Source organism: Tauraco erythrolophus, chromosome 14 (assembly GCF_009769465.1).
Source record: "Tauraco erythrolophus isolate bTauEry1 chromosome 14, bTauEry1.pri, whole genome shotgun sequence".
NCBI classification, from domain to species: Eukaryota; Metazoa; Chordata; class Aves; order Musophagiformes; family Musophagidae; genus Tauraco; species Tauraco erythrolophus.
This window is the reverse complement of record NC_141478.1, coordinates 1-101,430: the sequence shown is the minus strand read 5'-3', so window position 1 is coordinate 101,430 and position 101,430 is coordinate 1. Positions and strand designations below refer to the sequence as shown.

At 42.3% G+C, this 101,430-nt stretch overlaps 2 protein-coding genes and 1 long non-coding RNA gene across 5 annotated transcripts in view; 1 reads left to right on the top strand and 2 right to left on the bottom strand.

The window, feature by feature from the left end:
* TUBGCP4 (tubulin gamma complex component 4) overlaps positions 1-7,164 on the bottom strand; it is a 14,542-nt gene extending 7,378 nt beyond the window's left edge. For all 3 annotated transcript variants that reach the window (XM_086620046.1, XM_086620047.1, XM_086620048.1), the window contains exons 1-8: positions 7,087-7,164; positions 6,853-6,981; positions 5,234-5,356; positions 4,675-4,728; positions 4,179-4,235; positions 3,523-3,602; positions 2,858-3,059; positions 701-866 (exon numbers count right to left, since the gene is read on the bottom strand). In XM_086620046.1, coding sequence (XP_086476172.1) covers positions 701-866; positions 2,858-3,059; positions 3,523-3,602; positions 4,179-4,235; positions 4,675-4,728; positions 5,234-5,356; positions 6,853-6,981; positions 7,087-7,164 — 889 coding nt within the window. The remainder of the gene's footprint in view (positions 1-700; positions 867-2,857; positions 3,060-3,522; positions 3,603-4,178; positions 4,236-4,674; positions 4,729-5,233; positions 5,357-6,852; positions 6,982-7,086) is intronic.
* Positions 7,165-13,224: 6,060 nt separating this feature from the next.
* On the top strand, positions 13,225-95,687 carry LOC104369730 (ras GTPase-activating-like protein IQGAP1). Its single transcript, XM_086619962.1, is given in 40 exon segments — positions 13,225-13,289; positions 15,020-15,119; positions 43,088-43,244; positions 45,025-45,102; positions 46,854-46,930; positions 49,369-49,436; positions 50,445-50,558; positions 50,959-51,137; positions 51,780-51,870; positions 52,350-52,513; positions 55,959-56,043; positions 57,475-57,638; positions 58,089-58,249; positions 58,761-58,885; positions 63,051-63,214; positions 65,905-65,995; positions 68,754-68,921; positions 69,271-69,413; positions 69,760-69,892; positions 69,895-69,929; positions 71,739-71,822; positions 71,924-71,995; positions 72,081-72,150; positions 74,697-74,905; positions 75,908-76,063; positions 76,223-76,386; positions 79,963-80,187; positions 81,438-81,578; positions 81,671-81,755; positions 83,984-84,216; positions 85,013-85,145; positions 85,490-85,592; positions 87,076-87,150; positions 87,153-87,210; positions 89,120-89,207; positions 89,635-89,847; positions 90,904-91,070; positions 91,967-92,089; positions 92,969-93,077; positions 94,813-95,687. Coding segments are annotated over 40 exon segments (4,971 nt in total). The 5' UTR covers positions 13,225-13,237; the 3' UTR covers positions 94,927-95,687.
* LOC147527807 (uncharacterized) lies at positions 95,293-100,302 on the bottom strand. Its single transcript, XR_015222528.1, has 3 exons — positions 98,870-100,302; positions 96,352-96,419; positions 95,293-95,325 (listed from the first exon to the last, which is right to left on the bottom strand). It is a non-coding gene; the product is annotated as an uncharacterized LOC147527807 (long non-coding RNA).
* Positions 100,303-101,430: the final 1,128 nt, after the last annotated feature.

Below are 101,430 nucleotides of genomic sequence, written 5' to 3'. Positions count from 1 at the left end.
TTCTCCTAAGAAGAGAAAACAGTGCAGTTTATTTGGCCCTTTGTTCTCTGCAATGTTGCTCAAGTCATTTGAGTACTTTTGCATAGACAAGCTCAAGACAGAGCCTCCACAGCAGTCCCATCCAAGTGGTGTAGGAATATATTTCCAAAACCATCTGCAATGTAAACTTATTTGGATATCAAAGAGAACCATCAGCTGGCATTGTCTCTCTCTTGTGGTCTTAAAGGCTCCATCTGGTTCGTTTGTCTTCCACAGCCACCTTTGGGACCACTTTGCAACGAATCTCATGTTTCTGGATGCGTTTTAATCCTACGACACCATTCTGCAACACTCAGAGCAAGACATGCCCTTGTGTCTGTCAGAATCCTTCAGGGACAGGGATGCAAACTGAAAAGAAAACACAACCTTTGCAATAGCTTTATTTATGCAGAGCAACCACACGATGACTTGTTGCAGGAAACGTGGAGACTATGTTTGGAAAGTGTTATTATTTACTCCTCCTGTTCTTATACCGCTCCCTTGGAACCAATCAGAAGTAGAACACTGGGACCACCGCTCTGCCCTGGCACAACCATCCATATGTTCTGAAGAATATCAGCCAATAGTCAGTGACTGCTGAGGAATTTGTTAATACAGTAATAGGAAGATACTTGTCAGTCACTCATAACTGAGCAAAGGCCACAAGAAAGTTGTTCCTTACCTTTTCTGGTCAGGTTAACATTTTGATTCTCAAACATCTGTACAGATTCTCCCACAAAGAGGATTTTCTCAGCAACCCGCACGGGAATGTATGAAGGCAGCATTTCTACTCGCAGCGAAAACTGTTTTAGAGATGGAGCTAACATGTTCTCTTCCTCAATTAAGCGCTGTCAGAGACCCCGGGGAAAAGAAATCAAGCAAAAACAGTGTGAGAAAACCAGATACAAAATGGGTATTAAGGGGGGGTGTGGTGTGTGGGAGGGGGAATCCAAGTACATTGGAAATAAGCAAAAAGGTAGCAAACTAGATTTGCATCATTTAAGCAAGCCTGCAAACTTCTTTATACTTCTGGTATGCTAGCAAATCTCCCTAGAGAAGATGCTGCTTTCATCAGAGAAGGGAGCAGAAGCAAGAAAAGGAGAAGGTAAATCTTTGTGGAACAGCAGAAAATTGGCTCTCCCAAAGGACAATGTTACATCAACAAAAGGAATTTTTGTTGCAAAGGCATTACATGAGGTTTTTTACAGCTGTAACAATGTTAATTAGTATTACCAAAAATAATCCTCCCATACACCCATTCCTCTATGTTTTAACACTTGTGGTACGGGCCAAATGTAAACACCTCCACAGTGAGCAAATAGGTTAAAAGTCTGAAGCCTTGCTAGCATAAATTAGACAATTTTCTCAGTTCCTGCAAAAGGTGTTTAAAACAATACAGTAACTTATTAACTTTTTTTCTGAATGTCTTAACAAAGAACTCCAAGTACAGAGAAGAGATTTTTCCTTCAGAGAAGCAATATTGATTATTTCACTTGGCTTCCTTGTTATTGGAGAATTAGGTTCATTAGTCCATAATCCAAAAAACACCATGCTAACGATTTTTTGAGAACGTTTGCTATCTACAGAATTCATTTTAATATGAGAGTTAAGTACGAGTTTGTATAGTGATGTTAACAGGTTGGCAATTCTTTTCTTAAGATTCTTCTGACATTTTCAGATGAGGAAGTACGCAAGTATTTTATCAGTCTATCCCATCAACACTCAGGATTTCTTATTTTACTCTCCAGCTGAAGAATTGCCAACATTGTTAATCAGCCATACTGAAGAAGAGAGTTAAGTAGGCTCTCTTGGTGTCATCTTCTTAATGCCTACATTTTCCACCATGGATCTAGAAGACTCACCAATTTTCACATTCTTCCTACATCCAATATAGTGAAATAATAGATTTTTCATTAACTGCATTTTAAAGTTTTCCTTTGTTTATGCCTGTGTGTAGTCTGTCCTCAGCAGAGACTGTACACGGCACTCAATTAGTGTGCAACGCAGGGCGTTTTGGAGGTGAATCTTTTATGCGTTCAGAGCCAAGTTGCATGCAGCACACTACCACCATGGGTGCCCATGAAACATTTTCTCACAGTACACTAGAGCATGAATTTAAAGAGTTGCAGTTGCCCCTTACTGGTCCCTGCTGCAGACGCTATTCAGATGCACAAAGTGTGGAAGATTACTCCATGGAGAAAGCTGCTTTGCACAAGGGTACTCTAATGGTACGCCATCTATGTGAGGAGTTACCGCATTTTGCTAGTATACTGACAGGCTGCTCCCCTGCTTAACTTAGCACCCTGGACATGTTCTTAGCAGCCTCTTGACTCCTGCATAGCACGTTTTTCCCTCAGTAATGTCAGTAATATTACCCAGTTAGGTAACATTTGCACAACAAACAGTTGTGCAAGACTGACCCAGCTGCTGATAGAAAGGGTGGAAATGAAGTCAACACCCAAGCTCCCCACACCCTTTCCGTTGCCATTGCTCACGCTATCACCGATGCCTACGTTGAGCAGATCACAGCGTTGACAGTAAGAAATCAGAAGAGTTATTCAAGAGCAGGATGAGTACAGCAGTTCCAATTACTTGACATCAGCGTCCACACCAATTCCATCCACAGGGCTTTCTGCCCGAGATTATCCAGCTATGCCTAACGGTACGTCTCTGTCCTTTATGCCCAGCTGCAACCTATTACAATATTGTTGATTTGCCATCCTACCAGGTCTCAATACATGTCCAGTCTAGCATAGCTCGCATTGAAGCGGAAGACAACATATTTCTTCTTTCGTCTCCTAAGACCTGAGGGATGCCAAGCTATGACTTGCAGTCTTACCAAGTCCTGCAGTTCTCGTAGCTGTTTTCCTGTAAGTCCCCCAATTCCTAGGTCATCATCATCTTCTTCAGGTTGGCTAGGGACATTGCCAGAAGAGGGGCCCTGTTTGATAAAGAACTCTTCATGTTGGTCTAGTAGCAATCCATGCAGCATCCAGGCAGAGAGCTGCTTATACATGACTCCATGACACACAGCCAGGATCCTGAGGTCAAGAGAAACAGACAGTGGGGCCTTTGTATGCAGTAATCAAAACCTCGTTGTACATCATTCTGGAAAGTCCAGTTAGTCAGTCAGGCAGTATGACAAGTGCTAAATGGCTAATGTGAAATTTTATAAATTTTTTTTTTTTTTAAACAGAGGTGGACCAATCACTTGCAAAACTAAACTAACACATCCTCTGAATATGTGGCTTCTCCACGGAGATCTGCTAGTATACCAAAAGCATAAGTAAGTTTGCAGTCCAAAGTATGGAGAAAGCCTTAATTCCTGCCATAAGCCTCCTTTGGATAGATAATGAGAACTGTGACAGTCTTCCCTGCATGCTACTGCTACTTTTACATCAGGCAACTCTGTTTTGCTTGTACTGTTTTCACAAGATAAATGCTTTGACACTAACTCCAGTTACTACGGAAGAATGAAATAATAGCTTTACTGCATCTACATACTTTTCAAGAGCACTTCGAACAGGAGGCAACCCCCCACAGCTATGTTTGTGGACTGTCTCCAATATCTGACATCCATGAATCTGCAGAAAGAAAACACGGTTAGACTAGGTCTGTTATTTGGATAACTGACCTTTTCAGACACTTAAACACTACACTTTTGGCTAACAAGAAAATGCCTCAACAAGCTAAAGTCTTACAGAAACAAAGATGTAACATGCTCCATGTAAAGAAGAAAGAGGTCTTCTATGTGTGGTTCTACACCCAAGCTTCTCTCAAAAATTTCCCTTCACAAAAAGTAAGCATCTCCAGATTCTGAAAACATTAGCTTCTGCCTTCTCTTTTTTTTTTGGGGTGACAATGGGAGAAAACAGACTCAGAAGAGAAGAAACTCCAACCAGCAGCATCTCATACTATGAAACGTATTGTGATTATAAAATGCAAGTCATCAAAAATCATACTGATAATGAAAAAGTAAAATCCAGTGTAAATGGATTTGCAAAATAGCTATTCAATGCTTACATTAGTACTAGGGACAGGGCACCCATTATTGAAACCACATTCTTTCCTAGTATTAAAGGTCTAGGATGAGGGCAGAATGAACTTTATCAGCTAAAGAGTAAACTTATTAAGAGAAACTAGCTATAATTTTACTATACCTTTTGAGTCTTGATCTGTTCCACCATGACCATCACAGAGGGGAAGAGTAACTGAAACTGCAGAACAAGGAGCAAAATATTGAATTAGATTGCTATGCAAAGGAGAGAGAAAAACTATAATCAAGTAAGTAAGGACAGCAGCTGATTACAATACTTCAATGAAACTATCATCTGGCTTTCCCCACAAATTAGAAACATGACATGAAAGTCTCTCTGAAGAATGTCCTCCCTCCACTGGACCAAGATGCATAAAGCTACTATATTCCAGCTGCAGTTCAAGCTAAACATAGGCAGTGAGGAATATGCGAGAATCAAGGTGAAGAACCTAAGCTTTGTGTCAAAGTGCAGGTAATCCTCTGAGCATGATTAAGGGACTACAAATATAGAGGCATTAAAAACAAATGGCATGACATGACAGACTAACTCTTGTTTATCCCACCCATTTTCTTATTAGACCTAAGTTTAGGAGCACTACCTGTTTATTAACATGACATACCTGGTCCAAGGAATAATTTACATGTGAGATGGAAAGATGTGGGTCGGCCAGAAACTGTAAGAACAACAAAGCAATTAATGAAAATTAAAATAAGATATGGATAAGTAAAAAAGCACATTTGGCTCTATATTCCAAACCTTTAGTTCCCACAGCTTTTTTTTTTCTCCCACGTATTTTTGGGCAGTGTCCCATTTTAGGCTATAACAACCACTGGATGATGACAGTATCCAAAATATGACAGCTGCTAATCTAGTGGAGATTAATAAAAACCTTTACAACTGAAATTAGAAGTCACAATAGTCTGAGACAGCACTGGGCCCAGAGGCAGTCTGGGCACTTACTGAAATGAAGGCAGAGGAGACTTAATACTTATTAGAATGAAGAGTTATTTATCACAGCACCTCACAGGAATAATTTGAGAGACATCCCTAATGTGGAAAGGAAAATGCCTTGTCTCCTCTTTAGCTACTACTACTTAGCATATTAATTGCAGAAATTCCAACTTTTCACATCCTGTCAGCAGCAGGACAGCCTCTTGTTCTAAGTCTCTCTTGTTTACCTCTTGTTCTAGGTCAAGTAGTGCCTGTCGATATGGCTGCAGCACTGAATCAAGACCTGTGCAGAAGGCTCGCAAATAAATGCCATGTAATCCACCCTGGTTTTGCTGAGATGGATGATGGTCCTGAAACCAAACAATAAAATCTACATCAGCTCCCCAGTGCAGGTCTAGATTCATAGATTTCTAGGTTGGAAAAGACCTTAGAGATCATCAAGTCCAACCATCCCTAATCCCCATTAAACCATATCCTCAAGTAGCTCATCCACCCTATTCTTAAACACATCCAGGGATGGGGACTCAACCACCTCCCTGGGCAGCCTATTCCAGTGGCTGACAACCCTTTCAGAGAAGAAATACTTCCGAACATCCAACCTGAATCTCCCCTGACTAAGCTTATGCCCATTTCCTCTTGTTCTATCACCCGTCACTAATGTAAAGAGCCCTTCCCCCACCTCCCCACCATCTTTTCTCAAGTATTTATAGGCCGTAATCAGGTCTCCCCTCAGCCTCCTCTTCTCCAGGCTAAACAGCCCCAACTCCCTCAGACGCTCCTCATAAGTTTTATTTTCCAGCCCCTTGACCAGTTTGGTCGCCCTTCTCTGGACTCGCTCCAGGAGCTCAATATCTCTCTTAAAGCGAGGGGCCCAAAACTGGACACAATATTCCAGGTGCGGCCTCACCAGTGCCGAGTACAGGGGCAGGATCACTTCCCTGCTCCTGCTGGTCACACTATTCTTGATACATGCCAGTATCCCATTGGCCTTTTTGGCCACCTGGGCACACTGCTGGCTCATATCAAGCCGGTAGTCAACCAACACCCCCAGGTCCTTTTCCGCCAGGCAGCTCTCCAGCCACTCCTCCCCGAGCCTATAGCGATGCTTGGGGTTTTTATACCCCAAGTGAAGGACTCTGCACTTGGCCTTATTAAAGCTCATGCCATTGGCCTCAGCCCAACGATCCAGTCTGTTCAAATCCCTCTGAAGGGCCTCCCTACCCTCGAGCAGATCGACACAGCCTCCCAGCTTTACAGTTTTTTTTTTTTACAGTCTACTCTGTAGACATGAGGAAACTTTATCAGTTTCCTCATGTCTACAGAGTAACAGAGTTTCTATGCAGCGTTACACCAGCAGACAATTGTCTGAATATGTTGAAGTGCACCTTAGCCCACCAGAAAGCGCCCAGAAAAAAAACCCAGAAGTTTGTCACAAGGAGAGTTACTTGAGCAAAGTTATATCTAGCTCTTCTGTATACATATGCAAGTGCAAGGAACTACTTGTAACTCAGTGCTGCTTTGTACTTATGCATGCTTCTGGGGTGCCAAAGCTCTCCACAAGTCATGAGGAGGACTCACTACAACATCGGGCTGAGCATCCCGTACAGTTCACAAAGCCAGGCCAGTGCACAGCGACCAGAAATTAGTACAGTATGCTTCCCCAAGAAAGACGTTTTACATTTAGTCCATCTTCTACGGTTCTGCACCCTCCCTTATTTGCATCACACGGAGCTTTCTGGAGCTCTGGTCGGGAAAGCACATCTGTTCGTGCCTGCGCGGATATGCGCCGCGGGACACCCGGGGCAGCTCGGCCGGGAAACACAGTGGAGCGGTGCGGCGGCCCCACCTGCTGCTGTACGTGTCCTGTGTACTGCTCCACGAACTCGGCGAAGCGGATGTAGTCGGTGCCGAGGCGGCAGAGCCGGTTCAAGACGCTGGTCTCGCTGGGATGCAGGAACGGCAGTTCCTGAGACACCTGCGGAAGGACAGGGTGGTGAGGACAGGGCGGGGAGGACAGGGCGGGGAGGACAGGGCGGGGAGGACAGGGCGGAGCGGCGGCTGCCGGGCGGGCGGGCCATACCTGCAGGCCGCCGCGCTTGCTCCAGGTGAAGGCCGCCCCCGGGTACCCGCTCAGCGCCAGCAGCAGCTCGTGGATCATCCTGCCGCGCCGCGCCGCGCGGGCTGCTGGGAAGCGCGCGAGGGCTGCCGGGAAGGGCGGGGCTGCGCGGCGGGCTTGGCGGGTGTGGGAATGGCGGCCCGGCCTGTGGGGGGGCAGGAGAGCGTTGTGTGGCGGAAGGCAGTTCCTCACCGGGCACGGAGAGGAGCGGAGCCATGCGAGGGCGGGGCCGGGTTGCTGGAAGAGTCACCGGGAGCCGCCGACCAGACCGGACCGCGTCTGGAGGGGCGCTCCGCCCCCGCCCAGGCTCTCGCCTTCGCCGCGCGCGGGCGGCTGTGAGGGCGGGGCTGGGCCGGAGGGTCCCGTACGGGACAGCAGCCGAGCCGCAGCCTTCGGGGCTGATTTTCCGCTCTGGTATTCTTTACCAGGTTTCTTTATCAGTTCCTCATGTTATTTGTCAGTGTTTTATCAACGCCAGTTTTACTTTTCTCTGTTTATTATGTGTGACTTTACTTTCTCTCTTAACTCGGCTAGTCTTTTAATCAAAAGTGCCCACTTTCAGAATTGTAGAGTTATCTAATAAACTGATTTTTAGCTATCTGATTTTCATTTTCTTTTTCCTATTTCTGGCAGTGTTTTTCATGTGCCTTTTTACCCTTCACTTAGAAGAAGTTATTGTTAAGTATCATGTAACAGGTGTCTGTTAACTGTCCATTTTAAATGTGTATTTGGTTCGTGATCAGCTTGTCACAGTGAAGTCTGAAATGTAAATAGAATAGCTTCTGGTACGTTCTTATGGGGATGAATAAGTCCCTGCTACACTGCCTTATTTTGTAAATTATTTTTTCTTTGAATATGATCTCTCAGACGTGTGCATTTGCTTTCTATAGCTATCTTTATATGTAATTTGAGAGCCCCAGCAGTATCATTCTGTCGTGTCAGTATAATAAAACTATCCTCTTTGTATTGACAAAGTTTCTATTGTCTGAGTAAAGACTGAGGAATTTGGCTTAGGCATTTGTTGTTCATCATAAATATTGCAGTGTACAATTGGGCCAGGAAAGCTATGAACCATTCCTGCTTTTAGGCAGCTGTATTTGAAGTTTAGCACTGTTGGCTTCAATCTTGCAATGCTCAAGTTAGTGGCAGTCCTTCCCTTTTTTCTAAAAGGCTTTGGTTCAATCCCATGCTGCTGACCAAAAAGTTCTCTTCTACCAGGTGGGCTTTGATTAATGCTGAATTTAAATACTCTTTTTCAGTAGATTATAAAGCTAAGCATGCTATAGATTGCTTACAGATAGTTAAGTATGTAGTGATGGCTCAATAATTAAAAAAAAATAAATGTTTAGTCTCTAAAGACTAAATATATAATTTAGTGGTATCTTTGTACAGTACTATTAGTGTAATGCTTTTATTAACATAAACACATATTACATATTTAATCTGTTAGAGAAATCTTGAATCTAAACACAGTCATCTTCTGCAGCCAGCAACTAAGCTTACAGCAGCACTCCTTCACAAAAGATGCAAAATCCCAAGAGTCTTCCTTGAAAATAGGGCAGGATTAATCAGAGTATATAAATTCATAGAGCAGAAGGAACTTTATCAAGGAGATAATTTTTGTGAAAGGTAGTGAATTGTTAGAAGTGTATCATACTAGATATAAGATTATAATTAACCATAAAAGAAATTTAAATAGAGATGCAGTGGATTTTTCATCATTGGAGTCCTCCTTTGATGGTGAAAGTTACGGGTTTGCTGCAGAGTGTTTGCTGTGTGGTCAGTGTTGCAGAATTGACCAGGCTATGTGTCTTATTGTGTCTTTGCTTTACAATCTGTAAATCTGGCTCATCCCCACTCACTTGCTTCCAGCTAAATATTGTGGTCTGCTCAGGACTTAAAACTACTCTATTGGTTCACCAAGTGTCTTTTTAGGTAGCCTACATGAGAACAAAGAGAGAAGAAACAAAACAGTATTACAAAGCAGATAAAAGGACAGGGAGTGTGTACTACAGACAAAATTAATCTTGAATTACCAATTTTTTTTGTTTGTTTTGATTTGTTCTGTTTTTGCAGGTAGCTGTGGGACTTTCTTGGATCTTACAGATCCTTCAAGAGAAACTGTACTTGCTGCGTGGGGACAAGTGCACAGGTTTCCAGTTCAAGAAGCCTTCTTGCCAGTACAGAGCTTTCCCATGTTGCACTGTCATGAGGGTGGAAGGAGAGGATTTTCTCATGGGCACTCAGAGAGAAGAAGTTGCTGACTTGCCTCCAAAGAAAAAGGACTCCTCTGCTATTCCAGCAGCCTGTTGCTGTGCCCTAGCACCATGTCATGACTGTTGGCAGAACTGGGCAGGATTTGGGCTCCATGCTTTTCTGTCACTTGCTCTCAGTCTTCCACAGGGAGGCCTGAGGATACTGTGCATACTGGGCTGTATCTCAGGCAGCTGCTGGGCCGTTTGAAGCGAGGTCAGAATGCAAAAGCAGAGTCGGGAAGCAAAGGGGATTGAGGAGACCCGTTTTGAAAACCAAACTTCCCTTTTTCCTGCCTGACTTGTCTGGTGCAGTGGAAGCATGTGGGATGGGGCAGTCTGCATTCTTGCCCCAAGTGTGCAGCTGCTTTGCTTGCAGTTTCTCCAGAGCTTCATGCAAAGTTCCCTGCTGCAAATATAAGTGGATCAGGGCTGTGGGAGTGATCTGGGCTAGCACCAAGAGTGCAATTGTGAACTAGCACTGGGGGGGGCATGTGCGGGGATATTTTGTGTGTATATCTTTGTCTGTCTTTCGTTTAAGACCAGGTCAGTAACTTATCTTGTTTGACCACCATGATTTTGATCTGATGCTGGGAGCCAAAAGGCAATTTTTGCTGTTGGCAATCCATAGCCTAATGTGCAACCATATACAAAAGAGTATCATCAATTATATGAGGGGTAGGTGTCTTTTATCTATATGTACACATACATGAACACACACACATATGTTTTTCAATATATATATGTAAAATATATGTACTTACTCAACTGAAACAGCTCCATCTGTGTTCCTTCAGGGTGTTCTGACCCAGTAGGCACAGAACATGCAGTTATACCAGTGATTAAGACAAGACAGCAAAAATGAATAGGGATCTAAACCTTATTACAGACATAGATTATAAGACTTAAACTTATCTGGGATAAATGGGGTCTAAAGGGAAAGGTCATGATTACATGACCAATGTACAAAACGTAGTATTAAGAAAAAAACTACTAATAAGGATGAGATGAATCATCAGAACGAAGGATGCTAAAATGTGGAGTGGCAATAGGTGTATGTTATTCTAGCTGTCAGTTTTGTGTGTGCTATAGAGAAAATAAGCGATGACTTGGAATTCTTACTGCTAAATGGGACCTAGAGCAGGTCCTACTCCATCTTCAGGCTTTGTTTTGCCAGAAATTAGAATATATGCGAACAATTATTCAGTGGAAGGTTATTTGAATATGCTGTTATTTCCCAATCTTTTTTGGACTGCAAGACTGTCATACTTTGAAATGGCAGGTGTGTTAACTGTATATACTGTCCTGTTCAGAGGAGGATTTGAAGATGTTAGAGATTCCTTATGTTTCAGTGGTAGCCTGTGGCTAGGTTATCTTTAAGTGACTGTAGAATCACAGCTTCAGAGTCTTCAGGTGTTCTAAACATGTCTTTTTTTCAGCACCATTCACTGAAATAATCTTTCTCATAAAGGAAGTGGCCAACAAATACCTGCAAAAGAACAGATAACAGTAGTTTAAATAAAAGACTGAATTTTGGAGCTCTTATTTCCCCTAGGAAGCCTAGTGATTAGGCATTAAGGCCAAGTACTTAAACAATTTTTTTTACAGAATTCATTGCTCACATTTTGAAACTAAAGAAAAATAGGTACCTCTGTGTGGCATCCAATTATTATTACCCAGCTGGCTTGAATTGAAACTGAATGTAATTAACTAAGGTTGAGACCCTGCCTACAAAAGGCGGGCCATTTCCTCCTCGCTGTGGAAGATGCAATGACATCCTTGGAGCTGCAGCCCAGGCTGGTGAGCAACACCTCTGTAATGCTGTTTGTAAGGCTGACTACTGCCTATTCAACACTTAAAACAAAAAACATCAAACCAAAAAATGACAAGACGAGAAACAGGACAGGCAATAAATTAAGCACATAGCTATACAAATCCTAACAAACAACAGTTGCCAGAGACAGTGACAAAGACCAGGAAGCTTAAATTGGTGGAGCTATTACAGAAACCACTGAAATATAACCTTGTAGAGTTTCAGACGGGTTCTTTGACATGTAATAATCATGTTTTATTTTTCTTATCAGATTGGGTCTTATAGGAAAGATAAGTTTATGATATATTTTGAGGGAGGATTGTGGGACTGTGAAAAAAATATTATGGGGTTTTAAGGGGGAACAAAACCAGTTCTGCACTCCGCAATCTACATATAAACATTATTTTAAATGTCTTCTCATTGTATAACTGCAAAGTGGCCACTCATGAAGTAATGCAAATAAATCTTAATAATTAGAAGTATAACTGTTTGTTATAAAACCTTTTGTTTTCTAATTTATGTCTGGTATTTACCTATGTAGTTATTTCTGTAACTGTTGAACTGTGGCATATAACCCTTATAATCAACAAAACCAGCTTTCACTTAGTCTCCTTTTCATACAGACCCTTTAAAAAATTTGTGTAAATATACTTTTTCATGAACTCGCAGTATCATTGAGGTTGGAAGGGACCTCTGGAAGTCTCTAGTCCAACCTGACTTACTCAACGCAGGGTCAACTAGAGCGGGTTGCCCAGGACTCTGTCCAGTTATGTTTGAAGTATGTCCAAGGACAGACTCCACAACTTCTCTGGGCAGCTTGTTCCACTGTTTGACCACGCTTGGAGTAAAAACGTTTCTTCTTATGTTTAAGTGGACTTTCATTAATTTCAGTCCATTGTCCATTGCTTCTTTTCCTGTTTTCTGTTAGCCTGTCCTCTCATGTCAGATGCTCCAAGCCTTCAGTCAGTTGCTCTGTGCTTCACTGAATTGTTCCAGTATGTCCATGTCTTCCTTCTACTGTGGAAGCTGGGTATAGACCCAGTACTCTAGACGTGGTTTCACCAGCACTGGGAAGAGGGGAAGGATCTTCCCTTAGCTATCAGTTATGCTTTTCCTAATAGAGGCTATTGGTCTACCAAATTACTTAATTTGTGCTTCAGTAGCGAGTTTATGCCCTGGCAGCAAAATACATGGAGCTAATTAAACTGGACACATGGTAGCATCTTCGGTACTCTGACTCTGGAACAAAAACCAGGCAAAGCAACAGTAACAGATGAGCTTAACGTGCGCTGAGGGGAAGGGAACTTTGTGAGCTGATTGTCTCCTGTGGCAGTGCTGCTGTTGCATGCTGATGTTTAGGGGCACCCTGCTTCAAGCTGTGGCTGAAATTTCAGGTGAGCTACCATAGTGTGGGGCACAAGGGCACAAGTGTGTCCAGCAAGGCCAGGTTTTGCTGCTGAGGAGGGCTGCTGCAGCAAGGAAGCCTGGCCCAAAGGGGGTGGAAGGGGCTGGACTGGCAAGGCTGAGCTGGTGCTGCTGCGCTCTATGCGTGGGGACTGGCATGGTGGGGCTGTGACAAGGAGGCTGTAAGGGTTGAGGGTAGATGTAGGGTCAGGACTGGGATGACCTGGGATGTGTCCCATGTAGCAGGTCTTGCAGAGCTCAGGGCAGAGCGTAACTGGGTGTTACGAATGGGGCTGACAGGAGAGCTCAGGGCTACGGGGGGGCCGGGGCCCTGTAATAGGGACCCTACGGAGGGGCAGGGCAGGGCCCGGGACGGGACTCGGGGACCCGTGCGGTGCAGGGCAGGCAGGCCGGTGCCCGTCGGGGCTGAGGGCTGTGGGACGAGGCCGGGCTCTGAGTCCGGCTGGCGTCGCAGGGCGAGCTGTCGCCCCGCTTCGGCAGCGAACGAAGGTGGCGGAGGCGGCCGGGGCGGGGAGAGGGAGCGAGCGCGGAGCGGCGCTCCTCCCCCGCCACACCCGGTGCGGGAGGAAGAGGAACGGCCGCGCTCGCGCTCAGCTCCTGGCCGGCCTCGGCCCGACGCAGCGCCATGGCGGCGGAGGAGGCGGACGGGCTCGCTATGTCCCGGCCTCACTACGGCTGTGAGTATCTCGAGGGCGCGGGGTCCGGGAATCCGCGCAGCCGCCAAGCAACGACCTGCGCGGCGACGCCCTGCCCGGCCCCACGCTGTCCGTCCCTTCCAGGGGCCGGTGCTGGGAGCAGAGGCCGGGGCCGCGGGAGGAGCCGCCGGGCGTTGGCTCTGGGACGAGCCCGCGAGCGCGGTGGGCCCCGTCGGCTCTCCGCGCGGGCCCCGGGGCGCGGCCCGCCGTGCCTCCCGCGGGGGGGGGCCGTGGGGCGCGGGAGTTCGCCCAAGGTCGGCGTCTCTCCGCGGGCGTTAGAGTGCTGGAAGAAGGCGGTGGATGGGCAGCGCAGGGTGTCCTCCGGCTCTCCCGCCGTCGCCTCCCGCGGGCGGGCTCCGTGCCTCGCCCAAGATGTCCGCCGCGGGCTGGGGAGGGAGCGCGGGGCGGGGGCGTCCTGGTGGGAGGGGGCGCGGCAGGAGAGGGGCGCGGGGCCTTGGGGCGGCGGTCGCTGCCGTCTTCCTTACCGCGTACTTCGGCAGCGACAGCTGGCTTAGCGGGCGGAACGCGCGTTCCGATCGGGCACCTCCTGGTCATACGCTGGCTGTGGAGAGGGAGGCTTTAGTTCAAGGTGTCCGAGATGCGTTCTCGCTTGTGCTACGATACCACGTCAGAAACGAGCGAAGGCGGGGAAAAGCGCGGTGCTGCGGTTGGGAGATGTCGTAAGCGACAGTCGCGCAAACCGTGCGGTGCCGCCCGAGGCCCGCGGCGCAGGGCCGGGGCGGGCAGCACGGGCGGCAGCAGGTGGAGTGCTTTCAAAGTTCGGGTGTTGGGAGGAGAGGGAATTTTTCTGTACTGGTAGGCTGTGGTTTGGGACAGTTTTCGGCTCTTTCAACTTTGGGTGGGGTTGGAGTAATCAGAAAGATGCTTCTGTGGTACTGCGAACTGGTTTCTAAGAGACCCTTGGCGGTTTGAACCACGATCTTGTTTGATCCCAAGTGCTGTAGTTGATACCTCGTCACTTGCATGTATTTGTTGAAGGCATTTTAGGTGTAAACTAGTAACCTTTGATTAGTAATGGTGCGAGACATTTCCTCTTTATCAAGTTGGTCCATAAAACCTAAAAAGTTGTGGGTTTTTTGTTTTTATTTTACATGAAAGCATGGATGAGGTATTTAGCCATAAGAGTGGAGTGGAAAGATTTATGGTTGAGGCTTTAAACATGCAGAATCTGGAAGATTTAGGCATATACCTCTATGTCCTCAGCTTCATCTGAAGATGACACACAGGTTGTGGATCTGAATGATTCCTTTGCACACGAGGATTGTGAGTAGCATTTCCATCTTTTTTCAGAGATGGATTACACAAATACAGAAGGGATTAGATTATGTGAATATATAGTGTTCTTCCTTAATCTTTGACTACTAAAATCCAAGGCTAGATGGAGGGACAAGCTAGAAGAAAATAAGAAAATGAAAGACTTTCTTAGAAGATGAAGAAAGTTGGATCACAGTCAAATTGAGAAATCAGAAAGAGGGAAGATGGCAAGTTTATGTGACAAGGAAGAAAGGGTAAGGAAACAGTGTCTCCTCTGTTGCTTGTAAAGAACAGATATATTTGGTCCCTCATTTTTTTCTGAATCAAATAAAACCTGTGATGAGTTTCTGTAGGAAGGGTTGGCTCTGATTTTTGGTGTGCCTGTTCAGTTACATTCAATCTTCAACCACCTGAGAATGTGTTTTGACTATTTGCAGCTGTCTTGGATAATGAGAGACTAACAGCAGAGGAAATGGATGAAAGACGACGCCAGAATGTAGCCTATGAATATCTTTGTCATCTGGAGGAAGCAAAGAGGTAAGAATAAGTGGTTTTGAAATTGCTGGTGCTTTAAAAGAAGTTGTGATGCTTGGTAAGAGGAATAATTTGGATGCAGTTTACTTTTTGTCTGTGTTTCTTAGTGGCTATATAGATTATTTTAAAAAACAAACAAACAAAAACCCCAAAACAATGGACATCCAATGTGCTTATCTAACATGTTCTTAAAGACTTTTTGCGACAAGGACTGTATAGCTCTAGTGCTCCAGTATTCTTAGCACTGGATGGGTTCTTCCTGTTATCTAACTTGTATATGTGTTGGTGCAGTATTACCTCGCTACTTATCAATTGATGTGAAGAAGAGGTTATTCTCTTCCTCTTAACTGCAGCCTTTTACAAATTTAACTTGTAACAATGTATTTCCCTGGCACTTATCTTCTTTTAGACCCAACTCTGAAAGTTCTTTTTCAAGAACCCAACTCTTGCGTATTTGTCTGTAGGTCCTATTTAATAGATGCGTAGTGCTTTTCCCTGATTGTTCTGACTTCACTCCACTCAGTACATGTCTTTCTGGACGTGCCCTGCCAAAACGAGAAGAGTTTTCCAACAGGGCCATTAACATGCGTACTTATAAGAGCACAAGGATTATTTTGTGTACCCTGATAGATATGCCAGTATTGTATATTATGGCATGGTATCTGTTTTCATAATGGTATGATGTAGTAGAGTTTTGCCACCCTTTACTTTGAAGGTGTGCTGCTGAAATTTGTTCCTCATCCTGCATTTATACAGTCTGTTGTGTTTTACCAAGTGTGTTGCCTTTCATTTGATCCTGCCAAATTTGATTTTTTCCTGATCTTTATTTAATATGTTGAAATAATTTTTATCTTATTCCCGTCCTTCAGCATGTGTGTAGCTTTTGTGTCTCTGTGTTTGTTAAGCATGTAAGCATGCTGTATTTCTTCATTCAGACCATTAATGAAAGTATGATGAGAACACAGTAGATACTATATATCTGCTATAAAAGGAAAAAGAACTAATATTAAAAATGAATGCATGAAGTCTTACTGTTGGTATTTTTAAAATATTTTTGCAAATATTCAATCCTATATGCTGTAAGTGGAGAATAGGAATGAAACAGATCAGTTTGTTTGTTGCTTCCCTTCATAACAGTGGGGTCTCTTAATGCCCTTGTATGAACTGATTTTTTTTACTTGAATTTAAAATGTTTTTTGAAGCTGAGATTGAGACCAAGGACAGGTTTTCAAAAACAAGATTAAAGAAAAAGAGGTGAAGTAATGTTTGTACTGGTGACTCCTCCTGCCCCCAACACTTTTGTAAGTAAGGCTAGTGTTTCAGTTTGCATTTTGTAATTAGTTAGGAAATGGATCGTGAGCTTAGACTTTCCTTGTTCCCACAAATATCTAGGCAAACTAGCCAATGCACATGCCACAGAAAATAACTTCTAGAGCAGTAGAAAAGTATGGAGCATGCATAAAAACATGTTCCAAATAGTCAGCAGCATGTTTTGTCATGACTCGCTGAATACTTCAGTCTGCCTTTGTCCTTTAAAAGATGAAATGGATTAAGAGCCAGAAAACTTTCTCTTCTGCTGGCTGGGTGATGAATTTTGGGTAAATCTGTGTAAGTCTTCCCCAGCAAGACAGGCATGTTCTGCTGTGGTGATTTTATTGGGGAAGAAATGCTGAGTTTGTACAAGTTCAGTGCTAGCAGAGCATAAATGAGGCTTCATTCCAGGATTTTAATAGTTTATGCTGCTTTACCAGGAATGCGTAGTATATTTTTGAAGGGACAGGGAGCACTCAGTTTAAGCTATAGTCTTTTAGGTGCTTCATAACAATTGTCACTACTATAAATTCACAGAGGCTGCTTAGTTACTAGCAGATAATAATTTTCTGTCCATACAGATTTGGGTGAGGTTTGAAATAGTGAGAAAGATCTGACTGTATGTCAAAATAACTCCTTCCCTTTGAATCCAAAAGGATTAAGTGCTGAGTGACAGAGAGATGGGTTGCACTGTAGTCACTGTCCGTGCTTGAAGGAGCTCCAGATCTATCACTTGTGGACTTTTTCTGTCTTTGGCTTCAGAGTAAATGCTTTCTGAGGTGCTTGTTCTCTCTTCGATTCCATGTCCAGATTTGAAAAAAAAAGTTCAGGCAAAAATAGCCTGAACAAAACCTAGCACAGCAACAGCTTTAATATTTTCATCAAGCTCTTGCTTAACCATGGGGACTTACTCTTTAGATAAATCATTTTTGACTCTCAAGTTTCTTGGCCAAGTTATCTCTGCTTCTGAGTATTGCCTTGGTACTGATGAGGCTGAGCAGCTGGGCATTTGATTCTGCTGCACCTTGTCGGAAATTAGATGTTTTCACTGTTTTGTCTCAGGATGAGCCTTCAGATGTTTCAAATAATGCCTAATGGTTGCCAGTATGCTTTGTGAAGAATGAAGCAACAGCCATGTTGCTCAAAATGCAAGTAGTGGTGTTACAGCCTTCTTTGTATCTACCTAGGCCTTCAGAGCACTTGTTAAGTGGAAGGTCTGCTTGGAGAGCTTCAAATACTGCTTTTCCAGCCCTCAACTAATGTTTGCTTAGTGGCCTACAGGCTGTTCATGCATATGTGAGTGGGAATTCCTGGCTTCTGTAGCTGAAGCCATACCCCTTTGCATAAGAGTTAAAGATTAAATGACTGAAAGGAGGGGATAGACTCCTTAGTTTAATCATTAAGATACAGAAGTGAGAGCAGAAAGACTTGAGTTCATGGTCTACTCCCAATAATTTTTTTTTCCTCAGTGAGCTGTCTTTTGGTAAATTGTCCTTTGAATTTTTGTTGTTAGTACTATTACAATCTAAGAGAAGGCTGTTGGCTGCATTGTTGCAAAGGATTTTATTTAACAAAACAAATACACCAGAAGTGTTAGAGTGGGCAGTGATATTGGAAGAAACAAATGCACCCAGTCTATTAATATATGGCTCCGTGGCCGGTGTCACTGCCACAGTTTCGAGGTTTTTTGATAATGGGATGACCTACATGGCACCAGTCTTGCTTGCAGCAGATGGGATTCACCTTTCGCAAAGGGGAATGAGAGTCTTTGCTTATCAGCTAGTGGGGCTCACTGACAGGGCTTTAAACTAGACTTGAAGGGGAAGGGAGATAATACCAGGCTTGAGCAAGACAAGCTGAGAGCACCTGAAGAGCAGCAGAAAGGAATTCCAGCCAGTAAGTCAGCTCCATTGGAGCCCGCCTTAAATGCCTCTATGCAAACGCATGTAGCGTGGGGAATAAACACGAGGAGTTAGAAATGGATGCAGGCCTGCAGGGCTATGATCTTACTGGCATCACGGAGATGTGGTGGGATGATTCCTACAACTGGAGCATTGGAATGGAAGGATATAGGCTCTTTAGGAAGGACAGGCAGGGGAGACAAAGAGGTGTTGCCCTCTATGTCAAAGACCTGGTGGAGTGCATGCAGCTCAGTTTGAGGATTGATGAGGAGCTCACCGAGAGCCTATGAGGGCAGGATAGGGTGCCTGCCACTAAGCAGGATTAAAGAGAGGGCAGAGACAGGTGACACTGTAGTGGGGGTCTGCTACAGGCCACCTGGCCAGGAAGACCAAGCAGGTGAGGCCGTCTATAGACAGATAGGAGCAGCCTCGTGTTCATGAGCCCTGGTCCTTGTGGGGGACTTGAGCCACCCTGACCAGCCCTGCTGAGAAGGACTTGGGGGTGTTGGTTGATGAGAAGCTCAACATGAGCCGGCAACGTGCGCTGGCAGTCCAGAAAGCCAACTGTATCCTGGGCTGCATCCACAGCAGCGTGGGCAGCAGGTCAAGGGAGGGGATTTTGCCCCTCTGCTCTGCTCTCGTGAGACCCTCCCTGCAGTGCTGTGTTCAGCTCTGGGGTCCCCAGCATCAGAAGGACATGGAGCTGTTGGAGTGGGTCCAGAGGAGACCACGGAGATGATGAGAAGGCTGGAGCACCTCTGCTATGGAGACAGACTGAGAGAGTTGGGGGTTTTTCTGCCTGGAGAAGGGAAGGCTCCGGGCAGACCTTCGAGCAGACTTCCAGTACCTAAAGGGGCTACAGGAAAGCTGAACTTTTTGCAAGGGTGTGTAGTGACAGGACATAGGGTTATGACTTTAATCTGAAAGAGGGGAGATTTCGATCTAAGGAAGAAATTTTTCCCTCTGAGGGTGCTGAGGCACTGGCACAGGTTGCCCAGAGAAGCTGTGGCTGCCCCATCCCTGGCAGTGTTCAAGGCCAGGTTGGATGAGGCTTTGAGCAACGTGGTGTAGTGGAAGGTGCCCCTGCCCATGGCAGGGGAGTTGGAACTGGATGATCTTGAAGATTCCTTCCAACCCAAAATGTTCTGTGGTTCTATGATTCTATGGTCTGAGATCTTCTGTATTTGACTTCTCTGCCAGTAGTGTAACTGAGACATAACGTGTGAATTAGATACTGTCACATTTTGCTTGTGCTGTTGATTACAGTGCCTCAGAGCTATGGGTACGGATAGGAGGGTTTATAATCTTTCTTCATCATGAGAAGTTTTTGGATTAGAAGTTATATCTATAAGGAGAAGCGGAAGACCTAATAGCAGAGGAAGGTATCTGGTGTGCCCTGTGTCGCACTCTCGGAAGCTGAAAAGGTGAACGTTGTAAAGTTGATGGCAGCTGAGGCAGAGTGGGAGGCAGCTAAGGAAGAATTCTTAGTAGCCCCCCACCTCCCCCTCGTAATAGTATTATCATATTACATTATAATATTGCATTCAGACACTGTAGTTTATATTTAGTTTTTCTAGAACGTAAAGGCACCTAAAATGATGTGAATAACATCATGCTGATTTGCATTGCGTCAGCATTGTCAGAGCCTTGCTATCTCTGTAACTAAGCAATAAATATGGAATCTAGAAGCAGAGTGATTTTATTTTTTTTTGTAAATGTTAAAATAAGGTGGTAAGATGAAAATTGGCTAGCAACTAATTTTGTACTGAAATGAAAAATTCAGAAAGGTCTGGATTTCTGAACTGTCTGATGTAACAGCACCTGTGTGGTAGCTTTGAGTATTTCATGAAGTTGTTTGGAGAACCTGTCTGCTAAGGAGCATGCATCAGGGGCATTATCGGAGGAATATCAGTAACTTGTACTTAATGGTATTCCATATTTTTTTTCTTGTGCTGTCACTGTTGTTCTATTGTTATTTAGCAGTTTTTTACTTCAGCTACTAATGTGCAACAGTCTTGTGAAACAGGCATTATTCTTGCTAGTTGGAGAAAGGGAGACAATGTGTGCAGCTAAGTTGCTCAAGATCATGAAAGACATTGAAATGAGAATTGGAGCTAAAATGAAGATTATGAATAGAGGGATTCCTGTACTAGGCTTGGACCAGATACTTCGTTCTTTAATAAAAATGACTTTATGAATAACTGTTGTTTAATACTTCAAGTTTGGTGTTTTGTGTTTGGTGGGTTTTTTTGTGTGTGGGTGTGTGGTTTTTTTTTTTTGGTGTGTTTTTTCTTTTCTCTCTCCAAATCACAGTAGTTTTATACAGAAAAGCTGTGACAGTGCAGATAAAACTGGAAATAGTACTCTGTTCTGTTGTGATGTGACAGCTTGTGCTCACAGAGGTGTTAAGGGTGTACTTACCTGGAACAGAACCAACTCGAGAGAACTTTTTATGGTCCTTATCTAGAAGACGGGCTGGTGCACTATGATAGTCTTTGTCTGTGTTGTGTGATAGCCTTTTTTCCTACGTAGGTTACTTGTTGGGGTATTGTGGCATTTCCATGATGAAATTAGCACTTATCAATTTGGCAAAGGCTTTTTCAAGCTTTGTTTTTCACTGTGGAATATTTTATGTTCTCCAAGTTGGAAGTTAGAATGTTGTTGGCTCTCTTGTTTCCTTATCTGGCTAGCTGAGTGATGGTACCATGCTTTTCCCCTGGGATAGTAAGAAATATTTTCTTTTTTGGTTATGCCCTAGCACGGTGTAAACATTTTAGTGCCCAGATTATGTGGCTTCTAATAACTGTATAACTTCCATTGTGCTTGAGCAGTGTGTTTCTTCTTGTATGCATCAGGATGGAATCTGACCATGTGCTCTTTTTTCTCCTTTTTGAGGTTTCTTGTAGAATGTGTTCCATCTTGAGCAAGAAGAGAATGCTGCTTGCTCTTTATTGCTGATTCAGTGTTTTCCCTATTGAAGTGTATTGTCTATGATTTTGTAGCAATGCCCTTCTTTCTGACAGACTGGAATTTGGCTTAGTGTAAACTGATGGTACCATTGAGAGAAATTGGTATTTTTGTGCCTGTGTGGTAGAGTCTGAAGGATCTTTCCCATTGATTCCTTTTGTGTAGGAAAAGTATTCCCTCTCCCTCATGCATGCTCTCTCTTTAAAGTGGGCAGCAATTTTTTTGACTGGGATGACTTGTCTGTGTTTTTAAGCAAAAAAAGTAAACCTAAATTGTTTGCCAGGTGACCCAGTTAAATTTTGTTTCCTAGAAGAAATCTAATATTTAAAGAAAAAAATCTGGTCTTCATCTTTTTGGGTTTCCCATTTTCAGTTTGAAAGTGTTAAGATGTATATCATTGTCTCTCAGAATTTGGTGCAGTCATCTAAGATCTGCTTAAAAGGTTTCTTTATCTTCAGAGATGTAGGATGCCCAGAAGAACGAAGAGGTAGAATTACAGAGGACACCACTTTCTGGACAGATTAGAGTTAGTGCTGGATCAGAAGCTCTGTAAAGCTTATTGGTAACTTGGTAAAGCTGGTTCATTGGTGCCTGTAAAGGTGTAGATATCAGTTGTTGAAGGAGCTCTTGTTTGGGGATAAAGTATTTAAAATAATATGCTACAGCTTAAATCTGCTTGTGAAGCAAATGTGATAGTTGCTTTTTTACACAGAATTAGGCTCAAGAGGCTTCTTCACTGCAAATCAGAGATTTTTCAAAGAAGTGATAAATTGCATCGGTGCCATTCTTTTAGTAACTTGAACTTGGAAAAATGCAACTTTAAGTAACAGAAAAAGAGAAGATAACGCAGTGGATCTTAAACTGTTCACAAACTACATATGAAACGTATGTTGTAGTTACGTGTGAAAGCTATTTTGCCTTATGCATGTCAGCCTGTATCTATATTTAGAATGGTTAGGGTTGGAAGGGACCTTCAATATTATCCAGTTCCAACCCCCCTGCCATGGGCAGGGACACCTTCCGCTACACCACGTTGCCCAAAACCTCATCCAGCCTGGCCTTGGACACTTCCAGGGATGGGGCAGCCACAACTTCTCTGGGCAACCTGTGCCAGTGCCTCACCACTCTCTGAGTGAAAAATTTCTTCCTTGTATCTAATCTAAATCTCCCCTCTTTCAGTGTAAAGCCATTGTCCCTTGTCCTGTCACTACACACCCTTGTAAAAAGTCCCTCTCCAGCTTTCCTGTAGACCCCCTTTAAGTACTGGAAGGCTGTGATCAGGTCACCCCGGAGCCTTCTCTTCTCCAGGCTGAACAGCCCCAACTCTGTCAGCCTGTCTCCATAGCAGAGGTGCTCCAGCCTTTGGATCATCTTTGTGGCCTCCTCTGGACATGCTCCAACAGCTCCATGTCCTTCTTGTGTTGGGGACTCCAGAGCTGAACACAGTATTCCAGATGGGGTCTCACGAGAGCAGAGTAGAGGGGCAGAATCATCTCCCTTGATCTGCTGCCCATGCTTCTTTTGATGCAGCCCAGGATACGGTTGGCTTTCTGGGCTGCCAGTGCACGTTGCCGGCTCATGTTGAGCTTCTCATCCACCAGCACTCCCAAGTCCTTTTCCTTCGTGCTGCTCTCAATCCATTTTCCGCCCAGCCTGTACTTGTGCTTGGCATTGCCCTGACCCACATGCAGGACCTTGCACTTGGCCTTGCTGAACTTCATGAGGTTCTTACAGGCCCACCTCTCCAGCCTGTCAAGGTCCCTCTGGATGGCATCCCTTCCCTCCAGCATGTCCACAACACCACACAGCTTGGTGTCGTCAGCAAACTTGTTGAGGGTGCACTCGATCCCACTGTCCATGTCATCGACAAAGATGTTAAACAGCACTGGCCTCAGTACCGACCCCTGAGGAACACCACTCATCACTGGCCTTCACTTGGACATTGAACCATTGACCGCAACTCTTTGAGTGTGACCATCCAGCCAATTCCTTATCCACCGAGTGGTCCATCCATCAAAACCATGTCTTTCCGGTTTAGACACAAGGATGTCGTGTGGGACAGTATCAAATGCTTTGGATAAAATCTGATTTAATCCATCAGATCATAATGATCCCCTCTTTAATAATTGCTGGTCAATATTGCATAGTGGAAAAGATCTAAAGATGGAATTAGTTATGTTTAGAAAACATCTGCAGTAATTTAGTCAGTAGCCTGTAATAAAGAACCTAAGAAAGTGTTCCTCTTACTGATGAGGTCTTCAGACTTAGACAGGCGTCAGTCTGGGACTTCTGAATGATGTCTGTTTGGTTTGTCCATGCTTTATTTCAAATGTATTTCCTTTTTGGAGATTTTCTGTTTTATTTTCTAAGTTTAGAAGGAGACCTTTTTTTTAACCATTTGTAATATTAAGTGTGATTGGATTTTTACAGCTGCAGAGTGAAGAGAGAAAGAAGCTCATTCTTAAGTTGATGTATTTGTAGACATACTTGTATGTGAGGAGTTCTGATATTTTCATGTATAATCCCAGTCAAAAGATCACTGGCATTTGGCTGAAAGTGATTTATATAATTCGCACCAAAAGTGTCCCTTCTAGATTAGGTGAGTGGGTCAGAAGGTCACTAATTGACATATTAGAATTTATTCTTATGTGGCATAAACAGGATTCCTCTTTTTATTCCAGGCTAATCAAAACTTTTTTCTGTATTTCCATTTTATTCCCACTTGCAAATTGAGTCAAGTACTGGGTTTTGGGTTGGTTTTTGCTTTTCGAGTTTTTTTCTGTGTGGTTTTGTTTGTTTTGTGGTTTGTGTTTTTTTTTTTCCCACTTCTGTGTGATATGATGCAAGTCTTGTATTAGACTGTAATCTATGAGTATTCATAGATAATTTTTTATTATCAGTAGTTGTAAGTTGAAGTAGCTGCTGTTTAGCTTTTGCCAGTTCATCTGGGGCTTCTTATCAGCTCCTGTTTGGACTTGAGGAAATACTTTTCTACAGTTCCTGTACAGTTTCGTTGGTGACCTCATGCAGCTGGCAGGGAGTGGCTGTCTGGACTGGAAGAGTCTTGGAACGCACATTCAGAACTATATTTTTCTGAGAAGTGGGTGGAGGGAGGCAGGGGCGGACAGTGGTGGCGTACCACCATCCTTGCCTCACTCTGAATGCTTTTTTTATGAGTCACTGGAAATAATAATGAAAGGCAGGCCAGGAGGAGAGAAACAGCTGTTTGTACAGAATTCAGTTCAGAGACCAGGGTTTTGCTGTTTGGATGGTGGTTTCTAAGGGAATATTGTATGTAATGCAAGAAGAGAGCAGCCTAAAATAACAAAAAGTGTGTAGTTGTCACATCACAGTTCTTGACTATGGGGTATTGTGGAGTGAGTGCTGCTTATAACCCTCGTTTTCAAGAAATCAACTTAGTTTTGAGGTATGATAACTTAGCGATGCTATACCTTCCAAGCATTAAGCCTATTTACTTTCTGATGGTAAGTGATCAAGGCAATTAGCTTTGACAACAGAATGGTTGACTGTGACTTGAAAAAGGTTTTTGAATATGTGATAATTTAAGTTCCTCAGGACTATGTGCTTGATATTCATCTGAAAGTTCTTCAGGACTCTTTGGCAAACCTGATAGGATTCCCATCAGCAAGAGCAGCTATGGTAATATTTACCAGTTGTTGGCAGTGTTTGCAATGGAACAAAGAGGAACTTCATACTTACTGTTTTTTTTTTTCTTTTTTTTTTTTTTTTGAGGGGGAAGGATTTCAATGCCAGAATATTAATATGGTCTTTGATTCAGCTACATATTGCCAGGGAGGGTAGGTACATCAATCATTGGGAGAAATTTGGCTGATACTACTCGCAAATCCTTTGCGTTTTGGTCTTTAAACTGAAAATGTCTCTGTGGATAATGAGAATGTTCTGGAACCTTTAAGCTGTGTACAGCATTTGTTTTCCTAGCTCTTCATTTGAGAGGCCATGTCTTTTCCAGTACAAACCGTACTGAAATGCATTAAAATTTCCACCTACTTCTCTAGAAGAGAACACTCCTGATGTGATAAATTTATTTTACTTTGTTGTTGTTTCCTGAGAGATAATCTTTCATCTTCTCAGGTGATTTCTTGATTTATTCAGAGTTGGTAGAATGAGTTTTTTTAGAGAGAAGTTTTTGTTTGAGATTCTGTATGTCCTCAGGTGAATTGGGTGAAGAGCTGAGGGTGTCTGCAAGTTCTTCTCTTCTGATCCTCTGTGAGAATGTGTGCCAAGTCTGCAACCGTAACTGAAGTAAAAATGCTTGAGATTCATATGTAGAGGCAATGATCTGGATTATGAGATTGCTCTTTTTTCAATAAAATGAGTAGTCATGATTTGTCCAAAAAATGTCATACCTGTGGTGTTGGTAGCACTAAGCAGTGCAAAAGCCTTTAAGCCATAGCTTTGTATGTTCTATCAGATGACTGATACAGACACTGTTGGGGTGGGATGAAAGGGGTGAAAAGTGCCCCTTTTTTCCTCGGGCCCCCTTTTTCCTCGGCACATCTGTAGGGAATTGCAATAGAAGGGCTAAATGTATGTGAACGAAAGCATCTAGATGTGGAGGCACTACATGCAACAGGGATAGAGCTTTTGGAATGACCTGTGTTTAAAAAAAATGCCTGGATTAGCAACTGGTCATCAAGACCCCAGCATGTTTGCTTTCCGTTGCATGAGACACCCTTTGTAGGCAGAGCACAGTGAACAAATCCTGATGAGTCATGGAGGTGGTACAGGACAGAGATAGTCATCGCTGTCAGCTGCAAAAGGGTATGGAAAGGCCTGTCTGTAACCTATAAAATCTGTGTGTGGTTGCCAACCGAGGATGGCACAGGAGATGTGAGGAGGACTTGGCGACTCGTGTCCCTCACCCTCTGTATCGGGACAACAGGTCCTGGACCTCCTAATGCTCGTTGTTGGGTGAGATGACCCACTGCTGGGTGGACAGCTTGAACATCCTCCTGTTTGCCTCATAGCTGGACAGACTTCTTGGGTGCCACATGCTTTCTGGTGCCTGTGAGTATGAGATCTAGCGAAACCTGTCTTGTTTTCAGTTTTTATGTCAAATTCAATCAGCTTCCCCCTTCTATAAGGTCTGGCATGTTTTGCTACGTTGTTGGTAGAAGGATGTAGCTGCAATTCCTACTCATCTGCCAGCTTACAGGTTCAATGAACACTGGCTTTAGACCAAAGTTGAATGCAAGAGCTTTTTCTTTTCTGGGTCAGGTGACAAAGATTTAAATTTCTATTTCAGCTTGTGAAATTTCTCAAAACTGTTTGAGTTGAAATTGAAATTAAGAATGCTGCTTTTGATAGAGAACTAAAGAGAATTGCAAACCAATGGACATTCAAAATGTGCTTTAGGAAACATATCTTGCTCAATAGAATATTTTAAATCACAATTTGATTTTTTTTTTGTGGTAATTACTGGTGTAATTTTAATAGTTGTAAATACTGATTTGAGCAAAGCCCTCTGTGTTTACAGGTGTGATTTCAGATTTACCTGCTTTGGTAAGCTTTAAGGGGCTGATCTCGAACACACTATCTCTTGATGGTCTAGTTTCCCACTGCAGAAGCCAACTTGCCTTCCCCACCCCCGGTGGATTTGAATATGGTCTTTGAATGAAGAGTGGCAGTGTAAATAAGTATTGTTAGTGCCTTCCTTTAGCTTGGACACCTGCTGCCTGGAATGTGCCGGTGTCCCTCAGACCATCTTTGTGAGCCTTGTTTCTGTAGGATGAGTTGTCAGGCAAAAGTTGATAATGTTTGGAGTTTTCTGTGTCAGTGCAGGATACCAGACAAGATGGAGAAAGGCAACGATGTGTTACGCAAATCCTGACCCTGAGGGTGAGCAAACCTGGTGGGGAGTTAGGGAAAAGGAGACGGTTTTTCTTTCTTGAGGTTTCATTGTTCTGAGGGGAATGCATGGTATTCTGGAAGTCTTTGCATGATGTAATTTGTCATTTTTTGTAGCATGAATTGAGTGGCTGGTTAGCAGTGTTCACTGGCTTGTTTCCAGCTTCTGGTCGGTGGTTATTCTGTGATCACTGAAGCTCAGTTTGACGGAGGGGTCTGCCCTCCTCTTGCAGTTTTTCTACCATCTACCAGATTCTTGCCAAATTTTCCTGTAACAGCAGCTGCATGAGTCAGATGTTATCACAACCTCTGTTGCTTGAAGATGATTATATAATTTGCTACATGTCAGAAATTCTTTGAAAAAAAGTACTCTCCACTAAAATAAAAGTCCTTTTCAACACAGGGACAAGTATGTTATGTTACAGGTCCTTGTTTTTCAAGATGTAGGTATCCTGGAATTGTACAAGTAGCTATTTAACTGCCAAAACCTGAAGCATGTGGACGTTTTTGGGTCTTTACTCCTGCAGTCTTTTTTTCGCATTGACTTTGGTAGACCAGGTGCAACAAATTTTGCATTTATTTTCTTGTGGACAAAACTGTTATTTTACCTTTCACTTGCCCTCCAGACTACTGAAAGGAGAAGAAACAAACTTTTTCAGCCTTTCCTCAGACACTCCTTTCAAGTATTAAAAAAGCCTGTACATCAGCAATACATGTTATGAAAGTTTTGCTTTTTTGGTGTGGTGGTTGTTGTTGTGGGGTTGGAGTTGTTTTTTTTTTTTGTAACCCAGACTAGACAACTTTATACTATGTGACTTTTGTGTCACTGTTGTGACATTTGACGGAGTTAGACCCTAAAGGTATCCAGTGTTGATTTTCTGAGGCTCCAGAGAGTGGGACGTCAGCCAATATCTAGGTGGATCGTTCCAATGGATTAAAATTTATGTGTGTTTTTCTAAGAGTTTTTCCTGTTTCACCTTCTAGCTGTTGTTTCTTATTGTCTTCATCTAGTAGAGACTCCTGCTCTTGCAGATACTCTATTTATATGGGTACTGCTTAAGAATGATTAAATATTCTCTAATAGCCAGTTAGCTGACCTGGCAAAAATCATCTGTTCTTTTCCTTGGGATGGAGGATGGGGATATTCTGTCAGGTGACTGTGCTGGATCTGCTCGCTGAGACACATGGGCCTCAGAATGCAAGGGAAGCAGCTGGAGCCTGTTGCTGCAGTCAGAGAAAGGGATTTGTCTTTTGTAGGCATGCCATGATAGTGCTGCTTTTTTCTCTGTGCAGTTCTAAATTTGTCATCTGTGCCTAGACAGTTACACCTGTTCTTGCTTCCTGCTAGTTTATTACTCTGATCATGTGGCTGTCTCTCTTTGGTTTTCCTTCTCTAGTCTCCTTTTTCCAAGACATGAAATTCAAGCTTGTTTGTTTTCAATGTATGTTATTTAGCTTTGTCATAAGTAACAATTTTTTCCCTTGCTGATCACTACCTTCACTTGGCCAAGGACAGTAGCTTTCATCAATTCCTGTTCCGTATCTTCCTCAAATAAGGTCACTCCTGAAGATGACTTATTTTACCCACAGCTGGTGTAAAGCTTCTGCCTTTTCCTCTATTTAATGCCTTCTGCAGCAGTGTCTGCCATCCTTCACTGGATTTGAGAGTGCCAAGGTAGGTTGGTTTATTGTGCTTTTTTTTTTCTTTTTGGAGTATGCTTTCTTTGTCCAGTGCTCACCTTTGTGCTTTGTTGTGTTGCACGTTTTATGGCATGTTGCAGGCTGTCTGGGGTGAGGGATGGCTTGGATGATACTGTGCTGAGGCACAACGAATGGCTTGTGCATAACTGGGGCTTCTGTGTACCACAGTAAGTAATGATTTCCTTGTCTGGCTGCTCTGGATGACCACTTTTTATGTCTGGTGGATGGGATGGGTTTCAGAGAGCATTCTTTTCCTGTTGTGGTGGGTTGACTGTGGCTGACTGCCACGTGCCCACTGAGCCACTCTCTCACTCCCCCTCCTCAACTGGACAGGGGGAGAGACAGTAAGACAAAAGGCTGTTGGGTCAAAATAAGGACAGGGAGACATCACTCAGCAATTACTGTCATTGGCAAAACAGACTGGTGAAAATTAATTTATTCCAAGTCAAATCAGGGTAGGATAATGAGAAATAAGCACAAATCTTAAATCGCCTTCCCCTCAACTTCACTCCTGACTTCTCTATCTCCTCCCCCTGAGCAGCACAGGGGGATGGGGAGTGGAGGTTCTGGTCGATTCATTCATTATGCATTGTCTTTGCTGCCCCTTCCTCCTCATGCTCATGTCCTGCTCCAGCGTGAGGTTTTCACGAACTTTTCCCATGAGGGTCCTTCCCACGGGCTGCAGTTCTTCACAAAGTGCTCCAGCGTGGGTTCTTTCCACAGGATGCGGTCCTTCAGGAGCAAACTGCTCCAGTGTGGATCCCCTGTGGAGCCACAGGTCCTGCCAGAAAACCTGCTGCAGCATGGGATTCTCTCTGTGGGGCCACAGCTTCCTTCAGGCACATCCACTTGCTATGACATGGGGTCGTCCATGTGCTGCAGGTGGATATCAGTTCCACTGTGGACCTCCGTGGGCTGCAGAGGGACAACCTGCATCACCATGGTTTTCACAAACTGCCTCTGCTCTGGCACCTGCAGCACCTCCTCCCTCTCCGTCTTCACTGATCTTGTTGTCTGCAGAGTCGTTTCTCTCACATATTCTCACTCCTCTCTCCCAGCTGCTGTTGCACAGCAGTTTTTTCCCCCTTCTTAAATGTTATCATGGAGATGCTACCACTCTCACTGATGGGCTCAGCTTTGGCCAGTTGTGGGTCCATCTTGGAGCCAGCTGGAACTGTCTCTGTTGGACAGAGGAGAAGCTTCTGGCATCTTGTCATGGAATTCACTTCTGTAGCCCCCCTGCTACCAAAACCTTGCCATGGTAATGCAATATACCTGTGTACACATATGCATGTCATATGATGATACTTCGTTTTTTCTTCCTGGCTGGGGGTCAGATAAAGGCTTGTACTAGGCCCACCCATACTGATTAAGAGAATCTCTCTCAAAGCTAAATAAACTGTTTGCATATATCCTTGATAGGTGGTGTGCTTATGCAGCGTTGCCCTGCTTGGATACACAGGGATTGTCTTACTTGGGTATAGAGTGCTAAAGGCGAAATGGAGAAGTAAAGTTGGATCCATTTGTTGGATGTTGTCCGTGTCTGGAGCAATGCAGGAACTCTGCCATTCTTCTTCTGAATTACAGCAGCATAATTGAAGTGAAGTCGCCACTTCAAGTTTTGTATCCTGTGTGCTGGCTGTCAGTTTCTGGATGAGGTCTAAGACTATGTGGCCAATGGTTAAAAAAAAAAAAAAGAATATTTTAGTTTACAGAATACTTTTAAAAAAGTATTTTAAAAACTATTTAAAAACTATTTTTTAAAACTATAACATAACAGATGCTTTTTAAAATTACCTTCTGTTTTGAATTTATTGCAGTATATGGAATACTGTCTTGGTTTGAGATGTTTTGTTCAGTCATGTAAATGGTAGAGAGATGAGGTGGGGAAAAAAGACAAGAAAGCTTATTTTAGTTAAATCCAGGAGAAGAATGAGAATTTTTCAGTTAAAAAAATAAAGCTGACACAAAGCAACAGCTTCAAAGATCTGAAAAGATCTAATGTTATTTAAGAAGTGCTTTTGCAGGTTAACAGCTGATCTTCATTGATTACTGCAGGAGGTAGAAATCAGTGTACCGAAGTACTTCTGAAGGTTTTGGTAGATATCTATAGACATTGCTGATTACGTGAATACAGTTAAAAGTGTGATTTAGGATGACTAAAACTAATCTGTTTGTTAATTATAGTTAATAATACTTTTGCCTGAGTGTTAAAGCAAAATGTATTTGTTAAATCCTATGTACTTTCTGTGCGTGAGATATAACTAGTGAAAGCAAATCTAAAGCCCACTTTAATGTGTTTTAATAGTTCTGTGATTCCCAAATACATTTTTGCACATCAGATAAATTCTAAAATGTGACATTCATAAACTTCTGTTGAAAAGAAGTTTCATCAATTAAACAGATGCTATGTACAATAATTTAGGTAAGTATGACTAGATACAGCATATCCAATTGAGCAATCAATTACCTATTTAAATAAAAGGCTATGTTTATTTGCATCTCTCTTATTGGCTTTTGTCAGAGACAGGGTATTGGGCTATGTGGGGCAGGAACTTTTGGTCTGACACCATGAACAGGCATAGGGGCTGCTGTTGTCATCTGTGCCTTCCGTAGTGATAGTTTCCTGGATTAGATATGGTTGAGGTAGTTGTGTGGTGGTTTAACCCCAGGCAGCAACTAAGCCCCACACAGCTGCTTGCTCACTCCCTACGTGATGGGACAGGGAAGAGAATTGGAAGAGTAAAAGTGAGAAAACTCTTGGATTGAGATAAAGACAGTTTAATAAGTAAAGCAAAAGCCGCATGCACAAGCAAAGCAAATAAAGAAATTCATTCACTACTTCCCATGGGCAGGCAGGTATTCAGTCATCTCCAGGAAAGCAGGGCTCCATCACACGTAGCAGTTAGTTGGGAAGACAAATGCCATCACTCCAAACATCCCTCCCTTCATCTTTCTTCCCCCAGCTTTATATACTGACCATGACGTTATATGGTAAGGAATATCCCATTGGGCAGTTGGGGCCAGCTGTTTCCCTCTCATCATCTTGTGCCCCTGGTAGAGCATGGGAAGCTGAAAGTCCTTGACTGCTTAGCAACAGCTAAAACCATCAGTGTAATATCAGTGTTGTTGTCATACTAAATCCAAAAACATAGCAACACACCCCTATTGTGAAGAAAATTAGCGTTATCCCAGCCAAAACCAGAGTAAGCTGGAAGGCATTGTCAGCAGCTGTGCTCACCAGATTGCTGGACTGGATAGTCAAGAAGTGCAAGCAGATGCTATCAGAAAACAAAGAGAACAGAAGTAAACATAGAGCGAGTGCTTGCCTAGGAGAAACACAGATTATCCTACAGCAATTTGAGAGGTTTGAATTTTCTGAAGGTATCTGTCCCTGCCCCTTTCTGGCATTTCACCACTATTTTGTAACTTCTGTTGTGCGTTTGGGAATGTGGTGTGACTGGGGAAAAAGATAAAATCCTAAGGGGATATCCCCTCTCCCCTGAAATTCTCCATGGGCAGGAAAACATTAAGTTGTAGTAAGTGCTTGGGTATGCCACCTAACTGCCTTGCTAGTTTTGGCTGCCTGTCTAGTGTCTTCCAATGTGACAGAAGAGCAGGGAGCCAGCTGTGAAGCCTGTTTATTACGTGGTGGTAGCTGTGCTCCTTGGATGAAGCTAAATTTTTGGAATCTTTACTAGCTTGGAGACGTAAGCAATAAACTCCTGTGGGAACCTTTCCCTTCAAGAGCAGTGAGCAAAAGATTTCATATTCTGTTAAATGAAGTAGGAGAATGCAGTGCTGTAGGTCCAGTGTAGAGCTTGGAATGAGAGGGGTTTATTTTAAGACATGGTGTACTGTAATAGCTTTGAGGAATGGACTTCCCAGTCTTTCTGTAGGTGATTGTGTTTAAAGAACTGTGTTAGTTCCCTATGAGGGAACAATATCCTCAGTGATCTCAGCCTTGATGTTTGGGATTAGCTTATTTAACCATCATTTGAAGGCCTGCTCTTGCAAAAGCTCATGTAGAATCGCAGCCTAATGTGCAGCATTAGGTGAAGGGATCCTGGTACTTGTGTATCACAATTTCATGCCTTTCCTAGCGACTTGCCTCTACTTAAAATCAAGATGGTTATTTCTTTAGGGAATATGCTGGCAGTCCCTTAGCTGACTGAGTGCTGGGCACGTTTGCAGTAGGAGCCTCTCTCTGAGCTCAACAGGATGTCACTTCAACAGTGGGATGAATTTTAAGGCTCTCGCTACTTAGAATCTTTATTTCTGAGTGGTTTTTTTAGCACAAAATACTGCTAATCATTCTTTCTTGAATTATACACATTCAGGATTTATAAATAAGTTCGTAATCTTGGACACCATGAATGCTTTATCTTCAACAGGTTGAAGAACTCCAGTGTGATCTCCTGCCTCATTGCTTTTCATAGCAGAGGGCACCTGTACCGTTTATGTTGGCACTCAGGTGTTTGTTGCACTCAGTATTGGACTCTTTAATAAAGATTCTGTGAGAGTGCCAGGATTCCTTGTGCTATGAATACCTTCTGAGAGTATAAATGACTTTGGTGTTTTTGAGAAAGACCTTTGAAGCTTTGTCAGCAGTTTTACTAAGCGCTATGTGTAGCTTTTGCACAACTTCCAAGTTCCAACCATAGCTAATTGTTAAGCAGCTTTTCAGTCACTCTTCTTGTGGTGTCCCGGTGTCTCTCCAGATCCCTGTGTAGGCTGAGCAGTGCTACTTGGAGTTGCCTATGTTTTAAGTGTTAGAGGGTGAACACTCAGAAGAGGAAGCAACTGGAAACAACTCTTAAGTTCTTCATGGTGTTTTCAGTACATCTGTTCAAATTGCACCTTTTCTCTTGTGTTTGATTTTAGATATTGTGAGATTTGAAGAAACTAAGAGCATAAGATGCACTTTTGTCTGTATGTGGATATAGGAAGAGGCAATGGTTGAATTCCCATAGGAATACTTTGAAAGCACAAAAAGACCACCTCATTTCAAGAGTTTGTATCCACAGTGTGAGCGTGCGCATGGAGATCGCATCTTGAAGACATGTTTGAAGAGCTTTATTTTGGGCAAACAGCCCGCCTATTTCATGGTTATGAGAAGGACATGTATGAGACAGTCTAACCGTGTGTAAGACAGTCTGTGCTAGTAGAGCACAGGTTTAGGCAGGCTTATTTTGCTAATAAAACCATATTGGTATGTTATACAGACAGTGTTACAAAGACTGGATGACAATATCATATGCACCTGGAAAGAGAATCAAGCCCTTTGCCCCTCCAGTCCACCTGCAGACCTCCTTCAGGAGGAAATAAAGCATATTCAGCCTTCTCGAAGAAGATGGCAACACCCTACTGAAACATAGTTGGTAGGGGACCAGTAGAAGCAAGCAAGGAGTGCTGTGGCACTGACATGCTGTCGTGGTTCAGCCCAGCAGCAGCTCAGCCACTCGCTCAGTCCTCCCCCTCGGTGAGGTGGATAGGAGAAGAATGTCACAAAAGGGCTGAGAGTTGAGATAAGAACAGGGAGGGATCACCTGCCGACCATGGTCCTGGGCAAAACGGACTCAGCCTGGGGACAAATCATTTCAATTTATTAGCAGTTACTTGAGAGGATAACAAGAAACAAAGCCAGATCTTAAAACACCTTCCACTCACCCCTCCCTTCTTCTTGGCTCTGCCTCCTCCCCCAGTGGTGCAGGGGGATGGGGAATAGGGGGGGGTTGAAGGTCAGTTCATCACTCGTTGTCTCTGCTACTCCTTTCTTAAAGGAGGACTCTAACTCTTTTCCCCTGTTCAATGGATCCACTCCTTGTGAGACAGTCCACAGACTTCTCCAGCGTGAGTCCTTCTTGCAGGATGCAATTCTTATCCATCAGATTGTTCCAGTGCAGGCTGCTTCTCCGCAGAGTCATGGCTTTTTAGGGAGCTGCCACCTGTTCTATTATGGGGTCCTCCACAGGCTTCAGATGCATCTCTGCCTTGTTGTCAGCCTCCAGCAGCTCATGGAGACCATTCTCTATAACCTCCTTCAGGCACAGGCATCTCTGCTCTAGTGTGGGATTCTCCATGGGCTGCAGGTGGGTCTCTGCTCCACTGTTCATCTCCACGGGCTGCAGGGGAATCTCATCTCCAGCACACCACCTCCTGCTCCATCTTCGCTGACCTGGTGTCTGCGTAGCTCTTTCTGTCAGGTCTCAGTCCTCTCTCTTGCAGCTGTGCCAGGCCTGATGAACCTCTGCAGTCCTGGCAGAATGAACTCTGCCTGGCGGGTGCCCCAGGAGCAGAGTGCTTCAGAGCTCTTCAAGCTGTGCCATTGTGGCTATCTCCAATCAGGTGGCAGTCGTCTGCTTGGGAGGCTGATCGGGGGCCAGCCTCCCCCCTCTCTTCACTGCAGGTTCAGCTCTGTTCAGGCTCCTTTGTCCCTGTCTTAAACAGGGCATTGGCAGAGATGCTGAGTGGATCAGCCCTGGCCTGAGGGGAGGTGGGGTCTGACCTGTCCAGAGGCCGATCCGAAGGGTTTTGGAGCCAGGGCAGGGAGTGGGTGGGATGGGGGTAGTGTGCGTGCGTGCGTGCTTTTTGCAGCTACTCACAGGGGCTATCTCTGCAGCCTCTCCCATGCTACCAAAACCCCATCACACAAACCCAGCACACATGCTTATAAAGAAAAGACTCCTGTGATTCTGACCCATGATCAAGGGCTCTGTGACCAGTGCTCCCATACTAGAAGCTCAGAAGTTTGCTTTGAGATTCTGCTTGCAGCTTTGCTGCTAATGAAATAGGTGAGGTGTGTGAATAGCAGAATGCGATGTGATCCTTTGGACAACTGAGCTTCAGCCAACACTTAGCATTGGTACCAGACTCTGATTGGAGTGGTACTGGTTATCCTTTAGCATGATACGTTAGTGTTAAGTACTTTATCTTCTTAGAGTTCTTCATGGCTAGAAGTACTGAGGTGTTGCTCTTGAGGCCAACACAGTAGATGCGACCACCAGGTGCAGCCTCAGATGATGTGTTGGGCCACAGCTGGTCTCAGAGTTGAAGAATGTCACTGGCTAGATCTGTGTACAAAAGGAGGAGCCATTGTCTTGAAATTCTAGGCCAGCTGAAGGTTAGAAAAAGTTATTTTTGGCCTCTGCAAATAACTAATTTTACCTTGCAGTTACTACTACTTAGTGTTGACGAAGAAGTGAGCTTTCCTCATTGATTCATAAAGATCACTGTTTTGACTGTTAATGCCTTCTGTGTTCTCTATGCCGTGTTCTGTTTTCTTTTTGTGCTAGAACATACTGCGTGGTAGTCCTGTCATGAAATGAGCAGTGTTCCTTACAGGTTTTGTTGATTTTTTTTTTTATTGTTTACTATTTTTGTTAATTAATTTGAGTACACTTACAAAAAAATCTGGAGAGATGGATTGCTAGTTCTTCTTCCTCGGGTTGATCTATACTCGGTCTGAGAGGAAGAGAGTGACTTTTTTTTTTTTTTTCCATATTTTTTCTGTTGTCTCAGAGTTAGCCAGACTTTTAACGTTTTTGCAAGTGTAAGAGCAAAATGTGTGCTACGTGACCAATATTAAGTTTCTGCTGTGTCTAAACTGCGTTTCTGGTTAAAATTGGCTTATGATACTGTTGAAAAATATGACACCTTTGTGCAACTTGTCACAATGCTGTATTGGGGAGAGTGGACAGTAAACAAGTTGGCAGTTGTGGTGACTGATATTTTTTGCCAATCCTTGCTAATGGAGCAATGTTTCCTTTAAAAGTTTGAAGACAGCAACACTTGAGAGACTGGCTGCCTGATAATACAAAGATGTTATGTTTTTACTGTCGTCTCTTCTCCAGGAAGGCCTGGCTCTAAATTGCAGCTGAGGGTAGTAGCTGCATGTAGATATTGGAGGATCTTTTTCTAGGAGGGTGATCTGCAGTTCGTAGCAGTAGGACTGGCTGATTAGAAAGGTGCAATTACTCTTTTAGTTTTAGCTAGCTTCAGTAAAATGGAGAGTCCAACGTTACCTATGCAGTCATGTGATGAAATTTGATTGAAGAATTAATTCTGGATTAAAAATTATCTTTTCCTTGCTGGTGAGAAGCAGGGAGTGTAGTGGAAGCTGCTAAAGTAGTAAAAGAGGATTCAAGGTTTGTGTGGAAAGCTTATTGATGGCATTACTGTTCTAATGCCTAAAGCGAGTAGAGGTTCCTGCCCATCAACCAGGTTCCCCTCCTCACCCATGAGACTTGAGAAATGCTTTCCTCTTGTTCATCTGGAAATTCTGCATTTATTTCTGCCTTTTAAGGATGATAGGTGTTAATTTTAACATGTAATGCTTTCTGAAAACATTGCTTTGTCCTCTGGCCTTGCAAATGGTTAAGCAATGCTGCACCTAGCCGTTGTTGTAGGTAAATTGCCCTGGTTTTGTAGTTAATTAACACCCACTTAGGAACCTGTTGAAACAGGCATGAGGACATTGAGACAGCCTATGTTCTAATTATGGGCAATTTATCTTACTTTAGGGAGATGCTTAAATAGAACTCACTGTCTCTATGGCCTTTGGTAAGGAAGGCATTAAACAATTGGTGAGTCGGGTATCTTCTCCACTTTAGTTTTAGGTCTGCCTGCGTTGAATAAAGTGGGGGGGTTGTGGTGGTTTTTTTTGGGGGTTTTGTTGCCATAATAAGGTTCTTGAAAGTGTATTATGAACTCTGTTGCTAGCATTTGGACCTTCCAGGGTTTGTGTCCTCTCAGGAGTCTTTGGTTGTAATGATCTAAGGCATGCCAGTGACATTACAGAGAGCTCTTACCCCACTCAGAAGGAATGGGGAAGAGGGTTGCTCTTGGGAGTGGGGAAGAGTTGGACTAGAACTCAAGAGGCCCCTTCCAGCCTCAGAGATTCTCTGAAGGTTGGGTTGAAGCAGTGTAGGAAATGCAGCCGTGTGGGATAGAGGAAGAGCATGATCTGAATGAGTGTTTGAATCTTTTGGATAACGGTTAATAAACCATTAAACTATTTTAATGGTTTAAAAATGGCAGAATTATTAAACTTATGCCATGTTTTTTCTATCAATCATCCAGTTGCCATCTGCATTTTTCTAGAACTTAAAGTTCAAGAACAACTAAGTTTTTTTGAGAGGAAAGCAGCAGAACTCAGGAAATAATAGTTTGCAGAAGAATGAGTTTCTTTTTGTAGCTCATGTACAGAAGTTGGCTAGGTGTTCCCAGAAACCTTTTCTTCCTGGTAAACACTACTCCTTGTGGCTTTTCCAGGCTCTCCATCCTGCTGTGGGTTATGAGCCTCAGATTTCTTGGGCTTGGACTGCACTCCACAGTTCAATGGTGTTTCATTTGGTATTTGAAGTGTTCTCCCAATGTGACTGTCTATGATCCACAATTCTTCATTTGCAGTAGAGGCTTCTTTGAGAACACTCTGTTCAAGAAGCTATGGGAAGTGGCTTGATTTTTAATCCCTTTAGGAGACTGTCTGCATTTCCTATTTATAAAATTAACCTGAGGAATCATGACAGTCTAAGTCACGAAACACTCTATTTATGTCACATTAGAAAGGAAAGTGTGGTACTAAGTCTCTTACTATAGGAGACTGTTGAGGAGCTTGCAGGAAAGCTTACTGCTTTCCAAGCTAGACTAGGCTGAAATCAGCAATTTCCTATATATACTCTTTCACTTCAAAATTGTTACTTACATTGGTAATTCAGTTATAGTGCGCTTAACTGGTAAGGTCCATGAGACTTTCTGAGGTTTTTAATACTGTTTTCACTTGGACTATAGAGACTGAGCATCCTTTGGCTCGTGGCAGACTTCTCTAATACGAGGTATTTTGATTTATATCTTATTTGGAACTCTTCTGACACGTAACCATCATCATCTATGACTTGTATGTTTCCTGAATTGATGCCTTCTGCACTCCCATCCCTTTACTATGTAAAATTTGTAAGCTGTTCACATTGAATACTGAACTCCTGTCAAAACTTGTTGAACTGGTTTGCTTTCTGTAAGCTGTACTTTGACTCAGTTACTTACTCCCTTAACATGTCCTTCGGGTTGTATTTGTTTTCTGTACCTTACAGGCTTTGCATAAACAGTCTTCCGATTATTTTTCTGAGTTAGATGGCAAGGAGCTCAAAGACAAGATGTGAGAGAGCATCGCTGTGTGTTATCTGGTGTTTGGTGGCTAACTGGTGACTTTCTCATATGTGAACAGAGGGTCCAAAGGAGGGCAATGAAGATGATCAAACTGCTCGAGAACCTGCCCTCTGAGGAGACACTGAGGGAGTTGGATCTTTTCACCTTGGAGAAGAGAAGGCTCAGGGTGGACCTTATTACCGTTTTACAGTGCTTGAAGTGCAGCTACAAAAAGAACAAAGGCTCTCTCTTCATGAGGAGCGCATGGAGAGGACGAGGGGCAATGGGTGCAAGATGCACTGGGAGAGGTTTCATCTTGATACAAGAAATAATTTATTATTTTTTTTTTCCAGTGAGAAAAATCAACCACTGTAACAACCTCCACAGGGATGTGGTAGAGTCCCCATCACTGGAGGTTTTCAAGATCCACTTGTACAGGGTGCTAGATAATCTCATTTAGGCTCCCTTTCCCATGGGAGTTTGGACCAGATGATCCTTCAGGGTCCCTTCTGACTTGGGCTGTTCTGTGATTCTGTTAATAAACCAGGCAGTGGGACTAATTATAATTTTCAGTTAGTCAGGTGCTATCAAAAAGTACATAAATCAGTCCTCTGACTTCCTGCAGCTTTTTAGGAAAGCGAGTAGAACCCACAAAGCGCGTGAGGTTTGGGGCTTGGAAGTGTCATTGTTTATATACCTTTCCAAATAGTGTTTTAAGGGCTTCTCCAGAATATGAAAGGATACTACTTCATTTTCTACAGAGTATCCACTCTTCTTGTGGGGTGGGGGAAGAATTTTTTTCCCTTTGCACCCCCACATGTAGTGTCGCAGTGTCTGGAATTCAAGTAACGCTTTCCTCAGTAGTGCCAGGGCCCAGTCATTTCTGTGTGCAGTTTGTCTCACCATTCCAACCAGCTGCTTGTTTGCTGATGGAAAGTTTCTGCACACAGAGCCTTTGTAATTTGGACATTCAGAGCAGAGGTTACAATTGTCATGTTGTACGTTTTATGAAGAGTTTTGTGAGATGTTAATTAGAAAATTTGTTCTAGTTTTTGAGACTGGGAAAGACTAGAAGTGAGAGAGACAGCTGGAGAATGAGAAGCCAGCAGAAGCTGGAAGAAATCTAGTATGTTTCCTGTTTCCTGCCTCCCTGTTGTGGGAGAGCTGTAAGCAGGAACATGGTGCTGTTTCTTGCTGTTGATTTTTGTGAGCACGAGTTCCTGAGAAATGTATAGTTTCCCTTTTCTATTACCCCTCCTTCCAGACTCTCCTGAAACCTCCACTGCCGTGTCTGTTGGAGACATCTGGTTACTGACCTGTTTCTGTGATTAGTTACTGTGGTAACCTCGTTGAAAAGTTTCATGGCACTTTTTTCTTGGTTGTGCTAGCTTTTCAAAGCCCTCACTGCTGCTGCTTGGAGCTATAGAGAAGCCAAGTGTGAGGAGAAGGCTTTCCTGGGCAAAGGGCATGGGTCTTAAAATTGAGCAGTTGTTTGCATTCAGATGGAAGAGTCAGTAGAACTGAGATTTGGGGACTGTAGTAGTGGCTGATTGTAGGTACTTTATGATGAGCAGCTCTGGAATGTTAAGAGTTGTTTCTTTTGAAATAACTTCACATTTTTCTGTGTTATCCATAGAGGAATGCAGGTACTCAAAACAGTCTGAATAGCCAAAGAAACAGTGGTGAAATCAAGCTGTTTGTAAAACATCTGTTGAATCACAAGTATTTTTTCAACAATGAGGCTGTAAGCGTAACAGTCTGCTGCAGAATCCACAAATAGGAAAACAGCATCAGGGATTAGGTCTTTAAAAAAACCTCAAACAGAAGTGCAAGAGAGATGAATTAAAAATTTGAGAACTTTATGATATATTTCCTCTACAGTTAGTTTTTAGATGCTCTTGGGTGTAAGCATTGGAATCACTACAGCTGATTTTAACTTGTGTTACTAGAAAGGACCATCTGAGGATTAGTGGCAGCTGAGCTAAATAGATGTGTTTGAATTGTACCTTTAAACAAATACAGAATTAGGGCAAAGAACAAAGCACTAGTGTTATACCCTTTTTGTTGTTTTAAGAACACTGCCTTTTTTATCTTTAAAAGGCAGATGGCCACTTGATGTATTATGAGACCACATTGTGTACTAACATTTCAAGTAGAAAGAGATGGAGAAGAAGTAGATTCAGACATGAGAACTTGACTGGCATTCGCTTTGAGTTTGAGTAGTGAAGATGTACATTCATCTGAAATGTATGTTTTAGCAAACATTCTGTTGATGCTAGCAGACATGAAGATGAAGGAGCTGTAGTAGAGTAACAGACTAGCTCTGTGAAAGGTTAAAGGTAAACCTTTGAGATAATTGAAACTGAATACAGACAAGAAAATTAAGAAGATTGTTTAAGATTGTGTATCTGCACTAGTCAAGGTTATCTCTCCTTTGACCGTTAAAGTATTGCAGGCTGTGAGATTTTTAATTTTCACTAGCAACTACTTGTCTTCTGTAATTAGAAGCACTGTTTACTGCCTTCTCAGGAGACATGAAAAACTGACTGTGGTGAATTTGAATGCATGTCATCTCTGTCATGTACCGCTACAGTGTTCTGTATTTGAAATCAAGAGTAAACTGTGCAAAAATATCCCCAAAATGCAAATTAAATTTTATAATTCTTCTTTTCTAAATTGCTGTAAAGGAATCATCACACATTATTTTCTTGTTAAGGTTGGAAAGAACCATCACTTATTCTGTCGTCTTCTCAGATATCGCAGGTTAAATAATTTTTAGCTCTTTCCAATGAGCCTTGCATACTGGGCTGAAAATTGGTGGTTCAGAAGCTGATTCATGTGTAGTTCGTATGCTCCTGCCTTAGATTTGGTGCTGCTTATCAGAAAAGGTGGAGCAAGCCAATGTCAGTGATTTCAGTCTGCTACCAAAGGACTGTCAGAGCACCAAGCTGCTTCTCAGACTTTATTTCAACACTGCATCGTTCAGGCTTCTCACTGTGAAGTATTATCTCTGCTAATCAAAAACTTCTTTCCTATATTACTCTTGCTCTCCAGTTTGACAAACTGCAGACCACAGTGACAAGGTTAGTTCCCTCAGTGTCCTATACCAAAGAATCATAATGCCTGCTCCCCTTTTGTATACACCTCACAATAACATTAGGTCTTACAACGATTTCAAAGTTTAAAGCTGTATCTGCTGTACTCATTACACATTTTTCAGTGTCACAGTTGTCTTTTAGGACACAGTCCCTGGTTTGCAGGTAAGTTACATCAATGACCTCGTATGTAACTATGTCTGTAGCTTAGGTTATTCGAACAGTCCTGTTCTTGCTCCAGCTGTGACCACCTATGTGCTAATTGTAGGTTACAGTTATGCTAATATTGGTGTTATTCTCTAATGCTCTTTTTTGCGATCTTTATTGATCCAAGGCTCATCTGTCCTGTAAGAGCTTTAGAGTTCAGCTGCAAATGAGACATGATCTAAGGAAGATGCTTTAGAAGATGACGTGTGGCTGGGCAGCTCACTTTTTCAGAGAACAGAACAGCCGGGAAGTGTGTCATCTTTGGAAGAAACCATGTAGCTGAGCTCTCAATGTACAGCCTCTAGGTAGCTCTGTACAGAAGAGAACAGTGTACAAAGTACAAAGTCATGAAATAACTAGTGAATACTTAAAGAGAGTAAAGAAATGCTTGTGAGATAAGCCTGTACTCAAGAGGAAGATTTAAGTTATTTAAAAGGACAGATTGGCTGCTATGTTGAGACCAGTACCAGCTAAATCATGGGCTGGAGGAGGAACATGATGGTGAGATTACTTGTGAAACTCTGGCTACTGAACTCTGAACTTCTCCTTAATGTTTTGTCTGAAGCATTACTGACTAGCATTTTAATGACACAGATTGTGTGGTAATGCTGTGCCCGCTTTCAACCACTAATGCTAAGTAAATAGTACGCTGGAGTATGACAGCAGTAGCAACATGAAATTTTTTAGCATGGAGTTGTGTTCACAAATTGGAAATATACTCATGTGACCAACTTTGTTCTTCTTATGCTTCTAGATGGATTGAGGCGTGTCTGAACGAGGAGCTGCCTCCCACAACAGAACTGGAAGAAGGATTGAGAAATGGAGTCTACCTGGCCAAACTTGGAAACTTCTTCTCCCCTAAAGTGGTTTCTGTGAAGAAAATCTATGATAGGGAGCAGACTAGATATAAGGTGAGAGCTGTTGGCCGTAGATACTGCTTTAGGCAGACATCTAAAATAGGAAAATGTGCACACAGAGGTACTGAAAGCAAATAAACAGAAAGTAAGTTTATATTCGTATAACCTGAGAAACTCCATTTTTGCTCTGTGACATTGATTAAGTGAGGGGGAGTGGACTCTCAGCTTTATACCTGAGCTTGCACTCATAGAATCATAGAATCATAGAATCATAGAATGGTTAGGGCTGGAAGGGACCTTCAAAGGTCATCTAGTCCAACCCCCCTGCAAGGAACAGGGATATCTCCAACTAGATCAGGTTGCTCAGGGCCTTGTCCAACCTGGCCTTGAACGTCTCCAGGGATGGAGCATCCACCACCTCTCTGGGCAACCTGTTCCAGTGTTCTACCACTCTCATGGTAAAAAATTTTTTCCTAATATCCAACCTGAACCTACCTCCCTCTATTTTAAAACCGTTACCCCTTGTCCTATCATAACTGGCCCTCCTGAACAGCCTCTCCCCATCTTTCCTGTAGGCCCCCTTGAGGTACTGGAAGACCGCTATAAGGTCACCCCGGAGCCTCCTCTTCTCCAGGCTGAACAGCCCCAACTCTTTCAGCCTGTCCTCATAGGAAAGGTGCTCCAGCCCTCTTATCATCTTCGTGGCCCTCCTCTGGACCCTCTCCAACTGGTCCATGTCCTTCTTATGTTGGGGACTCCAGAACTGGACGCAGTACTCCAAGTGAGGTCTCACGAGGGCAGAGTAGAGGGGGAGAATCACCTCCCTCGACCTGCTGGCCACGCTCCTCTTGATGCAGCCCAGGACGCGGTTGGCCTTCTGGGCCGCAAGAGCACATTGCCGGCTCATATTGAGCTTCTCGTCCACCAGTACTCCCAAGTCCTTCTCCTCAGGGCTGCTGTCGATCCATTCACCACCCAGTCTGTATTTATGCCTGGGATTGCCACGACCCAGATGTAGGACCTTGCATTTGGCCTGGTTAAACTTCATGAGGTTGGTACGGGCCCACCTCTCCAGCCTGTCGAGGTCCCTCTGGATGGCATCCCTCCCTTCCAGCGTGTCGACGGCACCACACAGCTTGGTGTCATCGGCGAACTTGCTGAGGGTGCACTCCATGCCACTGTCCACGTCACCGACAAAGATGTTGAAGAGGGCCGGGCCCAACACGGACCCCTGAGGGACGCCACTCGTGACCGGTCTCCACTTGGACATTGAGCCGTTGACCACTACTCTCTGAGTGCGGCCATTGAGCCAATTCCTTATCCACCGAGCGGTCCATCCATCAAACCCATGACTCTCTAGTTTAGAGAGAAGAATGTCGTGCGGGACAGTGTCAAAAGCTTTGCACAAGTCCAAGTAGATGACATCCGTTGGTCGACCCTTGTCCACCGATGTTGTCACCCCATCATAAAAGGCCACCAAGTTGGTCAGGCACGATCTGCCTTTGGTGAAGCCATGTTGGCTGTCACCCACCACCTCCTTGCTCTCCATGTGCCTTAGCATGGTTCCCAGGAGAATCTGCTCCATGACCTTGCCAGGCACAGAGGTGAGGCTGACCGGTCTGTAGTTGCCCGGGTCCTCCTTGTTCCCCTTTTTAAAAATGGAAAGAGCTTGTCAGAAATAGTCAATATATTTGTATATAGAAGACTTCTGACCTCTTTTCTGTAAGAGTACTGTTTTCACTGTCTGCCTTAACGAACCTCGCTGCTGTTCTTGGCAGCTGTGACACTTGGTTTCTTATTCCAGCCCCCTTGTTCCTGCCTATTTTTATTTCAGGCAACGGGTCTCCACTTCCGGCACACAGATAATGTAATCCAGTGGCTGAATGCCATGGCTGAAATTGGTCTTCCCAAGGTAATTTCTATGTTGTATGTGCAGATAAAGAAAAAAAAAAAATCTCAGAAAAGCTCTACATTCCGTGGAAGCATTTGCTGCTGTACAAAATCAGCAGACTTCGTCTAGTTAATTCTTAATTTTCTAGACTTGCATCCCTATAGAAATTTTATCCTAAAACTTGCTGAAAGATTTCATTCTGCTATGTGTGTGAGAATGACTAGGAGCAAAATAATTCCTCCTTCTTTATCATATCCTTTATCAGTAATTTTGCATAACATCTGTATTACGTTGTTCTTGCCATGCATTCTTCTGAGCAATGTCTGAGCTACAGTTTGGTTGTGGAAGTTTTTTTAGAAATCTATGCTAAAGAAACAGTGCAACAGAACATACTTTGTTCTCTATTTCTTCATATTTCCTTACGAAATTTTCACATCAAGTTGAAATATTCCTGGTGTAGCTTAATTGAATATGAATTATTGGCTTCACTAAGGAAGTGGCCAGATAAACTCCTCTGAGCTAATGAACACTGTTGCCTGAAAAATATGTAACTGTGGTAGTGTTGTGCTGATAATCGAGTTGCATATGTGGAGAGTAAATACGTTTTTTTTAAAGTTGGTTTTTGTTTTTTTTTTTTTTTTTGTAAATCATGTTATGCTTAGTTTCACCAAAACCAGTGTTGCTTAGTTTAATCTGATGTATGTTTTGCTTGCATACATGTGTGCAAATTGAACACTTTATTTTCGGCAAAGTTTTTCAAATAGCTTGTTGAGATTTACTAGTTTAGCCTTGCTGGGATTTATGGTGATCTTACAGGAAAAAATTTGGGATTAGGAAATAACGAAATAAGCTGTTAAGGTTGTTAGGTTAAAATAAATGAGGAGGTAGCTAAACAAGGAGAAGTTAAGTTAGGTTAAAATAAATGAGGAGGTAGCTAAACAAGGAGAAGTTAAGTGCCAGGGTATGAGGCAAGATTTTCAGATGTAAGTGGGTTTTGGAGGGAAATTGATGTGTGAGGAGATGTTAAAGAAACTGGGCTGGGGTCCAGTACATTTGTGCTTTAAATATTTTGACATGCAGAAGAGCCAGGGAACTGATGCGGTGGAATTGTGAGGGTCCTTCAGCTGCTCTTGCCTTTACAGAAAGAGCAGTACTGTTTTGTGCTCATAGGCAACAGCAAGGAATGTTCCAATAATGAGAAAATAATGTACCTTGTTGGTACTTTTGAATGAATTGACACTTCCAGTGTTAGCCCCTTGTGTTAAACTTTGAAGAGCTTTGCATTTGAGTCTGTCTGAAAGCTTTTGGGTCCAGCTAACTGAAAATGTAGTATGCAGAACACCTCAGTGCTGATCTCACTTTCCCTTTGTCACTGACTCTCTTCTTGCTTCTCAGCCTCATTTAGTCCAAACAAAATCCTCTTTTCTTTCTTCTCTTGTAAGTATTTTTTTCATCTCTTGACTTTCACCAAAGTCCTTGCTAATACCTCATGACCCAGTATCTTGGTGGGCACGCAAAAGAAAGGGTGAACTCATCTGCGTGTGTAGAATGTGGGCAGCAAAAGGGGAACCCTGGTTTGGGTGGTGGAAACAAAAGGAAGGATTGGTGCTTCAAGCAGGAGAAATGTTGGGCCAGGGCAGAGAAGCTCAAAGAGTTTTGTTCTGTGGGCTGTTTCATTAGCGTACTGCAGAAGAACTGGACTTGTCACAGTTATGCGACTTGGCTGTATAGAGTGAGTATAATTCAGACTGCTAACTTTGTTTTGTCTTTAGATATTCTACCCAGAAACTACAGATATCTATGATCGCAAGAACATGCCACGCTGTATCTATTGTATTCATGCACTCAGGTAAGGCATGCTAGGCAGAAATCTAATTGATTCTGAAATCTTGCTGCAAAGCTGCAAGCTGAGAGGGGAGAAATCTGAACTGAAGACTGGATGAGGACAAATTTTCTAGCAGAACAATCTTACCAGGTCAGAGCAAAGATCCATGAAGCCAGTATTTTGCCTTGGGCAGTGGCCAAATCAGATGCTGACTTCAAGTATGTTGTGATTACTACCTTCCCATCCCAGTTCTCACCCTCCCTCTCTACTATCTGAGGCAGAGCTAAACATTTTGGGGCTTAAAGGAAAGCCTGAAGCCCTAAAAAGTGTTTGTGAGAAAGGAAAATAATAGTTTATCTAGGGATCAGTCAGATCAGTGAATGAAAGCCGGTGTGGTCACAGCATTGTACTGCAGTATGTGTATCTCAATTACCACAGTAAGTGATCAAGCAGGAACTGTTGTTGAAAGGTCTCTTAAATTTTAGATTCTCACATAGACCAAGTAGGGCCACAAGGATAATCCCAGTTCTTGAGAAAACTGGGAGAATTCGTTTGTTGATGGCTTTGCTCTTTAATTTGGCAGGATGGCACATTGCTTGCGTTTTTGATTTTTTTTTTGGTATGTGTGTGTTTGGTTTTTTTTTGTTTTATTCCCCTCCCTCCTCCAGCTAGCTGGTTTGAATGCAAGTGTGGCTTTTGGAACATGTTGAGATTTTTATTTTAACAGAATTCCTCTTGTAGAGTTTACTAGGTGATTGAATGCAGGATGGTATACATCTGGGTCTTCATCTGTTGCTTGCTCAGTTTCAGTTCTCAAGAGCTGCTTATTCTGCTCTCTGATCTGTTGCCAGTGTGAAATCCATAGAGATGGAATGCATTTATCTGAATGTTGTATTTCAGATTTGCTGTAGATTAAATTATTGTTTATAGAAGTGAGCTTGATCCCAACTTTAGATCTAAAATGAGTTATCTCTGTAGAATAAGTTATTTGGAGTTTATAGAGCAATGAGGAGTAGACCTTTGGCAGGGTACTCTGCCACTATCAAGACCAGTGCTCCTTTTTGTTTAGGTTATGGCAAAGTTCCTCCCTTGCAGGCAGCTTTGTGATAGCTACTGTAGCTACTTTATGCCAGGAGTTGGCTGGCGTATATTCTTGTTACGTGTTCCTTGTTATATCCTGGCCATTCCCCTTGCCCTCCCCACCCCCAGGAGTCTGAACTGCGGACAATTACCCAGCTTCCCAAGAAAATGAAGTTTGCTGTTGCTATACTCTTTCTAGATCATGTATTAGGAAAAGATGATTAATTCAGGGAGCAAAATTAATAGATGCATACAGTTCCAGTAGTTAAGGCTGTAGAATTTATAATCTTTCATCTAATAATAGCTTTCCAAAATACTTAATTTTTTCAGTCATTAACCTTTTTGGCTGAAATGTTCCGTAGCCAATTTCTCTGCAAAGGCAGCCTCCTCAAGAGTTTATCATTTAAATAATTTTACTTGTCATGGAAAAAAGTAATTCTGCCCTATAAATATAAGTATGGAAAAGGATGTTTTTATAAAACTTGGGGTTTTTTCAGGCTTAGTGTCAAAGTATATTCTAGTTAAGAAATAAAGATCTAGAATGCAGTTTTGATGACAGTCCGTAGGTCAGGAGTGTTCCTGCCAGGTGTTCATGTTTTTTGTTTTGTAAAAAAATCTACTTAGATTTTTAAAGATTGGAGATTTACACTTGACATGTTGAGGTCATGTGAAAAGGTGGAATTGCTTGCCTTCTATTTACCAATCAAGTTAGAAGTGAGTTTAATGGATGAATAGATATTTACTTTTTTAATAGTTTATTTTTAATGTTTCTGCATAATCAGATATTTCAATAGAGGTGAGAAGGAGAGGAGTTGCTTTTCTTTTCCCAGTCCCATTTGTCCTTAGATATATGGATTCATCCCTCTTTTGTAGCAGTTCCAGTTCTCATCAAGCTCCAAGCGAATACAGTAACACCACTTGTAACAACAGGACAAGAGGCAACTGGCACAAACTGAACCACAGCAGGGTCCCTCTGAACATCAGGAAACACTTTATTTACTGTGAGGGTGACCGAGTGGCACGAGTTGCCCAGAGAGGCTGTGGAGTCTCCACCCTTGGAGATATTCGAAAGCCACCTGGACGTGATCCTGGGGAGCCTGGTCCTACGTGACCTTGTTTGAGGAGAGAGCTTGTACAAGAAAAACTTGAGAGCACCCTTCTAGCCTCAACCATTCTGTGATTTCGTGAAGACTTCAGACTGGTGGACCAGTTATCTGCAGCTGAGGGGGGAAGAGAGGAGTCGGCTCACCCTCGTGGTTATTATGAGCTGTTACATTGGCTTACCTGAGTGGCTCCTTGAATCTGTATCTCCTAAAATTGTCATTGTCAGAACCACAAGGAAAAATTACTAGTTCTAATTATTTGCTTGTTTTCTTTTCTAGCCTGTACCTGTTTAAACTGGGTCTTGCCCCCCAGATTCAGGATTTATATGGGAAGGTGGACTTCACAGGTAAAAAAAAAAAAAAAAAAAAAAGTACTGATATGTGTGCTGTCTTTGTCTTATACTCCAGTAGACAGTGTGTAGATGAAGGATTTTTACTGTTGGTATCCTAAATGCAAATTGAATTCAAAATTAATTGCTGTGAGAAGTTCTAGTAATTTAAGATTTAGGTGCTTCTGAGCCAGGCTGTTAAATAGCCATTGGTTTGCTAATCATTACTTTCACAAATAACAGTCCCTTAATTTTTTTTGCCACTGTTGAGAGATGCTTAAACCTTGCCTCCATTCCCTTGGGAGAGGCTTCAATTTGAACTTGGTAAACGGTTCTGACCTCCCGTGACAGTTTAGAGATGCCATCAGCTGGAGAAGAGTTTGCCAGCTGATCTGCTGCAGGAGATTCCAGCACAAAGTCTTGTGTCCACATGCCGCCTCAAGGTTTTAGTTCCTTGATTTTTGCAAAAGTGTCGAATTGTGTGTGTCGGGTTAGTGGGGTTCCTGCCTGAGGATGCACATCTGATTTAAAAGGTGTATAAAGATTATTTTCCTGCAAAACCATTGTTGATTGAACCCATAAAATGCTACACTATCAACTCTCTTTTTAAGTTGTATGGTGTTTATCAACAGCATGTCTCGATATCCTCCATTCATGTTTCTCAGCATAGTCTCTCTGTGGGAAAAAAAGAATGCCAGATACAGCCTGTGCATTTTCCTGACCTGTTGGCAGCTGTAGTTGAGGCACCTCAGAATGACGGAGTCTGTTTCCAGCTCCTCATGAGAGTCGTGTGTTGATATGAGTTTCTGGGAGAAATGTAGATTTTAGGAAAGTGTGCAAAATGTTTATCAGTTTTCATTTATTTTGTTTCACTTACTGAGTTATATTGAAAGTATTATTTTAACCGTAATTTTAATTTATTGTAGTTACCCTATTTTTTTTTTTTTTTGTAGCAGCAAATGTTATAGCAGTGCTGATTCCTAATGTGTTTAAGCCTGTGTAACACTGGTTTTATGTATGTTTCAGAGGAGGAAATCAGTAATATGAGGCTTGAACTGGAGAAGTATGGTATTCAGATGCCTGCTTTCAGCAAGATTGGAGGAATTCTTGCAAATGAACTTTCTGTGGATGAAGCAGCATGTAAGAAAAAATGGAGTTTTGTTTTATGTGACAATTCAAATCAACTGATGAGAATTTTTCTTTTTAAAGTGTTGGTTTTAATGGTCCCTGTTGTAAGACAGTACAGTCTTTTTAATAGGCCTTTGGAAGACTGGAAAGAGCGTTATCTTCTTCCATTGTGTACTTTTTTCTTTTGTTTCTGTAACATGATGATTTGACTAGCTAGAGTATTGTACCAGGAAGTAGGCTGCCATTTTTTGTCAAGAACACAAAGTCATGACGGAATGAGAGGTACTTCAATAATTCTTTTGCTTTCCAGTTAATTTCCAGATAATTCTTCTGCTCTTTCCAGTTAAGTTCTCAATTTTTAACAGAGCTTTTGTATTTGGGACTAACTGTCAGGCTGTGACTTGTTTTTCAGTACATGCTGCTGTCATTGCCATTAATGAAGCAATTGACCATCAGGTTCCAGCTGACACTCTTATGGCGATGAAGAACCCTAATGCCATGCTAATAAATCTTGATGATCAACTGGAATGCGCTTACCAAGACATACTCTACAGAGCAAAGCAAGACAAAATGGAGAATGCTAAAAATAGGGTAGATCAATTCTTCTTTCAAACCATCTATTGTATTGCAGTATAAACTGTGGGGAATTCATGGAATGTGTGTTACAGTCCTGTATGTATAGTGTTAGGTGGATTTACAACTAGTAGTATTCTAATATATTCCCCAGTAACCTGTCTTCCTATTGTAGAAGACAGGGCAGCATTTAGCTGTGTTACTCTGTTTAGCTATCTGAAATATGGGCCGCATAGAGACAGAATTCATGTCAGCCTTTATGTTGGGCATGCTGTCCCTCTATTTTGGTACAATATAGATATGTTTTCCTAACAATAAAATGACGAGCAAAACTGACCGATGCTCTCAGAAGGGGTCAGTGGTGTTTTAGAATGCTATATATCAAATGTCTAGCTACATGTACTGCTTTCTATGTTCTGGAGCTCTACTGTGTGTTCATATAGAGCCATTACATTGAAATAATGTTTTCTACGCTGTCTATATCAGAGTGTGAGTTTATTTACTTTATACGTATTTAGTTCCAGGGCTTCTTTTTTCATGTATAGAGGTAGCCTACCACAACTCTATATACAGTTATCCTGCCTGACCTTTTCATTGAGAAGATCTATGAGGGCAAATGAAACTGTAGAAACACTGATTATTTTTTTATTTCATCTTCAGATTGCCTCAGAAAACTCAGAGAGAGAGAGAGATGTGTATGAAGAACTTCTAACTCAAGCTGAGATTCAGGGAAACATCAATAAAGTGAACAGTAGGTATCATGCTAAAGTAATAGTCTTAATTTAACAGAATACTTAAAAATGATACCTGTGCTCCTCCTCTCTTTCTGTAATGCTAACAAAAGTGGAAGGCAGCGTCCCTGTTTTCGTGGGGGTTTTGGTGGTGATTTTCTGTGGGTGTTTTTATTACACTCCCCCCCCCGCCCCAGTATTAGTATATAGTTGTAAGCTGAAATAGTTTTGACTTCTGTTGCCTCGCCTTTAGGAAATGGATTGTCCATATTGCTGGTCCCCCCACTTCTTCATCCTGAGTAATGCGTGCTATTTCCAACCTTCAGACCTTTTTTCAAGTACTACTTTGCAATTGACTTTGGAAGTCTTCCATTTGGATTACATACCTAACTTTCTATCCATCAGATCTGAGAGTATTTCTTTCTGAGCAGTAGGTTATGTAAACCGTGGGACTTCCTCATTTAACGTGTGTCTCAAAACTCTGCTTTGCTGTTTCTAGCACATGCAGCCATATCAAAGATTGACCTAGCTTTGGAACGAGGAGACGCATTAGCACTGTATGAAGCTTTGGCAACACCAGCCCTGGGACTCCGAGGGTTGCTACGAGAAAATTGTGACTGGTATTTCAAGCAGTTTTTGAGTGATAGACAACAGAAACACAAGGTATGAAAAAGTCTGCATTACTCTGATTCATGAGGTTTTCCCCCTGCCCACCTCTCCTTTCACTATATACTAATCACTTGCCATATACCTGCATTACAGTTTAGCATTGGTTTGAAAATGTTAACACGAAGAGACAGAAGCATGCAGTAAGCGTATTCATCATTTAGTTTTCATCTCTGCATATGAAAGGCCAGTATAATGCATGTATGTATATATAATTGAAATACTTTCAGCAAACCTTAAAATATTAGCTTGGGACAGTGTACCCTTCCTAAATTTGCAGATGATACAAAACAGGGAGGAGCAGTCAATACATCAGATGGTTGTGCTGCTACTCAGAGGGACTTACCAGGCTGGAGAAGTAAGCCATTAAGAATATCATGAAGTTCAACAAAGACAAATGCAAAGCCCTCTACCTGGGAGAGGAATAACCTCATGCACAAGTACAGACTGGGGATAGATTTGCTGTAAAGTAGCTTTCCAAAGAAGGACATGGAGTCCCAGTGGACAATGACTTGATCAAGAGCTGGGAATATACCCTTGTGGCAAAGGCAGCCAGCAGTGCCCTGGGATGTGTTAGGAAGAACGTTGTCAGCAGGCTGAAGGGAGTGATCCTTCCCCCTCTACTCAATGCTGGTGAAGACCACAGCTGGAGTATTGCACCCAGTTCTGGGGCTCTGCAGGACAAGAGACTTAGATGTACTGCAGCAAGTCTAGCAAGGGCTGAGAAACCAATTTAAGGCTCTGAGCATCTGACATATTAGGAGAGGCTGAGAAAGCTGGGATTACTGAGCCTTGGGAAATCTCTCAAATAACTGATGGGAGGGAATAAAAAGACTGAGCCAAATGCTTCTCAGTGGTGCACAGGCACAGTGACAGTATAAAATGCAATGGGCACAAGTTGAAATTCAGGAAATTCTATTTAAACATAAGAAAACTTTTTTTACCCAAGGTGATCAAACACTGAAACAAGTTGACCAGAGACCTTATGGAGTCTATCCTTGGATATACTCAAAGCTCAACTGAACACAGAATCACAGAATGGTTGAGGCTAGAAGGGATCTCACAAGTTAGCTCATCTTATCCAACCCACTTGCTCAAGGAGGGCCCCCTAGAGCTGGTTGCCCAGGATCATGTCCAGGTGGCGTTTGACTCCACAGCCTCTCTGGGCAACTTGTGCCACTCCTGGGTCACCTTCACAGTAAACAAAGTGTTTCCTGATGTTCAGAGGGACCCTGCTGTGGTTCAGTTTGTGCCAGTTGCCTCTTGTCCTGTCATGGGGCACCACTGAAAAGAGCCTGACTTCATCTTCTTTGCACCCTCCCTTGAGATTCCCCCAGATCCTTCCCTTCTCCAGGCTGAACAGTCCCAGCTCTCTCAGCCTTCCCTTATAGGAGCGATGCTCTGGTCCGTTAATCATCTTCGTGACCCTTCCTTTGACTCTCTCTGTTATGTATGTGTCTCCCTTGTGCTGAGGAGCCCAGAAGTGGACACAGCAGGTGTGGCCTCGTTGCCTCCCTTGACCTGCTGGCGACACTCCTTCTTATGCAGCCTACACTACCATTAGCTGTCTTTGCTGCCAGGGCACTTTGCTCTCTCATGTTCAACTTGGTGTCCACCAGGACCCTCAGGTCCTTTTCTGCAGAGATCCTGGGCAACCTGCAGGGGTTTGCCTGCAGTCTATCCCAAATCTAGGGATTTGGACTAGGCTGTTTCCAGAGGTTCCTTTCACCATCCACTATTCTGTGATTCTGTCATTTTAAGCAGACTTACTTAGAACATGTGCCTTCCAGAAACTCTCCACCTTGAAGTTTCTGGGACTCAGTTGTAGTGCTTAACTAGGAAGAACTTACAAACAGCGTCGCTATCCTTTTGTTGTCAGACTTAAGCAGAGCTCGTTCGACTTCTTAACTGCTGTATTATTTATTATGAAGCAGGACTGAATGCAGCTGCAATGGGAGCTGCCTGGCTGTGTGATTGTGTCTGTCTCATGTAACCTGACATATTCTCCCACTTTGGATGATCTCTGCATAGGGCTCATTAGGACCTACGCTTCTACTAACTGAAGATGTCCTCTTCCCGAACCTCCTCGAAAATCTATCTGTATCAATATAGGTAGATAGCTATAGATATAGATCGATATAGATAATAGTACCTTTCTTTGGTAGACTGTTACAGCTTTTTCTGCTGGAGTGCAGGTTTTTTGTGTTCAGTAGGATCCCTCAATCTGAAAGGCATACAGCAGTAAATCAGAGCCACACTTGATTTTGAAAAAAAATTTTTTTGTGTGTGATGCAAGATTTTTTTTTAGTCAATAGCTAAACATTGTTCCTAAGAGAATAATTCCTTACAATGAATGTGCTGTTTTGGGATACTCTTTCATCAGTCAGCGTGCTACTGTACTTTGTGAGTGTTACTTACCTGGGATTCTGTGTGAATGATGGAGCTGAGGGATGTGTGTATTGCTGTTTTGCCCTTCTGTGGAGGTATGAGGACTTCTGCAGCACAGACTTAGTCCTGCAGCTATTGCTATTCAGATTTGTCATTTATCTCTGAAGAAAGATCTTCAGAAGCTTTGTTTCTTGGGACCTACGATTAAGATAAAATAGGAAAAGTGGGGACTTTTAAAAAAAGTCCTGCCAAGCTTTGGTGTGGCAGAAACTCTCCATAGTTGTCAAAAGATGTCTCTTGAGATGACATAGAACTGGGAAGATTTTTACCAAGTTTTTTAGTAGCCACAATAAACCAAATTCATCGGTTTTCTAAACTGCAAAGTCAGATTGCACATTCTTCCAGAATGTAATTGAAAGATCTTGTTACATAAATGTGGTCTGTTGGGTGCTTTTGGAGAATTACCATCTTTACTGTGTGAACTGTATAAAGGGTTGTGACCTGTATGGCTACTACTCAAGTTATTTAAACTCTCCTGCTTCCGAGTCACTCATCTCATTTTCTGTTTGTATTCATGTAATACCATATAGTCTGAGAAGCATGTATATATAAGCTAAAACTGTATGTTGTCCATCTTTGATGCTCTGCTAACTCAGAGGTAAAATGGAACGTTAATTAGTGTGTTGCTTCATGGCAAACTACACAAGTATGAATTTCACTCCAGCATCCAGCTCATGTACAGGGAGTCTTTTCCCACAAATTGTCCCTTTTGTCTAAAATGTGTCATGATTTTGAAAGCTGGGTTCTTGCCTTTAATGACTGTGTCAATGGGACTGCATTTCTAGTACTAATGGTTGTATGCATACAGTCTTTCAGCATGTGAACTGAGAATCTGTTGAGCAAGTTCTGTCTTCCTCATGTGTGTGGCATTCTTTGTTTCCAGATGCTATGTGGCATTAGAGTGTTTTAAGGAAAAGCTGTTTTCCTTTTGCTGAGCTATTTGAAGTGAATAAGCTGACATAATTTCACTCTCCCGGTTTCTTATTTTTCTCAGACTGGCCTTACAGGTCCTCTGCAGAAGGAAGAGTTGCAGTTGGGAGTGGATGCTGCTAACAGGGCAGCACAACAGTATCAGCAAAGTAAGGATCAGCAGAAATTATTGCAGCAAAGTGACCATGGATGTGATCAAAAGGATGAGACAGCACAATATTTGGGTCTATGTGGAGAGAGATTTGTGAGGTTTCTCTCAAACCATTATGAAAGTTCTTGAAGTTCTTCATGACTGCTAAGAACATTAGAGACACTTGTACTGTCTTTTATCCAGCTCTTACAATACTGTTGGAGATAACAGCAGTTATGTTTCGATATAATTTGAAATACTAAGAAACAATGAAATTTTTTATCCGCCTTAAATAACCTCTTTTTCTAGAATTCTTGTATGAATGTTTGTGCTGTGCATCTGTGAATGAAATCTGGATTGCTCCGTGAGGTGTGAAAGGTAGTTTACCTGCTGACCATTGACATAAATGGGGAGAGGCTGTTCAGGAGGGCCTGTTGTGATAGGACAAGGGGTAATGGTTTTAAAATAGAGGGAGGTAGGTTCAGATTGGATATTAGGAAAAAATTTTTTACCATGAGAGTTGTAGAACACTGGAACAGGTTGCCCAGAGAGGTGGTGGATGCTCCGTCCCTGGAGACGTTCAAGGCCAGGTTGGACGAGGCCCTGAGCAACCTGATCTAGTTGGAGATATCCCTGTTCCTTGCAGGGGGGTTGGACTAGATGACCTTTGAAGGTCCCTTCCAGCCCTAACCGTTCTATGATTCCATGATAAATCTTACTTGGCTTGAGCTACAGAACCTTTAACTGTTTCTAAGTATCAGGTAGCAAATAAAATGCAGATCACAATGACTGATTGTTTTTTGATTGATGCTTCTGACTGTGCAGAGCTCTTTCCTGGAGAAGAATGTTCAGTTCTGGCTGTGCAGGAGCAATTAGTTCAATTTGTAATAGGTAGGAAGGAGACTACGAGAGACCAGGGGAGAAGAGAGGGTTTAGAATACAAGAGGGAAATAGTGAATGCCTAATAACTAGGAGGTTACCTTCAAAGTACCTTACTTGTTCAGCATGGAGCTCGGTGTTCGTTTACCTACTTGTGCTATTTTAAAGTTAGCCTATGTGTATCCGCTACAGAGTGCCTGTTACTGTCTTGAGCAGGATAGACGCAGACAGGAGGAAAAAGTTGTTACTGCTCATCCGTCCAAAAATTTGCAATTATGAGGCTTCTTAGAAGACTGAAATGGTGAAACAGTCCTTTAATAATCAAGCAAAAAGGTGAACTAGTTTTAAACACGAGCTTTACTTTGAAGAAGGCATGTGTTTTAGTTGTCTACACTAATGGAAGACTAACTGGGGAAGTATGGATCAGAAGGCTTCGTTCGTTTCCTGCACCTAAGGGAATTATTCTTTTTCTTGTTAGTATCTGATTATTGAGTAGAATAAAAGTGCTCTTATTACTAGGGACTCAGCTATCTGCTTTCCTCATTCTTTATGCTTCGTCTGTAACTTCTAGGGCTGGCAGCAGTAGCCAAAATTAATTCTGCAATTCGAATGGGTGATGCTGAGAAGACTGTGGCAGAAATTATGAATCCAGAGGCTCAGTTACCAGTCGTTTACGCATTTGCTGCAGATCTTTACCAAAGGGAGCTGGCCACCTTGCAGCAACAAAGCCCTGAAGTAAGTACCGTATTCTCTTTTCCGGAAGTCGGTATGGATCACCAGGTCTTCCTTGTCTGTTTTGTTAAATGCGTTCTCTGGATCAAACCTGTCTTGAGTCATCATCTAGTTCAGAGGCGTCCCTGCCCATGACAGGGAGGTTGGATTAGATGATCTGTAAGGTCCCTTCCAGCCTTTGCCATTCTATGATCATAGAACTGCTTTGGTGTTCCGTCTGTCCTGATGTGAAGTTTAATCCCTAAATCTTGAGCTACCTGACCCTGTAAGATTCTACTTTAATCTCTTGGTGTTCTAGATTTATGATACTCATCTTTCTGCTTCTATGCCATTAAGGTTTTCCCTTTGCTTTGTTATATGTCTATTCTGACAACTTCTCTATTCTGTGTTCTATGTGCAGCAATAGTTTGTAAAGAGCGAGTGGAATTAATTTCTTGTCCTCTTTGTATGCAGGGTAACCTCACCCATCCAGAATTATCTGTTGCTGTAGAGATGCTGTCTTCTGTGGCCCTGATAAATAGGGCGTTGGATTCAGGGGATGTAAATACAGTGTGGAAACAACTGAGCAGTCCTGTCACAGGGCTTACAAACATTGAGGATGAGAACTCCCAGAGGTGGATATTTCAAGGAATCATGTCTATCTTTGATGTTGCTTATATTCTGTGACTTTTTGAATTTTTTCCCCCCTCTTACACTTTGTTCTTTGTATGTTTTCTATCATGGTACTGATTTAATCTCCCTTGGCTTCTGCATCTTGTTTTTGTGATTACTGTTTCTTACTGGTCTGATTTCTATGCTGTCTCTCAACGCTTTCTCTCAGATTTGACTTTAAAGCCATGCTGTGGTTGTCATTACGTTGTCACTAATACTACACCAGCTCACCCACTGTGTTCTTTCCCCTGGCCTCTCATTCAGTGTCTTAGTGCTTTTGTCGATTATTTCACATTTGGGCTGACCATCCTGCATGTAACCTTTCCTCTTATTCCCCCTTTCTGTATTTGTTCCAGTTTCAACCCTCATGTTACCTCTTCCACTTTATGTGCAATTCTCATATTGTCTTGTGTGTTCCCTGGCCAGCTTGTTGCGATGCGATGTTTGTTGGTTTTGGTTTTTGTTCTTTGACAGATATATTGATGATTTGATGAAGCTGAAAGCTCAAACATGTGCAGAAGGAAATGAATTTATCACGTGGAATGATATCCAGTCCTGTATTGATCGTGTGAACACAGTTGTGCATGAAGAACATGAAAGTAAGTTTTTCTGCACGATTCATGCTAGACTGATCCTAGCTCATAAGGAGTACTGAAATTAGGTGTATGTCAGTGCAAAAAATTACTGATTGACTTGTAGTTGTGTCATATGTTAGATATCTAGGAAGATCTTAGTTGTGAGCAAGACTTGGTGGTCTGTAATATATAAGGCCTGATAGCAGGACTGTTGATGGAGAGATCAAGCAGTCAGGAGTGTTTGTGGTATTGAAATCAGTATCTCAAAACAGTTTGTCAATCCTTCCAATGCAAATTTCAATCCTTTTTGGATAACAAAATGTGGTGTTTGCTATCAGCGCCTAGGATTAGTCTAGAATCTTTTCTAATTTTGCTTCCATCTCTCAAATTTAATAAAAACTAGTATTACTAAAATCTCTGAGTTAATTGTAACCCAGTCTTGGAGTACTCCATCCTCCTTCCTAATTTACTGGATTCAGTGGAAGTTACTTTTCTTGAAGTCATCTTCGTCTGCAGCATCTGCCCTATTCAGCTTTTCCTCTTCTCCCTTTTAGTCCTTATTTTGAACGTGCTTTGGCTTTTTGGAAAGTGCTCATCTTTTAAGAGGTTAATTGCTTTGTTTACGGTTGGTTCCTGGAAGCTTTTATTTTCTCTTATAACACTTCATATGAACACTAGTTGTTAAAACCAGTATCTATAAAAGCTGAAATAACTCATAACTGACTTTCTGATCAGTAGAAGAGTATGCCTGCGCAGGTATTGCCCTTTAACTCAAAATATTGGTAAACTGAAAAAAAATCCCTAATCAGAAAATATGCAAAAATCCACAGACGTTATAAGTGTATGCAGCGAGTGTGACTACCAAAACTTAAATACTCAAGAAGGAAAAAATTCCTGGTGCAAGCTGAGAAATGTGAATGGGTGTTAACTTCACTTCTGTGCTTATTCTAGTTCTGCATTTTTTTTCATTTCTGTTTTTTAGTATTGTTTATTTTAATAAGTGTCTTTTAGCAGTGATAAAAGACTGGGATTGAGAGTAACAATGAGAATTTAAGCAAAACAGAAAATTGGAGTAATTCTTTCTCTAAGACAGGATTAGTGGACTTAAAATCCGGAGTGGAGGTAGAGGAGTGCTTGAAAATAACACAATTAAGTGAACTTATTCTTAGGTAGGTCCTTGTGAGTCCTGGTGGTTTAATTTTCTGTTTGTTTGTTGTTTTTTTTATGGTTTTTTTTTTCAGTTTTATTAAGGGAACATAATTTTTGGTTATGACCAGTACTGGAAACCTCCTGTGTATGCAAGTAGCATGACATTTACTTTCAAGCCATCTTTGTAATACTTAGCTCAAAGCCTTGCATCATAAGAGGGGAGAGATTTGTCACTAATGTGGAGATGATGATAAAGTTTATATTGTACACTGAGACAAACAGGCATCTCCTGCCACTTCGTGTTGCGTAGTTGGTGAGTTTGTGTTTCACCTTGAAAAGACTTTATACTCTAGAGAGGGTTAATTTTTAATTTAAGAGCCTGCTATCTTGATTAACTGGTTTCCTGGATCTCTGAATAGACACTGGGTTTCCTGTTTGGGTCACATGAGCAGATTTTTTGAAACCACACAAACGCAGACCCATGCGGGTACATACACGCAGCAGGATGTGAGTTTCATAGTGCCTTTTCCATGTAAGAGGTCACAGCAGAAATCTAAAAGCTCCTGTAGTCTCAATACCTGGTTTCTTAAAATGCTCCTTATTCTGTAAAGATGCAGAAAATCCTGTAATGAGGTAAGCTGTTCTCATGGGGATTTTCTTAATTCTTTGGTTTGCTTCATGTATGCATTTATGCAAGGACACTTTTTGTCTCCTGTCTGAGTAAGTTAAATTAGTCCGAGAAGGTCCAAAGCATTCGGTACTGTCCCACACAACATCCTTGTCTCTAAACTGGAGAGACATGGATTTGATGGATGGACCACTCGGTGGATAAGGAATTGGCTTGAAGGCTGCACTCAGAGTTGCAGTGAACGGTTCGATGTCCAAGTGGAGACCAGTGATGAGTGTTGTTCCTCAGGGGTTGGTACTGGGGCCAGTGCTGTTTAACATCTTTGTCGACGACATGGACAGTGGGATCGAGTGCACCCTCAACAAGTTTGCTGACGACAGCAAGCTGTGTGGTGTTGCAGACATGCTGGAGGGAAGGGATGCCATCCAGAGGGACCTTGACAGGCTGGAGAGGTGGGCCTGTGAGAACCTCATGAAGATCAACAAGGCCGAGTGCAGCGTCCTGCACATGGGTCGGGGCAATGCCAAGCACAAGTACAGGCTGGGCGGAGAATGGATTGAGAGCAGCCCTGAGGAAAAGGACTTGGGAGTGCTGGTGGATGAGAAGCTCAACCTGAGCCGGCAATGTGTGCTGGCAGCCCAGAAAGCGAAACGTGTCCTGGGCTGCATCAAAAGAAGCATGGCCAGCAGGGCGAGGGAGATGATTCTGCCCCTCTACTCTGCTCTCTTGAGACCCCCCCTGGAATACTGTGTTCAGCCCTGGAGTCCCCAACACAAGAAGGACATGGAGCTGCTGGAGCGAGTCCAGAGGAGGCCACGGAGATGATGCAAGGGCTGGAGCACATCTGCTATGGAGACAGGCTGAGAGAGGTGGGGCTGTTCAGCCTGGAGAAGAGAAGGCTCCGGGGTGATCTTATTGCAGCCTTCCAGTACTTAAAGGGGGCCTACAGGAAAGCTGGGGAGGGGCTTTTTACAAGGGCGTGTAGCGATAGGACAAGAGGCAATGGCTTTAAACCGAAAGAGGGGAGATATAGATTAGATCCAAGAAAGAAATTTTTCCCTATGAGGGTACTGAGGCACTGGACCAGGTTGCCCAGAGAAGTTGTGGCTGCCCCATCCCTGGAAGTGTTCAAGGCCAGGTTGGATGAGGCTTTGAGCAACGTGGTGTAGTGGAAGGTGTCCCTGCCCATGGCAGGGGGGTTGGAACTGGGTGATCTTGGAGGTCCCTTCTAACCCAAACCATTCTATGATTCTGTGAAGGTCCTCAAGGCATAAAAGAATCTGTTTTTCATTTCTGCTGTCCTTGTAAATAGTTTCAAATTAAGAAATGCTTTCTAGTGAGGAACTGTAACATGTTACTGTTTCATGGAGTAGTCGTCGTGCCCATATATACAAACTAACCCGAGAGAATTACTACTTACATTCTGCGCCCTTTCCTAAGTCAAACAGTTACCGTATCTGCTTTCTGACAGAAATAATGCCGTTTTAGTGATCCTGGTTCTTGCAGTGTCCTCAGCATATGTTTTTTCCCTAATCTGTACTCCATCCAAATACCATCTCTTCCCTAAGGTACTCTTTTCCATATAAATTTTTGTTTTGTGATTCTCTTTCCTGCATACAAGAAAAAGTCACAATCTTCAGATACATTAACCAAAGTTGGATACTCCTCACACTGAGCTCCTTGTTTTCTTTTGTCTAAAAGATCTCTTTGTTCTGCACTGATCAAACCATGATTTGAACTGGTCCTTCTTTAAGCAGGGATATGAATCAGATGACCTCTAGGGTCTATCTCAACCTAAGTTATTTTGTGATTCGCAGGAGAGATGGTTGCTGTAGGTAGGGCATGTATGATGTTGACTTTGTTCACATTTAGCTAACTATAAGATTTTTTTTTTTCAATTTAGCCTGAATGGTAAATTTTAATGTACTTGAATAGCATCTCCATCTCTGATAATACAGCTAATACTTAATAAAAGAGTTTTCTGAAATTTAAAGTTACTGTATTTTTAAATCATATTCCATGCAAATCTTCAGCTTCATGTGAAGATTTCTTTCCAGAGAAGCCAGAACCTTGGAAAACTGTAACCTATGAACTCTGGCCATTTAGGCTTCGATAATTCTCTTCTAGTGGCTTTGAGTTGGATGTCTGACAACTCAATTCCTGTCCCTTGCATGTGTTCTCCCTGAGTGATTTTTTGGATGTGGGTTTTTTTGTGTGGTTTTTTTTTGGTTTTTTTTTTTTTTTTTAACTGCAGTTGCTTTCTTTACTAGTTTTTTGTTAAAAATATTGCAGTTCTTAGCTGATAACTGGTTTAGGAAGGACTAATTGCACTTTTCTTCTGAAGCAATGCTTATGATTATTGTTGACCGAAAATGGAACTTTGTATTTCTTCCCCTACGCCTTCCTCCCTAGGGATTTTGGCAATTGGTCTTATCAATGAAGCTCTGGATGAAGGGGACACCAAAAAGACTATTCAAGCCTTACAGATTCCTGCAGCAAAATTGGAAGGTGTGGCCTCAAAGGTAGCACAGCATTACCAGGATACACTACTTAGAGCCAAGAGGGAGAAAGCACAGGTGAGTGTGCCAAAATGCACCTCTCAAAAAAAACTTTACAGATATGTAATGGGCTTATTACTGGTCCTGAAAGCCAGGAATCAAAACTGGAAGTGGCATTCTGCATACCATGAACTGATCTTACCCAGTTAGTTTGTATTTTTCTGTACTAGAGAAAGAGATTTGCAGCCAGACCATATGAATATTCGTGAATGACAAAGACAGGTATGAGGATATTAACTGTATGAGATAGTTTGCTACAACTAATCCCAGGTCCAGAATGAGATATGTATCTTGTTTGCAAAGAAATAATATGCCTAATCTGTTTTTGCAAGGAGATCGTGTTCGTTCCAGTAGTTCTGGACTTGTGAATGCAAGTTTCCTGCAAACTTAAATATTCTTTTTTAGTGTTCTTTGTTAAATGTAGTCATACACATAGTTATATAGAGCAAAAAGAAAGTTTCTGAAAGTGGAAAAATCTGTTAAGTGATAAATGTATACTGATGCCTGTTGTTCGCTTGGTGAGACTTTTATTGCTATTGTCTGTCTTATTAGCCAAGGACTTGTAGGTACTTGTACATAGTTGCCACTTTAACTGACTAAATGTGAAGGTGAAAATGAGGAGGGGAAGAGCAAGTCTCATCTTACGGGTTTAGGAAAGAGGATAACAGTGTGCTTGTGTGTATGCAATTGATTTGAGTAGTGCGGATGGGATACTGATTTTTTTTTTTTTTTTTTTTTTCCCCTCATCTATTTACAAAGAAGTAGCAGATGCCTTTCAGTGGCTTGAGAGTATGGTGTTTCAGGTTTTTTCTGCAGTGGAGGTCATTGTTCTAATACCAATGCAGAATTTTGCATAGAGGCTAAGATCTAGATTGTGTTGAACACTGATTTTTATTTTTTTTAGGGGTCTGGGTTTTTTTTTTGACTAAAGGTAAACCTGCATGATGGCAATAGCTGAAACCTGTACGCGTTTGTATGAAAATCATTAAGCAGCTTCCTCAAGGACCCTGAAAGGGTTAATGTTCCTCAGGAACCCATTTTGTGCTGAAGCATTTCCTCCTGCTGAATCAGAATGAAATAATGAACTCTTTTTAGTGTGTTCTTAAGCTTGTGCCAGGCCAGCCCATACTGGTGACTTCTCATTTGGCGTGAAATTACCTTATTTAGGCATATGTTCAGTTTAGGGCTTCTCCCAGCAGCATGGCAGTAATTTCAGAAACTGAAAGGTCATATTGTAAAGTAATATTGTGGGCAAAATAGTCACTATCTGAAATCAACTTACTTGCTAACTAGTGATTTCTGTACCTTAGGGCTGAGAGGGACTGTAGTTCGCTACAAGACATTGTTTGGTTGCTGATGTGAATGGGGAACGCTGTATGTCGCATGTTTCTTGTGTGATGAGAAAAGCAGTAGACCCTGTAGTATGTTACGCTGTGCACCTTCTGGAAAGCGTGCAACAGTAGGTTTGTAGAAAAGCATGGGGTGGTTTCGGTAGCCTTTGGGTTGACTTTTGCTGGTAGAGATGATAGCAGAGGAAATTGCTCCTTTGATTGTCCACACTGCTCCCTAGACAGGAATTTCGCTGTTGCTGGTACTCTTGTGGGACTATCTAGGCTTTCAGATGAAATCTGCCTGTCAAAGACATGTTAGTCTCTTGAGTGAAATAGCATTAAGTGTGTCAGTTTTAGATCTGTCAAAACACGGGAAAAATGTGAAGGGCGTGTAAGGAAACATTCATTTTCAGTCTGACCGTAAAGCTCTCGAGCACTGTAAATAGTGGCTCTTTTGTGCAGTGTTAAGATCATTCCATATCAGAAGTAAACGTTTCTTGTGTTCTGTTTGTACAATGAGAGTTGTCAGAGGGGTGGCTGTTACATCTTGGCATTTATTTCGGTAGCTACCTACAGGAAGCAACAGTGGGTGGGGGAGAAGTTATGCTTGGCAACAAGTGGATCATTGTTCTTTATGGGTATTTTGGGACTTGCTAAACACTTGTCTCTTTCCTTTTCTCAAATTTCTGCATGTAACATTAGTTGATTGGATTTCTTCAAATCCCAGCCAAAATACAGGATACTGTGTGATCACTGTTCTTCAACGAGCAATCTGTTAAAACAGAGACTTATGATGTGGCTTTAGCTGTTATGTGTGTACACCCAGCCACAATATGTGTAAAGCTTTTTCGTTTGTGGATTTGTACGGAGTCATGAACTTTTGTGGACAGGGACAAGAATAGCCTGATGTGGCATTAGCTAACCAAGACTTTTTAGCTTCTACACATAGACAAGCACTGACAGCTTTTTGTTCTAAGAACTCTTTGCAGCCGTGTTCTGTTAAAGGACTAACTTGAATTTCTGGAAAGTCACGTCGTCTTAGCAAGTACTAACTGGTGCCGAGGCCTTGGCCCTGTGTTCTCTCTGCTGATCAAAGTGATTCCCATTGATGAAATTTCTTTCGTTCTGTTTCCTGGAAAGACTTTTGACTGAGAGGAGGTATTGAGTCTGGTAATGTGATAGTAGTCTCTGCTAGTCACAAATAGACATGATGTCCTTGTGTTGAAGTCAATGAGAGAGACTGAAATGCTTCTTATTCCATCTGATACGGAAAACTGCTATATGGGCTATTGTTGAGTATGGATTGTTTTACTTTGCAACAATAGTGATACTTTTCTCCTCACGCTGTGTATATTTTTCTCACTGTATTTTCTTCAGGACACACAGGATGAAACAGCTGTACTTTGGCTAGATGAAATTCAGGATGGGATTCACAGGGCTAACAAGGACACAGAGGAGTCAGAGAGATGTAAGTATTGTCGAACGATATTGCAATTAATCCCAATTAGCAACCAAATACTAGTTACTTAAGGAAACGTTGGGAGCTAGAAATGTCATGTAAATGTGGCAAAGGAAGTCAAATGTGCTTATGTGCTTCTGGCGTAGTAATTTCTCTTTGAAGAGTCAATGTCAGATTCTTCAGGTATTAAATTTCTTATCTTTTGGGGTGATATGCCATTTTTCCAGTTTTGCATGTGACCATGGTACCTCATTGGGCAAATCTCAATCAAATTGTTTGTTGTTTGCAACTAATTATTTGTGTCTGCAGCTGGTTAGTTAGGTATGAAAACGTTCACATGCACAATTTAAATGGTGTTTTCCAGTGCACGTTATTTTTTTTTGTGTGGCATATTGTTTTCTTATCTTGGTTCTATTAAGTATTTCTAGACTATCTCGTGTCTTTTTCAAATATAGACAATAATGCACATCAGAGATATCATCCTTTGCTCCTTAGTGCAGTTTGCACGTGGACTGGCCCAGCCATCGTTACATCCCAGTCTTTATAATGATGCCTTTTGTGTCTCCAGAAAAAATAAAGTAAAGGCTAGTCTTTGCTTATCTTGGTTGCTTTTCTGTTTTTTGGTTTGGTTTTTTTTTTTTTTTTGGTCAGGTTTTGTGTTGGTGTTTTGAGGTTTTTTTATTCCTTCAGTCATAGAATCATTTAGGTTGGAAGAGACCTTGAAGATCGAGTCAAACTATTAACCTAACACTGCCAAGTCCCCGCCAAACCATGTCCCTAAGCATCACATCTACACATCTTTTAAATACCTTCAGGGATGGTGACTCAACCGCTTCCCTGGGTAGCCTGTTCCAGTGTTTGACAACCCTTCTGGTGAAGAGATTTTTCCTAATATCCGATCCAAACCTTCCCTGGTGCAACTTGAGACCGTTTCCTTTTGTCCTATCGCTTGTTACTTGGGAGAAGAGATCGACCCCCACCTCGCTACAGCCTCCTTTCTGGAAGTTGTAGAGAGCAAGAAGGTCTCTCCTGAGCCTCCTTTTCTTCAGGCTAGACAACCCCAACTTCCAGACAGAAGCTTTCTCTTTAACAAAACATGAGGGTTTTTAAAATCTTCTGGTATATTCCAGTTCTCTATATATGCTGTTTGTTTGCTGGGTACTGCATGCTTCAAAGAGCTTGTTTTTATACATTTTAAAAATATATTGTTCTATTTGCATTTACTCTAAATCTCTAATTTTCCATCATATTCAATATTTGCAGCTGTCAGCTTGTTTTGCTTGATTTATATAGTATTAGTAAACTGATTGTTTTCTCTCTTTGTAGTCACATATTTTTCTTGATTCTGTTTCTTTATCTCTGGTGTGCTGATAAAGTATCTTACTTTCCACTTTCAAAACTTCTAATTTGATGTTAGGCTGATACTTAATTATTCAAAGATGCACAGTCAGTCCCTTCTGATCTTGGTTTGAATAGGCAACCGTACTGGAAACTGAAAAGTTTCATCTGACTCTAATCTTTCTAGTGCCTTCTGAAACAGGTTGTCCAAAGACACTGTAGAATCTCTGTCCTTTGAGATTTTTCTAAACTTGGTCAGACAAAGCCCTGAAGTTAGCCCAGCTTTGAGAACGAGATTGGACTAGATTGCCCTCCTACGTGAGTTCTTAATGAATCTGTGTATCAGATATGTAGAGTTTCTGGCACACTTGATTCCTCTTGTCCTTGCTCTTAGTACAGAATTGGACTTTCTTTTACATTTGTGCCTTGTCCATTTGTATTCTTTATTTGTAGATGTGTTAGAAGAGGGAAAAATCAACAGGTTTTTTTGTAATGAAAGACAAATGAGTTTGTCCAACTCCATGGCCTAGTTCAGTTGGTTTTAATTATATTATTTGATCAGTGAATTGCCCTGTGAACTGCTTAAAAAAAAGGTTGGGGGGAGTAGGGCAGAGCTTTACCCGTTCATCTTACTGTTTGTTCCCAGCAGTACCAGTGCAGTTTTTTAACGGTTTTCCCACCCACTGAGTGCTTCGGCAAGGCAGCAGCTTAAATATCATGCTAAGGAACATGTGGTCAAAAGCAGGATTAAAGTATGTGCCTGTAAGCCTGAATAAAATCTTTAGATACCCTTATCTATCCATATATGAACAGATATTTTTGCTGTCTTACCTAGTGCTGAAAATTACTGTATTTCATGTTTGCCGTGTCAATGCAATTTCTGTGCTCTTGTGAATATGTCTCTATTTGAGTTGCAGTTGTGGAGTAGCCCTGGAATGACATGTTATTTTTCTCTTCTTCTGCCCCCTCTTTCCCCACTCAGATTTTTGACTTGTTTACAAACTACTCTGTACTTTTTTTACTAGGGATGGATGGTACTAATTTTTGAAAAGGCCTCTTTTGAGTTGTGACTGCCAGAAGAAACTGCCGTAACTAAAAGGGATGTCAGAGCTAAAATACGGTGTGGTGTTGAGAAATATTGGTGGTAAATCAGCACCATACTGGGACTCAGAGCACACAAATTATGTGCTGTCGGGTGCAATGCAACCTATGGTTGGACACTCTGTACTGAAGAGGCCTCTATATTGCAAGTTGTGTAATTTGGTTTTTATTTATATTTTGTGTTTATATACACTTAAATATCTGTGTATATACACACACCAACTGTAAGTGTGTGTTCATGTGGCCTTGCTCTTTTATGTGGTTCTGTGTTTGCTGAATCAATGAGCCCCTGAATGCCAAAATAACCTGCTTCCTTGTGTTATCATAGTCTCTTTAGGAATTCTGGCCATTAATGAAGCAGTAGACCATGGTGATGTTAGTCAGACCCTGAGTGCCTTGCGTTCACCAGATGTTGGACTATACGGAGTCACTCCAGAATGTGCTGAGACGTACCAGCGAGAGCTGTCAGAATTCAAGAGAAGAAAAATGGCAGCAGGTGAACCTCAAGTAGCTAACTGTTAGTGAAATAAATTTAAAATTATTGCATGTGGAATTTGAACTAGAGATAAAAAAGCCTTTGGGGAGAAGCATTCTGTTACAGGTGGCAATTGTGGATGCTTTGTGAACTAAGGTTTAAAAAAAAAAGTCAGTAGTAGAATGTTCTCCACTTGTAGAACATGTTGTGTTTAGGTAGTTCTCGTATGAGATCATTAGGGACTCAGAAACATTCCTTGTCTTGCTTGGATGAAGGAGTGTCTGTGGATTTCCTAGTTGTAACATTTGTATGTGGAAAAGATAAGACACTTGTCTGTTTTTGAGACTTACACTGCAGTTTCTGTTCCTAGGGGGCAGTGGCAGTGAATGGGTGAAACACTGGGTGAGAGGAGGCTATCATTATTATCATAACCTGCGGACCAAAGAGGGAGGATGGGATGAACCAGCGGAATTTGTGCAAAATGACACACAGCTGTCACGGGAGGAGATACAGGTAGAGTAGATACCACATGCTCTTTCTCTGAAAAGTTGATGTTTCTACCATTCCTATTCTTAACGCAGCTCTAAGAGTTAATGCTTCAATGCCATGCTCGTGTTAAGCTTAGTAACTCATTCATTTCACTGGATATCATCAGACTGAGTGTATCAAAACTCCTTGTCCCATTTCAGAAAAATTTGTCCTGTTCGTAAAAGGGTACAGGACCATGTCGTTGCCGTTTATTGAAAGGCAACTTGGAAGTTTCTCGTAAGCACAATACAGAAAGCTGATGTAAGATCCTGTTTCTTGTACCTTCATTCTGTTTTTCTGGCTCTTCTTCCTACCATTAACGTTAATCCAGAGCACCATATCTGGAGTCACTGCGGCATACAACCGAGAGCAGTTGTGGCTGGCCAATGAGAACCTGATAACGAAACTTCAGGCTTGCTGTCGAGGATATCTCGTTCGCCAGGAATTCAACTCAAGAATGAATTTTTGAAGAAACAAGTCCCTGCAATCACTTGTATTCAGGTAACGATATCTTTTAATTACGTTTGAAACTTGTACTCTGCAGTTGTTTTCTATACACAAGCTTATTGACAGTTTTTGTTCAATTCAAACAGTTACAACACAGTTGTCTTCATCTCATTTTGCAATTTAGCTAAAAGCATTTCCTTCTCCCAGAAGGTTTTGGTATATTATTTGCTTTTCCACGTCATACATTTAATCAATAAAGTCTTCTCGGGTGGAATTGGAGAAAGAAGAGCTTTACCTACAATTTTATTATGGGATTCAGTGTTTTGGGAATAGGGCAGTATGAAGTGTGTTGTATGTCTTTATGGTGTAATATCATGGGATGAATTACTACTGTGATTCCTCAGGAATTGACTAGGAACAGTATGATTTTCAGTATTGATGAGTAAGATTCTTCTTCTTTTCAAATTTGTCCAGAGATTTGGAGGATTGAGGACCTGAAAGAGATGGTGGGATAATTCAGCATGGGGTTGGGCACGTTTACAGGAGAAGAATGAAAAAAATCTTTCTCTAGTGTTGTACTTGAAACTTGTGCAAAGGAAATAGATGTTTTGCACCCTATATCGTGGTTTAGCCCAGCTGGCAACTAAACACCATACAGTTGCTCGCTTGCCTTCCCTCCACCCCCAGGGAATAGGGAAGCGAATTAAAGGGAAAAGGGAAGGAGACGTGTGGGTTGAGATGATAATAATAATATATATATATATATGCATAATAATAATATATATAAACTAGTGGCGCATAGTGTAATTGCTCACCATCCAGTGACCAACGCCTGTCCTGTCCCGGCAAACGGTCCCAAACCAGATGAGTCCCAACACTGCAATCCTGGACGAGTGAGAGGCCTGAAAAGAGGAGTGAGAGATAGCACTCTGAGAATCCAAGAGAGAGCCTTTGGAAGAGAAAGAGCACTTCTTCCTGGTCAACTCTCATCTGTATACTGGACATGACATTGCATGAGACGGAATACTTCATTGGCCAATTTAGCCCTCAACCCTGAGTCTAAGTTCAAATCACAAGAGGAGTCATGGACCCTTTGTCCCGGCCATGCTCCTCCTGGCCTATTGTGCTCCTGCACACTGGCTAAAACACGGGAAGCTGAGAAGTCCTTGAAGTCTCAGTACCAACATTGGTGTGCTATGAACATTCTTCTCATGACAAGTTTCAGACTAAAACCAAAGCAGAACTCTTCTATTTGCTATAAAAAGAAAAACTAATTCTGTCCCAGTCAAAACCAGGACACCTTGTTACCACTTCACTATTTAAGCAGCATGTGTGTGTCTGTTTCTGCCTAAGTAGCACAAACTCTACATGTATATTTGAAAAAAACAAACCAAAACAAAACCCACAACAAATCCCGAAAACTACTCCCGGCACATTAAAATAACACTCTCTCCCTGTAAGTGTAGTCCAACCCCTTGCCTAACTTCTGTTCCAAGTAGCAATAGCAGTGAGTCTACTCAGAAGGCTTATAATGTTACATCACTCTTCTTGCCAGCAGCATCTAACGCATGATCACCCTCATGTAGAACAGTTTCTGTCAACTTGATTGTTTAGCTGTATCCGTGACCTCTAACTGTGCTTCCGAACGCCCAGGCTCTTCATGGTGCAATTTCAAGTCTGTCATGATTACAGCTGGTGAAATAGTTAATGCCTCACACCGTATAACTCTTCATAAGATAAGCATGTCTTTCTGACATTTTATTTAGCCAAAAGGGAAGCTGAGGAGCAGAAAGAAGCTCAGATTTGTAACTACTTCTCTTTAATTAGAAAAGTAAAGTCAGGGTGCCTGTTTCCTGTTTTCAGTCCCAGTGGCGTGGCTACAAGCAGAGGAAGGCGTATCAGATCCGTTTGGATTACCTGCGAGCACAAAAGGACCAAGTAGTGAAGGTAATGAAGGCTCCCTTCTGACTTTTTTTGATAAACCTTTTGGGTAGTTTGAACTTTTTAGGAAATGTTTTTATCTGAGTATTTTGGTTACCCTTCTGTAGATTCAATCAATGACCAGGATGTATCAAGCCAGAAGACGTTACAGAGATCGTCTGCAGTATTTCAGAAACCATGTAAGAGACTGTTAAATGAATTCAGTACCTGACTTTTGTACTCTTGCCAGATTGAGGTCAAGTGCTTTTTTTTTTTCAATCCTAGATAAATGATGTTATAAAAATTCAAGCCTTTATCCGAGCAAACAAAGCACGAGAAGACTACAAAACCCTCAGTAAGTATTATAGTGACCACGAGATAATAGAATTCTCAATTCTAGGGGAAGTTAGGAGGGGGAACACTGAAACGGCCAAGCTGGATTTTGGGAGAGCTGACTTTGGGCTGTTTAGAAGTCTGGTTAACAAAGTCCAATGGGAGACAGCTCTCAAGGGTAAGGGGGCGCAGGAGGGATGGTTACTATTCAAAAGGAAATTCTGGAGGCACAGGAGCGAGCTGTCCCTGTGTGCCGGAAGTCGAGCCGCCGGGGTAGGAAACCAGCTTGGATGACAAAGGAGATTTGGGAACATCTCAAAAGAAAAAGGGATGTCTACAAGTCTTGGAAGAATGGGCAGGCATCCAGGAATCAATACAGGGAGGAAGTTAGGACATGTAGGGAGATAATCAGGGAGGCAAAAGCTGAATTGGAACTTAGACTAGCCTGCTCCGTAAGGGACAACAAAAAGTCTTTCTATAAATACATTAATAACAAAAGGAGGACTAAAGATCACCTCCAGCCCCTACTGGACTCAGGGGGTACGTTAGTCACTAGGGATGAGGACAAGGCTGAGGTCCTTAATGCCTTCTTTGCCTCAGTCTTTAATAATAAGGTCAGCAGTTCCCAGGTGAGCTGGCCTTCGGTGTCTGAGTGCAGGGAGGGAGAGCAAATCGAAGCTCCTGTGATCCAAGAGGAACGGGTCAAGGATCTGCTCCTTCGGCTGGATGCCCACAAGTCTATGGGGCCTGATGGTATCCACCCGAGAGTCCTGAGAGAGCTGGCGGATGTCATTGCCAAACCCCTGTCCATTATCTTTGGGCAGCCTTGGCTCACTGGGGAAGTTCCGCTGGACTGGAGGCTGGCGGATGTTACCCCCATTTACAAAAAAGGGCAGAAGGAGGATCTGGGGAACTACAGGCCTGTCAGTTTGACCTCGGTGACGGGCAAAGTCATGGAACAGGTTATCTTGAGTGCTATTAATGAGCACATACAGGTTAACCGGGTGATCAGGCCCAGTCAACATGGGTTTATGAAAGGCAGGTCCTGCCAATCAAACCTGATCACCTTCTATGACAGGGTGACCCGCCTGGTTGACGAGGGAAGGGCTGTGGATGTAGTTTTCCTTGACCTCAGTAAAGCCTTTGATACAGTTTCTCATAGTGTTCTGGTGGAGAAACTGGTAACTGCTGGCCTGGATAGGTACACCCTCCTTTGGGTTAAAAACTGGCTGGATGGCCGGGCCCAAAGAGTGGTGGTAAATGGGGCTAAATCCGGCTGGAGGCCGGTCACCAGTGGGGTTCCCCAGGGCTCAGTGCTGGGTCCAGTTCTGTTTAACATCTTTATCAATGACCTGGATGAGGGGATTGAATGTACCCTCAGTAAGTTTGCGGACGACACCAAGCTGGGAGGCTGTGTCGATCTGCTCGAGGGTAGGGAGGCCCTTCAGAGGGATTTGAACAGACTGGATCGTTGGGCTGAGGCCAATGGCATGAGCTTTAATAAGGCCAAGTGCAGAGTCCTTCACTTGGGGTATAAAAACCCCAAGCATCGCTACAGGCTCGGGGAAGAGTGGCTGGAGAGCTGCCTGGCGGAGAAGGACCTGGGGGTGTTGGTTGACTACCGGCTTGATATGAGCCAGCAGTGTGCCCAGGTGGCCAAAAAGGCCAATGGGATACTGGCGTGTATCAAGAATAGTGTGACCAGCAGGAGCAGGGAAGTGATCCTGCCCCTGTACTCGGCACTGGTGAGGCCGCACCTGGAATATTGTGTCCAGTTTTGGGCCCCTCGCTTTAAGAGAGATATTGAGCTCCTGGAGCGGGTCCAGAGAAGGGCGACTAAACTGGTCAAGGGGCTGGAAAATAAAACTTATGAGGAGCGGCTGAGGGAGTTGGGGCTGTTTAGCCTGGAGAAGAGGAGGCTGAGGGGAGACCTGATTACGGCCTATAAATACTTGAGAAAAGATGGTGGGGAGGTAGGGGAAGGGCTCTTTACATTAGTGACGGGTGATAGAACAAGAGGAAATGGGTATAAGCTTAGTCAGGGGAGATTCAGGTTGGATGTTCGGAAGTATTTCTTCTCTGAAAGGGTTGTCAGCCACTGGAATAGGCTGCCCAGGGAGGTGGTTGAGTCCCCATCCCTGGATGTGTTTAAGAATAGGGTAGATGATCTACTTGAGGATATGGTTTAATGGGGATTAGGGATGGTTGGACTTGATGATCTCTAAGGTCTTTTCCAACCTAGTAATCTATGAATCTATGAATCTATTGCCGAGAGGATAAAACTGATGTGCCTTGAATCTATTTGCAAGAGATGTTGCTAGTGTCATCTATAACATCAAGACAGTGATAGGGATGAAGTAGGTAGTTCTTGAGGCTGAAGGAACATGTGATTCCAGCTGTTGCTTTTGCTGCTGAAAAATAGAACTGTAGCTTTGCAGAAGCTGTTTAGACATGGTAGTGCTGATTTTATTCTGGCTGCTGCTTGATGTGGATGTGCTGGTTGAACGTAGATAAGGCATATATTTACTTGTGTTTCCCATCCCCTGATGTTTTCTTGCCTATTTTTAGTTAATGCTGAAAACCCACCCATGGCTGTGGTTCGGAAATTTGTCCACTTGCTTGATCAGAGTGACCAAGATTTTCAGGAGGAGCTTGAGCTAATGAAACTGCGTGAGGAAGTTGTAACCTTGATCCGATCGAATCAGCAACTGGAAAATGACCTCAATCTCATGGACATCAAAATTGGGCTGCTAGTGAAAAACAAAATTACGTTGCAGGTAGGGAACGTGTTGATGGGAGACCAGCTACAGATTGAACTGAGCCCAGTGGTAGCATGGATTGCTCCTGGCCTTGGATTTCACTTGCTCAAGCCTAGTGGAAAATGTTGCCCTAGACTTGTATATTTTACTCCTAGCATGTTCTTACTCTATTCCACTAATTTAGTATGTATTCCTAGAAAGAAAGCTATAGGAGGAGAAGAAGCGAGACCTGAAGATAAAAAGGCAAACACACACCAGGTTGTCTTGACCTAATGAATGCAACAGATTGTGTGTTTGAAGGCTGTGAGAACTCTCTCTTGTTCTTCCTTTGTGGTTAAACAAGTGACACAAGCTTGCAGCGAGGGGGATGACTTCAGAGGCAGGAGACACACTTATGCCGCTTGGTGTTTGCTGGTTAAAGGAGGCCCCCTCTATCACTTGGCTGATGTGATTAATTTAACAAAAAGAGCTCTTGCTGATACAGCATTACCTTTTCTTCAAGCTGAAGTTCTGGTCAGCTTTCATTTGCTCCCAGATGGCATGATGCTGTGTTCCTCCCAGTGTTAAATCTTGATTGGTATAGTGAAATTAATCTCTGAAGAAGACTGAAGCTTTTGGGCTTGTGCCTGCAGCAAAAAGTGCCACTGCTGTTGAAGTATGTAGAAGTAGCAAGCTAGCTGAGTATGAAACAGGATTTTTAGGTTTTAAGTCCAATTTAAAAAGGAAAACGTTTTCAAGCATCTTCAGGATGCTAGCAACTCTGATAGTAATTGCTTCCAAGAGTGACTAACCCTTCTAGGGTTTTGGAAAAATCCAGAAAGTCAAGGAGGAAGCAGAACATGTACTTCAGTCAGAGAAGTTGCTGTCATAGCAAATAATGCTTCACTTCAATAGCCCCAGGCATACTTTGACCCTGCCTTTCCATTTACAAGAGAAATGGGCTCTCAGGTGCAACTGTTTTCCAATATTGCCTGTTATAAAATGTTTAGAGTGGAATCTGTTCCTATTGTTTCTCTCCAGGATGTTGTTTCTCACAGCAAAAAACTTACCAAGAAGAACAAGGAACAGCTCTCTGACATGATGATGCTGAACAAACAAAGGGGAGGTTTGAAAGCTTTGAGCAAAGAGAAGAGAGAAAAGCTGGAAGCCTATCAGCATCTGTTCTACTTACTTCAGGTAAGCAGCTTCTAGTGCTGCTGGGTAACCTCTTGTCATAGAAGCTTGTATGTCTTGGCACAGTCTTTGCTTATGCACTGTGGCTTCGAGCCACCGTAGTTCTTAGTGACACTGGCCTGTGTGGACATGCACACTAAGTAATTTTTCTTGTTGTTGTAGACTAACCCAACCTACTTGGCCAAGCTGATTTTTCAGATGCCTCAGAACAAATCCACAAAGTTCATGGATTCTGTCATCTTCACGCTGTATAACTATGCATCCAATCAAAGAGAGGAATACCTGTTGTTGCGGCTTTTCCAAACAGCGTTGCAGGAAGAGATCAAGTATGTGGTAGCATATGGTACCTTCTTGCTGTCGAATCAGTTTTGGCAATTTCTTGAATTGAGGCAGTTTTCACATTATGTCTCATGCTAATATGCAGATAAACCTAAACTGTCCCTTTATTGTCCTCTTCTTATTTCATATCTGTTCTTAACATAGTCTATAACATAGTCTGTACTTGAAGAGCAGGTTCAGGAACATCTGAGGAACTTGAAGGTGCACAAGTCCATGGGACCTGATGAGATCCATCCGCGGGTCCTGAAGGAACTGGCGGATGAAGTTGCCAAGCCACTGGCTATTGTATTTGAGAAGTCGTGGCGGTCTGGCGAGGTCCCCGATGACTGGAAGAGAGGGAACATAACCCCCATTTTTAAAAAGGGGAACAAGGAGGACCCGGGCAACTACAGGCCGGTCAGCCTCACCTCTGTGCCTGGCAAGGTCATGGAGCAGATTCTCCTGGGAACCATGCTAAGGCACATGGAGAGCAAGGAGGTGGTGGGTGACAGCCAACATGGCTTCACCAAAGGCAGATCGTGCCTGACCAACTTGGTGGCCTTTTATGATGGGGTGACAGCATCGGTGGACAAGGGTCGACCAATGGATGTCATCTACCTGGACTTGTGCAAAGCTTTTGACACTGTCCCGCACGACATTCTTCTCTCTAAACTAGAGAGGCATGGGTTTGATGGATGGACCACTCGGTGGATAAGGAACTGGCTTAATGGCCGCACTCAGAGAGTAGTGGTCAACGGCTCGATGTCCAAGTGGAGACCGGTCACGAGTGGCGTCCCTCAGGGGTCCGTGTTGGGCCTGGCCCTCTTCAACATCTTTGTCGGTGACGTGGACAGTGGCATGGAGTGCACCCTCAGCAAGTTCGCCGATGACACCAAGCTGTGTGGTGCTGTCGACACGCTGGAAGGGAGGGATGCCATCCAGAGGGACCTCGACAGGCTGGAGAGGTGGGCCCGTACCAACCTCATGAAGTTCAACCAGGCCAAATGCAAGGTCCTACCTCTGGGTCGTGGCAATCCCAGGCACAAATACAGACTGGGCGGAGAATGGATCGAGAGCAGCCCTGAGGAGAAGGACTTGGGAGTACTGGTGGACGAGAAGCTCAATATGAGCCGGCAATGTGCTCTTGTGGCCCAGAAGGCCAACCACATCCTGGGCTGCATCAAGAGGAGCGTGGCCAGCAGGTCGAGAGAGGTGATTCTTCCCCTCTACTCTGCCCTCGTGAGACCTCACCTGGAGTACTGTGTCCAGTTCTGGAGCCCCCAACATAAGAAGGATATGGACCAGTTGGAGAGGGTCCAGAGGAGGGCCACGAAGATGATAAGAGGGCTGGAGCACCTTTCCTATGAGGACAGGCTGAAAGAGTTGGGGCTGTTCAGCCTGGAGAAGAGGAGGCTCCGGGGTGACCTTATAGCGGTCTTCCAGTACCTCAAGGGGGCCTACAGGAAAGATGGGGAGAGGCTCTTCAGGAGGGCCAGTTGTGATAGGACAAGGGGTAATGGTTTTAAAATAGAGGGTGGTAGATTCAGATTGGATATTAGGAAAAAATTTTTTACCATGAGAGTTGTAGAACACTGGAACAGGTTGCCCAGAGAGGTGGTGGATGCTCCATCCCTGGAGACGTTCAAGGCCAGGTTGGACGAGGCCCTGAGCAACCTGATCTAGTTGGAGATATCCCTGTTCCTTGCAGGGGGGTTGGACTAGATGACCTTTGAAGGTCCCTTCCAGCCCTAACCATTCTATGATTCTATGATTCTATAAAGGAAGAGTCGAGTATGTCCATTGAGGATGAGGGCTTTTTACTTCAGTCAAAATTTCACTGCTCAACATGGCAGCTACTTTTAATCTGATGCAAAGTCATCCTAAAATTCAGCCTAATCTCAATTCTCCAGTGTCTGGTTACAGACACTTTCAACAAACTGCAAGCTTGGACTATGTAAGCCAGGGAGAGAGCTAACACTATGCTCTGTGGATTTCCAAAAGCTGATACTGAGAGAATCATAGAATCATAGAATGGTTTGGGTTGGAAGGGACCTTCAAGATCATCTAGTTCCAGCCCCCCCTGCCATGGGCAGGGACACCTTCCACTACACCAGGTTGCTCAAAGCCTCATCCAACCTGGCCTTGAACACTGCCAGGATGGGGCAGCCACAGCTTCTCTGGGCAACCTGTGCCAGTGCCTCAGCACCCTCAGAGGGAAAAATTTCTTCCTTAGATCTCATCGAAATCTCCCCTTTCAGTTTAAAGCCGTTGCCCCATGTCTTGTCACTACACACCCTTGCAAAAAGTCCCTCTCCAGCTTTCTTATAGGCACCCTTTAGGTTCTGGAAGGTCTCCCCGGAGCCTTCTCTTCTCCAGACTGAACAACTCCAACTCTCTCAGCCTGTCTCCTGAGAGAGAGATCTCAGAATCTCCATTCCTGTGAGATCCCACCTAGAATACTGTGTTTAGCTCTGGGGTCCTCAACACAAGAAGGACACGGAGCTGTTGGAGCAGATCCAAAGGAGGCACGAAGATGATGTGAGGGCTGAAGCACTTCTATGAAGACAGACTGAGAAAGTTGGGGCTGTTCAGCCTGGAGAAGAGAAGGCTCTGGGGTGATCTTATTGCAACCTTCCAGTACCTAAAGGGGGCCTACAGGAAAGCTGGAGAGGGACTTTTTACAAGGGCAGATAGTGATAAGACAAGGGGTAATGGCTTTAAACTGAAAGAGGGTAAATTTAGATTAGATCCGATAAAGAAATTTTTTACAATGAGAGTGGTGAAACACTGGAACGGATTGCCCAGAGTTGTGGATGCCTCTTGCCTGGAAGTGTTCAAGGCCAGGTTGGATGGGGCTTTGAGGAATCCGGTGTAGTGGAAGGTGTTCCTGCCTGTGGCAGGACAGTTGGATCTAGATGATCTTGAAGGCCCCTTTCAACCAAAACCGTTCTATGATTCTATGAAGAAGAATGCACAATAAAATTTTTGAGGAACTACTCTTTTAGCATTATTTGGAATACTTTTTAAGCATGAAGATGGTATATGCCCTGAAACAATTAACGTCTAAAGGAGATTTTTTTTCCCCTTAAATTTGTGCTTGGAATGGTAATCCAGGGAAACGTAAACGCTTCATTCTCTGGTACTGTATTTCACATAGCTGTATACTGGGAGTCATTTTTGTTGTCGATTGCTGGTTTTCTTCTTTTACATACTGGAAGAAACCTACTGTTCTTTTTCTTCTCTACATAAAACATGCTCTGTTTCCTTTGTATTTTTGAATTGTGCTCTCAAATAGAGTGTACAGTTGGATTTGCATTAATTGTTGTCAAGATGACTACTGGCAAGTTGCTCTGGAATTCCCAAACAGAGGTCATAAGTTTCTTGCCTCATCTGTCTTGAGAAGCGTTCCACTTATGTTCTTACGTAATGTTGAAGTTTATTGCTGTATCAAGATTTCAGTACAAATCCATGATCTGTTTTTTGAGGGTGATGCTCTTTAGCAGTTTGTTTTATGCCAAGAAATGTATCTAAAGCTGACAGAATTATGTGTACCTTATATTTCATATAGTTTCTTTCTTCTTCAGATCAAAAGTAGACCAAATACATGAAATTGTGACTGGGAATCCTACTGTTATTAAAATGGTGGTGAGTTTCAACCGTGGTGCCCGCGGTCAGAATGCCCTGAGGCAGATCCTGGCACCAGTTGTGAAGGAAATCATCGATGACAAATCACTCAATATCAAAACTGATCCGGTGGATATTTACAAGTCTTGGGTTAACCAGATGGAGTCTCAAACTGGTGAGGCCAGGTATGGGAACTGTTAATACTGTTTTTTTCTAAAGATTGCTTTCCTGCTTTGCACCGCTTGGTTAACATTCCAAACCCTCCCTGGGTTCACTGCATACATCTGTCCAACTGATACCGTCCTTTTCCACCTCCTCAAGACAGCTTTTATCCAACAGTTCTAAAGATCATGTTCTGGTGATGGTGCTGAGGGTGTGGAAAGGGAATCTCATTAGGAGATGGAAGAAGAAATGCTCTTAAGTTTTTGCCTATGTTGACTTGGTAATTAGCTATGAGATGTCCTCTGACCTAAAAGAAATCATGGTAAGATTGGGAATTGGTTCTCTGTTGGTTTCTGTTCATGTCATATATAACCTGTGCAAACTTAGGTACTATTTGCAAGCCGACCAAACTGGAGGAGAAGCACGACGTTGCAGTTTTTTTAGTCCTAACATCTTTCTAATTAATATCAGCCACTAATGACAATTGGATTGTGCTAGATGGTTTTGTGTCATTCTGGTTTCTTTTTCTTCCAGTGCATGTTGATTTGCTTAAGGTTTCTATGGCACTGTTTGTTTTTTTTTAACATACTTTAAGAAAAAAAAAAAAAAAAGACCATGCAGATGAGTGAGTTTCCCCATTCAAAGCAATCTGCAGTTGTGTGTCTTGCTGTAGGCCTGGTTCAAAATTCTGGACGTGTTGAAATTGCAGGCAAAGATGTGCATTCAGGTCCTTCTCTTTACATGAGTTTAGGAGATGCTTTTAAGAATTATCTGCTTCATCTGTCTTCACTGGAATACTGTACAGTAATTTCAGCTGAGGGAGAAAACACAACTACTCGTTAGGCACTTCTTCCCACCAATAGCACATTACATCAATTGTATGGATACTGCTCTACCTTCTGGCTTATATCTAGGCTCTTATCAGCTTAATGTTCAGATGTGTAGCTTGCTTCTTCATCAGTTTATTTGCAGCCTGAAGTACCGCTACCTGTCACAGATGGCACTTTTTGCCTAGTGTGCGTATGTGCGTGCTGTAAAAAAGATACCGTTTTGAGGTATCTGGGCCTTTTCTCACAGTGGCCATTGCAAGGGAGAGTAAGGAAAGTAAAAGCAAGAAGTCTTCAGCTCTTCCAGTGCCTAAAAAGTGAATTGAAGGCAATGCACAGCTCTTGGCAGCCAAGTGAATATAAGCTTGTTGCCATGTCAAGCTAGAAATTCTTGAAATGTGCTAGCCTGAGGAATACTCACCTTCACGTTTGACTTTTTCAAATAGCAAACTGCCGTACGACGTTACACCTGAACAAGCTCTAAATCATGAAGAGGTGAGGACGCGCCTGGATGCCTCAATCAGAAACATGAGGACAGTGACAGACAAGTTCCTGTCCGCTATTGTCAGCTCAGTGGACAAAATCCCGTGAGTCTGGTGTACCACAGTACTATCCCTGAGAAGTCGTTAGTGGATTTGTGCTTGCAGCAGTCTTATTTGCCCTTTTTTTTATCTCAAAGTTATGGAATGCGTTTCATTGCCAAGGTACTAAAAGACTCCCTGCATGAGAAGTTTCCTGATGCTGGCGAGGATGAGCTTCTGAAGGTGAGGATCTGAACACCTTTGTGAATGCTTGTCGGAGAAATTAGCTGTGGCAAGCAGTTCTCATTCTTCTGCTTTGTTGGATGTGTGTGTGGAGAGGAGAGCATGCAAACGTATACAAAGTTGATTTATTTATTTATATGGATAGAAAATGTTTCACATTGGACTTTTGATGGTTAGCTTCGTGTACATCACCTGAGATATAACACATTGTTGAGAAAGAGTTATCCTGTTGCTTCTGCTCTGCTTTTAGTATCTTGGCCATTTGGTCCTTTAGGTTTCTTGACTTGGGGTACTCTTGCTCCTAGAAAATAAATCTTGGTTTTGCTGATATGATCACAGCCAGTTGCTCCTTTCTTAAAGAGACAATGTCAAGTTAAAAAGCGTGTGTGCAAAATTCTGGTATTCCTAATTCCCCTATTTGTAACACTCTAGGATATTTTGACAGCAATATATAGAGTGTCACTTTCCATGATGTCTAGTCAGTTTTGTATTTTGCATTTCAGTAGGTTTGGAGAACTTTTAAAAGGATGCTAATAGTAGGTATGCTCAGATGAGTATAGCTTTGGAGTTTTTGTTGAAATTTCTTAGGTTTTATGGCTTTTGGTAATTGTGAAGGCCTTTATATCCATGAATGGTTTGCTTGTTAATAAAATAAAATTTAGATCTTAGAATACTTGACAACGTCTCTTTAAACTTCTCTGCATCTGCTTCATTACAAATAATTGCCAATCTGAATGCCGTTTTCTTCTCTCTTCTAGTTCTGTGCTTTCCCATTCTGAGACATCGATTCTTTCTATGCAGGTGAATTAATTTCTTCCATCTGTAAATCTAGGTGGAAAACTGCAGTTTTCGTTAATCCTTATGGAAACAGTGTAGCTGTCCACATGAAAGTCAAAACTGCAGTTGTGTGCAATGACTACTCGTAGATTATTTTTTTTTTTTAGCAACCAAAGCTACCCATATAACATACTGTTCTCCCCCAGCAATTTTGAAAGTTATTAATAACAATTTCTTTCACAGATGTATTTTCTTATTACTGGTAATAAACAGCTTTGGCTGTTGTCATCCCACAACATAATCTGTGAGGGTACAGCAGGGGCTTGCATGAAACAGTTGTTGAAAACATGACCTTGCTGAAAGCGGTTAATAATTTCTAGGGCTGCTCAGCAATGGCTAGATTTTTCTTCTCTCTGTTTTCAACTATTTGTTCAGACTCCAGTTTCTTTTGTGCATTTAAGTCACGTGGCAAGCAGGTGAAGCCAAGATTCAGTGACCTGGCCCTCTGCTAATTTTCCAGAAAATGCTAGAGCATGCGGTGGGAGAACCATTGCTTTATATCAGCATGTTGGGTTAATTCCTTTTCATTGCTGGAATTACTTTTGGCAAAATATCAAATACAGATTTAGAACTGTATTTGTGAGCGTATGGATAATGTGACATCTTTATTTTTGGTTCCTTGAAGTTTGTTGCTGCTCACATTTGAGTAGGTAAATTGGATTTTAAATGCCATTTGTCTCCTGTATTTCTGATTTTCTTACCTTTGGATTAAATGGTTTCTCGGTTACTAACTTTTAACTGGGGGTCTGTGCCTGAAAAATGTTCCTGGATTATTGAAGGATTATTCTGAAAGAGAAGAGGGCTTTGGAGAAGGAATGGAAAGTAGTGTCCTCAGTTTAGCTCCTTGGTGTTACATGTTTCCTTTCTGTTTTTGCTTTGTTGGAGATGGTGGCTGATTCTGCACGCTTCTCTAAGAATTAGCTCTTGTTTAATATTGAAACTGCATTACTGGGTTCCCCTATACCATAATCATTCTGCCCTCTGTTAGACTAACTCAATTAAATATAATTCTCCTGATTGTCTCATGCTCATATGAGTAGTCCATTGGTAACTTGTAATATCTCCTGTTTGTATGTTTTTATAAGTCAAAGTTTTAAATCTTTATGCATAGGAATTATCTACTGCTGTGTTGTCCTGTGACTAGTAGTGCACAGTCTTCCCTCTTTGTGTTGACCATCCTATTGCGTTCTAATATTATTTTTTTAACACTATAGATTCTTTGGGATAGTATATGCTTGTATACAGCAGCGCAGCAGAACCTTTATCTTGGAAGGGGCCTCTGTCTTGCAAGAAAATAGTTTATCAAACCACAGTCAGAGTAGTTTCAGTAAAATTCAGTTGGGTCCTATATTGTTTCTTGATGTGTTTCTCCTCTACTCAACTTTTCGCAGATCGTTGGCAACTTACTCTATTATCGCTACATGAATCCAGCCATTGTCGCACCAGATGCATTTGACATCATTGATCTTTCAGCTGGAGGTCAGCTGACGACGGATCAACGCAGAAACCTCGGTTCCATTGCAAAGATGTTGCAGCATGCTGCATCCAATAAGATGTTCATGGGAGATAATGCGCACCTAAGCATCATTAATGAATACCTGTCGCAGTCATACCAGAAATTCAGGTAGAAGACCGTAGCTGATTAAATTGGACAGAGGGTAACATTGCAAGTAAAAAGGGATAATAAATTTTAAATATGATAAATTCTCTCTCTGTCAAGTATGCGGTCTATCGAAAATAAGAGATTGCACTCCAGACTGCCATAAGCATCAGTGACAATGGCAAATAAAACGTGTACCTGCAATTTGTGAATGATACACGTAATGATAGTGAGATTGCAAAGTCAAGTATTTTGACTTAGGAGTTTCCAGAATAAAGGTTGCTTTTGCACATGTTTACTGTAATACTTTGGACATGGACAACTAGAATGGATGTACATTCTTCTGTCCCATGTGAACCCTGGCTCCACATGAAAACCCAGTGGTGCTCAGGAATAAAACAGGTTGACACTTAGCTGTTCATATAGTTGAAGTAAGCTTTCATTCACGAATCGTCATCTTACACCTCTCATGTTTTGGAAGAAAGCAAGCCAGAGATTGGAGCTGGAAAGAAAGCCACGAAAGGAGCAAGGGATGTTACAAGCAGGAGGCAGGAGTATGTGTGAATGAGGTTGCTGGAGCCATAGACCAGTCTTGTGAATGCTGAAAATGAACCAATGTCAACATGGTCAATATCAATAACTGAACTCACGAGGTTACTTGAGATGTGTTAAACTAAAGCTGACAAACTGCTTTATGCAGTAATGAAGCATAGTTTAAAGAAGAGAGACCATGCTTGGGATTGTCATGGGGAGTTAATGCTCTTGATACATCACGTGACTCTTGGTCATACTGATTCTTCTCTCCTCCTCTTTTCTGAAGACGTTTTTTTCAGGCTGCCTGTGAGGTTCCTGAATTGCAGGATAAATTTAATATCGATGAATATTCTGACTTGGTGACTCTCACTAAACCAGTTATTTATATTTCTATTGGTGAAATCATCAATACGCACACTGTAAGTATACATCAGTCACAGCTGCTCCTTATAAGCTTACCTTACAAAGAAAATGCTGCTTCTGGCTGAAGTGCAAAGTTACCAAATACAAGGCTGGAAGTTATCTTTTGATTGTAGTGTGCAAGAGCTTCTCAGTATATAAAATTCCCTTGTGGCTTGTCTAAGTTTCTTTTGAAAATATTTGAGGATGTGATAATGGCACTGCTTTGGATATTGATCTTGCTGCTTTGGAGTTCAGTGAAGTAAGACCTTTTTCTGAAAGATACCAGCTCAAAGTAATGTAATTTTGCTGTCTACAAAAGGATGTATGATTAACAACATAAATGTTCTTTCTCTTTGTTTAGTTGCTCTTAGACCATCAAGATGCAATTGCTCCTGAGCACAACGATCCAATTCACGAGCTGCTGGATGATCTTGGAGAGGTTCCTACAATTGAGTCTTTAATAGGTGATATAGTTTATTGTACTTAAGAAATATGTGATATTACCTTAAATGATTTGAAGTGCAGTAAAGAAACTAAAGAATCATCATAGGTTGTTTGGGAGGATGCACTCGAAAAAGCAGCAACAGTTTTGTTCCGATATATTCTTTCTGACTGCAGAATTTGCTATCTTGAAAAAAACAGAGGTTCTTTCTCTTTTCCTCCCCACCCGCCTCACCTCACCCCTTCACTGTTCGTAGAAGACAGACAGATATTTTGACATGTGTTCTCCGTTCTGTTATGCTGGAGCCATTTCTCTGTGTGTGTATGTGTCCGTCCCAGCTTGTTTTCAAAGATCGATCCTCCATTCGTGAGATCTGTGTGCAGTCCTTTCAGAGTGTGGTAATAGGCGTATTAAATGATGTGTGTCCCTATAAGGATCTTTGGCATATGGAGAAATAACTTTTTTTCCTTCTTTCAGAGTTTTTCTATACGTTAAGAATCGTATCCTCTTTCTTCTGGCTGGGGGAGGAAGGAACTGACCTTACTAATCTGTGAAAGTTTTCTAAAATCCTGAAGCACAGTTCACTGCTTCAGGATATAACAAACACTGGAAAATTGCACAAGCCTCTCTCCTTCCTTGGTTTCTGTTGCAGCTATTTGAAGTGTGAAATCTAGTGTGCAGGGGGGATGGCGAATGGACATAGTTTTTGGAGAGGATGCTTTCACAGCAAAATGCCTATCTTGAAGTCACTTGATGAGAAAGGTTGGAACCTTTTAAAGGAATGATTGCTGGCACGTCTTTGTCCAAGCACTGGCAAAGAACAGACCATAAGAAGTGTTATCTGACCAAACCTACACCTTGAATTTAACTAGAACTTACTCTCCGTCCCCATTTCATTTCTCCTGTGTGCATTGTATTAATGTGGTTAATATGTCAGAGTTTAATCTTTCTGCAGCCCTTTAAAAAAGGGGGGCAGGACGGGAAGCATCCTAACGAGTGTTCTGATGAAAGTTCAGACACAATTAGAGCATGAAAATTTTCTTTTGACAGGATAGCTTACTTTGTTGAGTAGAAGATTACAAGCTCAGTTGCCAACAAGGACTTCACTCTTAGCTTGGAAAATGCATTCTAATTAGGACACAGACGTAGAGGCATGGTTATATTTTTATTTATACAGTATTTTTGGTAGGTCACCTACTCTTCTCAGTATGGAGTGAGATGCTGAGACACAGTGTGGAATGCACATACGTCTTTAAGGCATACGAACTAGTGATTTTGTGATGCCTTTCTGGCCAGGGCATTCTCTCAGTTTTGTGAAGAAAAAGTCTGTAACATATTCAAGATGATGTTTTAAAAGCTGGTTTTGGCTTTTGAAGTATCCTTTTGACAGTATAGGAAATAGTGAATTTTTCTGTGGTCTTTTACATGGGGAAAAATTACAAAGCTCTAGCAATCAAGAATGTAAAGAATACGATTTAATCTATAAACTTTTTCTGCTTTGGCAGGGGAAGGGTCTGGCAATGTTAATGACCCCAACAGGGAAATGCTAGCAAAAACTGAGGTTTCTCTCACACTCACTAATAATTTGATGTTCCTGGTGATGAGAATGCAGAGATGGATGCAAGGACGATTCTGTTGAAGTAAGTGATTGAAGTAAGTGAGGGGCAACTACCTCGTATGTTTCTCAAGAGAATGAGAAACCTGAATTTTCACAGTTAATCCGCATGTGAAAATAAGAGAATCAAAGTGTAATTTGAATAAACATGGGACTGTTACTCCAAATACACTGAGCTTGTAGCCATGTCCTTTCAGTGCTGCAGCTGTTAAATTTGTTCCAGTCAGTTCTTTGTTACTGTTGCGTTTGTAGTTCTTTAAAAGTCTATCTTGGATGGTTCTGCACGGGAAAACTATCAGAAAAGAAAACTTTCTATATGCGAGCGAGTGTGACAGCAGCAGTTGGATTTGCCTGCATGTGAATAATTTGTAATGATCATCCTAAATATTCTGTAGTGTTCATCTCAGCTGAGTTCTAACTCTGAAGTCTATTAATGTAAAATTTAGATGAATCGATATTTGTGTTGCCTATATAATGCCCTGTGCAAATGTTTTCAATAGAATATGTGACATATGGAAATTTTAAGGGTAACTAAATGTCTAGTATATGTGAATAACGCTCTGTTGCTAAGTTTGCTAGTTCCTGCAAAATTAGCTTCTTTACACAGCATTTGAGCAGATTATGCCTGTATCCTGTTAGTGAAGCAGGAGATGATGGTAACTTATGATGCTCTCCTTGTAGCTTTCCCCTGTCTGTAGGAAATACCTCCTTAGGATATTTTTGCTGTTCCTGCTTTCCTCTTTTGGTTTACGATGCGGTCCCCTTCTCTCTGAACTTGCTGTCCCCCAAACCTGACTCTTAATAGATGAAAACTAATAGTGTTTTTGGGAAATAGAGGTGTTAGTAGCCCAGCAGAAAGAAAGCAATGGACTGTCAGGGATTTTATTATTGCCAGAATAATTATTCCAGAGGATTTAGTACTAATATTGACTCTTGGCCAGTTTTAAGCAAATCCCTGTTGCTGAAATGTATAGAGCAGCTATTTGACATTCAGGTGCCTATTTACCCACTTGGATGCATTCCTGCTCAGTTGCTAGACAGGTTAACTGGGAATTCTTTGGGTCAGCTTACACTTGGCCTAGACAGACCAGTGACCTCCCAGAAGAAAATCTTGTATTCAAAAATAACTTTAAATTAACTGGGCTTCTCAAAAGATACATCAATATTTCCCTACTCGCCAGAAGAAGGTGACATTGATTTCAAAAGTAAAGATTTATCAGATGTGCTGGTAGTCATCTAAGTTGTGGATGATGGGGAAGCTGTGTGTATGATGTGCTTTGTGTGATGCCAGAAATAATTCCAGCCTGACTGCAAAGTGCTGAAGGTGCTATTTGGTTTCATTATGTGGTTTAAGGAGAAGAATTGCCTCAGAATGGGCACTGGCTGCAATTAAATCACAGATGAGATCAAGAAATGACCCTGTCTGTCACCAGATTGGAGCCAGGGATCTGTTTGCCTCAGTTACTATACACATAAGCAAATAGTCCGGTGGAGTTTTTTCATACCTGTTACAAAACACTGACGTGCGCTTATGGATGGATAATATTACAGACTTTTTCTGGCTGCACAAATTCACTGTTTCTGCTACCTGCTTGACTTTTCACCTTGGAATTGCAGCTTCCGTGGCCCACATGGCAGTACTGGGGCTGCTGTGGAATATATGGGGTAACATCCTTGCTATTTGAGTGAGTACTGGGGATCAAATCCTACATACTATGTAGATGAACCTTTCAAGGAATCAGTTTCTGATAACACACTGTCAAAAAAGTAAAGCACTTCTGATCTGGTCTAGCCTATGCCACTACCTAAGCATGCATCCAGTGATAACCTGACTTGAGGTGAATCAGTAACGTTGGTATTACTGCAGAATAGAACAGTATTGAAGGTCTTTCAGTTTAAAGTTTTTTCTCCTATTCTCCTTGATTTCCTTGCAGCACAAAACGTTTAATTGTTGATGTAATCCGCTTCCAACCAGGGGAGACACTGACTGAAATCTTGGAAACTCCAGCTACCCCAGAGCAAGTACGAAGTTGTTTACCTGTATTCTTTTTAGACTAGGAAATTCTCATCTATCTAGATATATGTGGGTATACTTGGGAGTCTGCATTTATGTATTGCAGTGAAGCTGTCTCTACTGATGTTGGAGCAGTGTGTAACAATAATGAGAAGGGAATATAATGGAAATAAATTGTATATGTGAATCTTGCTCCTCTGGTAGTTGTTAGAAACTATTTATCTAGAAGAAGGTTTTTAATGACAGGTAGACTTCTGCTAGTTCCTATACATGGAATGTGTTCATCACACGTGGATTCATTGAAGTCAGTATGGGAATGGCCAAGCAAAACTCTTTGTCCTGTGTTATGCTGGAGGTCAGACAATCCGTTTCTGGTTCTTTGTCATCTTAAAATTGATCTGCTTGGACTTGAAATTTTTAATTTTCTTTTTCTAGGAAGCAGAGCATCAAAGAGCTATGCAGAAACGGGCCATTCGTGATGCTAAAACTCCAGATAAGATGAAAAAATCTGTGTCTGTAAAGGAAGATGGCAATTTAAATCTTCAAGAGAAAAAAGATAAAATCAAGGCAGGCCTGAAGAAGTTGACAGAACTGGGGACAGTGAATGCAAAAAATAAATATCAGGAACTAATCAATGATATTGCGAAGGTATGGCAGTTGGTGGTTTCCTAGTAGTCATAGTGGAGTTTTCCCACAGCTTGCAGTGTTGTGAAACTGGCATGGGTTTTCAGGAGGAGTAAGTTTTGTAGTAGCTAATTGACAGACATGAAGTGTTTGCACCTCTTGGCCTTTGGGAAGTCCTTTGTTTGTATAGGATGTTTATTTTTTCGCAAATCACTGTGATGTCAGAATCTTGGGTGCTTTAAGAAAAAGTGTTACAGCTTGGAGGGGAGGTCCTGATTGTGTGATCTTTTTTTTCTGCTCCTTTTCACTAATTTAGGTAGCACCTCTACAGATTTACTCACACGAGGAAGGCTTGCCCATAACTTAGACATTGTAACTGTTAGGTTTTTTTTTTTAAATGTACCCAATCAAGAATACCTAAACGATAAAGAGGGGAACTGAGAAAAACTTCCAAAAGTGATCTAATGCTGTTGTACATTGTTACGGTGACCATGTATTTCGTATCATATGTTTAACAAAAAACTATTTAAGACATGTTATGTATGTAAAGTGAATAAATAATCGCCTTTAGGGAACCTATTAGAATTAATTGTACTGTTGTTAACATGTATCAAAAATGAAAATATAAGTCGACTTGAACATGTGATAATTTTGTTCAGGTATTAAGGTAACGTATGCTTAAAGATGGCCAACTAAGAAAGAAAGATAAGGAAGCCTGTGCATTGCTATGGTTATAGTGCTTGCTTTGTAAGATACCTTTCCTACCCAGCGGTAGCAAGAATTGCTTCCTTCCTTCAGGTCATGTCCTGACAGTGCCCACTCTAGTCATTGCAACTAGGACAGCATTGAAGTTTGAGAAAGCAACAAAAGGTTCAAATGAACTACTGTGTAGAGTTGATTAGTTCCAAAAATAGTCAACGCAGAGAAGTGGTGATGCTTAAACTGGGGCAAGTACAACTGAGGGCTCCAGCTTGTAGCATGAAGCAAGACTAAGTAAAATCAAATGGTGTGTGCTCTGGACTTGAACAACTAGAGAGCTCAAATGACTGTTAAGTCTCTGCCTGCCTTTCTGTGGCACAGGATATTCGAAATCAGCGTAGATACCGTCAGAGAAGAAAGGCAGAGCTGGTGAAGCTGCAGCAGACATACAGTGCCTTGAACTCCAAAGCTACTTTTTATGAGGAACAAGTGGATTATTACAAAAGCTACATCAAAACCTGCTTGGATAATCTGGCCAGCAAGGGCAAGTAAGTATCTCAGAACCCAGCTGTGGCCTTAGAAATGCTTCTTGCAGAATGCACGCGTAGGTTGTTGCTAAAAGAATCATAATGCCATCTGCTTAAAGCTCCTTGGCCAAGATTTTTACTGCAGCAATACTTCTAGGAAAAGGGTCTCAGCAGTGATGGGAAAATATGGGGAGAGGGCAGTGCCCTCAGTAGGGTCAAAGAGACATACTTGAAAGAATTTTAGTCCCTCTGGGAGAGGGGAGTGTAGAGACTCAGTGGGAATGAAGCAGGTTGCCCAGATAATGCACATGCCGTTCAGTCAGTCTGTCCTGTTGTCCTTTCCAGGAACAGAGAATGAAAATAATATAGTTACCTACAAGAAAAGCATTGATCATGAATTGTCCTCTTTTTATCCAGAATGGAGTCAGTTGTTGTAGTGCAAGATAATTCAGATTTTCCCGGGGTGGGAGGGGAAGTGTTTTCCTCCCCAGTGAGATGCAGGAAGAGCAACTGCCAGTGAAAACTGAGGCAAGAAGGTGGTTGAGTAATATCTGCCTTCTCCATGTCAGTTGTCTCCAGATCTCCTTTTGCCTAATGATAGATGGTACTGCTTCCTATGAAGTACCATGTGATTACGATTTGGTGGGGGAAGGGTTGTGGGTTGTGGTTTTTTTTTTCCTTCTCCTGTAGTGTAAGAGTTATTGGAAAATAGTAGAAAATCAAAGATCTAATGTGAGCTACAAGTGCTTTGTAGATAAACTCACTAGTAGAAATACATCATCATTCAGCTGCATTAGTCACAGTTAATTCAGCTATACTGGTTCTATCCCCTCATCCAAGTAGGATTAAATGTTTGTTGTCTGAAGTCTCTTTACTCGTTTGATCATCTGGTTTGTTTTCTTCCCCTCCTCCCACAGAGTCTCTAAGAAACCTCGGGAGATGAAAGGCAAAAACAGTAAAAAGATTTCCCTAAAATATACAGCAGCTCGACTTCATGAGAAGGGAGTGCTTTTAGAGATTGAGGACCTGCAAGGTAACCAGTGAGTATCTCTTTAAAACTCTTTAGATTAAATAACCTTCTTGGAGGAAAACAGGTATGTTGAATTCTTTTCTCAGAACTGGTCTAGGTGCTGGCAATTGAGGAACAAAAGCTCTGAGATTTGTTTGAGATCGTGACAGATTGTCTTGAGGTTTTGTTCTTGGAATTTAGGTAGACTTAGCTATTAAAGCTGAAGAAATTGTTTTGGTGATCTAGGCTGGCATCCCTAGGGCCACGAAGCCTTGCATAGTAATCACTTTTTAGTACTCTTTTTTTTTTTCCTGGTTGAAGTGAAGCAGGTCTTTGAGAAATTTAACAGGATTTAAACATGACATCCTCTTCCCACCCGCCCCTGCTGTGTCACCCCCACAGTTATGGAAGGGTACCTCCTCAGGTGAATTGCTACTATGATTAATAGCTCTCACTGTTGAAAAATAACTTAATGCTAGCTTGAGTTTGTCCAGTTGCAGTTTGCTAGCCTTGAGAACTTGGCGTATCTTTTATGGAATATAGAAAAGCTGCCTGTTACTAGAATTTTTTTCAACCCTGAATCATTTGTACTTTGTGCACTAAATGAGGCATGGATTTGCAGCACTAAAGTAGACTGTTTAGATGGCATGGGCTAAATTACCATATTGCCTACTACGTTGTGTGAGGATGTGATCTACTGGACATAGATTCTGTTAGGCTTCCATTCATCGTTGTATTGAGTCTGGTCAGCTTTTACGGTCTCATTTCAAATGGGGATATAGAATAAAGTGTTAAGTATAGAATTCTTAGAAATTTATCTTCAGATTTCATCTCGTATATTCTCTCCCTGTTCCAGTAGGAATTACATGTTCAGTAATGGTCTGTGGTTTTTCATTTCTCAATTTCATAGGTTTAAAAATGTGATATTTGAAATCAGTCCAACAGAAGAAGTAGGAGATTTTGAGGTAAAAGCAAAATTCATGGGGGTACAGATGGAAACCTTTATGTTACATTATCAGGTAAGAACTGTCCTATTTAATAATGGCATATAAGTTCCACTTGCCAGACTCCTCATTAAAACAATAATGATGTGTTTTCTGCCTGAACAGCCTGCAAAATGCTCTCAAAACCAACCCATTTGTTGCAGGTGAAACAGATGCAACACAAATGGGGGATTCAGACTACTGTTTTTTCTTTACTAAAGAAAGCCTGATGTCTGCCTGTGTTCTTAGCTACACTCATACGTGCGCACACACAACAAACGTTTTCAACAACTTCCTGCTACAGCAGAGATTGGGAGTCTGTGGCAGTGGTCAGCTGGACTTGGGTGTGGTGGCTTCAGCCAGTCATCGCGTATCGGTATTCTTTCTGCCACCTTACACTTGCTGGTTTCTTTAGCCATTCTGTTCTTAAGAATCCTCAGCCTTTACTTAGGCCAGGCTGCCGCAACAGGCATACTGACTGACCTTTTCCCAAACGGTTCTCCATTCTTCCTTCCATGCCAGTAGGTATGCCTGATGTCTCTGTCCCCTTCTTCCATTTCTGTCCCTGCCCACCTCCCACCCAACCTGGGCATCATTAGGTTAGTTAATCGTGGATGCCTCAGGGGTCTCAAAAGAGATTGTGTGCAGGAGCACCTTGCATGGTGTAAGTCCACACCACCTAACTGGCTGCTGAGAGGGACAGCTGCCTTGCGCATGCTGTTTGTGTGCTGTGAGGACTCTCCTAGTTCATTCCAGTCCTAATCCTTTGGAGCTGGTCACAAACTTCTTGGTTTGTGGGGCTATGCAAGGTCACTCGCTTCTCAGGCACTCTTGTTGCTATACCACTATGCCTTTGTAGCACTGCTTTGCGGAAAAAGCAGACATTCTGAGAGGACAGCAATGAGGGAACTGCCGTTGGTCATCCAAGTATAGCATTAACAGTGGCATCAGATAAAGAGACTTACATTTCCATTGCCAAAATTTTACAGAAAGCAGCAGAAATAGTTTTATGATTGTTTACTCCAGCGTCACCTAGGCTGGACAGCTGCAGGAGCCAGGTTGGGATTTTGGAACATACACGTTTCCCTGCAGTAGCACTACCTGAATGCCTTCTCCAATATGCGTTTTTCAAGAGTAGGCTTGCTGAAAGAAGTTCATTGCTGAGGTATATCAGTGCAGGGAGTTCTATCGCTCAGGTGCATTGCTGACAAGAGCAAATTATAACTAGAAATACCGCCTACCTAAATGCCTGAGAGACTGAATTGGCATCGTGTCCCTAGTCTTAACAGAGATACCATTTCTTTCTCTGCCCAGCGCTCTAAACTACCTCACTGAGACCTGTGGCAACTAAAATTTTTAGAAAGCGACACTGTGGAATGTTTTAATGTTTTCATGGGTACATATATAATTTGGCACGTAGCAGACCCTTTCTAAACATTGCAACAACTTTATGGCTACTGTGCAAATGAAAAGTCTGGAGACAGTTAGATCTCAAATTTGTCTTTCTTAGAATTATCTTCTATTTCTGCCCTCTTTTTTTAAGAAGCACAGATTTAAAAATTTAGATTTTAAATGCCTTAGAGTTACTTTATTTTTCATACAGTACAAGCGGATCTGTGATGAGTCTCTCATTTTTCTTTCTTATGCCATGTACTTTGTGATAGATATTCCGTGATAGATATTCCTCAAAGACCTACTGCACCACAGGGTCTTGTATATTCTCTATAAGCTCTTGAGGATTCCTCATTCATGAAGGTATTCTCTTTGACAGGATCTTTTGCAGCTGCAATATGAAGGCGTTGCAGTCATGAAGTTGTTCGACAGAGCAAAAGTGAACGTCAACCTTCTGATCTTTCTTCTGAATAAGAAATTTTATGGGAAGTAACTGACTTCTGCCAGCAGTCTGTGAAAGTGGAGATGAATAGGAACCTGCACATACAACTTTTAATGACATAGCTGTGTATCAGTATCTGCCCATGCTGTGCTAAAATATATCAAACGTATCACAAAGGAGGACTAAGAACCTCTTGTGAATTGACAACCCTGATTGAGTCTGCAAGGAGTTGGTTCTTGTTTATTTATGATCTTTATCTTCACCTTTGAAGGTCCCCTGAAAAGCAGTTAGTTTAGAATGTATTTTACATGGCACTGGGGATTAAACTAATATTAGAGTATACTTAGAGCATCTGGATGCTTTATTTGCCTAACTGTGTGCTTCATGAGGCTTGAATTCTTGTTGCCTGCGCGAAGAGAAAGACGGCGCTGTACAGCAGTTTGCCTGTTCCTGAAAGCAAAAAAAGGGTTGCAGATTTTATTCAGACTCCCAATTATTCTCTAACAGTAATGACCAAAATAAAAACGGTTTAAGGTCCAGATTACTCATTTGTTTGCAAGCTTGCGCTGGTGGCAGTGACCAGTTCCCAAGATAGAACTACTGTGGTCTGGGGAATCAGTGTGTGTTATAAAAGGTTGCTGAACTATTCGTAATTATGTACTATAGCCACATAGAACAGCTTTAGTGTTTCATTTTTCTTTATTTGTTTCTGTTTATCACATTGTAATAATTTACACATGGCCCCTTAAATAGAGGAAACGTGGAATATATTTACTAGTGCTTACACATGAAAAGAAGCCTTTTGGGGAAGGGGAAGGAAACAAAAAATTTCTTGAGACATGTTAACTTTTAATGTTGCTTGCAAAGCATTTGAATTGTAAAAATAACTTTTTTACGATTTAGAGCAATGTTCTATATATCTGTATCTGATGCAATAAATGTTAGGCTCTAACTGCAGACTTGTCGAAAGAAGCCTATCTTAAATAGGTTAGCTTTTAAAGAGTTACATTTTTCTAGCTATACTCAAGTTCCCTTTTTTTTTTTTTCTACTTTGGGTTTTTTGTTTTCATCATGGTGGTGGTGCTGGCTGTTCTGGTATATCCAATAAAAATGCAGAGATTCTTTAAAAAAAAAAATCTGATGTTCAGTTGCTCCAGCTCTCCCCTCAATTCTTTTCTTAACATTATTTTTTAAAAAAGGGAGATATCTCTTAATTGCAAATTTCAAGTTATTCATAGGTCACTTGTGTTGTTTGTTCGGATTACTGAGTTTAAATTTAACCGCTTTATCATTGAGCTAATTATTACAGCTTAGATCTTTTTTTCTCATTAAATACACTCGTAGTATTTGAAGTGGCTACATCCCTGAGGATAAGTTTTCTGCGGTCCTCTCAGAAACCTGCTGGTGTCTAGACTGTATTTAACATATTTTGATGTTGGTGCATGTGTGGTCCAACCCAATAACAGAATTACTTACCAAACCCAAGAACATCTGAAACAGAGAGGCCTCAGAACTGGATTTCCACTGAAATCTGACAAAGAGGTCTGAAACAAGATAAAAGTCTCACCATGGTGTTTTTTGGTGTTGGCTGATGGTGTTTTTTTTTCCTGCCTCTGAATTTGCCATATAGTAGAAGGACTTAAAAAATTAAATCCTTTGATTTGAGGTTGATATGTATAATGGTAGAACATTATAACATGATTGTTAGAAAATACAGGTGCATTCTGCAAGCTCTTGAGCCACAGGGATTGATCATCCCACCACTCTTCTTTTTTTTTTTTTTTTTTTTTTTTTAAAAAAAAAGAATCCGTTTAATACTTTTCAATGTCTGCCAAATAAATTTCAACTATAACCCAGCTAGGATTCAGAAACAGGGTAATGAGATGTTAGAGGCCTCTGTACTACCTGTGGGCAAAGCATCTTTACTATGTGATTTACAGTAATTCCCTTGTTGCTTACACCTATTGAAAAAAACAGGGTTTTGGCAAAATTGGAAAAAAAAAATCAAAAAAAACCTCCCAACAAATTAGTTCTTTGAAAATAATCTTAAAAATGGGAAAGAGTCTGCTCATTTTAGCGGAGCAACAGTATGGAACTGTGAAGGTTTTTCTTAAAGGAAGAGTTCTCTTAAAAGATCTAATCTCAGCATTTAATTATATGTGTTTTATAATCTACTGGTGATTTAGCTTTGCTTACTCCATTATACCACTGTATTTACCATGGGAATAGTTACAAGTACAGAGTGTCTCGTCTTTCTTTCCTGGTAAAATCTGCCTTTGTAATTCACATCTAAGTAAAAAGTCATTTGTCCACTGGGTGTTGTGTGAACTCCTGACTGCAGGCAGCAGCCACAGACACGCAGTGCAGCCCCAGGCACAGCGCTGCAGCAGTGGGCACCGCCATCAGTGAGCACCGTTAGGCTGCACCAGCACCAGGGAAACTACTGTGACACCAGAGGTCTCCCATATCCTCTGTGAGTCAGTCCGGGCCTTTCTTGTGCCAGTGAGGATGGCTGTGGTGTGAGGAAATATAACATAACATGACATGACGCAGCGAGTGTGGAGATGTGGACCTCTGGCTGTGACTCTGTGCCCCCCGCCCCGGGGACTTTGCTGTGGCCATGTAGCACCCTACGGGACCCACGCTTTCCACCCTCCCAGAATGCTCTAGCTGCATCCTAGTAGGATGAGCACAAGTCACCCCTTGGTGGCGTTTTATTCTCAATTAACAGAAATGTCTTTTAATTCAGCTAGGGGTAAACGGCAGGGCCCTCAGATGCTCCTGCAACTTGCTTGGCCTCCCATAAGCCTTGCACTGTACTGGGGTTCTCCTTGCCATTTGTTACGGCTCTACAGACTCCTCTGGGTCCACAGCTACCCCAAACCCTGCCCCAGAGCCAGTGAACACTGCTCCAAAACTCTGACTAGCCACCAGACCCTGCCTGAGTGCCCCTGAAGACCTCTAAGACTGCCCGTAGGGCCTTGAAACACCTCAAACCCTGCCTCAAGGTCTCCAGCGCCCACTTCCAAACATCCATTTCACACTTCCATTCCATGATCATTTGGCTTACATTTTTCTGTATTGGTTGATTATGAGAACACCATCCTACATTTCAAACCCTTCTATCTTGGTAAAACATGATGTAATAGTTTTTCACAAGCGGCTGGATTTGCTGGAGATTTACACTTTTTTTTTAAAATAATTTCCACTTTTTCTTGCTATTTAACAACTGGGTTTTGTTAACATTGTGTAGTTTCATTTTCATGTTTTAATTCATTCAAATTCATGGTTAAAATTCTCCATGGAATTGATTCACCTACTGCTTTTGGTGTGGGTAAACAAGCAGTGATTTGTGACGTGTTTTGCAGTTTCACAAACTCTTGATTAATCTTAACGTTATTTTTTGGGGGGGGGGGGGGGGGGGGGGGGGGGGGGGGCTGTTCTTGCATGTTCTCATATTAATTTTTCTGCTTCTATTTGTCTTTTATTTTTTATCTTTCTTTCCTTTTTGGCCTGTGTACGAACTTGAACTTTTACTGTAAAGACTTTATGGTCTGATTCTCCATCTCTTAACCAACAAAATATTGACCTTCATTTTTCAAGGTAATATTAATTACCTTGAACAAGTTCTTTCTATTTTGTTTGTGCATGTTATTTTTATAGTCAGGGTGCACTATTACTTCATTTATTTCTGCATCTAGCTTTAAATATAATTTTTTCTTTATTTGTTTTCTAATTCACCTGCAACTTGTCAAGATCAAAGTCTGGAATTTGAGTAAAATTACATCTCCGTTTTAATTGATTTTCATACTTCACTGATACTTCTTGTTCAATTTTTACCTCGAACCAGGTTCCCACTAACATTAATCTCCACCACAGTATCCATTTTCCAAAAATTTCAGAATGATAGACAAAATTAAACATGTTTCAAAGTCAATTTTGAAGTCTCAGGATCCCTATTTACGGTTTTCCACAATGGTGAGGCTTTCTTTACCCTCGTGTCGTGTATCCAAGCATCCGATTCAGCAATCTTGATGGCAGTGAAGGCAGTCAGCAATACCTGAAAAGGTCTTTTCCAGCCTTCCTGAAGAGGCTCAGAAGTCCACGTCTTCACATAGACATAGTCTCCTGGTTGGAAGTTGTGCACCGGATTCTGCAAAGTCAGAGGTTTGTTCTGTACAGCTGCACTCTGAAGCGCAGTTAGAGTTTTCCTAAAGCAAACAGATAGTTCTATACAGCTTGTTTCCTCCCCAGTGCATATTCAGATTTGGCTCAGGAGACTCCTAAGGCTTTCCATGCAATAACTCATATGGACTGACCAATGTTCTGCTTTTGGTTGAACTTGAATTCCTTAAAGGGTTAGGGGGAGTGCCTGAGGCCATTTCAAATTAGTTTCCTGACATATTTTACTAATTTGTCTTTCCAACGTTTGATTCATTCTTTCCACCTTCCTGCTAGATTGTGGTCTCCAAGGTGTGTGCAAATCCCAAGTGATTCCCAAAATTCTACTAACACCTTGTACTATTTCTGCAATGAAATGTGAACCTCTATCGGAGGAAATTCCAATGGGTGCCCCAAATCTTGGGATAATTTCTTGCAGTAGCCATTTAATGACTTCCTTTGCTTGATTGGTTTGACAGGGAGAAGCTTCCAGCCGTCCTGTAGAAGTGTCAGCCCCTACCAGAATGTAGGGGCTTCTGCTCCCCAGTGACATTCCTTATGTTTTGTTTGTATTATTTCCTTCATTAAAAGTGGTGGGATTACTACTCGACTTGTTATTGTCACCCACCATCCTGCCAAATTCTTCTTTGCATTTAGTAACTTACCTAAGTTACTGCGACCACCCCTCACTGAGCACGCGCCACAAAATTCTTCTAGTCTATACCTTTAAATCAAAGCGAGGAAAATTCACACCAATCCTGATCAAGATATGCATGACCAGAGTCACTCGAGCTTCACCTGAAAGTATAAAAATGGCTTAAGAGAAGGGGGTGTTGGGGGAAGACCTCCATCGGAACGTCTGGGATCAGCCAACGGTCTGGACCTGGTCCTCTATCCCACAGGGACGTCTGTTGGGTAAGAGCTCTGTGTTACGCGTGCTTAGTTACCAACACCTTGCTCGCTAGTTAGAATTATCACTGATCAGTTTTGTTTTGGCAGTCAGTCCCTGTCACTGGCTGTCTTTGAATCTGTATCCTGTCACGAGCATATGTAATAAAATTTGTCATATATAAATGCAAGTTTCCGGAAACTTTACCAATTGATACCGGGGAAAGAAGAGATTAGGCCCAGTGCACTGCTTACAGGGTCCCTGAACAGGTCAGACAATCACCCTCGACTCAGTGGGCTGCCCAGAGGGTTCTGTCCCGGTGACGCTGTCAGCGTGAGCCTGATGGACCGGTCCCATTGAGGAGGGCTCAAGGTAACACCCCCCCCCCCCACCCCCGCCCCGTCCTCTGTCAACCCAACGTCACGCCGTAGCGCGACAGAAGTGTTACCCCACCCAGGCACAGGATTCGGTGCTTGGGCTTGTTCTGTTTCACACTGCTGATGACCGCCCAATGCTCCAGTCTCCCCAGACCCTCTGCAGGGCCACCTGTCCCTCAGGAGTCGGCAGCACCCCTCAGCTGAGCACCACTGGCACGTTCTGCTCCTGTACCCCAACCGCCTATCGGAATGCTGAACAGCACCGGCTTCGCAGTCTCCAGTGTCACTTGGCAGGTGGCAGCTGCTCTCGTGCGGGTGCAGAGGGTGAGGGGCCCGGTGGCTGGGCACAGAGCTCGGGTTTTCCACTTGGGAATCACGGTGGTGCCGTGATGAGAGCCGTGCAGACGCTGAGGACGGCCGTCTGCCTCGTGCAGAATAAAACTCCCTGTGCGCATGTGCGCGACCCGGCACGGTGTTTCAGTGCTACGCATTGTACCCGTCACCATTCTCACCACAGTGCTCCTCTGTCTCCATTGGGCACCCACAGGCAGTCTTGGTGCACCGGTTTTGTCAGAAACCTTTTGGCCAGAGGGTGGCGGTTGCTCGGGCTCCGGTGGGGTGCAGCAGCAGTACTGTGGGTTTGAGGCGGGCAGCGGTGGCACAGCCGGGCACTCCAAACGCTGCTGCCTATCCTGCTGTGGTGTGTCTGCTCCCCCAGGAATTTGGGATTCCTGGAAAAAAAGGGCTGGTGGAGTCAAAGTGCAAAATCCTGGAGCAACTGAGCACGACTGAAGCATTCGTCTGACCTCTGCTCCTGCTGTTCTCCCTGGGATTTCCAATGTTCCTGTCATTTTAATTTTTACTACTTCTTATTTACAGTAACAAGAAGTCTTTATAAGTAAATAACGCGCAGACTCCAGCTACTATGCAAAACTTTACAGACAGTAATATATTATAAAATCACAAGCAGCAAAATACAAATAACAGAGCACTAACTGGGATTAGCATCTATAGAGAAACAACTCTAGTCAGTATTAAAAAAATAAATAAATAAAAAAAAATCACACGCACTAGTTGATGCCACTTAGTGGTAAAGTGACAAAACCTTAGAGTGCAAATAAAAAGAAA